Source organism: Sphaeramia orbicularis, chromosome 10, assembly GCF_902148855.1.
Source record: "Sphaeramia orbicularis chromosome 10, fSphaOr1.1, whole genome shotgun sequence".
Lineage (NCBI taxonomy): Eukaryota > Metazoa > Chordata > Actinopteri > Kurtiformes > Apogonidae > Sphaeramia > Sphaeramia orbicularis.
Window position 1 is genome coordinate 33,402,659 of NC_043966.1, and position 144,179 is coordinate 33,546,837.

Sequence of the window (144,179 nt, forward strand, 5' to 3'; positions counted from 1 at the left end):
CTTCACTGAAATGCGACAAACGTTACAATTCTGCATCCCAGGAGTGTTACTTCTGTAAACACAGCACATGCGTGCTTGGTCACGTATTACATCAGGACCTCTTGCGCATGCAGGTCACTTCAGCATTGCATTCAGTTCAAACTCAAAACTGATAGAAGTCACATTTAAAGGTAGGGTAGGAGATCCTGAAAAAATGGTTTGAGCAAGCTACATTTTGAACATAAACAATTCAAAAGTCCAAACCCCTTTCTTCAGACTTCCCCCCAAAGCCACACCTCCAGAGTACCGGAATGCAAAATGCTTGTTCCCAAAGGTTCATGAGTACAGCACAGCATCAGTTTGCTAACCTTCGCTAACTTTTTCTCATGGCTCATTCACAGGTAAGGAAATACCTGACACCATAATGAACCTAAACAACAAATATGATTATAGTTTCAAGTTATATTTATCAGTATATTAGATTAGAAGTTGGACTTTTCACTTATTTTGATACGTATTCTAAGTAATCTCAGGCTAGTAAGAACAGCTGATTGCAGTAAGACTGATGTCAGGCTAGCAGCCCACTAAAGATTTCTGGTTTGTTTACATAGCTACCACAATTCTTTGTGCTCAGGCAGGCAGCTTTTCCTATCCAATCTTTTTCTTTGTCATTTTCAAAAAAAAAAGTGCTCTGTAAACATGTAGTTGTTTCAGGAAATATCCACATCCCCACGAAATGCAGCATTAGCCCGGAAAAAAAAATAGCTACAGCATCGCTAGCATAGCAGCCTCTTTCTTGGCAGTAGCCCTCTCAAATACAGTTTTTCGTTTTTGACCCATTGTCGGCACTTTTTCTGCCATAATGTTCCTAAGGTAGAAGTGTCTACCATATTTTAATTTAGTATGATAGCTAATATAGCAAGCCAAGCTCTGGATCTGCCTTCATTTCCTGTACGAGTGCTCCAAGCCTCTGAGAATGCACAATTTGTGCACGAAGAGGGGTATGCGCAGAGGGGGGAAGACAAATGGCAGATGAGTTTGATGGACATATCACCATTCAATCATTTCAATGGATGGTTGGATGGTGTTTTTTCAGTCCTATTTGTTCCACAAGTGACTAAAAAATGTTATTTTTGTGTTAGAGTATTTAATTAATTGGTTGCAATCAGGGTGTGAAGGGGATTTTAAGCAATACAGTAAAAAAAAATGTTCCAGGAAAACATCTCCTACCCTACCTTTAATGTTTAATATGAACGAACACACAAAAAATCAGATTTCACCAAAAAAATCTGAACTGTCCATCAAGACCTGCTGTCCAAACATAGTCTTATTCACTCTGTGGTAAAGCTAAAGGATACAGGAATGTTTTCTATTAAAGCTCACCATGAAAAAGCAGATCATTTAAAGAGGTTGTAGGCGTAAAGACAGTGAATGGTAAGATGACGCAAGACGATATTATTATCAATGGTTTCACAAAGAGGTGGAAAAAGAAGATATAGAAAAGAGGTTTCAGAGGTACCGAGGCTTGTTGTGAGGTCCTAGCGCTCAGCAAACACTGTGCTTTCATCCAGAGGAGAGACACAGCGCTATTTATGTTATATAAAAGCTACATAGTATTAGTTATCAGCCTAATAGTATTAGTAGTCAGTTTGGAATTAATCTATGGATTGCATCTGAATAAATTCTCTCCACTTCACCCTCTAAAGATGTAAATGGAGCTCATTCAAGTATTCAGATTGTTTGTCTCTTCAGTTAAAGCTTCAAGAGTCATAAAATGGGGAAAAGGCCAAAGTTATAGGCAAGGCAGATTTATTTATATAGCACATTTCATGTACAAGACAATTCATCGTGCTTTACATAAAACATTAAAAGCATTACAGCATGGAAGAAATAAAAAGTATAGGCATGAGAAAAACAAACAAACAAAAATCAGATAAATAGATACAACATCTGCAGCTCTCTCTATTCTGTACAAATCAAAAGACTAAATATAAAGGTGCCATTTGATGCCATTGTGAAAAAGTGAAGCCAAAATATCACAGTTATCAGAGGTGCCCCAGAGTAGATTCGAGTCACATGTGATGAAATCCTAACAGAGTTAATCACATATTTACTTACTTATGCTTCCTATGTGAAAATATTCATGGTTTGCCAAAATCTAGTGGTAGATTTTCAACAGCCTGCAAAAAGAAGCAAGAAGAGATGCAGATGTGATGTTTCCTGTCACACAACTTGAATCATAATATGCTGAAAGGTAACGGGAAGTTTTGCCAAAACAAAAAAAAAAAAAGAAGCCAAAGAATTTATGCCAAAAAACTGCCTACAGAAGCACTAAAGAGATATTAACTCCGCACTCTATATTGGTAACGAAAACACATCTTAACACTGGATCTAATTCAGTATAAAGCAGACAGTGGATGAAGAACCCCATTCTTAACGGCTGTAGATACAAATGAGTGCAAAGTAGTGAATAAAGTAGATATTATTACCACTTAAACCAGGGGTGTCAAAATCAGATCCTTGAGGGCCAGTATCCTGCATGTTTTAGATGTTTCCCTCTTCCAGCACACCTGACAGTCATTATCAAGCTTTTGCAGAGCTTGATGATAGGCTTATCATTTGAAATCAGGTGTGTTGGAAGAGGGATACATCTAAAACATGCAGGATACCAGCCCTCGAGGATCTGATTTTGACACCCCTGGCTTAAACAATGCAAAAAACAATACATTTGTCATTAGTTAGCTCTAATTTCCACACCTTACAAGACTATTTATTTATTTATTTATTTATTTACTTTAGGGCTGGGCAAGTTAATACGTTCGCTGCCCAGCACTAATTTATTTATTTATTTATTTAATAGGATCCCCATTAGCTGATCATCAGCTACTCTTCCAGGGGTCCTCCCATAACAAACAAGCATAACAGTTTACATTTACAAGCATAGAAACAATGTAATCCTTACTGATATTACCTGCTTAAATAAACTTAACAGTCAAATAAAATAACATTACCAACAATAATAATAATAATGCAAGATTAAAAAAAAAAATAGTAATAATAATATAAAATAAACAAATAATGACAGTCACAGTTCCATTGAGGACAGTGAGTCAACAATCTCAGGTCCAATGTGGTCTACAGGGTCTGTAAGGTCCACCTCTGCATGAACAGTGAGTGTACCTGCTTTGTTAGGTACCATGAAGTAATGGTACTAATGTAAGGAATGATGTTCAAAGGGATAATGTGGATGTGGGCAGGGGTCTGGATCAGCACTTATGCCAGTCTAATGTTCTAAATACACGTTCTTTTCACATTACATGAGTTTTTCTTGTATTTTTATATATACTTGGATTTTTTTTTCTTTCCTTTTTTTTCTACTTATGTGCAAGGAACCAAATATGGTAACTTCATTGACCTTGATTTTCTACATGACAAATATTGTAACATTTTTTACAAAAGTAATAAAGTCTTCTTATGTCCTGCAATAACACACTGAGGTTGGAAATTTGAATTTCAGAGTATGTCTATGAGTGCTCTATAAAGGGTACTCATGAAAACAGAAATACCAGTGTTTTATTCCAACTCTGCAGTAAGAGTCCCCTAAATCTTACACACCGAACTCAAACATTGTACACAGCCTTGTGAATAAAAGTTGACTTTCACTTTGAGTCAGCCTCCACTTGTCTCTGTGAAAAGGATAAAACTGACACCAAAAACACAACTTTCTGGAACATGTCCAAAGTTTTATGTTACTTTTTAAAGTTTAGACAGTGAAGAAGGACAAAAATGCTGAAATAATTAAAAAATGTTGCGATCTGTCAAGCGTATTAGCTGTCCCTCTACTTTTTTTCATTAAGAGATTAGAATGTAGCTCATCTTTCTGTACAGAGTGGCATGTGCTGACAAGTGAAGGGCATTGATGAAAAATGCATTGACGCAATCTACATGCACACGCACACACACATTGGGTGTGTAGTTACTGATCTAACTGTTAAAAATGCATTTTTCTTGTGCACACATGTACACATACAGCAGCCCATTATGGATGATTATTGATGATTCTTGAAGAACAAGGAGAAACCAATGTATGTAATGACAAACATGAGGAGTTTTACACCATGCTGGTACTGTAGAAAGATCTGAAAGCCTCAACTATCATGTGGGAATAAGAATAAAAGTTATCTGGGTTGTTTGGCTTGTCCTTGAGCATTACTGAGACTGTGACAGTGCATTTGCAAAATACTGTCAAAAAATCAGTTGTTTTGGTGGAATATGTGCACATGATGGAGCATTTTGTGGTATGAAGAGGAAAAAAAACATATAAAAAGATGTTTGTTGTCGTCAAAACTTGTCATCTTTGTGTATAGATGCTGCTCAGAAGTCCTTTCACATATTGAGGGGGATTTTCAAAGAAAGGGAATGACAATCCTTCCACTGTAGGATGGAAATATTCACCCTTATTCCATCAAACCAGACCAGCATGAGCACACTATCACCTACTGTACAGTCCATTCCTGATTATTTTAGAGTTTATCATCCAAGTTCAATATTCTGCAGTTCCTCCTATACATTACATACATTTTTCAAATTAAGGACTCATTCATTTTAATTTTAATTACATATATAATGCAATGCTTCTTTTGAAGTACTGCCTTCACAGTCAGTATAGATAGGTTTCTAATCAATTCTCTACTGGCTAAGATGAGAGTTACGTGGCAGGAGAGGCAGACCTAGACATCTGTTGGGATAAATATTTCATTAAGAACCTCTCCTTGTGGGCATACCCCCCCCCCCTCCCCCAATACTGTATGAAACATTCACCACAATCAGTGAAATGAAGCTTAGCGAGAAATGAGTCGAAGGTGGAGAGTGCGATGCGAGAAAAGGGCCGACCAAAGCTCTTTGACATACATGCAACAGAGGCCTGATGCTGCAACGCCCAGGCTGACTGCACATTTCTTGCATATTCCTACGCTTTGATCACTGCCTCGTCTTAACTAGGTCCATTTCTCACTTTGTATCTTTTCCTTTTTTTTTCTGCCTCTCCAAACCCATTTCTCCGCTCGGATTTTGCAAAAGCACAGCTGGGTCATTCTTCTCTTTCCACTTGTTATTCTCAACTTTTCATGCTTCATGCTTAATGGTTTCATTATACTTAAGAGAAGACACATTTTTGGATAAGCTGCATTATATTAGTCAGACGTTTGCCTCCTGTCATTAGATAACCTTGGTATGTTAAATGGAGCAACAATAGCGCTTTCCCAGATGAAATTGCAATGTGTCAGTGTCTTTTATTATCACTTTGCCTTGCCTTTGTCTGTCCTCAAAGACATGTCAGCGTTACAATCAACTGTAGTTGACCTGGGATTAGCTCTCGCTCCTGTGTACTTTGTCCTACTGTGGGTGTGCAGTAACAGAGGAGGTGTCATCTATGTCATGTTAAATGTAAACTGACAAGGTGCAATCAGTTTTCTACGATATAAATCCTTGTCTTTCAGCATAGGTCACTTAGACACATTCAAGTGTAAATAGAGGACTCTTCAACCAAAAAAAAAAAAAGAAAAAGCTCACTAAATGTTATTTTGCAGCATTCCTATTTATTAGACGAATTACGATGCAGTTCATCAGTGTTAGGACCTTGGTAATGCAATTATGGTATGCTTCAGCACCACAGATGGGGCACAAGTTTACCCTTTCAATTCCTCTGTTTTATTTATGTTCTTACGGATGATAAAATAAATTTATTTTTGCTATTGCACACTATCAAAATAATATTGAGGCAATCATATTAAAGCTTAAAGAGGCTCATGTTAGTACCACTGTTTGGTTTGTTTCTTTACAACCCCACTAAAATAAAATAAAATGAAGTAAAATAAAATATGCATTCATTCCTTCATCTTCTGAACTGCTTTGTCCTTGAGAGGGTGATGGGGGGGTGCTGGAGCTTATCCTAGCTACCTATGGGTGAAGGCGGGGTTCATCCTGGATGTGTCACCAGTTCGTCACAGGGCTGACATATAAAGACGAACAACCAGTCACTCTCACATTTACACCTAAGGGCAATTTAGATTAACCAATTAACCTATTAGTGCATGTCTTTGGATGGTGGGAGGAAGATGGAGTACCCAGAGAGAACCACTGTGTTGGTGCAGTGGTAAAATAAAATAAAACAAAATAAAATAAATTACAGATGATTTACAGATTCCCTTAACCCATGTTTTCTGCACAATCTAAGACAACCTATAAAATATTAATTCTGCAAAAATGTACCATTTTAAGAAAATAGGACATTTTTAACACAGTGTGATCTCAGCAGCATACAGTATTACCTAAAAGTTGGGACGGGGCCATGTTTATCCATCTCATCTTTTAACAGCAGTCCATAAACATCTGTGAACATAAGAGACCAGCTGGAGTTTTAGGAGAGGAATGTTGTCCTTTCCTTATCAGATATAAAGCTGTATCTGCTCAACAGTCCTGGGTCTTCTCTGTCATACTTCTGTTTCATTATGAACCAAATGTTTTCAGTTGGTGAATGGTCTGCACTGCAGGACGACCGGTTCAGGACCCGGAATCTTCTATTATGAAGCTATGCTGATGTAACAGGTGCAATACGTGGCTTAACATTGTGTTGCTAAAGCAGTGATTTTTCACCCTTGGGGTCTGGACGTCACGTGGGGTCGCCTGGAATTCAAATGGAGTCGCCTGAAGTTTCTAGTACTTGATAAAGATAGAAATAGAAATAAAAATTTACTAATAAAAAATATATGGTGAGTTGAGAGAGACAATCACATAAAATACATGACAAACTGTGATGTTGAAACTGAAGCACTGTGGTACTGTTTATCTTTCAAATGTTCATTGTGGTCAGTTTCAGATGCTGCAGCTCTTTCATAATTCATAGTTTGAGTTATTGTTTGTTCAGTGTTAATTGTCAACCTTGTAAATAGCAGCTGGACTGACTGTATATATCCTGACCAAGGAAAATGAAATTCTCACTTTGTGCAGTAATCTACAGGGTGGGGAAGCAAAATTTACAATATTTTGAGGCAGGGATTGAAAGACAGTGTATGACCAATTAGTTTATTGAAAGTCATGAGAATTTATTTGCCACAAGAAAACTGACATAATAGAAAATGTTTTTATTCTATGTGTCCTCCTTCTTTCTCAATAACTGCCTTCACACGCTTCCTGAAACTTGCGTAAGTGTTCCTCAAATATTCGGGTGACAACTTCTCCCATTCTTCTTTAATAGTATCTTCCAGACTTTCTCGTAATAGTTTTGCTCATAGTCATTCTCTTCTTTACATTAGAAACAGTCTTTATGGACACTCCAACTATTTTTGAAATCTCCTTTGGTGTGACGAGTGCATTCAGCAAATCACACACTCTTTGACGTTTGCTTTCCTGATTACTCATATGGGCAAAAGTTTCTGAAAAGGTATGGATAATAGTGTTAGGTATGATTATGACATCAATATATGTTTGGTTTCAAAACAATTGATGTAGTGCCTGCTGAGGAAAAACAACTAAATGTTCATTGTAAATTTTGCTTCCCCACCCTGTACACCTGACTTTTCTGCATCCGTTCGTAATAATATGCATTATATAGCCTAAATGTCCACCAAAATTAACTTTTATTTGCAACATAGTATAGCAAACTATTACATGATCAAAAATAAACTAATTTTAGCAACAACAAAAAAAGGTATCTGTTTTGAATGTCTGGGGTCACCAGAAATTTGTGATGTTAAAATGGGGTCACAAGCCAAAAAAGGTTGTAACCATTGGTCTAAAGTATGCAAAGCCTTCCTGAAAAACATCTGGTCTGGAAGTTGCTCTACTCTATGTTAACCTGTACATGCCTTTCAGTATTGATGGAGCCTTTCCAGATGTGCAAGCTGCCTGCTCTATAAGCACTAATGCATCCCCATACCATCACAGATGTAACATTTTGATCTGAGTTCTCATGGTCCATTGCCTTTTTGGTCTGTAGGATGTGGTGTCCTTAATTTTAAAAAGGTTTGTGTTTGTCTGACCTTGTACTATGAGATTTAATCTAAAGACTGCTTTGATTAAATGATTATACAATGTATAGTAAATTATGACACACACGCACACACATATATATATTTATACACAAAGTTGAGGAACAGTATTCTGACATTGTTCCGCAACTTGTAGAAGCTGTTTTTCACAGATTGGTGAGCATCTGTCCATTTCTACTTCAGAGAGACTCTGCTCTGTTAATCTCTAAGATGCTCTTTTTATATCATGTCACTGTCCGTTTGCCAGTTAACCCAATTAACTGCAAAATGTTCGTCCATCTGTTTTTTAGTACTACTTACTTTTCCAGCCTCTTGTTGCCCCAATCTCAACTTTGAAAAGAGTTGCTGCCATCAAATTCATAATGACCTTATTTTTTGTTCTTTTTTCTTAAAATGGTATATTTCTATGATATATTTTGTATTTTCTATTGTGAATAAAATATGGGTTTATGAGATTTACAAATCATTGCATTGCAGTTTTATTTACATTTTACACAATGCCTCATATCTTTTGTAGGGAAGAGGATATTAACTCTGGTTCACAGTTAAACACTGTAGGTGACATAATGTACCGTGACGCCTCCCAAAGAAAGAAGAAGACGCTCTGTCTGAGGTATTGTAGAAACATGGCAAACACCTTTTAAGAGTATCTGCTCCAACCATAGCTATGAATGGTTTATTCTTACAAAAGGTATTGTCAGGTGATTATAAACTCATGAAAGTGTAAATATAAATGGTATTTTAGCAGCTTTATGTGCTGAGCCTTCCATTAAACTCTGTCTGTGTTTGAAATAGGTTATGAAGCAGCTATACTTTCTATGACTTCGACTTTTAAATTACTGAAAATGTCTTGGCTCCATTATCTGAGTCTTCTGGCTATTTACTTGTGACAGCAGTATGCAGCAGATAAAGGATGTGTAAATGCGTATTGAAGTCTGGTCCTCAAAATCAGTTAATAAAAACATCCACAGTCTGAGGAACCTTTTCCTTGATTTTATGCTCCGACAGAATTTATATCTCCGACTGAAATGTCATGGAATTTTGATAATAGACGCATGGGATTCCCTGTTATTGGCAGCATTGACATGTCAAAATAGAAATCCATAAAACTCACTTGACAGCGCATTAAAGTGGACACATCCCCATGATTGATTAGACATCGAGCTGACAGATACCCAACGATTGTTTACTGTGGTGGACCCTGGCAACGACTGGGCGTTTATTGCTCTCTGGTTCAGCAGTATTTCAGCATTGTGTCTCATTCCTCAGAGGCATCAGAATGCAGGTTCAGAGCATCCAACGCCAGCTTCCAGACTAGCGTTACATCTTTTCTTTCTACTGAACAGCCACGCAGACGCTGCACAGTCTGCGCTGTCACCTCTTCATGCTGATGTTTTTACTTCCAGGTATATTAGATTCACAGAGAGAGAGAGTAAAGACATGTCACTCTAGATAATTTATGGGTAATTATACGTCTCACTTTGACGATCGACATTTTTGCAGAATTCCCTTAAGGTTTGTAAGTATGCTTTTAGAGGAATGGAAATTGCTGTTTACCGTGTTAGTATTGGCAAATGGTAGACGCGTAAAACATTCAATGCATAATCACTTCAGTCGCGTTTGTAGTTTGTGTATTTTTTATTTCGTACAAGATTTTTGCATATCAGTGGATCAGCTTTTCTTCAGTCTTGTATTCATTATTCAAAACATAGCTATTTTAACAAGAAACGCTCTTGAATTTTGAAGTCCCTGAAGGAGGAAGATGCCTTTGCTGTTATCGGGCGCTGTTAAAAAATATCTTTTTTTTTTAATGCTCAATTCTACACCTCAGCCTTCGTTGAGATCAATCAGGTGAATGTGAGTGACAACAGCTCAAAATAGAAAGTACAAAATAAATGGTGATACTGGTGACATCCACCCCACCATGGGCTCCTACATCGGAAGGAATCAATGTCAGACTGATGGCGCATCACTTTCTCTTGCCCCATTTTCTGTGATGTGTGAGAATTTTATGCTTTCAATGACCCATGCTTTGCACTGTATCAAAACCAAGCACGGCTGACTACACAGTAAGATCAACATTACTTTCCCCCCTTTTTTTTTTTTGCGTTGTTTCTTTGCCTCGAGAAGACGTATCTGCTTCTGCAAAGATCCCTTGTTTGTTTGGTGAAAATCTTTATTATGTGATATATTGTGCAGTATTTTTAACCAGCAAATGTTCCGGTGGGGGTGGCGGATGGGTTCGGTTCTTCTGCAGAAGCTGGAGACAAAGGCAAGGGCAATAAAAGTGCACTTTCCCAAGACATGATGTGACTTATCGTCAGCTGTGTTGAGAGTGGGAGGATGTGCTCATTGAATTGTGCTGCTGCATTCAATAAAGTCTGACTCAAGCCTACAGAGTGGTAGTTTGATATATTTTTATTAAAGTAAATATGGTGTAAATGGTGCTGTGGGTGAGCTAGCGCAGTCGCATCTATTCATTTCCTTCTGATAACATGGATCCAATCAGACCCTGATGATGTCATGGCTCCCTGAATCATTAATATTGAAAGGTCATTTCCTCTACTTGAACGTCGTGTCTATCACATGCTGGGTTCAATTTCCAATTTGCCACAAGACTGCTTGGGTCATTCTTACTATTTATCTAGTAAAAGACTACCTAACACTGTTATATAGTTCCTCAGATAATTAGCTGACTGTTTCTTTTAGTGCTTCCTTTGGTGCATTTGAGTCCAAGGGGTGGCATAACGTACTGTCGACCACCTGCAAACTCAAGTTTCTCAATATAAGTTTTCACTCCATAGAATGTATATCAATAACTGGCCAAAAAATGGTAATTGTTAACCCATAAAGACCCAAACATCCACTGGCAACCAAAATTATTCACTGAAATGAAATATTAAATACCTGTTAATAGATTAATCCTATGAATACCTGTAAATAATTGGTGTAAAATACAGTTTGTCATCTTTTCATTTTCATCAGATATGACCCATTTGGACATTCAGAGGCTCTGTAGTGAACGTGGAAACACCGTCATCTTCTACAACATTGATTCACCAGTAAAACCCATGGAGTTGGATCAATGACAGTGGATGGAAACATTTTTATGTCCAGTTAACAATATATTTTGGAGAAAAGCAATCTTTTTCTTCAATTTTCTCTGTTTTGGATATATTAACTCTCAACTTTAATTTCAGGTTTAATGAACATCTATATAATCAGTGAATTAATAATAATAAATGTCTGAAAATATTTGATTTTCACTTAAAAATGCTAAATACAGAGTAAAATATTAACAGCTTAAGAAAGGTTAAAAATTCAGAAAAATCCATTTGGGAACCACCATAAAAATAGCACTGGGTCTTTATGGGTGAAGTCATGTAATAGATTAACAGTTCCAACAATCAATATCATTATCAGCATAAAATATTTAGACTTTATTAATAGATAAGTGTGTAAGGAAAAAAATGTTTAACCTGTATTTAAGCAGGAAAAGTTTCACTGAGATTGTAAACGTCTTTTGCAAGAATGTTCTGGACAAAACATGAACATACAACCAAGCATACACTCAAATAATACAGATAAAATCAGAAATGTACAAAATATACAATCAACACCCAATGTACAAATAACCATGAGTCAGATTGAAGAAAATATATTTTTAATCAGTCAGGCAGAGCAGCTACATCCAGATGTTTCAGCCTCCCTGTCACTTAAAATCCTCTTAAAAGAGTCCACAGAGACCAGCTCAGTATGAGATCATTTTACAGAAGGTTCCATGCCGAGGGAGCAGCAAACTAAAAAAAAAAAAAAAAAAGTCTTCCTGAGCTTGACCAAACTTTTGGAATTGACAGTGAAAACAAGTCCAGAGAATGAAGACTGTAGGTACCGACACCTGCATGGATATTTGGATGTAGACTGAACTCAAACCCACACCTGGTATCTGCCTGGAACAGCTCAGTTTCCCTTTACATCAGACATTTTATTAAATCCAACTCGATTTTATGACGCAGATTGCAGAGAAATGCAATGAAAACTAAATAAGCATGGAAATACGAATTACTGTTACTATTATTAGGGACATGCCATGCTTGCTTAGTAGACGGAATACACATTTTTTAATCTTCTGACCTTGAAGTTTGACCTTTTTGACCCTAAATTTTTGGTTGGCCAGTGTCATGGTCAACTTTCTTAAAATATCATCTCAGCTCTATTTGTTATCCAGCTGTGGTGTGAACATGATCACAATTAAACAAATACATACATGTCATACCCATGGTCCAGCTGCAATGGCTCAAGTAAATAATGGTCAAAACTTCCTTAACATCACCTGTTGGTCTGTGGACTTCTGTTCAAGTTTGTCATTTTGGTCATCACTGCTTTTCAGAAATAGAAGAGTGTGGAGCGGATGAAGGAGTGAGGTGTGACACTCACCAACTGAAAACACAAGCCATAGTTTAACACCAGCAGTTCTAGCTATCCATCCATTAGTCATCCATCCATTCGTTAGTCATCCATCCACTCATCCATCCATCCACCTGTCCATATGTCCATCCATCCATTTGTGAGTCATCCATTCATCCATCTGTCTGTCCATCCATCCATTAGTCATTTGTCCATCCATCTGTTCATCCATCCATTAGTCATCCATCTGTCCATCCATCCACCAATCCATCCATTCATTAGTCATCCATCCACTCATCCATCCATCTGTCCATTTGTCCATCCATCCATCTGTTTGTCATCCATCCGCCCATCCATTCATGAGTCGTCCATCCATCCATCCATCCATCCGTTAGTCATCCGTCCATCCATCCATCTGTCCATCTGTCCATCCATCCATCCATCCATCCATTCGTTAGTCATCCATCCACTCATCCATCCACTTGTCCATTTGTCCATCCATCCATCTGTTAGTCATCTGTCCATCCATCAATCCATCCATTCATTAGTCAACCATCCACTCATCCATCCATCTGTCCATTTGTCCGTCCATCCATCTGTTTGTCATCCATCCGCCCATCCATTCATGAGTCGTCCATTCGTCCGTCTGTCCATCCATCCATCCATCCATCCATCCATTAGTCATCCGTTCGTCCATCCATTTGTTAGTCATCCATTCGTCTGTCCGTCTATCCATCCATCCATTAGTCATCCATCCGTCCATCCATCCATTCCTTAATCATACATCCACTCATCCATCCATCCATTTGTCCATCCATCCATCTGTTAGTCATCTGTCCGTCCATCCATTCAAGAATCATCCATTCGTCCGTCTGTCTGTCTATCCATCCATCCATTAGTCATCCGTCCATCCATCTGTTCATCCATCCATTAGTCATCCATCCATCCATCCGTCCATCCATCCATCCATCCATCCATCCATCCATCCATCCATCCATCCATTCTCTAAACCATTTAATCCTACTTTATATTAATACATAGATCTGTCAATTAGTGCCAGCAGACAGACCATAATAAATATGGTTATAAAGAAGACGGTCCACTTTCTTCATTCTCCGTCTTTACAGGAGACTCACTGTGGATCCTGATCCGGTTCTCTCTAATGGGTGTGAAAGTGACCAACACACCTTTTACCACTGATTCTTTCATCCCAGCGTCACCCAAGTAATCATTTTCTGAAGCCAATTTCTAAACACTCTGATATTAAAATGACATTTTTCAGATCAAAATTAATGTTTTCAACCTGACTCTGCCTCCGACACACACTCCTGGAGATCTGACACAAAGAAGTTAAAAGGAAAGTGGCAAAATAGAGTGAATGAAAATTATGATGCATGATGAAAATAATGCTACCTGTATAAAGCCCGCCCTCAGTGTATTATTATTATTATTATTATTATTATTATTAAGTTAAGTAGTCCTTATTAATCTTTTCACACAACATTCGCAACCGTCGTGACTGCACCTTCTTTGGAAACAGAAACAGCTCTTTCATTCCACTACCATAGAGTGAATTATTTTCCTGTATCTTTTACCATAATTATTACCAATTAATGCTATAATTTTGCTAATGTAGCTCCAGTAACAGGTATTACACTTAACTGTAATAATGACATGACACTACATCCATGACAGGCTCCTGTCTTGTGGTGGTGTCATGTAAAGTTACACCATTTTATTCTATAAACAGAGACACCAAATGTTCGACTCAGCACCAGAGTGAGCTGTCAATCAAAGCCCACATGGCAGGAACGGACAGCGCTCACCTGTCAATCACACAACCATGCTCTTATTTATATAGAGCTTCATACGGAACCTAAATATAACTCTAACGGGTGAATTATGTAATGATTCACACCCGTACACAGTCACAAAAAGCTAAAATTAGCCAAAGAGACCAAAACTGTTTTGTCTAAGGCAATAAATATGTTTATTTTCTGATATGAAGGGGGACATTTTAACAAGGCTATTCCATCATCTGCAATTTTTGACACTTCTGCATTGAATACAGTTTTTGGCTGCAGAGTTTCCCTCATGGTTTTGTGTTTAAAGCCAGTCATTTGTTCATGTTCTGTTTATATCTCAGCTTACAGTAGTGTGTGCTGCTGCTGTCATAGAAGAATAGAAACGAGTCACTTAAAACAATATAGAGAGCAGTACATAGGCAGCAGAGAACCAAAGCAGTCCTTAAAGCTGACCAATTTTTCATCAGTTCTGTAAAACCCAAGTCATCTCACAAATCTGTAAGTCCTTTTGTGAGTATGCACCTGAATCTCTTCCCTCACAGTGAATAATTTCGAAGTGTATTCCACCATAAACAGTTCATTTGTTTACAAACAGAGCCGGTAGGTCACTTGGGCATTTTCGGAAATTTGTGGTGACGCGCATTGTGGGAAAGTGGAGCTCCATGCAGCAAACAGTTGTGTGGTGGAGTACGCTTAGAAATTGTTCTCTGTGAGGGAAGAGATTCAGGTGCGTACTCACGAAAAGATTTATGAATTCGTGATACTTAGGCCATGACTCAGGTTTCACAGATTTGATGAAAAATTGGTCTCGAAAGTTTTATGCAGTTTTAACTATAGAGTACAGGGTGGGGAAGCAAAATTTACAATGAACATTTAGTTGTTTTTCCTCAGCAGGCACTACGTCAATTGTTTTGAAACCAAACATATATTGATGTCATAATCATACCTAACACTATTATCCATACCTTTTCAGAAACTTTTGCCCATATGAGTAATCAGGAAAGCAAACATCAAAGAGTGTGTGATTTGCTGAATGCACTCGTCACACCAAAGGAGATTTAAAAAATAGTTGGAGTGTCCATAAAGACTGTTTATAATGTAAGGAAGAGAATGACTATGAGCAAAACTATTACGAGAGAGTCTGGAAAATACTGTTAAAGAAGAATGGGAGAAGTTGTCACCCCAATATTTGAGGAACACTTGCGCAAGTTTCAGGAAGCGTGTGAAGGCAGTTATTGAGAAAGAAGGAGGACACATAGAATAAAAACATTTTCTATTATGTCAATTTTCTTGTGGCAAATAAATTCTCATGACTTTCAATAAACTAATTGGTCATACACTGTCTTTCAATCCCTTTCAATCAAAATATTGTAAATTTTGCTTCCCCACCCTGTATATAATCACATTTATACTATATGGGGTTTTTTTTGCTTTTTTTTTTTTTTTTTTTTTTACGTAAGTAAGAATAATTACTCTTAAAAGCTCCTTTTCTATGTTTTTCTGATCATACATCAAAGCCCTCAAAAATATTACTGATGACTGAATGAACAGAATGTACACGTACATATTAACTCCTCAGATCTTCTTCAAACCATCAGGCCTTTTCACCTCTGGCTGATTAAAAGTAAAAGAAAGAAAATAGAAGACCAACTCATATTCAACTTGTTTCATTTAGATTAAGTTTTGTGAAAGTTAGCGTATACTTTCACAGCTAAAAAGATCTGAGATTTACTGAGGGGTCAAACCATTAAGTGCTTTATACTAAGTAATTAAAATAACCTTAAAATTCACACTAAAATGTTCTGAAAGTTGAAGAGGCTAAAAATGGAGGTATGTATTTAAACTTGTTTACTCTGATTAAAAACCTGGCACTGGCACTATAGTCTGTGGTTATTCTGTAGAATTTCTATGTAAAAAGGCTGTTAAAAGAAGGTGTTCAGCTAGAAAAGAGGGATGAAAGTTATACAATTGTCTAAAGAGAATAACTTCGGCTCCAGTGAATGTTTTCAATAAAATTATACAAGAGAAGCTTTAAATTCAACTTTCTAGTCCTCAGAACTGGTTCTTACTTTGTTTTTTGATCCTTGCCTCCTGCTAAGCAAAAGTAATTTAGACAAGTCAAGATAAATACTGAGGAGACAAAAGGAAAAGAAAAGAAATTATGCAAAAACACAATGAATGTACAAACCCAAGAACACAAGCCTGATTACTTTCTTTAGTGAGTGCAAAAGCAGGCGCTGTTACCTTGGACCATATCCGTGCAAGAAAGGATGTTTTCACCTGAAAACACCAGCTCTAAGCCATGACAACTGACAACTGAGCTGTATGAACTATCCCCACATCATAATTTATTCATGTAGTTCTCTTAATGATAGCAATTAGGGGGCGAAAATTAAAGCAACCTTAACCTTTGGCCACCTTAATCTAATCAGTCCATGCTCGAGTCCCAGAGACTGATTGTGCCACATTTTAAGCTTTTAAAATTAACTCCTTAGATGTTTAGCCTTAACCCTTGAAAGCCTGAACCATTAAATTATTGACAGAAAAATCCAGTTCTTTGAAACTGGAGCCTTTATTGGTTCTTCTGAACAAACAGAAAGACACGTTTTCAAATATCAGTTTCAATGTATGAGTTTCAATTTTGTATCATATTTGATACATCGGGTCTCAGTGCTCAAATATTATTACTTTTGAACAAGCAAAAACATAATATAACCCAAACATGTCTAACAAATTGGTAATTCCTTTTCAAAATTGGCAAAGTTCTTCCTCCTTCCTCATTAATGACAGTCTTGTAGTGTCACTGGAAAGGCCTCTGGTGAATGAATTCCTCCCCCCTGGTGGATTATCTGTGTATTACATGTATCTAATTGTATACATCAGGTTTTTCAAGAAAAAAAAATCACACTGATCAAATAGAGGGCTTCAAAACTCATGTATCAAATAAGATATGTTTGGCGTTATAGGGTTAAGGTTAGGTTTATTATGTTAAGAGGTGAAGAGATTCAGTTAAGCTGTTGTTGAAGAAACTAGTTGAAATTATAAACTGTCTTTTAAAGATGCATAGATCCAGAAAAATCCAAATCCGAGGAACCCAATACATACTGCATGAGTCATGATAGACCCTGGGGTTGTTGTTATCATTGCTGTTTTCTACACCGCAGATTAATACAAGCATTGGGGTGGCTTCACATACAAAGCACATTCAAATAAAGGCAGCAAATTAACATGCAAAGAATCAGCAGTGTGAGGTTTGAGTTTTAATCCACTGAAATCTGAAACTAGCTGCAAAAACTGAGTTGATAAAATAATATTAAAAATTTCCTCTCTTACTATAGTGTTTTGATTGGGAGGCTTTGATCACAGTTAATTTATTGTATTAGCATTATTATTTTCTAAAAGTTAAACTTTAAAAAAGCACTTAATCTATTCTGTGTATGCATTCAGTTTTATATTACATTTACATTTTCAGATACAGGTATATTCTGACTATAAAACTTTTGAAAACATGAGCACTGCAGGCATTATGTTTGTGAATGGTGAGACAATTTTCTTAGACAAAACTGAACAAGTGTATTGAAATAACCAGATGTGTTAAAAGTATCCACATTCATTCCTCAGGTGGAAGAACAGATACTAGGGTTAAAAAAGACTTATGTAGAAGTTTAAGTATCAAGTCAAGCTTTTTACTCAAGTAAAAGTGTACAAGTACTGGTTTCAAAGCTATTTAAAGTATAAAAGTAAATGTAAGGGGGAAAAAATGCCATTAGGACAAAAGCTTAGGTGGTGCCACAGGAGCCTGTAGTGCACTACCCCACCTCCCCAAAAAAGATGTTACTAAAAGCCGTAATGACTGTAATGTTATATTAACCCTTTCATGCATGAATTTTGAGAACCTTACTCAAGATTTTTTTCCTGAGTGTTTTTATTCCTCTTTAGGCATGAAAAAAAGAGTGCAATTTAATATCTTTTATATGGACCAATTTTTTGTGGAGTTACAAAAAGAGTCCACTCATTTGGACACCATGTGTTTAATTTTTGAAGCAAAGAAACATATTTAAATTGTAATATCAGAAAGTGATATACTGTGTGAAAACTATGGAATAAAAACATTTTTAATGCAGCAGATCTGATGTTTTCTCACCTTTTATCATTCTCTAATACTAGTTATCACTCAGTTCATGGAGATTATATGCAAAAAAAAAAACCTTTTTGTTTAAGAAAACTGTTAATTACAGTGTAAAAACAATAAGCAATTGATTTACACTCAAACATGTTAGTGCAGATCAGGTTTACCAAGAACAGGAAAGTTACAGTAATGGTATGAATTGCAGTGTATGGGATGGTGCTGTGTTGGCTGATATGGAACTAAAACAACAAAACCCAGGAATGTACAAGAGAACAGCTGGAGAATAGCTGTCCACTGTAGTGACCAGTATGCATGAAAGGGTTAAAATGTTAATGTTGAAAATTTTGGGATGCACTAGGCTAGCTGTTTCATATATGCCCATTGAAAATGGTCTTCCTGGCTATTACCAATCTCCTCGCTGGTGCTTGGTTGGGAGATTTTGCTCGAATTCTCTTGAGTCTCTGCCACAGACATCTTCATACTAGGCTTCATACCTCTGCTATGTCCTTGCTGGAGTGTGACGTGATTTGTGTCATGTGCAGGTGCAATGGATTGCACACAAACCGATAGGGTGTCAGAATGGTATATGTTTATACTTCTCATCCAACCACAATCAAATGCACTCTATCCAGATGGCACAATTTATCTGGATAGTTTTTTTTTTTTTTGAACAATAACAAGCTAACATGAAAACAAGCCGAAATGAAAAAGGAGTAACGAGGCTATTTTTAAAATGTAAGTAATAGAATGTGCAGATAATTGCGTGAAAATGTATGGAGTAGAAGTAAAAAGTTGGCTGAAATTAGAATTATTCCAGTAAAGTATAGATAACCAAAATTTCTACTTAAGGAAGGTAACAAAGTATTTGTACTTCGTAACTTGACACCTCTGATATATACATTTAGTATAAAGAATAGTAGATAATACAGTATGTATATAATAATAATATAACAAAGAGTAGTTTCAATTATAGGAAAAAATGAAATGTTTACTTAAGGTCACATGAATACAGAAGTAGAAAAAACACACAAAATAAATCCAGTCTTACAGTTCTAAATCTTCATCTCAGTGCTGTTAATATTGTGACCTTGTTCGATTCAACAAAGTGTATAATTTATACTGTATTTTTGCAGAATACTTTCATCTGTATATCATGGTTCAAAAGCTTTAGAGGGTGTCTGAACCTGTGACTCATTGCAGCTTTGAAAAGCATTATATTTCATCTTGTGGCTTCTCCACATTTTTCACCTTCCTTTTAGCCCAGAGTCCCACTTGGAAAGCGAGAAATTAGGGCAGTAGCTCTCAGGGGAATTATGGAATAAAACAAGGTTTCTGGAGTAACGTGTGTAATGTGAATGACAAGAGTATTTGCAGTAAAGGCAGTGCTGGTAATTGCATTTCAGTCAGTAATCAGTGATTGTGTAAAAAATGATAATGAACATCTATGAAATACATCTGACAATAGAGGTAATGGGAACACAAAAATATCTGCTGGGAGAGCAGAAAGGCAAACCGTACCCGCTTGTTCCAATATTGTCAACAACACCATTCGCCTGAATTATCAACATCACCTGCTCAAGCAGAATGCATGCGCTGCAGCAAATGCTTGTTTGACTTTGATGGTTCTCCTCAGACTAAATGCACTGCTCCAGACAGCCACTTTATAAGCTTCAGTTGTTAAAAACAGACCCTCTGACACAAATGATAGACTATCAAAGGTTACTCAGTGGAGCACAGGAGCATATCAGTCACTTCTACACAATCATGAGGCCAAGGAAAAGAGCTGCACATGCTAATAATACCAGAACAGCAGGGATACGCTATTGTGTAAAGCAGCAGGTGGAGCTGGGCAGATTTCCAACCAATCAGCAGCAGGTGATTCATAAGAACTACAGCCTTTTCATAATTATGTGACATCACTGCTGCATACGAGTACAAACATGTCTTATGCGTCCTCCCAAGTGACTTTGAGCTTATTTCCTGCAATAATGTTTTTTTTTTTTTTTTCACCTTTGCAAGAAAGTCACGGTGAATGACTGCTGTCAAGGGTAATCATTACAGTTGCTACACTGTTGACTTCCTCTTCTATCCTCGAGGATTGCTCGTGGATGTCTTGAGTGATGCCTACATATTGCAAATCACAGAGGTACAAAGTCTTTCTCAGAGAAGGAGAGTCTGCAGATGACATCATGCAGCTCCATGGAAAGCTGTCAGGGTGAGTCAGGTGAATGTGGGCAGATCGAAAGTCACTGTGTTCCTCATGTCAGGGAACAAAATCCTCCTGAAGTGAGGGACCTTCCAGTTCAGTCATCGTCACAATATGAATAACCGCTGTGACAGGAAGCTACAGTCACTTCCATGTCTGTGTATATACTGTATAAATAATAGGTGATCCTACAGTTCAATGGTAAACTGGACAAGAAGCTCATCTGTGGGTGCACTTAGTAGTATCTATCTATCTATCTATCTATCTATCTATCTATCTATCTATCTATCTATCTATCTATCTATCTATCTATCTATCTATCTATCTATCTATCTATCTATCTATCTATACTAAAAATCTCTGTCCTTGGACCCTGTGAAGAAAAACCTCCCACGTAAAATCTTTTATAGGGAAACTATCCAATCAGAGTTGGTAGAACCGGACCCATGTGGATCACATCTACGGCATCTGTTGCTTCGACATGTCCTTGTTGAGTCTAATGCCATGGTGCCGTCAAACTTACTTCCAGGTCCAAGCACAGTTACTAAGTTTTTTTGTAACTGATGCACCAGTTAAGGTTCAGATGGTGAAGAAACTCATGTATTTAACTCACATTCATCAATTGGGGATTTGACAGTTTGTTAATATTTTAACTGCAATAGGTCACAATTTGAAGTGTAGTAAATGCTGTTTAAGAACCTCATCTGGTTACAACAGTGTATAGATTGACTTATATTGACTAAAAATCATTACTTTATTTACTTTCCTCTGAACTGGACTGCACAGATAAATGGTTAAAAACATAAATATAAAGATGTGAAACACCTGATAACAGTTTTCAAGGGGAATCCGTAGAGCTCTAGTTTGGCAGATTTTATTGGGAGCTAACATTAGTTAGCTTTTCATTCATTTAAGAACTGTGAAATCACTTATTATCTTCATTCACTTCTCTTTATCGTCACATGTGAAGTAGTAGAATGACAACTGAATATGTTTCATGGACACACTACTACAGACTGAATACCAAGAAATAAACAGAAGTGGATCTGAAAATAGGAAATGATAACATGGCTTAACAAATGGATAACTGTTGTAAAAATGCAACTTAACCCATAAAGACCCAAACAGCCACCGACGACCAAAACCATCTACTGATCTAAAATGTTTAATAACTTCTGATCCACTAATCCTATCAATACATGCAAATAATTGGTGTAAAATACAGTTTGTCACCTTTTCATGGTCATCAGATATGACCCCTTTGGACGTTCAGAGGCTCCTTAGTGAACGTGGAAACACCGTCATCTTCTACAACGTTGACTTACCAGTAAAACCCATGGAGTTGGATCAACGTCAGTGGATGGGCACACTTGGTTTATGTTCAGTTAATGGTATATTTTGCTGAAAAAAATCACTTTCTGTTTTTTGTATAATAACCCTCAACTTAATTTGAGTTTTTATGGACACCTTCATGATTAGTAAATTAGATATAGGAAAATAACTGATGTTCACTGAAAAAAAGCAAAATACAGAGGATAATGTCATAATACATGGAAAAAAATATTTTTGAATTGCCACCAAAGTAGCACTGAGTCTTTATGGGTTAAGTGAGCCATCAGATGATTAAATCTAAACGTGGTAAGTGTTAGTAATGTTGGCAACAATTTGTTTTTGTTTTTTTTCCCCATTGACGGGAAGGAGTCGCTATTAGGTCCTTTACAAGTAATTTATCAGAAAAATACGAAATAGTTTTGCATTTCTTCACCAGAAATAAACAAAATGATGACAAATGGCATGTTGGACAACAGAAGAAAAACACCACTTCAACACGTAACTGACTGATTATTGCAGATTTGTTGAAAAGTGATAAAAATATAGGTTTTCTAGTTCTAAACTCAAAACATGTTGCTGTTTATTCAAGCGCCCCCTTGTGGTTCACAGGTTGCAAAATACTGAAAAGAACCACTCTAACACATATCAACAAATGGTAGATTGGTGCAAAAATATTAAATGGTTTTCCCATTTACGATCAGTAATCATGATGGACAGACAGACATGCTCATCGCTAAAATGAAATGTGCTGTGAGCGTTAATGCCACATCTGAAGTTACTCTGTTGAAAACTGAAGTCAAGGACACCCATCAAACGTGTCGGATTTAGAAATGAGAATAGGGCTCCTATCTGTGGATGGCCTTTCAGGAAATTCAACATGGTCATAGATATTGTCATGCAGCCTGTGTGTGATATGATTCAAAGCTGCCTTCAGTTCTTAGAAAATGTCAAAAATGTCAATAGCGCCCTTTCATTTATAAAAAAAAAAATCTAGAATCCAGATCTGGGTCCCGAGGGTAACCCACTTCAGGAAGAGTCACAGAGGACGAATCCATCTTCCAGGACAGGCATCGTGCAGTAGGTGTTGTGTAAACAGAAATTTGCACATATATTAGGCCTTTTTTCAGAAAAACATACACATATACTGTATATACAGCAATGAATATGCAAAACATAGTCCAAAGGGCAAAAGGGCGCTCAGAGAGAACAGACCTCTGCCAGGGCCTTCTTCTCGTTCCTCCTACTACTAAACCACAAACAAACCACACATTATGACCTGTGTTTGCCTTGCTTTTGTAAGATGGTTAGTTTATTTATTTCCTTTTTAATTTAACTGTCTGTTACCACTCCAGCTCTAGAGGCCTGAAGAGAGTGAAAAACAATTCCAGGCTTTGCTCCTTTTTATGGACCTGCCGCAGACTTTATGAGGGTTGTCCTTAGTCCAGACTCTATTTTTCCGGGAAGTTTTAGGAAAATGAGACAAACGGACAGACAGAGGTAAATAACATAAAATAGATTTAACCCATAAAGACCCAGTGCTACTTTTGTGTCAGCTTCCAAACCAATTTTTCTCTATGTTTACCTTTCTTAACCCATAAAGACCCAAACAGCCACTGGTGACACAAACCATCTACAGATATAAACTGTTTAATACCTGTTGATCCATTAATCCTATCATCACATGTAAATAATTAGTGTAAAATACAGTTATTCATCTTTTCATGGTCATCAGATATGACCCATTTGGACTTTCAGAGGTTCCATAGTTACCATGGAAACACTGTCATCTTGCACAGCACCGACTCACTAGTAAAACCCATGGAGATGGATCAATGACAGTGGATGGAAACACTTGTTTTTACATTAAGTTAGTAATATCTTTGCTGAAAAATGTACTTTTTTTTCTTATTTTTCTCTGTTTTGATATAATTAGCTCTGAATTTACTCTGAGTTCTCATGAGCATCTTCATGATCTGCTGATTAAATATAGAAAAATACAGGATTTACACCAAAAAATGCAAAATACAGAGGACAATATTATCGAAAAAACTGGTGATAAATTAGTTAAGAAATGTAGAAAAAGAGAAAAATTAATTTGGGAACTGCCGCAAAAGTAAGTGATTTATCACCATTTATCGCAATATTATCCTCTGTGTTTTGTGTTTTTCAGTGTAAATCATGAATTTTCCAATAATTAATTCACTGATCATGTAGATGTTCATAAAATCTCAGATTAAAGTTGAGGGTTATTATATTAGAATCAGTGAAAACTGAAGCAAAAGTGACTTGTTCAGCAAAGATATCAATAACTGAACATAAATCAAGTGTCGTTGTCCACTGTCATTGATCCAACTACATGGATTTTACTGGCGAATCAATGTTGTAGAAGATGACAATGTTTCCATGGTAACTACGGAGCATCTGAACGTCCAAATGGGTCGTATCTGATGAGCATGAAAAGATGACAAACTCAGATGACTCAGGCTTTTTGATGTCTGTAGAGAAATCATGTTGATTTTTTTTACTGTGCAACCATTGAGTCCATACTTAGGTACGGGATCACCTGCTGGTTTGGGGCTCTGATGGTCAAATCAGAAACTCAGATTCATAGCCTGGTGAAGATGGCGAGTAAGATCATGGGCACCCTGCTCCACTCATGCCGCAAGAAGTGTTTATACAGGCCACCATCAGGCAGGCAAACAGTATTCTTTCAGACTCATCACATGCCCTGTTTCCACAGTATGTTCAGAAGGTATAGAGTCCAACTGTGGAGGCTCAAACCGTTTTAAATATTCTTTTATCCCACTCTCAATCAAGCTCATTAATGAGCAGTTAGGTGCAGCTACCAAAAGGAGGGAGCCAAATGTTGTGTACAAAGGGATGTATGTGTGTGTGTGTGTGTGTGTGTGTGTGTGTGTGTGTGTGTGTGTATGTGTGTGTGTGTGTATGTGTGTGGGTGTGTGTTTAAGTTTTTTTTTCTCTACAATTTTTTTTTTTTTTAACTTATTTCAACTTATTTCTTATAATTCACATATTTGATGTATATTTAGTAGCATGTGTTCTGTTTTATGTTTTGCAGTGCAGCTTGTTTTTGCCTTTGTCTAAGCCAGATTTCTCCTACGGGAGACACTAAAGTGAACCTTGAACCTTGAACCTTGAAACTGCATTTTACATCAATTATTTACATGTATTGATAGGATTAGTGCATCAATAGGTGCTAAACATTATAGATGAGTAGATGCTTTTAGTTGCCAGTGGCTGTTTGGGTCTTTATGGGTTAATGTTGCCTCATAAACAGCTAACATTAATGAGTGCAAATATACAAATATAGATGTGATCATGCAAAAGCCACCTTTTTGTATATATATATATTTTTTTGTTCCACCACTGCAGATTTGCATGTACTCAATTATACATTCATCGTGTGACAAACATGTGCACTCCCCCGTAATGAGAAGGAATTATTTATGGCATGCTGTGCTCTTATCATTTGTCGAGCCCAACAGGTACAAAAAGATGAAGTTCAAGGACACCCAAACTTGTCTTCCCAGCAAGCTGTTACTTGGACAAACATTCATCACTCAAGCACACGAACGCACCACATGCACCCCCTCTTCGCTGCAGTATTAATTGGATAAACAAACCTCGGTTTCAAGGTAGGTTTCCTTCTCACACACAGCACACTGATGCATCTCCTTTTGCAGCAATTTAATGCTCCTATTTAGTTGTACGACCCTTCAGTTTCAGCATTCTCTGAACTGTATGGAGAAAACAATTACTTTGCAAATTATTATTGCAGAAAAAATATTCAGGAGTGTCTTTCCAAAAGATAATTATATTCCGAGGCCTTCATTAAGAGCCTCATAAGGAAATTTGTAAGCTCATTCTCCTCAGTGCTGTAATCATGCTGCACTGGTAGAGGTTCTTAATTAACACCTACTCCAGCCAACAAATAGAAATGTGTTAGTTGTACTTGCCCGTAGAACAAAATGCCATTGTTATTGTCTTTCTGGCCACCCCCTAGAGTTGCAGATGACTGTCTTTCACTTTTATTTTTAGTGGTTTTCTCTTTATGTACACAGCAGTGGGAATTATGACACAGCGTGCACTGCTTTGTCATATTTAATTTGAGGTTTCTTTTACGGGGGGACAAAATAAGGTTTACCGAGCACACAAAACACGAATGGTGTGAGAAAAAAAAAGGATGCATGCTATAAAAACAAATGACCAGATCTCGGTCAGACAGCGCATCCATCGTGTGTTTGCATATCTGTGCGCGGTGGAAAAAGTGAGACGGGGTGGCACCTGGCCTCTTCAGATAATCTATTTATGGCTTTCACACTTCATTAGGCCCAAACCAAAATACTTGGCTCTTGAATATGTTTATCAAATGTCTCAGAGTTATCAGTCACAGCTGCAACAAACCATAAAAGTGCTTCAACAGCATACTGATCACTGTTAACGCTGTTTGACCTTGAAATTGTACATTGGTGACATCTGCAAACCCCGTCTGGCTATCTGGATGAAAGCGTTATATGAAATGTCAGACCTGCTATGAATTATTATGTACTGTATAAATAATATATTAAAAAGTGGAGATAGAGCCTGCTCATTGTGCACCTGATGCTACATCGGCTCACTTTCTTTGTTCTCTTTTTTTCTTTGAATTAAAAGCTTGTATTTTTGGGGTGTGGGACAGGCGTGTTTCATGAATACAGAAGTAGGGTTTTCACACAGCTGACTAAAAAAAGAAGTGGCAAAGGCACAAAGAAATTGTCCTACAATAAAAATCAAATAGATCCACTGGTTATTTTTAACAGATTGTTATTAAGCTGGAAAAGATCTTAGTTATAATTTATCAGTTAAAGCTAGAAAATGCTAGATTTTTTTTTAATGCCTATACTCTTTATTGCTTCCCCTGGACCCTCCTGTAAATGCTTTTATGTTTTATGTAAAGCACTTACATGAAATGTGCTATATAAATAAACCTGCCTTGCCTTGCCTTGCCTAGATAGGGGTTGTTTTATTGTATTCTTTTAATCTAATTATTGGTATTGTTCTATGTCTTTATTTTATCCTGTGAATCTCCAGTGTGAAAGACAGAAATGTCAACAGTTGAACCTGCTTTATCAGATCCTTGGTAGATGTCATGTCCTGTCACCAAATTTCAACAAAAACTGTGCTTTTGTGGCAGAATTATTGAATCCTTATCCATATTCCTAGTTTTCTTCCTATGCTGTTTTGTGTTTTTTTTCCCCCCAAACATCTGAATTTAACCCCAAATTATTCAGTTTTCTTTGCAGAAACTCCACTAAACTTACAAAATTACCATTATTGCTACTGTCAACATTAAATGTGCTTCTTCACAAAGTCTACAGAATTAAGCTGTTTTGGAATACTTTTTAGAATTTCACTTTTCCATTTTCAGTTCATTATATTCGACTAATAATCATTCATCTTGCTACTGATTTAAATGACTTTTTTTTTTTTTATTATTGGTTTTCACTGTTTTATTGTATCATTGTTTTGCTCTTATTGCCACTGATTACTCATGTTCTGGGTGTAAGAACATTCTGATTTAATGTTAGGTTTGAGTTGTTTTTATCATCACTATTTTGCATGATCTCTTAGTTATAATGCAAATGAAGCCCTCACCTCAATATATTCTAAAATTAACCCCCTGTAGGCTATTGTCATGAAGTTGCCTCAGTATTTCACTGTTTTTGTAATGAGGTGCTGCTCAACACTATTTTCTGAATGAATGTACCTAGTTACCCATGATCTCTATGATCTACTATTGCTGCTACTTTGGGCTGCTCCCTTTAACGGTTTTTATAGGAGATCACGTATGTGTTTCTAGCCCTCCAGCCTTGTCACACATACTGTATAATTTCTACGATGCTGTTATTAATTTCATGACATCTAATTTTTGGTTCATTTTTGCTTTGTTTGGATTATTGACCGGAGGAACTGATCAACAGCAGCATAAATAAAATTATCTATATACCTGAGATGGAAAAATTAGTTTAACTACTATTATGCCAATTATCCCTTATGTCACTAATTTGCATCATAGCTAAATCTATATCTATAAATGATTTTTTTTCAGCAAAGTCAAGGCCACCATGTTGGGAATGACAAATTTTATTTTAGCAAATTATCTGACTAAGTTACTTTTAAAATGCTGGTACAATGAAGCACAATTAGAAGTATTATATAAGTTTCAAAGAGCTTTATTGACAAATAAATCTGTCTGACTGTGCAGGTTTCTGTTTTACACATTTTTATTTTATTATTTTTTTTAAATAAAACTCTTGTCCATTAACAGGACAAAAACTCATAAACTAGGTCTCACACATGGACACAGGATATCTCCATATATAATCATTGTAAATAAATTTTGGCAGTAAGGGTACGGAATAAATACTACCCTGCTGCCTTGATTGGAACTGTTTTGTTTTTTGTTTTTTTTAGATACATTAAAAAAATATACAGTCGTGAAAAAAATTATTAGACCACCCTATTTTCTTCAGTTTCTTGTTCATTTTAATGCCTGGTACAACTAAAGGTACATTTTTTTGGAAAAAATATAATGGTAACAACAAAAATAGCTCATAAGAGTTTAATTTCAGAGATGGTATCTATCCATTTTCCATGTTTTCTTGGTAATAAACAAAATCACTTGAGCTCTCACACCAATAGCTGTGGCATTGTACTGCCAAAAACAGTGCTTTTAGGCATTCCATGTTTTCTTTTCTGCCTGTTTTAGTCACATGATACACACAGGTGTTAGTACTTGATTGCATAACCATTGTTTTTGAGGACTTGTGATGGTCTAATAATTTTTTCCACGACTGCATATGGAAAGGACAGGTCTTTTTTTTCTCTTTTTTTTTTTTTAAACCCAAAAATTTATTCTTTTGTGTCAGTTCCCAAATTAGTTTTTCTCAATATATAACCTTTCTTAAGTGATTTATCACTATTTATTATAACAATATAATAATATTATTCTCTTTACTTGAAGTTTTTCAGTGTAAATCATGTATTTTCCATATATTTAATTCACTGATCTTGCATATGTTCATTAAAGCTCAGAGTAAATTCAAAGGTTATTATTTCAAATCTGAAAAAAATTGGGGAAAAGTTACATTTTCATTAAAAATATTATTTACGAAACATAAAACCAAGTGTGCCCATCCACTGTCATTTATTGAACTCCATGGGTTTTACTGCTGAATCAATATTGTACAAGATGATGGTATTTCCATGGTAACTACAGAGCCTCTGAACATCCAAATGTGTCATATCTGATGACCATGAAAAGATGACAAACTGCATTTTACACAAATTATTTACATGTATAGATAGGATGAGTGGATCAATAGGGATTTAACATTTTAAATCAGTAGATGATTTTGGTCGATGATGTGTGTTTGGGTTTTTATGGGTTAAGGCACAGGTGTCAAACATGCGGCCCGGGGGCCAAATCCGGCCCGCCAAAGGGTCCAGTCCGGCCCTTTGGATGAATGTGTGAAATGTAAAAATTACACTAAGATAATAACAATCCTTTTAGTTCACGTTCCACATTCAGACCAATATGATCTAAAGTGGGTCGGATCACTAAAATACTACGGTAATAACCTATAAATACTCATAACTCCAATTTTTTCTCTATGTAAATGTAAATATTTTCATGTATTTACACTAAAACACAGTATAATTTTGCAAAAACTGTGAATAACCTGAACAAATATGAACAACCTGAAATGTCTTAGGAGAAGTAAGTACAATTTTGATAATATTATGTCTGTAAATAATAAACTGAAGCATAATATTGTTAAAATTGCACATATTTATTCAGTTTGTTCAGGTTATTCACATGGTTTTGAAGGATAGTTTGTAGATGTAAACATTTTCATAATGTAATCTTACTTTTTTCACACTAACACATTGAGGAAAGTTTGGAGTTGACATTATTAATATATTATTATGTTATTATTTTACTGGTCCGGCCCACTTCAGATCAAATTTAGCTGAATGTGGCCCCTGAACTAAAATGAGTTTGACACCCCTGGGTTAAGTAAAGCTGTGAAACTCTTATCCACTACAGATGACAAAAATGCAGTGCTATGTCTCAATAGGAGTATATTAACCCTTTCATGCATGAATTATGAGAACCTTAATCAAGACTTTTTTTTCCTGAGTGTTTTTTTCCCTCTTTAGGCATTAAAAAAAAAAACAAAAAAAACAATGTGATTGAATTTTTTTTTTTTTTTTTTTTTTTTTTAAATCAACCTGTTTTTCATGGAGTTACAAAAATGTCCACTCAGCTACACCGTGAATTTTATTCTTGAAGCAAAGAAACATGTATTTAAAACCCAATATCATAAAGTGATATGAAAACAGTGAAATGAAACCATGTTTAATGCAGCTAATCTGATGTTTTCTCACATTTTAACATATTGATGTTTAAATTTATGTGTCGCCTGAATCACTCGGAAAATACTGTAATTTTATTGCTGACAAATCTTGCATATAGTGCTGTACGTTACACATCTCTGTTCTGGAAACACTGGTATGACTGCCTCTTGAAAGTATAGAGGTTTTTGTTTTGTTTTTTTTTAAATTGTATCTGTATTTCTCTCTTTCCTTTTTAATGTGGACCATGAGTCTGTAATAAAGCTTATCTAATCTAATCTAATAATATTCTAATTCTACTTATTACTCACTTCGTGGAGATAACATGCAAAAAAATAAATATTAACAACTGATTTCCACTCAAGAACCAATCAAGAACAGCAAAGTTACAATAATGGTATGAATTGCAGTTTATGAGATGAGGCATAAGTGTCCACTGTGTTGGTTGATATGGAACTAAAACAACAAAACCCATGAATATACAAGAGAACAGCTGTAGAATATCTGTCCACTATAGTGACCACTATGCATGAAAGGGTTAATCACCCTCCCTGTGCTGCTCCTTCTCCATACACTGAATTTCGGGGTTAAAGTTGCTCTCTCTCTCTTCGGCCTGGTCCTACGCTCTTTCCATGGAAGCAGTAATTAGTCCATATATGGGCGCAGACAGGGAGCGCCACGCCCAGAACACCTCCCGGCTGTGCGGTCACAGAGCGGCCTGTGGTCGCCCTCCCTCCCTGCCAGGAAGTTCAGGAACTCGGTCACCGCCCCAGCCCCCCCCCCCCCTCCGCCTCATCATCCATTGTTGGGCAATACACTGCGACACCGAAACAGTCTTAACCGAAACTTTATGAGTAACTACCAGTTGAAGTTTAATCCGCTTGTGTTTTGACTGAGTGGATTTCTATATTTTTACTCAGTATTCTATCTTTGGATACATTTCGGAGAACAAGCTGCGGAAACAGCGAAGGAAGGAAAAGGGTGGAAAAGTTTTGAGGCTTGGAATTCCGTACTTCTCATTCCTCCATTTTGAACTTTTAACGCAAGTTTTTTGTGACTCAGTTTCGGTAAGTTAATATTGTTTCGCTCTTTTATATTTAACTGTCGGTTTTAGTTGTTATTGTAGAGGATTCGGTCCGAGTAAAACCTCACTTCGGGATGTTTGAAGGTGTTAACACAGGCTAATGTAGTATTTGTTGTGTCGGCTAGCATTAGCTTTAGCCAGTTTCCCCTTTAGTTTACAGTAGGTTAGCAGGTAACACTGTAAGCTAAGGTGAATATGTCCTAGCTAATTGGCAAGTTACTTAATATTATTTTTTTGTTTTGTTTATTTTGTTGTCCAAACTGCCTTCTTGTTTACATAATTTACACTAAGGATTATAGGTAATTACTTTATTAAACCGTATCAGGTGCACTTTAGCTGCGCAGCCACCGTTAGCTAGCACTGTCTCAGGTGTGGACCCACCCTTCACCACCTCCGGGAGTAGTTACAGGTAGCGCTAGCTGACATGGATGAGTTTGTGCGCTTATTTTGGGGTGTTTCAATGTTGGATACGGCCCTTGAGTCACCACAATTGACTCCATCTGCCTGAATCTGCCCAAATATGTTATCTTTAAAACATGTTTTGTCCATATCCCTTGTAGGGTGTATGCATAGGTTTGTTTTGCCCGTTTTTTGATTCGAGTTTTTAATCTAACACCCACTTTCAGTGTCTGAGTTACTTAGGACAATCCAGAGAGACTACCCCTCTTTTTGTGAAATGTAAAACTGTTTGTAGAAGTAGATTTAAAGCAGAAGGTCCAAACTGGTTGTGTGGATAACCACGAGCAACAGTGACATTGTTTCTGTAATGAGATTCCATGCTGAGTCTTTGAAATGCAGTTTTAATGGTTTGACCACCACAAACAACCACTTCCATTCATTTGTAATCTGTCAGAGTGACTGCAAAAGTTTTAGCAGCTGAGATCTTAAAGCTTAGCTAGTAAAACCAGGCGTATCTGCATGGCTAGACACTGCAGCGGAGAGTAATAAAGAAGTGCTTTAACATTTTGGTCCATGATAAAAAAGAGCAGCTGCGTTTGACAGTCTGCATCCATCCATACCAAGCTGGATTTTTATAAGTTAAAAAGCCCTGTGAAAAGTAAGAAGTTTAGCTATCCCAATGCAATTTACGAAGGTAAACACAAAATCACAACCTCTGAGTGGAGAATAGTTTAGTATAACACTAGATGGATATCATTCAGATGTTTGTTTGTTTTTTTTTTGGGAAGATCCTGCCTTTCTGTTGACAATATCTATCTATCAATCAATCAAATTTTATTTATATAGTGCCAAATCATAACAAAAGTTATCTCATGACACATTACATATAGAGCTGGTCAAAACCAGACTCTCAAGCCAACTTACAGAACCCAGTAGGATCCAGAAACACTTGTGACTGGTGACAGTGGTGAGGATAAACGTCCTTTTAACAGACAGAAACCTCGAGCAGACCCTGACTCCTGGAGGATGGTTGTCTGCTGTGACCAGTTAGGGTTAAAGAGAGAGGGTAAAGGAAGAGAAAGAGAGAGATTGGGGAGAGGGGGAGACACATAGAGGTTAAAAGCCAGCCACTACATTGTTCTGAAAACACAGCTGACCAACTTTCTAGTTGAAGCTGTTCAGCCCTAAGGGCTGGCTGATTATCCCTGCTCCTCCATATTTGATAGTTAATCAATGGAGTAGCAGTCACTGCCTGAAAAGAGAAATCGAAAATAGGTCGATATGTAACTACTCTCTGCCTTTGCTATTCATATTGTAAGTCATGGAACATTTCTGCCACTTACAAAATCCTTTTATGTTCAACTGTTGCACAATGTTTTTGTTAGTACTGTGGTAAACAGCAACTTGGACACATTTGGGATATCATGATTCTTGCTTTACTTTGCATTAAACCTCTGAAACCTCTGAAGGCTGTTCTCTAAACATGTAGGTTTTTGTACGTTTTTGTATGTACATCTCCAGTTGTGCTTTGTGTGTCAGTAAAATGTAGCTGACCCATTTTTAGTTTCCACCTTTCCTCCAATTTATTCTGTTTTTTTAACCTCAGGATTTGTGACACCATGACAAGCATCAACACAGCAAACATCAACTTTAAGTGGGATCCAAAGAGCCTTGAGATCCGCACTCTGGCAGTGGAGAGGTTGCTGGAGCCTCTGGTCACCCAGGTACTGTAAATAAAAGTAAAACATTTTGTTTCACAGCAGTAGAACAGTGCCTGTTAGTTTAGAGAGGTGGGACAAAAAATCTCTGTAAAATAGAAAATTTTATTTTGTTGCTTTGATAAGAATAGATAAGTCTTTAATCTAAGGTAGCAAAATATTGAACTCATACTTACTAACATGACGGTAAATGTAAGGTGAGGTATCATACAATTTAGTAGTGTTGGTTCCTAAACTGAAAGTGGTTACATGAATAAAATGAACTGCCAAGTACATTTAAACCTCAGTTGTAGCTGTTTCTCACAGTCTTGTTAAACTAGTTTGTGTCTCTGCCGTAGGTCACCACTTTGGTAAACTCAAGCAACAAAGGCCCATCTAACAAGAAAAAAGGACGTTCCAAAAAGGCTCATGTCTTAGCTGCTTCAGTGGAGACTGCCACCCAGAACTTCTTGGAGAAGGGAGAAAAGATTGCAAAGGAAAGTCAGTTCCTTAAGGATGAGCTGACTGCTGCTGTGGAAGATGTCCGCAAGCAAGGTATATTGAAAATACATATTGCAACAGTGTGTGGTCTCTAGGTTGTACAGAGTGCTCCTCTTCTTAAGATAGGAGGGATGATAAATAAATCATAAGCTTTATACATATCTAGTCCAGTGGAAGACCTTGAAATAAGAATATGCTTTAAATCTGATAGATTTCCTTTTGCTCTGGGATTTTCAGGCATCCCATTAATAGAGACCTTTCATTAAGCTTGCAGACATTTTACATCCATTTCAAACTCGCCATTGTCCATGTCTTGCTGCTGAGATTCAGTTTAGCCACGTTTCCACCCTGAAGTGCCGGTATTCTTACAGTCCAGTTACACAGTGTACTGATACTTGAACCAACCACTGTTTAAATGGTACTAAATCCTATTTTGCTACTTTTGGTACTTGTATATAACAGTTTTAGCAAGAGCTCCATAGTTTTCTTACGAGATGCAATGAAGTGTGACACTGGGGCAGTGTGTATATGCATTGCCTTGCTTCCACAGACACAGTGGGTGTGACATTTTTAACTCTCATAAGGACCCAATGACACAGACACAGAACCTTTCATGGTGACAGAACACGACACTGCAGGTACATGTTTTGCCCTGGTGACCATCTGTGACAAAAACAAGGTGTATAAACTGAATTGTGGCACATAGACAGACAACATTAAGCTCCTATGTGGAAGATATAGGAACTAGGAGAGTCAAGGAGAATGCAAAGAGCAACAGGTTAGCAACAGTGATGGATAACTTTGGCTAATTACAACATTATGCTTATGCCCTTAAATACCTTACAGAGTCAATGAGTGTGATTTATTTTGGGAAAAGCAAACTTTCTTCAAGAGTTTCTACAGAGGAGGGTGTTTTTACTGTCTTTACAACATTCACTTTTCTAGTTCTGCTGAGAGTATTTGGAGAAAACAGCAGCTATAACACTAAAACTGTAGAGGTTGCAGAGAGAGAAGTAGAAAGTTGATGTTGGTTGTTTTGACACTTTATTTTGTGACCATGATCCTGAGTGGGACTCCTCAGACCCCACAGGAGAGACACAATATGGTGGTTTGAGTTAAAACGGCAGTAAGACCTGAGCAAACATGCTTTGTCTTTGAGGAAATCTATTATCAAAGAATACATAATTGGCATTAATGCGTCAGTAAACTTCTTCGGTGGAGGCCTTCTTCGGTGGAGGCCACGCTACTTGGCGTATTCGCAGGTTTTCTTTCGCAAAAAAATAGATTTTAGAAAAGATGATTATCAAGATCAGTTTCTCCCAAAAGTAGTTGATCCACATAAGTTATCAGCCTGTTCTTTAATTAAAAGAAAGGTTTAAGTTCTGTCATTTATTATTCCATTACTTTTTCTGGTTTTACCCTAGTATTTTGTCAGTCTCTGCGATGGTACTTCAGTTGGTTATTGTATCACATTGAAATGAGAGTTTTAGTGTTGTGATAATCACAAGGTATTCAGACTTAATCATCGCCAGTCTTACCTATTACCTTATCTCTTCAGGAGTTCACGACCTATGTTTGTCTGTGTTTTGTTTGATGTTTCATCCAACATCAAACAGTGGGACATGGTTATTTGAAGATTTATGGTACAGAAGAAAAATTAGACCATCATGGCAAAAATTGATTTACTGTATGTATTTTTTCCCATATGTTAGGGTGAGATGATTCATCGTCTCTGAAATGCACGCCTGATTCACACCCTCTGCAGTCTCATTTTTACATGAGAATGGTTTTGCTGTGTTTGCGTTTGTTAGCAGGGAGATCTGTAGCTTAAATCAAACACTTCCTTTCCCAATTACAGGGTTTTTGAAGGTCAGAGGACAGATGTTTTCACATATTGTGCAGATCAACTAGTAAACCCTTTTGATTCGATATAAGTAAATTGTACTTGATTTAATTCACTTTCTTCTTCAGACTTGGTTTGACTTCAGTAGAACATTCTAGTTGATAGTGAGGTGGAAAAAAGCCACACCATATGGTAAGGATGTGACACAGAGATTAGACAGTAGCTGATGCTATGCCATTGCTCTAGTCACACATGTCACATTTTTGGTGTGCCACCGCAGTGTTTCTGGCTCATGGCACATAAAAGGTCACTCATGTTCTGCTGCCTTCTTGCCACCTTGTACACATCGTTAGTTATTGACATGTTCAAGTAGGTTTATAATATGCCACTGCTGTTTGCAACCTAATAACAGGTTCTCCCATATTTAACAGGCAGGTACCTTTAACAGCATTCCTGTTGCCACCTATTGAGAATGTTATGTTAGATCAGAGGGTTAGATAAAATGTTTTGTTTACATCCTGAGAGGCAGATCGTGCCTTTCTCTTGCTCACACTGATGATTATACAACTGAGAATAAACATGATTTTAAAGGCATTGAAAATGCCAGAAATGTTTACAATTTTCTACAGTTGGGCATATGGATACTCTTTTCTTCTGTGAAGTTAATGTGACTTCCATTTTCGTAATGACTATATTTTTTCTCATTATGATGAGGGTATTCAAAAAAATAAAACAAGAAATGGAGAATATATCCAAGAATTGTGACAAAAATCTTGATCGCAATAGTGAGTGAAAAAATAAAAATGAATTGTTAAATCCAAAGAGGCTCTTGTTTTTAGAGGCAGCATGTTGATGTGAGGTTGATGAGGTATTATGCGATTCACTTAATGTGTTTGGTACTTGATGAATACCAGAAATGTTAATATGCAACAATTTGTGTGTTGTGTTTTAGTTCCAGCTTGATTACCAAATTGCTGACCTCGGTTTGTCACCTCATATAGAGAGACTAGGGCCGTATACTGTGCACATGTCAAATACATTAAAATATCTACCTGCCTGGTGGGAATCAACCCATACATAGTCAATTTCCAATTCAATTTCATGCCTCCCACAAGGCTGAGGGATCCACCATCAAATCACCAGCCAATGGAATTACCATTTGTCTTGCAATAGCAGGTTTCATCATATTACAACTCCACTTACAAGTCTCATTTATTGCTTTCTGCTTCGGATATCTGACTTTCTTTTGACAGACTTGCAGACCATTGAGACCAGGGAGCTATGACTCGAGGGTGGCTGTTATCACCTTGTGAAGCGACATCTGTGTCACTGTGTCTTTTCTCCCCAGATGCTCAGCGAGTTAGATGTCCCCTGCTTGAGCTCTGCTCAGCTCTGAGTAGTTGGGAGGTAGATGACATGTCAGCAGATAGCCTGTGCGGTGCTCAGTGCCCAGGAATGTTACTGTAGTTGTGGTAAGCTGCCACTGGGCTGGAATTCAGTGACTGTTGTTAGCTGGTGCCTGGGTCTGGCTGTCAGCTATGCCAAGCTGCTCAGTGGAGCGTGCCTAGACTGATAATACAGCCATTGAGTAGGCTAACACCCCCACCCCCCCTGGATTCAGAAAGCATTTTCCACCCAGCTGTGACTTATCAGCTGTTTTTAAAAAGGGAGAGAAAAGTCTGCTGTGATCATTAAGAATGACTATATATGAAATGCATTTTGGAGTGGCCTGCCTTTTTATCGTGCATAATTAGTAATTTTACCAGTGTTTTGGCACTGTTGAGCTGTTTTCTGAATATTTTAATCATCTGTCTTTTATCACAAGCATCATTATAGTCAGTATGTTTTTCTTACCACAGACTGTTTCTGCCTGCTCTTGTCCTTGTTGTCTCCATCTTGCCCTTCCCTCCCTGTCTGTGTCTTTGTTGTCCCGCTGCTTGCAAGGCTCATTGTGTGATATACATTTTAATCATTTCATCATGCACTTGGTGGGCCGCAGGTGAGCGTTAGATGGATGAGAGTTTATTAAAGGAGCACTGATCACTATCTGCCCCCTGAAAATGGCCTTATTGATTTTGTTCACAGGGGGGGAATAACAGCCTGAAGGTGCGGACTGTGTTTGATCTCTGTGTTGTCGATCATTTGCACAAACCGCTTCTGCTCACTGTCGGGGTGATATGGTCCGAATCAGTGTTAGATCTCTGTTTCACAAATTCACCAGTGCAATGTGTGTCACTTGTGTTGTTTTGTAACCAGGCATCGTTCCACTAAAATGGTCAAATGCACATTTGAAAATACAAATTTTTCCCTCTGAAACACATTGCTTATACACCCACAAAAAGTGTTTGAATACACAAGACTACATAAATCATTAGTGCCATAGCAATTAAACAATTTAGCAGGCTTAAAACCACAGCATCTTTTCTTTTCACTGTAATAATGTTGCCTTTATATCATCAAATTGCTATATTTAAAACTAAATTCTGATTAACATTTAAATATTTTTATAAAGCGCTTGAAAGACTAACTGCTAAATCAGTTAGTAATGAAAAACTAATAGTTGCAGCCCTACCAAAGGAGGTCTTGCAGAAGCTGTGTATTTCATTACATATAATATTTTACAATGACAGTTGCTGCTGATGCGGCACCACAAAAAGCCACAGGCACCTCTGCCTCACACCCGGTTGTTGCAGTAGTCTTTTACTCATCTGTCTGACAGACCAGATGCTCAACAATTTAACAGAATGAAGTCACGAATGAATCACTGGCCTCATAACAGTGTTTTTTTAACAACATGTCTTGTTTTCTTTGATTGCATTAGACTGGACTTTTACAGTCTACTGGTATTGCAAACAGTGTAAGGGAACTGCTTGTGATGTTACATGTTTACCCTAAGTAAACCACTTCCACCCTCCATTAGCACCAGTCAATTCATAAAACGAAGCATTTTTTAAATTTATTTATTTTTAACATGATTCAGGGCTCTAGAAAACCTTCAAATGTGCATGAGAGCTGCATTATAATAAAACCCTCACATTTGAATCATAAGTCCAGGCCTTTCACTGTTGTTACATAATTAACTTACCATAAGTATTTAAGCAAACTGCAATTGTGCATATTTGCACAATTGTAATAACTGTCTTTAATTCACCTGCATAAAAACAGAAATGTCAAATGTCCATCACTCCTCTGACACCATTTTCCACTGTTTGATTGAGGACCAGGCCAAAAAATTTCAATATCAGTAATAATCATGATAAATCTCATAATAAAATGTTCAAACCATTCTTTACGGTCACAACATAGCAAAAACTTGCAAAACAGCAGAACCTTGTAGAAATGTAGAGATGGAACATTCAAAGTAGTGTACGCATGTCTAAAATTAACTGTCATAGCTGACATTAATAAACTAAAGACAAAAAATGGAATAATAATAAATTGTTTATTATTCTTGGCATAGCAGGTAATATTCACAGCCCTACTTGTAATGTATTGCAGAGGGACGCATGTTTTGTTTTTCCACTGTTTAAGTACCGAGGTGGGCTACAGAGATATAGGATTGGATGCAGCTGGTAATGTTACAGACTTTTGTAGTCTTTTGAAATCATTTTCTAAAGGAGGGAGTTCAGATATACCTCACTGCTCGTGTTAAATGATGAAAAAGTAACCATGTGCAATAATGTAGAAAATTGAGGACACATTGAAAGTCATTGATAGGTAAACTTTAATGGAACGGTTACGCTAGTGAAGATTCATATATATATATATATATATATATATATATATATATATATATATATAATCAGAAACATTTCAAAACTCATATAAGTCATAAGCCCCTTTTACACAGCACTTCTGTTGTGGGAATATTTTGCCTTTATTCCAGAATGACGTCTGTGTAAATGAAATGGTGGTATTATTTGGTCCCACCTTTATTGCAGCTCTGTAACACCTCTGGAGGTAGTAACAGAGCCATTATAAAGGTTGAATCATGATTCCGGAATGCTATGTAAAAGGAACACCTCTCATTCCGCAACCAAGGTGTCGTTTTGATGATGATGTGGATTTTGCATGTGCAACCCCTGCACTGGGGGGATTTAAAAATGAGCGCGGGCCATGTACAGTAAGCAAACAAATCAGTGCGACCAGAAAGCTGTTGAACTGGGGAGACGCTGAGATCCATGAGCTGTTGTTACTTTGGGTGGAGGACTCTGTCCATGCTAACATTTGTGGAACGGTATAAGAGTTTAGCAACACCACTATGCTTGGGGTATTTCTGACGTGCACGTTATACGTCACACTATATCACTGGCCCTTTGATTGTGAAACGCAGGTCTGCTGTGTAAAAGTCAAGCCTGTCTCACCTCTGTTACTCCTTTGGTTTGGCTGTGGAAATTGGTCATTGGTGGAAAAAGGGGGGAACACCATCTCACCTTTTTTCCAGGATCTCTGAGTAAAAGTGGCTATTGACATGAACAAAAACAGTGTAAAACAAGAAAAGCACTTGGAGAGCGCAGACCTCTGCCAAGACAAATCTGTCATGCCCCCCCCCCCCAACCCCCGATCACCACCAAAATTTAATCAATACTTCTTTGTGCCAGTATCAACATTTCCTGAAAATTTCATGAAAATCCATCCATAACTTTTTGAGTTACTTTGCTAACAAACAAACAAACACTCAAACACACAAAGCAAAGTGATCACAATACCTCCTGGCAGAGGTAATGAGTCCAAGTCCTTGAGGAACCTATGGGTAACCTGCTTGTTGTTTGTCATTGTACATCTCATAGTTAACTGCTGAAGTGCTCACATATTGGCCTGTAATTGCAAGGGGGCATGCATGATGCTGGAATTGGCAAAGATTGGGAAGTGGTGTATGTTAGCACAGCAGGCAACATTTATCTGAATTTCTCACAGGTTGTCAGTTTACCTCTATTGATGGCTCCTTATTGATGGTTTAATTTACAAATCCCAATTGCCTCTATTTCTTTCCAGTTCAGTCAATCCTGCAGCGGTGCAACATGAGCTTGTTTTAGACTTATTAGTGACACTGCATGTTAAAATGGATGTGTCAAAAATGTTTCCTACATTATGTTTGTACGGTGTAAACGGCTTCTTTGTGTGTTGCGGTGCTGGTCATTAATAACCTTATCAGACACTCTTAGTTCATTGAAGTACTACTTGTGGCAGGATGATAAATGTGTCCTGGGGTTTTTGTCAAGGAAAAAATTGTGTCTTTACAATAAACACTAGCCTAGAAGTTGTTTAACTAGACAATGTATTGACTTCTTATATTGATGTTTAGCTGCTCTTAAAATAAATCATCTCTTAAGGGTGTTGTCATTCAGCTTAAGAACAAATGTATTAACTGGAATGGTTTCTTTCTTAATGGTTCTTTTTTGTCCACATACCTTGGATGAGCTTCGCTGTGCACATTGAAGTTTGTGGACACTTCAACACTAGAAGTTAGGCTGGAAGTTTAAGAAAGTTTCTTCTCTCAAATTTATATGTAAGAGTTGATGTCTATGTACAAGAGTGAAGGTGAGATTTAATATTCAGTATTTTCGATGAGGTCAGCGCACCTTTATGAGAGAAAAAAACAAATGAGACACATTGTTATTGAAAGTGGGATATTTGTGTGTCTCAGGATGTGTCTAAAGGAGATTTGAAAGTAATTGTGACAATTCTTAGCTGCATAATTCAAGAGTAATAAGAATTAAGTGATGGCATGACGTAAGTTAGGGAAAAAAAACTGCAAGTAGATTTAAATAGAATCAGTGAAGGGGACGCAGTGTTATCACCGCAAATGATGTCTGGTTGCATTTAAATATGTGAAGTAGAAATACTGCAGAACAAGTGACAATATGCTCAGTGGATTAAATGGCTTGAAAAATATTCAAGGATGAGAACAAAATGAGTGGTCAAGAGAAAAATGAGCGATGAGCGGTGCCCGGTTGGTTTTAAAATCAGCCCTGTGTGCACTGACTCGCACTCGCACCGCAAACGTCTCATCCGATGACTGCTTGACACAGATTACAAGAATATTCAAGAGGTCAAAGACGGCTAAAAATCGCTGTGCTTTCTGCCTAAAAGCAGACTACTTACCTTGCAGAGAGAGGACACTGACACTGATGCGTTGGCTGTGAATAAAGGCACTCTACTTGACTCTGCACCAGCCACAAAGCTGGTTAATGCAATTTACTTTACACTGTGACCCATTTTTCATTGTTACGCTTTTGTTGCACAAATAATGTGCCGCAATACTTAGTTATGTTCTGTATAATTTAGGCACATCCTGACTTGAAACAAGGGCTGCGCAATTAATTGTTAAAAGATCGCGATCTCGATGCACACATGTATGCGATCTCATTTCTAAACACAGACGAATTTTAATAATTTTACTTCACGGGCTACATTACAAGTAAATGCCCACCAACACAGAACCCCTGCCGCCTCTTCCCTCAAGCAATGGTAAAGTGTCTTTGCAACACATGAGCCTGCTGCTCTTGGCTGCAGTTGACTGAAGAAAGAGTGAATTACAGCGGAGGAACGTCTGCAGTAAAGAGAGTGAAATGGATGAAAACCCTAGAGGTAGTGGTGAGTCACCCACCTGAACTCGTGCCCAATTAAGGTTCACATTTGGTGGTGTTAATCTCATGTCTGTCTTTTCTGTCGTCCAGATCCAAGTGTGTTTTCATTTTCACTTCTCTGACTTCTGCGCTGCTGTTCTTATTCTCCTTGTCGTTTCTTTGCCAGTGAGGATAACTCAGCCTTTAACCAAAAATCAAAAGTCTCACCCTCTCTAAAAATTTTGTATTAAAAGTATTCCATTGTGCCGGCTGGGAAGTTTTTTTGCGTTGCAAACTTTCACAGATCAGCTGACATCGCTTAGCAACCGGGACCATAAGTGCAGCGTTTCCACTGGTAAGGTTTATCCATGCCTCCACACCAAACATTTCATACAAAAAAAAAAATCATCACCGTCGTATATTATACATTTGTATAATATATAATAGGCCAGGACAGGAGGGATGGGAAAAGGTAAATGAACATAAAATTTCACTTTAACTTCTGTGGGGGACATGGACCGTACCGCCATGTACCCCATTGTATAAGTAGGACGGAACCAACATGCGCGTGGGTAATTGGCCAAAACGCACGTGCGTGCAACCCCCCCCCCCCCCCCCCCCCCCCCCACACACACACACACACACACAGACACACACAGCCACACCAACAGAGCAATTCCTCAGGAAACTCTGCATAAGTGACCAGACTGCTTGCAGAGTGATATGAAACATGCGAATCGGAGGTAAAAGAACCTATTTTCCTTGACAGCAGTGCAATAAACAGTTTGTGAAAAAAGTCATGCCAGAGGATCATGATCTCAATTCTAAGCAAAAGAATCGTGATTCACATATTTGCCAGAATCGTGCAGTCCTACTTGAAACGCATCGTATTTGAGAAGATCCAAGCTTTCAAATCACAATCCTGGTGAAGTTTGTTGTGCTTTAGGCGTCTCCAGCTCAATAGTGTAAATGATGCACAGTGCAGCATTTTTATTTGCACATTGCCCTGATATATGAAGAGAGGTTTTCTCTATGTATAGATTTAATATATACTAGGATTTGAACTAATGGTGAGGCCAATCTGATGCTAAGGTATGTTTAGGTAGGTCTTCCAGTGTCTGCCTCATCAGTGAAATATATTTATTCATGTATCAGTTCAGTCTCTGTAAAGCCTTGTAGCCTCTGAAAAGTCAACAAGATGAGCTCATCATTTTGTAGGCTTTCAATCTGCCTTTCCAATATAGACAAAGCTATTTTTTTTTTTTTTTTTTTTATTTTGTTTTTTTTTACATTTTGGTATGCTTCCACTTAAGTCACCTCTTTACAGATTTACTGTCGTGTTCATAATGTGAGCCTACAAACTCTATTTGCGTGCCCACTCAGCTGTGCAGGCCTGTCCTGTATGGGGCAAAGCATGACGCTGGACAAACCAGACAGTGAATCTTTTGTTGTAGCTTTGACCTCCTTTTTTTAATAGGGGGTCAATGTCTGGGGTTAGAATATCGGCAGAAATCACCGTTGGACATATTAGAGTCCCGTCTCACTATGACAGACACATGCTTACCCTGTCCTGGCAGGAAAAAAGTGTTTCTGTCTTTTGTCCTTCACACTCTGCTCTGTGTCAAATGATGACTTTGGGTACAATTACCTTGGTTAACAGGTTTGTGCTGTACATGAACAGTTTTGGAAAACAACAGCTTGCAACACACTCCTGCTTTTTTTACTTTACTTTCTGAGTTGATAAAATATCTGTCATTTCTTGGAAGTAAATGCTGATGTGTTGTTTCTACTAATTCTCAGGTGAGTCCATGAGGCAGGCTTCAGGAGAATTTGCAGAGGACCCCTGCTCTTCTGTGAAGAGGGGCAATATGGTTCGTGCTGCCAGAGCCCTCCTGTCAGCAGTCACACATCTGCTGGTGCTGGCAGACATGTCTGATGTCTATAAACTTCTACTGCAGCTCAAACTGGTGAGAGAACAGAATTATCCTCTACTTTATACCTCATTAATGGAATTTAAAAGTTATTGCATTAACTTAGAAGCTGTGCCATCCTTGCATATTGCATCAGAAAAAGGGATATTGGGTGGAGAGATAATGTGCATCAGCTTGATTTTACTGAATTTTGCTAAAAGGCAGTTTAATATGTGAATTAAAAGACTAAAATGGTGAATTTCATCTCTGGAAATCATTTAAATGACAAATACCATCCTAATGGTTTATATGGAATGAATTATACTTCAGCATTGTGCTTTTTTTGTTAATGTGCAGTAAAGAACACTACTTTTTATAGTTGTGGTGGTGACATTGTCCATGTACTTGTCTTAGGTGGAGGACAACCTGGTGAAAGTGCGCAATGCAGGAACAGAGCAGGACCTTGGGATCCAATATAAGGCCTTAAAGCCAGAGGTGGACAAACTGAACGTCATGGCTGCTAAGAGACAGCAGGTAATGTACAGTTAGCAAAAATCAAGGTCAGATTATAAGAGCAGAGGGTTGTGGTAGATTTAATCAGGTTGGAAGGTTAGCAGACACCTGGCTGCTTGTAAATGGTCTCTACACTCATACCTAAACATGATTTCCTATGCACATGGCAAATGTAAGTAAAGTAATGGGATTGAGAAAATCACAAGAAGAATCCATCATGCATTTTAGCCAGAGGATTAGATTCAGATGGTAAACAAACCTCTTTTTAACACTTAGAATCAAGTGAGGTGGGGGTGCAAGAAAGTAGCACGAAAACTTTATTGTATATGCGACAGGATCCATTTCACTGGGATGAGAAATGACACACACTTTCATTATGTTACACGTGGTTGTAAATGATAAAGTGCATGAGGGATTTGCCAGATATAGTACTTACAATATCATAAATGCTTTATGTTTATTTGTATAGTTCTAAAGAGATACAGATGAGATGTGTAAACTTGTGTGTAGCCTCAGCTCTATGAAATGACATTTACACAACACATTTATGACTACAGGGACTTTAAATGGCTTCTCATCCACAGCAGTACAAGTTTGACTTACGTTTTACGGCCAGTCCTATTGAAAAAGATTCAGACATGGGTTTAGACTTTGAAAATTCACCTCAAGATCGGAAAACCACTGTTCTCGCTCACCTCCTCCATAAATGCCAAAGTGATCGCTTATGATTTTGTGAGGAAATTACTTGTACTTGTAATTGCACTTATTTTATGAATAACAAATGTGGTTAAACCAGGGTGAATGCTGGAAGTAATGAGGCTGAAACAAGTTGCCTACTTTTTCTTCTCCTCGTGCTTATTTAAGACGGCAGTGGAAAAATCCCTGTGAGCGTTCCATATTGAAGCGAGGCTTTCATTTTGTGTATGCAAGCTGTTTTCTTAATGGTATAAATCTATGCCAGTGATCACTATCTCTTCCTCTCCCTCCTATAAAGATGTAACTGCAATATAATGCTGAGGTCTGAATAGCAATGCATTAAATTGTTAAGGCATATTATAATGGCCTGATTATGACTGTGCTGTGTTACCGCAGGGGACAGAAATAAATCTGGGTCATCCAGAACAAACTCTGTCACACTTAGTGTCTCCATAAAGGCATGACAGGCCCATTTTGAATCTAAAGTACATTACCCTCCCACCCCTTGTAAGTATCCTGTCATTCTCTTAACCCCCTTTTCACCTCTTTCTCCTTTCTTTTTGATTCCCTCCTGCTAGGAGCTAAAAGATGTGCAGCACAAGGACCAAATGGCTGCTGCCCGTGGGGTCCTCCAGAGGAACATCCCTATGCTGTACACAGCATCCCGTGCCTGCCTGCAGCACCCTGACGTGGCAGCCTACAAGGCCAACCGTGACCTGATCTACAAGCAGCTGCAGCATGCAGTGTCTGGCATCTCCAACGCTGCCCAGGCCACTGCCACCGAGGACTCGGCACTGAACCAGCCAGCAGGGGGCGGGGAGCTCGCCTACGCCCTTAACAATTTTGATGTAAGTCAATGGTGGAGCAGTTAATGTAATGGATCAGGTGACCTTCCAAACATCCAGGTGGCTGCCACATCAATAAACATCATGCGTTAATTAAAAATATATTTACTTTTCCCATAACAGTGAGGTTTAAAGTTCCAAAGGTGTGATTATAAATGTTTAAGTTCTAAGCAGTGCAGTGTTAAGGCTGTTCAAAGATTAGGTGAGTTTTAAGAATTAATCCAACTGAATCATAAAATGACCACAATGCTTGAAGGACTTGGGGTTAAATTTGGGATGAGCTATGTGGACAAATTGGGGGCATTGCTTTAGGATACCTCGAATATGTTTTTGAGTCACCACTTTTTCATTTCTAGCTTTGCTTCTCTCATTATGTCAAATGAAGGAGATTTGGACAGCTATAGCTTTAAGAAAAATGTAATTAAAAATGTCTTCGACTCCTTTGGGACGTATGATTGACTTGCTCTCTGCTGGAATTGTCTTTCTGACCTTTTACTTTACTAACCTTTTCAGTTAGTTGGACAGATAAACTAGCATTTTTTTGGTAGATGTAACAAGACTCAGGCATCAGAATAACTAATTGACAGAAAAGACATTATATATTGTTGTCAAGTGTATAATATTATGATGCTTAACATCCTATATTCTAATACTTGATCTAGTTTTTTTAGTCTACGTGGTTTAAATCTCTGATACATCCAGCTTCAAGTAACACCTTAGTTAATAAAATAGTATTTAATTTAAATTTTTTTTAGCCAAAAAGTATGTGGAATATTGCCTAGTAGTCATAATATTGACGTGAAAACAACATCAAGATAACAGCTGGATAAAACATTCAGCTAATCAGCTTAATGCTACCTGGTGCGGTAAATGCAAAGATGATTAGACTTTTTCCCCCCACTGCTATTTTCTTTCAAGCATGCAAAACACTTATTTAGAGGAGATTTGTTCATATTCAGACAACCACGGAAAAAGCAGATGCACAGTATTTGCGCTGTGATTTTCTTTTAGCAGTAACTTCATATGCTCCAATGGTGTTTTTAATTATGCGACTGGTAGCTTTTATAGTTTATGTGATCATGACCTTATGATGCACTTTGGAGACACTTGGTATGTATTCGTGTTAAAGGTTTCTGTATTTTAAAGCAAAAAAAACACAGGAGACTGTCTTTTTCAAACATTTAATAGATGCTCATAATTATTTCTAATGAAGTAGCTTACCAGATCCTCAGGTCCCCCTTATAATTGACACTAACCCTCCCTGGACATTGACAGGCAGGCTTTTTACGACGAAGCCATCCCTATTATTATCCCTATTATTTAGTATGTGCTGCATTGTTCATAAAACCACGGCACCTGTTTTCACACAGATTTCCATTTGGAGTGAAATAATAGCCTGGTAGAGTAGAAAGCCTTTGTCTACCTGATAGCGCAGTAAGCTTGACACCCTCACTAGATTTTTCTAATTCTGGAGTTAAAAGGGACTTTTGTAGTCAGAAATAGACTAATGACCATATGCTTACACCCACAGAACAATAGTTTTTTGCTCAGTTGTTTTAAGCATCTCTCCCTGCCATGTGAGATGATTGATATGTACGAGTAGAACCGTGTTGAGCCGAGGATTCTCTGAGCTGATGTGTTACCGATCGTTTTACCTTTGGCTGTATACAAAGTCCCTCCCCCAGCTTTCGTAGGCTTTCCGGAGTAACACCATTCTCATGCGTAGTTTCAAGTGCAAAGCAAAATTAGCAAATGAGTCAACCCCCCCAAATCTCTATTTCTCTCTCCATTTCCTCCTCCGTGTGTCTATCGTGTGCCTGTTGCCATGGCAATATGACACGCAAGCAGAGGAGGTCAGAAGAGACAGAATGGAGGGTGGTGGAGGTGGCTGTGATAGACGGTATGGATGCCTAATAAACCGCAGTTCTAACTGTTGAATTGTTGAATATTTTGTGTCTGAAAGGCATCTGCGAAAGCACACAGTTGGACTGTCATAGGGGGAAGTTGGATTTCTTTTACTGCCATGAGCGTCATGGTGATACCTTAACCCTCTGCATTGCCTCTCCAGCATGCCAACGAGTTGCCTCTCACAGCAGGCTTGCCCCTGTGAAATCAGACATTTAAGTGGCCTCTCTCATCCTGCAGATATAAAAGAAAGCTGCATGAGCTACTGTAGCACTACTTCACTCCAGTGAAAGGTAGCAAAGGCTATAAAATCAGATCCTTTCACATAAGGTATTATATATTTGTATTCATAATTATATATTCATAGGTTCATCTGTTGTCTGTAATAGATCTTGTGGTCCATATTGCGGGCATCGTGCCACTGTTTTCTTTGATTTCTGAATATCATCAAGGCCAGAAGAGGTTTTTGTGGCACCTTTTCTGATCAAATATTTGGTAACACTTTGTTATTTCTGGGCCATGAAAAAGAACTTGAAGTACTGAAGACATTTTTAAGGATCAGTGTAGGGTGTGGCAGTGCAGTAACAGAAGGATGCAGAACACTCTTTCTTATGTCAGTTCTTTAACCCATAAAGACCCAAACCACCATTGGGGACCAAAACCATCTACTGATGTAAAATGTTTAATGCCTGTTGAGCCACTAATTTTATCAATACATGTAAATAATTGGTGTTAAATGCAGTTCGTCATCTTTTCATGGTCATCAGATATGACCCGTTTGGACGTTCAGAGGCTCCCTAGTGAATGTGGAAACACGGTCATCTTCTACAACTTTGATTCACCAGTAAAACCCATGGAGTTTCATCAATGACAGTGGATGGAGACACTTGGTTTATGTTCAATTAATGATATATTTGCTGAAAAACTCACTTTTTCTTCAGTTTTCTCTGTTTTGATATAATAACCTTTGAATTGACTTTTGAGTTTTCATGAATATATAAAATTAAAGATAGGAAATTAAATATAGAAAAATACATGATTTACAGTGAAAAATGCTAAATATAGAAGATAATATAATAAATGGTGATAAATTGCTTAAGAAAGGTTAAATAGAGAGAAAATTCATTTAGGAACTGACACAAAAGTAGAACTGGGCCTTTATGGGTTAAAGTTAAGAGTCAGTTTTCTTTTATTCTTAACCCAATCAAATTGTGGTTAATTTTGCTAAGTACACTGAAACTAAATTAAGTAATGCCAGGGACAAGTATCTCTCAAAACTGTATTCACCCTTTTCCAACCACTAGATTTTCACTCAGAAATATAATTCAGATGAAGAAATATCTACAGTTCCTCTTTTCATGCTTTTGTTCATCTGGATAAAAGCTTTTGGTTAGAAAATGACATGTTGCATTCCTTATGAATTGTTTAAAATGGTACGGTTCTCTTCAACTGTTGTCAACATTGTGCAGCATAGTTGTATTCTTTTTAATATATTATTCCTTCTCTTCCTTGTTTAGAACAACTGTATGAGGACAGGCATTTTACTTATCCCTTTAAAATTTTAAAATGGACATTACACACAAACTTGGGGCATCCCTTTTTCTGTGATTGTAAACCCATTTCTTTGAGCTTAAACAGAATCTGCCCTTACAGTCCCTTGAAAGCTGTCTTTTTCAGAAACACTGCAGTATTTCACAGTCGCCGAGATTAAACCCCTCTTTTACAGATGTGTCTACCGTGAAACTATGGACAGTTTTTAAAGAGACAAAGAGGTGGCTTGACACATTCTTCACCTAAAGTTTCTTTTGTTTTAGTCAGTCAGATCAGCCCTCTCCTTACCTGCCACATTAGTCTTTTCATACAAGAAGAGTAAGAAATCTGTGTCCAATATTGACATTCACATTTTTTCTCCGTGTGTAATTTCCTGTCTGACCCGTTCCTCACAGAAACAAATCATTGTGGACCCCCTGGCGTTCAGCGAGGAGCGCTTCCGTCCATCCCTTGAGGAGCGTCTTGAGAGCATTATCAGTGGAGCGGCCCTCATGGCTGACTCCTCTTGCACCCGTGATGACCGCAGGGAGCGCATTGTGGCTGAATGCAATTCTGTGCGCCAGGCTCTCCAGGACCTTCTGTCAGAGTATATGGGAAATGTAAGTGTCTTATCTGTCTCTACTTCCTTCTGTTACCACTGCATCCTCCTCTGTTTCACCCTCCAATGCACCATTTCTTCCTTTTGGACACAAAGGCAAAAAATAAGTCTTGGTGAATAACAGGTTCTACTTTTACATTTGTTTATGTCTTAACCCGGCTTCATACATGCTGAACCCAGTCTACTGACTATTTAAATATTGTTTAAAGAAGTGATATTTTGTTTTTTTTAAATGGAATTATGCATTTTAAAACATTTCCCTGTGGTTTACATAAACTGTACATGCTATGTTTGGGTCGGAATTCTTCATTAGTTCAACTCCACAGGTCTTCAACCCTATTTCTGACTCACACCAGAAAGGTCGTTTTGAGCGCTTGCCCGTTAAATGGAAATGAACCACTTCACGTCCTGCCCCCTCCAGGTTGTTGACCAAGCTGCTCTGTCCCGTTCAGCCACTTGCGTTCAATAATACAACAAATTACTGAACATTTTAGGTAATCTGCTCGAAGTTTGGACATATTTCCAGTATGGACTACAACCACTGCTGCTGACAAACAATTATGGCGTACTCTGAGAAATGTTCATCAGAAGTCTTGACCTTATATGTGCAAATGTCGTGACATAGTTAGTCATAGACGTAACAAATTAAGCAGGAATTAAAACAGGTTGTAGAAATCCACTCGATTTTTGCCAAACTAAAGATAGCTTTGCAGCACCTGGAGGGTTCAAATTCAAAGTTTTTGAACTATTAGGGTCCAAATACACAAATAAATGTACCAAAGGCTAATAAAAGTGGGTTTAGCAAAATATGACCCCGTTAATCCCTGTCACTCATATACAGACTTCATCCATAAGAAAGTGACCCGGACTTAACCTGTTCAAAGCCTTGTGAGGGAGAATATGAAAAATGTTATGTCGAGTTTTGCTAAAGTAAACCTCACGAAAAACTGTCACTGGTTTAATACCTGCATACTACTTACTTACATACAGTATTTAGACTGGTATTGTCAGTTTCACAGGTGGTTAGCACTGTGCTAGTGCTGTAGATAAGTTGGTCACCATCAGCTGTTATTCTCGAATAGAGGTATCTGGGATGTTTAGCTAGTTTTTGAGTAGTGCTGTGTGTAGGGGTGTTAGAAAATATCGGTTCTGCAATGTATCACGATATTTCATTTCACAATACTGTATCGATATTAAAAAGTACTGTATCGATATCTTTAGGTATTTATTCAACAAATGCAGATATGGCGGAGGTTCTTCTTTTTTTGGTTTTCTGTATTATTTATATCTAATTTATTATTATTTAACACTGTTTTATTAAATAATGGTTATTTGAAGAATCCTAAAAGAACTTTTTACTGTCTGAGAGGCAGATGTTAGTTCCTTTGTTGGGACTGTACACAAAATAATGTTGTGATGTTAGTTATGAACTAATAAAATATGAACATCTGAGCAGGATCTTAATCTATAATGTCTGTAAAACATAATTTAAGTTTAACACAGGAAAATGTTGGGATATAGCATTAGATCCTGTTGTGATCAAATAAAAATGTGTTTAGTATTTGTGCATATTTCTGGTGTAATTCAATTCTTCCAAGAAATAAACATTTAAAAAAAAAGAAACAAACAAAAAATTCCCTTTTTAACAGTATCATGATATATCGTATTGTGATCCTAGTATTGTGATTTGTACCGTATCGCCAGATTCTTGCCAATACACACCCCTAGCTATGTGCAGAGTGCTGCCACTGCGCATTTGCAAAATAATGTTGATGTAGAAGTTGCTTAGTGGAACATGTCTACATATCGTAGCATGTCATGGTGTTAAAATGACTAACTCTGTATGTAAAGACAAAATAGATGCCATATTCAGGGTGTTTTTGCAGTTTGGAGGTTGTTAGTGTTTCCAGTAGTGGAGAAGGAGACTGTCTACCCTGCCACTGTGTGATGGAAATATTCACCATTATTCCAGTGGAGTACTTCAGTGGAGCCGAACAGTACAACCAATAGCATTGTGAGATAAAATGATATATGTTTTAATCAGTTTGTGTCGGTATCAGTTCCTCTAAGAGACAGAAATAGCTTTGTTGTAAAATCACACAGACCTTTTTGCGGGGTGTGTGCTTTCTCTATCGAGCTCTAATCATCAAATGCTGTAGGTCACAGATTGTTAGGTTAGAGTCATAGCCGGGGTTAGGCTCAGCAAATTCTAGAAATTGAGACAGGGGTTTGCACAGAGAAGAAAGCTGGAGGTCTGTGTAACCTACGGCCAAACATACCCCTGAGGCCCCACTAAGGGAAACTGAGGACCTAGGCATACTTTTTAATTGCCCATGTGACTGATAACCTATATGTGGCAGTTTGTGTGTGTGTGTGTGTGTGTGTGTGTGTGTGTTTTTTTTTTTTTTTTTTTACAGGGGCAGGGATATGGTGGTTTTGTGGCAAGTGGGGAGATTGTTTGATCCGGTATCATAGACATCCATTATCCTGTGGGACTCTTTAAATTGGCTGGCAGTGCTGTTGAATGTCTTCTCAAATGACATGGCTATAGCTAGTAAAAAATGGGTCTGGGAAGCAAGGATGATTAAGACTTTTTATTTGTCAAATAATCAGCAATTGGATACTGGTAAAATCAATCTCAATGTGAAAATGGGAGTAAAACTAGTCTCAGAAGTCAAAAAGTGTAGCTTCATTTACGAACGATGCATCAAATCTGTTACTAGTGAAGCCAAATGCTCTTAGCATTAACTTTTCATGATAGATACACTTTACTGTCCTTTTACTGCTTTAATTTTTTTCTCCTCATTTTCTGCCACCACTCACATTCCTTTTTTGTGTTTTGAAACATCTCCAAATAGCAGTTCCATCAGAACACAAATGTCTTGATGTGCAAATGCCATAAACTGATGACCCAAATAAATGGGAGGGTGTTCTTTTTCTCTTTCGGTGGGCTTAGGTCTAGTCGAAGTTTTTCGTAAGTTTGGGGAAGAATAAGCTGCATGGATAGGGCACTAAAATATGACCTATGGAAGTAATAACAGAACAAAATTATGTGAATTCATATTTTTCATTGCAAAATGTGTGTACACAAATTGGAAAAGCAAGAGCAAACATAGAACAGGCGTCGTCTAAAACAGGTCACATTAGAAATGAACACATCTGCTGCACGGATGCCAGGCGAGGATATTTACTAAAGTAGAGGCCATGGCAGTGACTTAGAGATAATATGTAACCTCTACTCATCGACAGAGATAACCGAACGTCTGTTTGACTTATTTATAAATGTTGGCCATAATCTTTGCATTTGACCATGTAAAAAAAACACTGTGCATCAATCCGCTTGTGTTCATAAGTGACTGAGTGACAACAGCAGAGTTTACTAGACAGTATTATAAGGGGTGTGGGAGACTCGGTACGTTAACCAGGGTTTTCCTTGCTATTTGAAAATCAACTTTTGGATGCTCTTTTTTGATGTCTGCTTCAGCTTTTCCACATTGTAAGACATTAAGTGAAAGATGGTACAAACATGTACAAACAGTCGGCTACATGTGCCTAAATATTCCTCAAATTGGACAGAACCTAAACTGTCTAAAACCCCACACACAGACTTGTTCAAAAATGTAGCCTTTGACAATTTAGAAGCTTTTAGGTATCAGTATCCAGTTAAGTATTTCCAACATAGTGACTTTTTAGAACTACATTTAATAGTGATTGGCTGAGTTTTTTTTCCCAGAGATATTTTTACTGGGAAGTGACTGACAAAATCATAAGTCATATGTCAGCTACTTTTACATGTTGTTCTGTTCCTGCTCAGGCATTGCAGGCATTGCATTGGCTTGCTCTCATTGCTCATCCAGAGCACTGCCAGTTTATTTTAAGGTTTAGGCCAATCATACAGCATCACTGCTTTGCTTCAAAACAGGTTTTCTACTTCACTGGTCTTCTCCTTGCCACTCATGATGTATCCCAGTACGATCTGCAAACTTGGATTTAAAGAGGAACATATTTCATCACCACATTGATGAGAAGTGAATGTGACAGGGATTTGGCTACTCATTTGGTCAGATGTAGAAAACGGATGCGAAGCATGATGTGTCATTGTCTACCTTGTGCATGACCTCATGTTGCTCCTGAGAACTCAAATGTACTTGGCATAGTGTGATGGTTGACGTCTCGACCTAGTGTCTTAAACCAGTGGTACATGTCATATGACTCTCATTGCTTAAAAACACATTTTACCTGTCTGTGTCAGTGGTTAAACTTGACAGACAAAACGGCCAGAGATTAACACACCAAGCTTCAAATCAGGGTAAATTTTTCATTGGACAAGTAAAATCTTGGAAGGCTGACAGGTAAATGTTTGCACCAAAATAGTCATATAATAAAAACTCATGTTCTACTGTGTTCTTTGTCAGTCAGAGGCAGAATAGAGGCAGGTCTTCCTAGGATACAGGGGGAAAAAAAATCACTTGCTAACTACCCTAAATAAAATGTTTATTTATGCGGTAATATTTGTAAATATTCATGGAATAAAAAGGCATTTAATTATCTTAAACATGATTAAACTGTCCCCACAGCCTGTGAGTCATAAAGTTAATTTCAGGACGCTCTTGGGCTTCACAATATGTACTGTCATTTTGAGGCAGAGCTACAGACGTACAATGAAGGATGTATGTTGAAACAGGACAGTGAATATGCTGCATAATCCTTTATGTGGGCATGGGCCTCCATAATCACTGCAGACAGCTGCTGGAAAATAAAATGATACTGAAATTAAAATGATGATTTAAATTTTAGAATTTCTTAGCTTTTTTGTAACTGGCATCTTTGAGCTGGTGCTTGCAGTTTGTCCATACAAATTTGTCTTAGTAATGTGGGAAGCAGTTGAATTATGCTACATTATACTGTAATTTAATGCAAACAGCAAGTGAGATGTCGGAAACAAATGTACTAAATGTTGAACTATGTAGAAACTGTTACGCTGTGGAGATGTAGGATAAGGCATCTCAGCCATAGATGGGGGAGTACGGCACCGTCACTGCCACATGCTGTGACCTCAATTACTCCATATTGTCACGACCATTTTACATTGCACGTGTTAAGCGTAACTGTTTCTGCCACCTTTTATTAATAATGCATCTGTAGTCGCAGCATCACTCAGGGTTTTGTTTCACAGTAGGGAGTGATGCTAGGCCGCTGTGACGTATTACGCCACTGACATTTAAGTTTCTTCAACTTGAAGTGATACATTATCATTCAGACCTGGATGTAAAGGCCATGCCTGGTCGCAGAGGTGGGACCCATGCCTTTTCCCTTTTGCATGCTTTATTTTTATGCATTACACAAGAGTTTTTCCACTTCGTGCTCTTTAGCATAACTCTGAGACTTTGCTTTAGTCTTGTTCTATCTGTCCCAATTTCTACATCTGTGCAGCCTTTTCAAGTTTCTTGTCCCGGACTCTCTTCACAGATCAGTCGCTTCCTGCCTCTTGCTGTCTTTTTGCTTTGGGCATCTATAGAGAGGCTTTTTGTGCCTTACATTTAAATATGGGAAGATGGGGTAGAATTTGGAGTGTTTTGTGCCCTACAAAATGTACCTGCAGCTATTATAAGATATGTCAAACCAACCAGAAAAGAATGGTAATTTATTTGCCTTGACACTTTATAAAAATATGGATTTATAATAAGACCAGATATAACAGGTGTTGTTCCAGATGTTTGGAACTCTCATATGATGAAGTGGAATGTCCCAAAGTATTTTTGTTTGCCCATCCTTTTGATAAACTTGGAAGAAAAGTGGAAGGTTCACAGGGGTTAGACCTAATTTGAGACCAGCATGAAAGTAGTTCAATTTATCTAGTTGTAATCTCATCTAAATGCATAATTAAAACAAATTACACCCCACACAATGTAACAGGGAAAGATTTAATGTCCCCAAGGCTTTTCCTGTATTTACAGCCACCATAAAACACTGGTCTGTCAGTAACAGCCTGTCAGGCAACGTTTTCCAGACATGGCCCTTGATCTTTTGCGGTCAAATTCTAGGCTTTTTGATCGTCCTCACCGGCAGGTAAATGAGATGAACCCATTTCTGTAATATTTTAATGGAATAAGCAATGTCACAGCTGTACAAATGTCATGTTTTTTGATATTATGACAGGATTCTAACCTGACCCTTTTATCAAATGCATGTGTGAATAAACCTGTTTTTATAAGCTTTTTTCTGGTTTGGTATTGAAATAGAACTCCCCATGTATTGACAGGTTAATACATGTTTATCTCCTCAAATTGATGCTTGTCTGCAGGATTTTCATCCTTGCTGTTGTGTCATCTTACAAAACTGTCATACTATTTAATTTTCTAATATAATTACACTAACATGTCTCTATCCAATAAATGAAATTAAATATACCAGTGAAGCCTTTTCATCACCTGTGAGACCAGAAAATTTAATATAGCTGTGTCTGGAGTTTCACATGTTTGCTTAAACCTGGCAACACTTTAGATTAAAACTTGTGTTGCCAGTCTGATCAAGACCGATTTTAATGATATTGTAAGCCATTTCCTACACAACTGAGGCCTGAACTGAATGGTGTCAGTGCATAACAGCTGCAGAACGCTCATGGTTGAACATATATCTAATGTGTTTTACTGGCTCACCGGCTGCTCTGTCATACATGTATTTGATCAGTTTATCTAATGCATAAATAAAGTATAAAGCGTAAGTGGTATACCTTTTAAGGAAATGTTGTTGCTGCCAATGGCATTAAACATTGTTATCATTAGGAAACCAAGATTAAAATTGCTCATTTTCATCTCTGTGCATCCTGAGAATTACATAAGAGTGAAGGTGAGATGGACTAAATTGAAGTGAACTGCACTGTGATGAATGTGCCTCACTGGGAGGAAACCACCCACTTCTATGAATGTTTCAACAATATACAGCACACACATGCACACACATTACACATTGACTCAGCAGTCACAGGAGCCTTTATTTTCATCAGACATGCCTCTGACCTTGGGAACAGTAAATTACTGTTTGCTGCTCTCATATTAAATGGCAGGAGAGAAAATGAATGATTTTACTTTATAATATTATAATAAGACCATATAAATTCACATACATTTGTCGTCGGGATAACTTACTCTAGTTTTCTGTCCAAATTGTGCTTTATATATTTGCACTAATATTTGTAATAGACTTCAAGTAATATCCATCTTTAAATCGTAATGTATAGCTACCTGACCTGCAAATTTTCACTGTAAATAAAGTCAGGGCATGTATAACCTTCCACCCTTAGAAAATATCATGGTCTAAGTTTTTGGCTATCTTCGAAATGGTGTTTTACCATTACTTTTTATTTAAACACAATTCAGACAATTTGCCGATTTTATTTAAGAATATTTCTTTCTGTATTGGAAGCACTAATGGTGAACTGACCATCTGGAGTGCTGGGATTGTTCCCAGTTGGCAGTTTTACAACTGGGCCAATGTGTCCAGAAAAAAGGAAACAAAACTTAAATAATGCTGAATAGCAGGCGTGTGACTGTCAACGGCTCGGGGTGTTAGGGCCCCTGACAGAAGACGATAAAAACAATGATATAGGTCAGTCTGTCAGGTGGAAGCAGTATTTAGCCGATTCACGAATTAACAAGCATATACATAAAAGTATATGTTATTGTATGGATAACATTATTCAAAGATTGTTTTGAGTGCTTCAGACTTTGCTAATGCCCTTTAAAAATAAATGAATTTATTATTCATCATAGAATCGAATATATCCCACAAGGACCTAGAGTCAGATCTCAACTATAAGGATTTCCCACTTGCCTGGAGCAAATAAAATGCCATGTCAGACTAAGGAATATAGAAAGTCACTTGCCCTAGAAAAGAATTAAACTCATAGTTTTTTTAGCTGTTCTGATAGAAGTGGCCAAGACCTGACCCCTCTCACTTCAGTTGAGAGTTGCGCATGCACAGTATCAATGTAGAGCCTCCGCTAAGAAGCCTGCTGAGAACCGCCCCTGAACATGACAATTAACTAATCTCACTTGGTAACTGCTGGTAAATAAAACAATTTGTTTAGGGGTGAGTGTATGTCTGACCCAGCTGCTTGACTGAGCAAGTGGGAAAAAACCCATTAAAGTTAAACCTTGAATGTTTTCAAATGTGTTAAGCAATAAATACATTAAGGGATGTTTTTGCTGCTTAGACTCCAGATCAATATGTCCTTCCTAGTAAGCATTTTCAAGATTTATAGGAGGCCACATAATGAGTACCTAAAGCATACATGCACTGAGTCCTTGAACCCTGCAGACAGCTGAAACCAGAGTCAGATTCATTTCTCTCCCACCTGGGTACACTCTGCAGGTTAATTACTAAAGCTTTCTTTCTGTTGGCCTCATCAAAAAAAAAAAAGAGCTGCTAAAAACCGAAGTGGTTCTCACAGTTGGGTAGCCACGTTGGTCTGTATTTTGCTCCTCGGTCTGTGTTTGCATATTTCTAAACTTCGTTTTTTTTTTTTTTTTTATCATAATATGACCTCACTTAAAGGATGAAGTGCAGTAAATCTCTCTACTTTAAGCCTTTAATGGAAAAAAGTTTTCTCTTTTCAGGCACTTAAGAGTTGTGGAAAAAAGAAACTAGCTTGAGTTTCGAGATGTTCTGACTAATTTCTCTAATCCTTTTAGATGTTTGTTCTTCTTTATCGTACTAGAGATGATAGGAGGATCTTTGCACAGTGTGAGTGTTTATGTTCAAGTCATCACAATAGATGAATAATATGCTGTAATGTGCTGTGAGTGTAAATTCTAAGTTGTTTTTACACTTTTCTGGAACCTAAGCTTCTAGTCTTCAGTGGAATTCTGTCTTGCTGAGTTTCTTTGACTTACCAGATAAAGTGTTTGTGTTGTCCCTCCTCCAGTTTGATTTACCTTTTAAATGACAATCTTTTTCCCCTATACTGCATCAGGCTCCGGCCCCTGTGACGTCTTTGTTGCATACCACTTAGGTTCAGGTTGTAAAAAGAAAAAAGAAAACCTTGCATGTTAGAATTCCGTCTTGCTGCCATTTACTCTTTTCAGCAAAGCATGTCTCATGGGTTGCTCTGGGAAGCTATTGATCATAGCGCATTCATTTACTTATTTTCTAATTTGCTGTTTGTTAGTGTGCCAACACTTATCTCAGAACACTTAAATCTAGTAGATATATAGTTTAATTTGTTTTATTCCTGGAAGTTCTCATTCACTTGTGCCAAAGTTACAGAGGCATTTATCTCACGGTAGAACTTCAAATGGATGATTTTGTTTCTAACTGGATTCCAACTCTAAAACAAAGGAGTCTTTAAAACCTTTTCTATTAATTGAAATTCTGTAATTAACACATACTTTGAGGGTATTTGCATGTCATCTGTTGCATATCACCTCCTAGTTTCATTGAGTTTACTTTCTAAGTGACATTTACCATACAAAGTGAAGTGAAATATGAAGAGATCAACCAAGCTGTGTGCATCCATCAGTTAGCAAACACGCCGTAAATTATAAGCATTTTATTTAAAAAATATATGTTTTTAGGGGAAAATGTTTTTTTTCAGTTTGGCACATCTTATCCACTATACATATATGAAATTGTACATATTACAATACAAAAGGAAAATGGGAAGAGAAAAGCATTCATTTTGCACAAAGAGGTTGGGTAAGAGAGAGGGGATTGGTTCACTTGTTTTTTCTTTTTTTTTTTTTTTTTTTTTTTTTTTGGCAGGATGGGGACCAGGGCTAGAGGATGACAAGAGGAAACAAAAACAGTTTACAAAGAGCCAAAGTGCAAAGGGATGCATATTTCTACAAATTCTGTGAATTTCAGTCATTTAGTACAACCTTAATCTCAGACAGTGAACTGTCAAATGCTTGACAGAACTGTATAGAAATTTCACATACATCCCCATTCTTGCCGGTGTCAAAAATTAGGTCTCGAGAACGTTTGTTGAATGACATTAAGAAATATGTAACTCAATTTGACTTCTGAACATGCAAGACATATTAGAAGGGCGATAGTAAAAGCAGTGCGAAGCAGGAGAAAAACAAATTTTGTAACAAAGTGGAGGTGCTCGGCTTTGGATATCCATATGATCAGAGTGTGTCATGTTTTATCATTAAATTCAGATGTGGAGTGTAAAGATTTTTGGTTTACACAAACACTTTCTCAGAGGTTGTAAGTATCCTATGAGCATGTGCTGAGACACACAGACACAAGCATTCAGTTAGAAGTTTTAGACCAAATTTTGACAGTGTCATTAGAGAAAAACGGCCACAAATAATTCCACCTGGCTACATGTTGGGGGCACTGATCAGCGAACAGCACACTAATTGCCCATAACCAGGTGCACTCTGGTGGATACATCTTGCCATTTTAATTGCAGACTACAGACAACGGTAAAGGTTGAACCTTTGGGAAAAACCATATGCCTATTTCCAGTCGTTTTCTCTTTAACTTGAGTAGAACTGGAGTTGTCACCATTTAAAGGTTGAATAGCTCATCTGTTGACTAGTTGATGCAGTTGGTCAGTGTTCTTCATTTCATTCTGTACACCATTACTTGGTCAAAAAGACGTTCGTAGGTCTTGATAGATAAAGACATTACCCCATAGTCGCAACTCTCCATCGTCCCATCAATTCTCCTCAATCGCTCTCTCTTTCACCCTGCCCCCACCACCAAACTGAACACAAAGAAGTGCGGAGCTGCGGCAGCAGCTTTAGTCTGATGCTAATGCACATCCTCTCCGTGCTGCATACAAATGTGTCCTGACCCAGGCTTGCTGTTCTCTTATCACTGGATCTCCATTTGCTTTCAGGGTATTGACCGCAGTTTAACTTGACGCATGTGACTATCAAATGGGGAATTCTTATGTTTATTACTTACTGTAACCCCATTTTTAAGAGTGTGAATGAGAAACTTATTCTGTCTCTAAGACTGATGTCTGAAAATAAAAGGATCCATGTTATTTTGTGCCGTTTAGAAGATAACCACCACTAGAACTATTTTTGAGTGGCCGAACAAGCTAAACATTGCTGGATCACTGGTGTGGGTGACAGAATATTAGATTCTTTTTGCCTTGCCTTAATTGGTTCAATCTTGAGCCTGTCAGTCCTGATTAGTGTGTGAGCAGTAAAGAGCCTGGGCAACGGGGAAAGGTTTTATTTTCAGAGTGAAATTGTATTCTATCTGGCGTGTGCACTGTTCATTACTTGCAACCATCACACTGCACAACAGCTTGTCTGTTTATTGAATGTGGTATATAATAGCAAATCAGTAAACTGTACTTCCATTCTAAAGCTGCTGGAAATATTGTTGTCACAGTGTGTATGGCCTTTTAGGAGCTGAAAAAACATGAACAGCTCATTGAACATTAAAGATCTAATACATTTGTAGTTGATGTCCAGTATAAGGAAGACACCTATGTGTTTTCACTCACCAGTGGAGTGTACTGGAGAGTAATGATGCTTAGTGTTTCCCACAGGTTGAGAATTTATTTGTGGCAGTTGGCCTTTCTCGGCAGGAGCCTCGACATCCAACAAGATAAGAGTCTGCTCCAAAACGGCTTTTGCATTTTCCAGCTAACATCTGAATGAGGACTTTTTTCTTATTGATATAATTGAACATAAATTCATCATTGTGTCAGCCAGCTGCTGTCTCACACATTATGGAGGAATTTTTTGGACCAAACCCAGAATTCCCAAACCAAAAACACTCCTTTTGGCTAAACACAACTGTTTTTTAGGTTGGCCAGCCATATAAATTCTGTTGGCAGGAAACACTTTACGGAAGGTTTTGGTCTAGTTTACACTTGCCTGATCTGATAAGAGAAAAAAAAAAATCAAAATATGTTGAATAGAATATCAGGGTTATTCTCTTGGCAAGAGATTATAATATTTATTTGTAACATGACGACAAAGACATTAACTTTCCAGTTATAATTCAGAATTTGAGTTTTGTATTAATGCTCTTTAATGTATCATAGTATCCCCAAAACAGTGAAACTACAAAGCAAAAACATTCGATAAATTTATCCAATTCATTTGCCCCAGTGATTGAGTGATTGGCTTACAGTGCCTGTGGTGCAGTTAAAAAACATGATTTCAAATATTCACTTCTTAAAGAAAAAAGACGTATATCACATTTCTCCACTGAACGTATTCTGTTAGCAGTGGGCCATTTGGCCCAAGTATTTTCTCTGTGCTGCAGAATATAGAGACAATGTGGAGACAAATCTCACAGTTTACAATTTTCTTGTTTAAAATGATTGCCCCTGCCTGATATGAACAACCTTGCATTCATAGAAAAATAAATTTGTGACTATCTCTACATCATCCCTAAACTGTCATGTCCACCCTCTGTCATTGTAGCATTTAAATTTTCTCACATATTCTCAAATCTCACTTGTAGAAATTATGCTTTTTACATAAATTGGAGAAAAAAATCAAAAAGCAAACCCTGTATCATCTGAAATGGTCGAATGGCAAACCATATGCTCTAGGAATAAATAAGAGTTCATACTTCACACTCTTTGTAAGGCAGTTGCTGACACTTGCACTGCCCATAGCCGTTGATGATCACAAGTGCCCCCTCCTCATGGCTAGGCTCATACTCATTATAGGGTACCTGCGTAGCTAGATCTGCCATAGGCTGCCGTTGCTGGGTCCTCATCTGTCTGCGGTTTTGGATAGCCGAACAGTGGCGTATCCGGCGCAGGGTGGGAGGGCAGCACTTCCGTGAGATATACACAACGAAAATGATGAAAAAGAATGAAAATAGCAGGGCCATAGTTCCAATGATAACCCTATGAGTCATAACTGTGTTGTCCATTGCCGAGTAGTCATCCGTTACAGCTGGCTCTTCCAATATAGTGGTAGTTGCTTGAGCAGTGCGTGGTGTTTGTGTTGTGGTTTTTGTTGTAGTGACTGTGGTAAAGCTCCCAAAATCCTCTGCATAGTCCTGTGTGGGGGTCGGCTGCATAATTCCAAACAAAGAGCTTGTGATCTCTGCAGCTGTAGTAACGTCTGTGGTTGTACTAATGGTCTGAACAACCGGCGCTGAAAAATTCTGACAAAGCTGGAATCCATAAACGGCATCAAGTATCTCCTCTCCTTGGGCGTATTCAGGACTATGGCAGAGAATGGAATGCTCCCACCTTCCCTTAAAGGCGCTCAGCCAAGTGGCCAGAGAGCAAATCCTTTTGGTACATTCCCAAAGGTTGCTAGACAGCCCAACGGTGCCTAGAGACTGCCACATATCCATGACTTGGGGATCCAGACTGGTTAGTTTGTTGTTATCCAGCAGTAAAATCTTTAAATTTGGCAGCGTTTGAAACACATCAGGTGTTAGGACACGAATCTCATTTCCTGTGAGGTCCAGCTTCTCTAAAGTGGTCCAGGTCCACTCCATGCCACATGTTAGGTTGCTGATCTTATTCCACTGCAGATATAGAAACTGGAGGGCAACAAGGCGAGGGAAATGGGCCAAGTTGATCTTGGTCAGTTGATTGTGCTCCAAGTGGAGCTCTTTAAGTTTAATGAGCCCAGCAAATCCATTCCGGGCCAAGCTCCTTAGACGGTTGCTGCTTAGACCCAGATATTCCAGGCTGCGGCAGTCCCAAAATGCCCGAACAGGTGTGGTACGAAGAAGATTGGAGCGGAGGTGGAGTATCTGTAGCTTCCTCAGTCCATGAAACAGTTCTGGTTCCAATGATGTCATCTGATTGAAAGACAGGTCCAGTATCTGGAGATTGATGAGGTGGATGAAGGTTGTGTTGGGCAACTTGGTGATACGATTGGAGCTCAGATTGAGGTCCTTCAGCTTGTAAAGCCCTTGAAAGGCATCCTCTTGTACTGTGGTGATCTGGTTGTGGTCTAGATGTAGCCACGTGAGCTGGCTGAAACCATAGAACTGATCAGGGCTTAGCTCAGTGATGCTGTTGTGGCGTAGTGACAGCCCCAGGGCCCCCTTGTCCACGCCATCTGGGGGTGCCTGAAGCCCCTGGGTGTCGCAGTAGAACTGCAGGTCCTCACAGCGGCATTTTTGAGGGCAGGTTGTGCATGATGCAGGAGGCAGCAGGCACACTAGGAGCATGCTGATCACACACAGACACAGAGCCGCTGGTGCAGGTCCCACCAATGGCCACCTTGAATGGAAACCTGGGTGGGTTCAAAGATAAGAAAATGAACTGAGGGGCGGGAAAGCTAATCTCTGCAGAGTACTTATTACTTATTCATGGTGGCGATCAGGCTTTTCTGTGTGCTTTAATTTTTTTTCCCTCCCTCCATATACTGGGTTTGGTATACTGCATGAACAACTTTGATATATGAGACTGTGAGTTCTCTGATCGTAGGTTTTTATTTGTCATACATGCAACTAATGATGCATAAGCTGGACTTTGTTTTCACTCTGCTGTCATTTATATTAAGCCTGTTTGGTTCACATTTTTGGCTCTGTTGTTTGACTCAAGTAGCAATTTTCCACAGATTACTGCCACATTTGTTTGGTTTTTCATTTAGAGCTGCTCAAATATGCTGTTTAAACATGCTGTTAAATGCTATTTAATTGAATGATAATTAATTGCTTAGTTTCTATCTTAAGTCTTAGTAATTAGTGAATATGTCTGTTAATGAATTCAGATGGTACTAAACATTTTCTTAATTCCCAACTCATTTGCCAGTGACGAAGGAAAAATGAAGGACAGTTGCAGTAAATAGACGAGGCTGAAGAGCTTTTAGTCTTCAGCCTCCCTCGCTCTTACTTGCATATCCTATTCATGTCCAGACCTACCATATAAAGGGGCTAACTTACCCATTCTTTTGTGCACATCGGAGGCTGCATTCAACTGTCCTTTTCCGCAGACTCTTGGAGCAACCAGATGGAAGAAAAATCCAAAGGGAAAAAACCCTTTTGAGTAAGCACAAAAGGAATCAGCCTCTTTGGAAATAAAGCAATTCTGAGCCCACACAACTGAAACAAAATATGAAATTCCATGTCCCAAGATGTTTATTCCTCCTTATATGTTTTGAGTCCTTTAAAATCCAAGCTCAAAGAAAGGGTGGAAGCTTTTCCTTCATCGCACGAATCCTTGAAATTATATATTTATATATTTTTTCAAGTTGATCAGTTGCATCCAAAACGACTCCTGTGAGCTGAACCCCCCTCCTTCTCCTCTTTTTTTTCTTCTTTTTCTTTCTCCCCCCTTTTGTTTCCCTCTCCACAACGTTGTCAGCTCAAACAGTTAATTGGCGATCAAGTGTTCCTCTTTTCATAGCTGTGGTCTTCCAACCCTAACTTGTTGATGGCAGCCAGAGATCCTGCTTCCGACGCCGGTTCAGTCTCAGCATAGCCTCTGCAGAGCAGTGAGCGGAGCCCTTGTCTGCTAGCTGAGACGCAGGGAGAGAGAAAAAAGCAGAGCAGGGAGTCAGGGATGTTATTCTGTGCTTTTTGTTGCAGCCACTCAGTGCTACAGAGTGGTGGCAGCCTGGCGTCGATCATCAGTACTGTTTCTCTCTCTCTTTTTCTCTCCCACACACACAAACACCCTCTCACTCTCTTGCTCAGTCACTTGCTTTTTGTCTCATACGCACTGCTTGTGCACCTCAGTCTTCCTCCACCTCCCTCCTGCACCCCTCCAGCCCCACCAACCCCCACCGGCTCGTCACCATCAGAATATTGATAACTCGAATGTGTTGCAGCAGCTTGCCGTTGAAATTAACCACAGCTGTAAATCTCAGCCTTGCCTCCTTGTTTTGCGTGCACTATATATGAATGTATACCAGGGACATAAATAAAATAGCATAACAAAGCAAAATATAGTTCATAACATGCAGCTTGAGACAACATCAACAGGGATATGGGTGAGGAAAGGTGTGCAGCACTGCTTTATCTCTCTTCAGGAGGGAACATGCCACAGCAGAGTCAGCATAGGGTGTCTGGCTTTTATTCATAATTTACATAACCTGAGTGCCGTGCTTTAATTTTTGAGCACTAGCATGTGATGGTGATATGTGACCAGCTGTTCTGAAGTAAAATTGGACAGACTTGAAGCATGTTAAAAAGTCCAATCACTGCCCTGTCAATCAAAAAGAATCTAAAATGTTGCTTAGTTGGAACAAATTAATTAGAATTGTGGTTTTGTTTTAGTAGTTGACATGCTAAACAGCTAATCGGAGTATGATGTCAAAATTTCAGGGCATAGAAATGCAGCCCATGGGAGATGAGGGGTATAACTGTTGTTTGTCACTAAAACATTATCTCATAGTCCTTGAGCATACCTGTCTTTCCACTGTATAAATATGCATTGTATTTGCTGTGTTGTTTTTTGATGGATTTTAACTTTTTTTGGCATCCTATTACAGACAAAACCTGCACTTCCCAAGCCAAGAATTAAACTCCACTGTGTTGTTTGGCAGTAGGTGACAGCAAAAAAAAAAAAAAAAGCTTACTCAAGCAAATCTGCATGTGCCACATATTCATTGAGCTAAAAAGAAAGTTTTAGAAGATTACCAAATATGTACTACCTAATTATTGTTATTACATAATTATTTTGGTTTTAAGACAAAACATGCATCTGGCGGTAACTTTCTAGGTCATTTGACCAGCATGCTGCTGTCATTCGCTACATTTATTGTGGTAGACTACACCCCCCCGGGATGCCTTTGCAGAATGTGTGAGAGAAAAACAAGGGAAAATGCTTAAGTCTCTGGGGTATGATGAATATTCCCTGCATTTGATTGTGTTTTATTTAGAATTACAGCTGTTGGAAAGCACATTTAAAGCTATAACTTGTAAAATTGTAGCTGTGAAGACATATTAATTGCACTAGTAGAAATATTATAAAGGAATTTCATAGATTCCATGGTCTTTTGACTCAGAGCATATTTTATTTTTGCAAATTTTTTCCTATAATCCAGTGGACCAGGGGGCTTGTGGAAAAGGGATGTTCCTAAATCTATCCTGAAGGAGATAGATAGAGACTCACTTTGAGTATCATAAAAGATGCCGCAGAGAAACTGCCTCCATAATAAGCACCTGAAGAAGTGCTTTGGAAGCCTCTGGCGTGGAAATGAAATATTGGCCAGGCATGAATGAAATAGGATTGAGAGAGTAGAGGCAGAGCAGACTAAAGCCCTACCACAGCATCGCCTTGAACCGGCGCAAAATCACAGGGGATTAGTGCTGTTGGATCTCTGTGGCCCCTAACTATGCACACACCCCCCAGTGAGCAAAGGGCAGTGGGGGAAGGGGCAGGTCAATGCCACCACCATCCATGGTGTTGAGCTGCAGTTGATGTGCACATTATAAGGTTGATGTACAGCCTCTGGTCCAAATGTGTCTTTGCCTTTTCTCCGTTGCCCTTTTGTGTTTGTATAATTTCCCCCTGATTTTCAATGCTCCCCTGTATCAGTCCCCCTCTGTCTCCATCTCTTTACATCTCCTTATCCCTCCTGAAAGTTTTAGATGCTCAACGCACGCTTGAACAGCTTGTAGAAAGTGACTGAATATCCCTCTGCTCTCTGTGGGGAACTATGGTTAGGGCTGTGTGACTGCTGCCAGTGATGTTTCACTATTACTCTACATAATTTACATTGTTAACCATGCATAAATTGTAACCTTTTAATTAACAAGCATTACTTATGAAAGATATTTAAAAAAAAAAAAAACCTGACCTGCTGGGAGGAGACTTTTAGTGCTACATGTGAGTGCTTAGTTAAGTGCTCCATTTTGTCAAAATTAACTTTAATAGCTGCTTTTTTATTATGAATGAGCTGTTGACTGGGTGTACACTTGTAGAGCATGTAAAACAAACCCATGTATTAAGAAAATAGACCTGGTATCCTTGGTTTGGGGAATTCAGTGAAGGGAGAAGTGAGTGTGGTGAGACTGAGACTGATCCGGACCCCTGTCTAGACCAGTCTCTGGATCAATAAAATCCTAATTAAATCACTTATGAGGGAATGTTGTCTGTAAAACGTTACATGGATTTGGAAACAAATCAGATGTTTGGCAACAAAAGAACCTACAACCGTTGCTGATTGATGTTCTCGGTTTGCATAGATTGTTTTCTGCACCCCACGGTTCGACATAAGGGTTCACATGCAGCGGTGTGCGTTTGGAAGAGATTCCAGTGGTTTAACATAGAGCTTTTGACCGGTCTTTTCACAGCACAACAGTTTATAATGAATAAAATCAGACTTACACTTACAAATGGAACTTTTTAAAAGAAACAAACACTAAACTTTCTGTTTTTAGACAAAAACATTGAGATGTGATTGACAATTTGGTAAATTAAATGTTAAATCGTTCCAATTTGGACACAAAACAACTTAATTCAGATGTTTGGACTCAAAATATGTTATTTTAGCCTCCACAACAAATCTGCCAGAATAATTGTCACTGTACCAAAATGCTCACAAATTTTTTCTTCATCTTCATATTTTAGGCAGGAAGGAAGGACAAGAGCGATGCTTTGAACACTGCCATCGACAGGATGACGAAGAAGACCAGAGATCTGCGCAGACAGGTTTGTTTGTTTTTTCTTTCTTTCTGGAATATATTGTCTCTAGTATAGCTAATAGATAATATTGTTTTCTGTCATCTTATGTCTTCTTAGTGGTGCTTCTGGGTTATATGTAAATACATGTAGTCTGGTGAACAGGCTTTACTGTAGCTGTCACTGCATATACACAAGGGGGCTTCACTTGTGTCTTTTAATAATTCTTACTTCACAGTTGCGTAAAGCTGTAATGGACCATGTCTCTGACTCCTTCCTGGAGACCAATGTTCCCCTCCTGGTCCTGATCGAAGCTGCCAAAAATGGGAATGAGAAAGAAGTCAAGGAATATGCACACGTGTTCCGCGAGCATGCCAACAAGTTGATCGAGGTAATGTAGGATTGTGAATCGTTTTAAAACTAAACTCTGACGTCACCCCAGTACTTTGCTTCCCATTGGTTGTGGTCGTTTTAGCATAACTCACAATAAACATCAGTTTTCATTATTTTTTTTCTCTTTATCATTTTACTCTATCCAAAGATTCCCTCGTGATTGCACTGTCTCCAAAACAAATGTAATCAGGAATCTATTTTCCCTAATGAAAAGACTGAAATTACTTTCTGTGGTCACTGTCTTCATCTTTCAGTCTTTTTTTTACCTACCCCCAAGCTGATTTTAATCGGCTGCCGCTCTGCTATAGTGAGCAGACAAACAGAACACTGCTATGTGTGGTCAAAGCAACAAATCAAAATTTTAAGCGTAACCAAAGGAGTGAAACAAGCACAACTCAAGGATTAGTGCTTCCTCTGGGAAAATACTGTCCTTGCCAGAACAGATGGATACACTGCCTCTCACTCACCAACTTCACGTGTGTTCTCTGGTGCTGCTTTTAAAAAAAATGAACATCTTCAAAAAAGCCCCAGTGCATCCTCCACCTTGCCCATCTCTGGGGCTGCTCCTGTGTTTTAGAGTAAAGCTTAATCTTACCAAATACATTACTGAATACACAGATACAGAAATACCAATGTAAAAGACAGGATTCCCCCCCCCTCATATTCTTGTCAGTGTCCAATGGAGTTGTCCCCCAAAGCAGAGGACCATGAGCATAACACGACTGGTTGGCCCAGTGGAGGCAGAGCATTTACTGGAGAAAATACTGGAGCGGTGGAGGAAAGATGCTGCCACACTAGGGAGTAGACCCTTAAGCAGTTCCTTGAGGCCTGTGTGTTAAAAGTAGCATTAGAGCATGACATGGGTGGACTGAACCACTGCTCCAGTATCACCACCACTTCCAGTACTACATAGATAGAATACAGAGAAGAAATGGTATGAACCTTGGGTTATTCATACCACAGATGAATCCCAACAAGAGATATAATGATAATAATGTATTCTTATACAGTTATATCTGTTGAGTTGGATAGCTTATTACTCTGGTTGCATTTTAACTAAAAATACTCATCAGAAAGAATGTCTCTGTCTTGGAGGAATTAGGGACGATTGCTACATATCCATAGAGCTCTCATGAATAACATATGAGTGCTGCAATGTGTAATTAGAATTTGCCTTGAATTCAAAATCTGACATTTCTGCAAGCTCACTGGAATCGTAAATAATAAATAAGACAGCAAAACTGTATGTCACACACTAAGGAAAAAAAAAAATACTGTATTGCCAGTATTGGTGGAGTAAGCATCTGTCAAATGAAAAGGGTTTATGTAGTGGCAAACTTAGTTAAAATCTCGTGTAGTTTTAGGTAGTGTGTGCTGAGTAGCTACACATTTTTGTACAATTACACAAAAAAATGCATAAGCACATATTTTATTGCTCCTAAGAGAAATATTATGTACATGCATATTAGGCTACATATTTCTGGGGTATGTAGAGTTCTGCAGTGTTATATTGTGTAGTATTGCAACTCCACATGTGCAGTTGATATACCCAGTAGGACTTTTACATTTTCAGCTAAGTTCAGAGTGAATGAGAACTGCACACAGCTGTTGCAGAAATGAGAACATGCCCTGCTAAAATGAGTTAAAGATGCATCCTCATCAGTTGAGTGTTGTAGGGAGCTTAATAATTTTTGTTCTCTGTTAGTGGAGCCCAACAAATTTAATTTATGCTCATTGGATCCTTTTTTTGTTGCATGTTACAAATGTGTTTCTCTTTTAGTAGTGGGTGTATTATATTAATATTTACTTGTTTTAATCTAATTAATAGATTTGTAATGAAATAAACAGACCTTATTCGTTAAACCGTTTTCAGTGCGGCCAAAATTTGCTCTCTAACAGCATCATTTGAGCTAAACATGTTTTTTAAAGCATCACCACTTGAGGCTAGTTGAGATAAAAACGAAATCTCCTTTTCACTTCAGAAACAACAATAGAGAGTTGGCTGGACACTGGAAGTCACAGTAGGACACTTGTATTTCACCTATGAATCAAAATGCTTGACATTTGCCTCCCAAATGCATTGCTCATTGGAAGTATTGAGCAGTACCACAAGTTGGTCTTAGAAAAATAAAAGCTTTTATTGAGTGTCTGCCTAAAAAAGCCCAGACTTAAATGAATAAAGATGTGATGTACAAAGTTAGAAGCATAAAATGTTTAGTTTTCTCTCATGTGGGGTGGTGAATAGGTCATAAAACACTGTGTTCCCTGTTCAGAGGTAGGAACAGCTAAGTGCCATCGCTGAATATCAGGTCTGTTTGTATGACATCATGAGTCGTGCAAGTGTAGGCTGCCCCGAGGCGTATCAGCCATTAGTTCACACACTTGTTTTGAAAGCAGCATAATGACTGACCCACATTCATTTTGAGCCTCCTTTAAGAAGTTGCTCTAATCTTGTTTGTCAGACCGTCATTCTTTCACATAGCATTCAGATGCTCGAATAAAGCTAAATTAGAGATTTTATGGGTCTCACTTGCATGGAGTCACAAATCTTGCTGATGCATGCACTGTGTACTCTTCCAGTTACAGTGTATTTATATAGTATTTACATTATTATAATATAAATATAATCAATATTATTTGGACTAATATTGCCATTAATTCTGTTCCCTTTTGAGCAAAACCAAGACATTGTCTGTTGACAAATCCACACACTCAGCCTTTTCCATGTTGGTTGGGTTTTAATGTTGAAATTCATTCATCATTTTAAGGAGCTGTGCAGAAAAATACACTGAGGTTGGTGATATTGCCTTAAGGCCATGTCCTTAAAGGATCTAGGGTTCTCAGGATAGTATGGAGACTTAATCACTGAGAAAAACACATTGTAGATCATTAGAAAGCACCCACAGTGTCCTCAACTCCCCCTCTAGCCTAGACCCACTGTAATTCTGCTTTTAGGATATAAACATAAGTAAATTAGAGCTTATAAATGTGAAACTAAATGTAAAACTTGACTCATTTGCCAAATGCAGTGTGTCAACTAGACCCTGAAATAGGTTGTGACTTTATGCTAGAGTTCGTATTATGGTAATAAGCTGTTAATAATTAAACATTTCTGGACTTATTTTTTAAATATAAAAAATAATAATTAAGACAAGCTGACTGCCCATTAGTTTCTTTGACTTGGCTTGTGGTTTTATCAACAGACCTATAGAAGACATATTGCTACAGAATTTAATCTTTGATCTGATTTCACGTCACAATGATACATATTTACTTGGTAAAATACATCCAACTACTCCTGCCTTTACTTCCTTTCCCTGCTCCCCTCCTGTCGACCTTTGGCAGCCAATGGGACTTATTTACAGCCTGGTATCCTCCCCTTTTTGGCTATAGTCTGTGAAGTTTTCTTTGTGCCTGATCAAACCAAGCTCTAATTGCCGTCTAATCTCTTTCCATCTTTACAGCAAACTACATTAAAATATGTATAGACTAAGTAGAATGTCTTATCCACAGCATGTAAGATAAAAATGAGACTGTTAAAAATCAATAGGTTCACCAAGGTTAGAGGGATTAAGGTAAAGGATTTCTTTTCTTGGTAGATGGTAAACAAGCCTTTTCTTATGCGTTTTGGCCCGAATACAACACACTTTTTGGATCATTTTGATCACAAATGCATCTTTTTATCTTTTCATACCTTTTTGTCCTGATTAAAGATGTTATTGTGTCCTTTTGTGAAAAGAACCAGTTAAAAAAAAAATGCATTTTCGGTTAACTGTGACCTCCATGATACTCGGATCACCATGGTCCAACATGGCAGGTGGAACAGAACACTTAGATGACATGAGGAGACAGTGTCCTTTATTGTCTTCCCCACAGTCCCATTATGCTGGAGTAGCTGCTTTCCCACTGGTGCCAGTGTGAGAATAAAGCAAGCTTATATGAAACATCATGAAAGTGGAAACACAGGTCTCTCAACTGAGCGCCAGTTTATCTTTATGTAACCACTCTCACCCCTCCTCTTCCTCCTCCTCTTCCTCCTCCTCCTCCTCCTCCTGGTTACTGAACGTTTCCCTGTAGTCCCTGCATGTTTTCATACTGATGTTGTATGTGTTCTTAGCAGTGTTACCAACATATGAGTGTCTTTCATCAACAAAACCACTCATGAGATTTTCTAGTCGGATTTCTGAGGAAAGGACAAACTCATTCACTGTTACTCCTTCAGTCCATGACACGTCTTAGTGCTTTAATGTCTTTTTTTTTTTTTAAACAGCCTTCGTCCTCTAGTCTTTCACATGTTTGTCTTTCATTTTTATGTTTATATATCCTTAACCTTGGGGACAGTGACATTAATAAAACCCAGAAGAGTCCAGAAGGGCAAACATGAGCAAGAGGAAATGTTCTCATTCCTATCTGGATGACAGTATTACTAGCCAAGCTGCTAGTGTCAAAACACTTATTTGACCTTAACATTCTACTTTTTAACCAACCAGAATAGTGGTCAAGTTTTTTTTTTTTTTTTTTTTTTTTTTAATATTTCAGTCATAGATAGTGTAGATGAGCACAGCTGACAGTTCTGTTTTACAACCTTTTAGATATTATGGTTGAACTGGGATTTGTTTACAGCGTATGTGATCATCTCAGTGCTTATGTTGCTGTGTGACCCAGATCTCAGCAATGAAATTGGCAACTGAAACATGACGGATAGGAATTATGCCTGAAACTACTAAAATAAGACCTGTCACTGTGTTCATGGTTGAGTGCAGTAAAGAGATAGTTTTGCCTTTTTGTAATTGATTACATTTAGCACGTTTTCTGTCCATTGGATAATCCCACTCTGGCACAATTGCTCATATCCCAGGCTTGCTGTTTCAGCATTGTTGCCAATGTTTCCTATGCAACAAATGGGAATTTTTAAAGTCTCTGACCTAAATATCATCGGTGCACTCGTAATGCCACTGTGGATGATGCAAACATTAAAAAAAAATTGTGGGGGAGTTTGATTTGTTGGTCAGTACAAGAAAATGTTTTCCGAAACCATAAATGTTGGCAGCAGCAGCACGAGTTGCTTAGCTCAGCACTCCAGTTCTGCCTTGGCTGCTTGGTTTGTGAAAGTGTCAGGAATATTTGCTTCTCTGATTTCAAGAGTGTGATGGTAATCTGGAGGCCTTGTTATTTAGTCGCTCAGAAAACCCACAACCTGGAGCCACAGCTATTGCTTAGATATACTTTTTAAGATTTTTTTTTCCCTCTGAAACAAGTATAAACTTTTATTTTATCTATACATTCAGCAGCTTATATTTGTTTGCCTCCTGCTTCTCCCTTTTCCCCTTTCTGTGCCATCATATTGTATCATTTTAGCAGCTTTATAAATTAATCCTCAGCAGTGGGTTTGTATTCCACAGGGATTAGTAGTACTGCAAAGCTGCTCCATTTCTGATAGAGAAGAATCCCTAAACCAGGCTACCATAATGAACTTATCTAAGTTAATTATGCAGTGTATTGCGCTTTTTTCTCTCTCAAAATAAATCAAGGAAGTGTAAGTGTCTCCGTCTGTGGGTGGAAAAAATAAAATTGTGTGTGTTTCCTGCTTCCCATTGTTAGGTGGCCAACCTGGCATGCTCCATTTCCAATAACGAGGAGGGAGTGAAGCTGGTCCGCATGGCAGCATCTCAACTGGAAACTCTTTGCCCCCAGGTACCAGGCTGATTTGGCCGTAACTTCGTTCAGCTCACTGATTTTTACACCTCTTTTAGAGTCTGCTACGTGTTAAGTAACATCAATTGTCGGCTATTAGACAATTTTATTTTATTAGTGAATCCCATACATATATATCTTTCTTTTAATAATTTCTGACCAGGTTTTTCAGATTTTAAAAGAACAGAATACGTCCCCATTTGGATGTAAAAAAAAATACCCATATGAAATGTGTATATATATTTATAGTTTTTTTGCATGTGGTTTAGCTAATCCTCAACCCTTAAAGACCTAAACAGCCATCGGCAACCAAAAGCATCTGCTGATCTAAAATATTTAATAAGTATTGTACCATTAATTCTATCAGTACATTTAAATAATTCAGGTAAATATTCATTTCTCAGCTTTTCTTTGTCATCAGATATGACCCATTTGGATGTTCAGAGACTCTGCAATGAACACCATCTTCTAGCACTGATTCACCAATAAATGTAGTTTGACAAATGACAGTACTTGTAGATAGTTTTATATTCAGTCAGTGATAAATTTAATGGAAAAAGTCACTTTTTCTTTAGTTTTAACTGATCTGATATAATAACCTTTGAATTTACTCTGAGCTTCTATGAACATCTGCATGATCAGTAAATTAGATGTAGAGAAATACCTGATTTTCACTAAAAAATGCAAAATGCAGAGGATAATATTGTAGTAAATGGGGACAAATCATTTAGGAATGGATAATTGGAGAAAAAGTCATTTGAAGGGTTCCACAAAAATAGTTCCAGGTTTTTAAGGATGAAACAAAACTTACTAAAATCTAATCATTTATACATATTCACTGAGTCAATATACCTACCAAGTTACATAAAGATTGGTGCATCTGTTTTTGCATACTCTGGTCAGAGTATGCAGAGTAATGATGTACTGTTATGTAACGTGAACATTAAATGACAAATTTTGGTTTTTAGATTAGCAAACAAAATATACAAATTAGTGTTGTCAAACGATTAACATTTTTAATCATATTAATCACAGGGTTGCTGTGGATTAATTTCGATTAATCATGATTACATATCATTCATTTTCAATCTATATTAATCACATTTCATTTTGCATGAACAGACTCAAGAAAGAAGGGACTATATATGCACTTAATGTGTTTGTCTGAAGTGCTAGTAGAATCCTAGACTAACGTATGCTTTGCGTTAATGTGGTATTTGAAGCTGGAAGTGCTTCGGTGAAAAGAAAATACCTTCCTGCAGAGTGTGCATCATACTTTTATGTCGGTCGACTGTTGCATCTTGGGGGTTTTTTGTCCTCATATTTCCATCCAGAGGGCCAACTTGCAGTTTAGCGTCTTCCATCTTTATGGTTTGGTTCTGATGCCTGTCACTACCGGATCAACTGCCCATTTGTTCATGCGTAACGCTGACTCTACTTGGACAAACTGATCTAAATGTGTTGCCAGAGATGTGCAGAGTCATTCTGCGCTGTAGATGGATTAAATGTGATAAAATTTTTCATCAGATTAATCATGATGATGGATTAATCCACGTTAATGCTTTAATTTTGACAGCCCTAGTACTAATATAAAGCATTAAAATCATTACCCAGAGAAATAATATGCTTTGTGAAAGTTTGAGCTCTGTTCACCCAGAAGCCACCTGAGTAGACTGTATAATTGAAAAGATGACCAATGTCTAGATTCTTGCTGTCGTTCCACGCCTCGGTCCATGTTTGCATAGGCTCTGTAAAGCTAACTACCAGTCTCTTATATTTCCCTCTGAGCCTTGCCAGCTCTCTCTGTGCTGCCACTGCCTTTCTTAATCGCATCTAATGACTTCATTCATCCTGAGCTTTGAAGCCCACAGATGTTTCTTCCCCAAAAACAAGTAGCTATTAGTTTTATTTTATTCATTCCTCCAAACACTGGGTGTCTATAATCACTCCCCAGGAATGAATTGGCGTCATGCTTCAGTCCCAGTGTGGGGGTGGGAGAGTAAGGGGTGGGTGGGTGGGTGGGTTCATGCAATCAACCTATGCTAATGTTGTGGCTGAGGGCTATGCTGTAATGGAGCTTTAATGGCTGTAATTGGGTGATTACAGGTGATTAATGCAGCGTTAGCCCTTGCTGCCAAGCCCAACAGTAAGGTGGCCCAGGACAATATGGATCTGTTCAAGGAGCAGTGGGAGAAGCAGGTCCGCGTCCTCACTGATGCTGTTGATGACATAACTTCCATTGATGACTTCCTTTGTGTCTCCGGTGAGTGGTACTCCATTCTGAGTCAGACTCAGTCTAAAGAGCCTCATACTGTTTCAATGGTCTTGTGATTGCTTTATAAGGTTAGTCTGTAATTCCCGAATTAAACTTTGACATCTGACTGTGGTATATTGTTTTTTGTTGTGTTGGGATGTTTTATTAGGTTTAAAACAGACTGTTATGGGTGCACCTGCTCACTTCTAAGACAGATTTGCATAAAGGCAGTTAAGTTCCTGCTTTAGATCACATACAACAGTGCTTTGACAGAGCGCTGGTTTAAGTCCTTTCTGATGAGACCTATACATTTCAAAGGCTGTGCAAAGGAAAACGGCGAGGCATCAGCAGAACTACATCTGAAATTGACATTCTGTCACGTGTGTTAAAGTACACAAATGGTTTGTCAGCCATCCCCTTAAAGAGTTCTCATTAAGCATTAAGCAGAGTGACTTCTCTCACCTCCAGCCAAGGACAGACTGTAATTTACACAGTGGACATTAGCATTTTACAGGCTCTCCATTAATAAGCAGTCGGAGAATTTGTCTTCAGCCCAGCCCATCCTGCTCTTCCCTCCCTTGTACTCACCAGTTGCCTCTTAATTTCATAACTATGTAAATAGAAAGTGAAGGCTGAGAGTTTTCCTCTAGTAGTTTATGTCATTATTATCAAAACAAACATATTTCATCTTCAATTAAGGCATGAAATAGGGTCAAAAAATAAAAACACTGCTGTCTTCATTCAGGCTCATAGTGTTTATACAAGAGAGTGTGTGTGTGTGTTTGACTATAAAAAAGTATAATACTTACCGCATCATTGTTTTATGTCCTCAGAGAACCACATCTTGGAGGATGTGAATAAGTGTGTCATCGCTCTTCAGGAGAAGGATGTTGATGGTTTGGATCGCACCGCTGGGGCTATTCGAGGCCGTGCCGCTCGAGTTGTCCACGTTGTCACTTCTGAAATGGACAACTATGAACCGGGCGTGTACACAGAGAAGGTCTTGGAGGCCACCAAGCTGCTCACTAACACAGGTGCAGCAGAAGCAGAATAAAATAAGCCACAACACAGTGAAGAACTTGCATTTCCATATTTTTCTGACATCTCAAAAATGAGAACAGTAACAGAACAAAAGATCTTAACTCAAGCATCAATTTGTTAAATGTTGTCTGGTTTTGTTCTTTTTACATTATGATGCTGAATGGTGGGCATTCAGATTGTTGTAATTAAAAGAAAGGCCAACACTTTATGTTGTTAGTTCACCGGCTGCAAGGCCACGAGTTATTGTAAAGGTGCTGTGTGCGGTTTCGTCATAAGCAATTTCTTTAAACATCGGCTCTGACAAAACTACTGGTTGGATTAATTTCGTATTTTATATGTATCTTCCTTGGGACAATGTCAACAATATTTGTTCAGTTTTGAGATATTTTGATTTTTGATGAATTTCTGAAATATTTAAAATTTGCCTTTATTCATAATGGTCCATATTTTGATGGCTTATAACATGGAAATGGTTACAGATATCAGTGCAGTTGCTGTTGAGCACTGCTAGGAAGTCATATATGGACTTTAATTAGTTGCTTTATCTTCCCATGAAAGTTCCACCCACCTTTATTGGGAAACAGAACACCACAACCTCCCAAATTCAAATTGTTATTGATGCTTGATAGAACATGCCAGTGAGTTACAGGGCCATTGGTCCTGTTTTTAAATACTTGTGTTCAGTTATGAACTTATCCTTATGTTATGAGCTGAGGAAAAACTCTGACACATTCATAATTTCATCCAGTTTCCACTTTTCAAACATGAATTTTAATGAGGAGCCTTTACTGTAAGCAAAAAAACTAAACATTTTCTTTCTTTTTTTGCTACTGCTACTCTCTGCCTTCACACTTGGATCCTGACACCTTTGCCTTTCCCACAATGGCTTATCTGAATAGTAAATACTGAATTTGAAAATCCATTAATACAGATGTGCTGGAGAACCACTTACGGAGCTGTTGTCAGTGGGGCAAAATACATGCCTCCTGGCACAGCTTTATTAAATCTTCTGTTGGAGGACTCTGTTATGCCAAATCTCAAATCTATTCCTTTCAGCATTTCTTTCCATATTTATCATTTGGAAGGGAGTGAAGCCCAAAGTTTATTTTAATCACTGCACTTTTAAATTAATTATTCAGCGGTGACTTTTCATTGGCACAGAAAGGTCGGTTAAGCATCAAAGCAGGAATAGTGTGTGTGGAAATCATTGATAATTTAGACAAATATCCCCCCTGAGACTGACTGTTGATGGTTTATGTCAAGTAGTCTTTAATAACCTACAATCCCAGGAGGACAATGTTCTAAACAAAAGGTAGACTGAGGCAATGGGGTCAGCACATTTACGCCTCATGTTCATGATTTTTTAACGTGTTTATGTTTATGTACACGTATCACGAGACACGCACAGCACCACATGTTGTTTTATGCTTTACTTCCTTCATGTATCTGCCTTCAATCTGTGCTTTGGTTTTCGGATATTATTTTCACTGATGTTGTTTTTGCTATTTCCTTCTCCCCTCTCATCCCATCCTTCATCTCATCCTTCCATCAGTCATGCCACAGTTCACAGAACAGGTTGAGGCTGCAGTGGTGGCCCTGAGTGTAAACCCCACACTACCCGTGGATGAGAACGAATTTATCGACGCATCCCGGCTGGTATACGATGGCATCCGAGACATCCGCAAGGCTGTCCTCATGATCAGAGTAAGTCGCACAGTTTTGTTTTTTTTTTTTTTTTTATATTTCCTCAACACAGGGCCTGATTTTTCACCCTCCTGTCATATATTTTTTTCTGTCTTGTGTATGGCACATTCTCTAACTTGTTTTCATTTAAATCTTGACAGTTTGGAGTTCTTCTAACTACTTACACGCACTCTAAATCTTTAGCAAAGAATAATGCGTCTTCAGTCCAGAAAATGCCTTACTTGTATACAAAGCTGCACCTTAAGCCCACATTAAAACGCTGTAACCCCTTGACAGGCTCATCAGCCCTATATAAAGGTTAAAATTCATTATGCGGGATCTGCAGAAATCTGTCTGTGGCTGCCGTAGTGTAACGTAATTAAGCATGTACTGTATACGGCCAGTGGTCGTTGCACCAGATGCTATTTTTAATGGTATGTGAGAAACTGTATGCGTGCGGTCCTAGAAGCCAGTGATTAGCTTGTCTCAGGCAAGAGCCGACCTAATTGACCAGACTTGCAATCTAGTGTAACAACAGCCTTAGTTGTCTGTGGGTTAATGGCCTTTGCTTGAGTCGAAGTATAACTGAGACAGATGGTAGTTGAGTACCATTGAAGCGTTACCAAATTGACTGACAATGAACTGACAACAAAACCCACTCCAGCTGTAAGGAGAAATGAATAGTACTTAAGGCATTATGGTAGGACTCCTTTTAATGCTTAAAAGTGCCAAACCTCTACTTCTTATACAGTGAATGAGGCAGGAAGTTGATTAGTGTTAACGCCTTCTCATGTGTAACAATAGCTAATGATGTGTTTACCATGGTGAGTTATAATGTGCTGGTTGGTTGTACTATGCCGTCTTCCATTATTTTACGGACTTTAATTTGTTGAATTGGAATCATTAGTCTTGACAGCACATTTTGTGTTGACAGTGGTGCTCTAAAGCAGCACTCGGGCTCACATTAATATTGCTGCTCAGGCACAGACAAAAACCAGATGAGAGGAGCACCATTATGCAGTATTTGCATTATAATAAGCAATTGATTTAAGATGGAGGTTTTAATTAGCATGTTTTAGTTGGACTGCGGGCCATAGCTACCTTCAGTTTCCATGTGCCCCTGCTTCACTCTTGTTATCCAGATTGATTAAGCTGTTAACACCAGGCCCGTGGGGCAGGCTGAGCGCGAGCTGGTAGGTGTACATTTATGTTAAAAATAACAGGATTTATGCTTCGTTATAATTAACCCGTCAGAGCCATCCTGCCATTTTTTGAGAACGGGAGGTGGTGATGAAACTCTGCTCAAACTTCATTCATTATCAGAAAACAAATTCTGCACTTCCCCAAGGTTTGCCAGGATTTCTTGATCAGGCGTGGGAGGTAATCGCCACAAGTTCGATAGAGATTTTGTGGTGATTACACAGCGGGATTGCTCAGCTGCTAGCCAGGTAGTTATGGAGTCTCCAACAGCATTTAACAGCAGTTTGGAGTAAAAAATAATAATCCTTGGCCTTTATAGCATGTTCTCCGTGGCCAGATAACAAGATATCACTGAAAACTATGAATATTGTAACATTATAATAGTATTTTTTAATGACATGGACCCCTGGCACATGTTTCACCCTACTGCACTGTTAATTTTACATGATAAAAAGTTGATAACCTCATTCAGGAGAGAAATGATCATAAATTAGTTCACATTTCACTATTTCTATCCACCAAAACTCTTTAAAAGGCTGAAATATCTTTTGTTGAGACACTTTTTAGTTAACTGGTTGCATTTAGCTTTTACTGAAGAGAAATGTGAAACTTTGCAAATCCATGTCACTCTGAGCAGAAACATGGTTAATGCAAGTGTTTTCTCATGTGAGGGAGTTGATTTTACTTTGTGTTCCAGATAAACTAAAAATAATGTGTTGTTATTAAGTACAGTATGGTTATTTTAAACAATTGTAGAACAGGTACTGTACTGAGTAATATACCATTATTGTGATACAGTTGTGGTTTTGTCTATATTGCCCATCATTAGTCACGTACTTGTATGCAGTTTTTCTCTACTTAAATGTGCTGTGCAGTCTGTTTTTCCATTCAACAAGACGCATGTAGTTTTAAAGCTGCTAGAGAAGGACCGCTCTTTAACCTCTATAAGTGGTGTAGAGGCAACCCATGTTGGATGACTCTTGGATATTCGACAAGCGGACAGAACCCATTCCCACCTACAGTGACATCAGAGAAAATGCCTGCAGACATTAGACTGTCTCAAAGTCAGGCAGCTGCTGACAGCGAGATACAGGGGGCAGCTGCTGGTACCTTACGATTTGTGCAGTGCATCACGGCCCAAGGTGATTTACCTGCTGTGTCCTTAAAAAAATCCTTCTCTGCTCACTTTGGCTACAAGCAGTATGTCACAAAAAGAGTAACGATGGAGGATTTCACTGTCACAACCGCCCTGCCGACAGCAGCAGGCAAAAAATACCAGATACAATAAGACCTTTCAGGCATAGTCAGTGCTACTGTAATTGCTGCTCTCTTCCCTGCCCTTAACGATGGCTTTTCAAGTACCATCTGGTTTCTAAAGTATATGCCTCGTGGATGTAATAAAGGTGAAATCTTTGACCTTCAGTCATACAGTGGAGATGTCGCACATTACAGAATAAAATAGTGATTACTGTACTTTGGTCTAGCAAGAAACACAGCATTACAGTTTCATTTATGACAACACTACTACCTCTGCCTTTTTTCTTATTAAACTACAGGCTATTGTTGTCACTCCTCTACAGTACATTCCCATTGGGTACCCTTCCATGAGCTATCATTTCTGAGCCTCCCACGTTCACAGGTTATCTGTTGCACAGGCCACAGCAGGTGATATCTCTGCCCCACTGAACAGCATTGTCTGGGTTGAAAGAGATGCCTATGAGTCACTACAGCTTTGTATCTAAAACCATACCCCTATTCCCCTGAGAACAAGAGCATCTCTACATTCCATAAAGCAGCATAAGGTTGTTCAGAGACCTTCAGCTATTTTTAGATTCGAGGGCTCCAAATCCATTATAGGAGGAAGGTATTGAGACAGCTGGATGAGCACAAGTAGCAGCACAGGCGTGATAATGCACCTTTATCTGTCCACATCATCTTCCCTGCACCCATATCGCCACCAAATACATTTTCCTGTCAGTCACTATTGTATTTTGCTTTAAGCATGACCTGTTGAGACAGAGATTCTTTTGAATATTAATATTCATGGAAAACACACTTTCTTGTTGCCTGTTTTGCATTCAATGCTTGGTAGGGAGTAAGGATCAGAGATGAAGTAGCAACACTCTAGAAGAGCATAACTCATGCCTCACCCTCTTCTCTACAGATAGCAGCGACAGATGGGAATCTGAGGCGTTTTGCTCCCAATATGTTTCATACCAGCTCTTCCCTTCATTTTCCCTCTCAAATTGCGCAGGCAGCACATTACCTTGATTACAAATTCATTTAGAGTTTACAATTTCTTGTACTAGAATATGAGGGAAGAAGACATTTATCTGATGCTACCCTGGCAGACAGCACCAAAGCATTTCTCATAGAGTGTAAGCAAGTTGGTTATTTAATGATGCTCAGAAGGTTGTAGTATTCCAGTATTATTTCTCTACATACAACTTTTTTCATTTTTGTCCTTATTCCATCTTCTCCTTCTTATTGTTGCCCTTTATCTTTGACTTGTCTCACAAATGTTGTCCCATGCACAGACTCCAGAAGAGCTGGACGACTCTGACTTTGAGACTGAGGACTTGATGCTCGCAGCAGGACCAGTGTGCAGACAGAGGACGACCAGCTAATTGCAGGCCAGAGTGCCCGGGTAAGTTGTTCACACACTTTCCTCATTATGTCCTCCCACCAAGCATGATCTGACCTTAATATTCTTGTTCACTTCAATTGTTACATGTTAACAAAATAAATGGTGAAGAACGGCAAAACAAGTGTACAGGACACATATCTTTATGTTGTCGTATAGGATATTTGCTTCACTTGTACACCACATAACAGACGCATACAGTGATGATTAAATATTGACTTGCAGTCATGCATTATGTGCAGTTGCTGAAATGAATGTTGTTATCAGACTTCATTAAACTTATGTGGCTTGTTTGACAATGCATTAAGGGAGAATGTAATTACTTGCCTGCTGCAGCACATCTATAATTCTACATCATCTGAAGCGCAGTTTGATATCTCTTTCATTAAGGGTTTTAGATGCTGCTATCCAGTAACACATTTATATTGTTACAAATGCAAATTTATTGTTTTTGTTACAATATTCTGAAGTTAATGTAATATGAGCTACTGTTGTCTTATATATACCAATCCCGTACTTAATGTTTATTTGGGTTAAAAAGCTGACAGGACTGAAATATTTACAACATTTGCTCAAATCCTGGTTTTGAGGGGTTCCCAAGACAGTTGATTATGATTCTGAAAGAGTAAATGTGGAAGTATCCTTAATATATTCATTGTTATACTCTCTAATTCATACTGCAATAAGCCTCAACCCCCATGGCTTTCATTAGGATAAGAGGGTAAACTCATAACCTAAATCTATTTTGGTAAGACATCCTCCTCTTTAAACATTTCAGTCACCCACTCCTCATCCACTATTTCTGAATGTTGGGGATAGGCATTTCAAGCACTATGTAAGCTATGTGAAAAGACTCTGAGCAGACAATAAGTCTGCTGTTGTTTGCACTTTTCATAAAAATGAAAGAAATGGATTACAGTTCTTCGACTCCTGTTGTCAAGTAGTTCTACGATTTAGCTGTCCACTTGATATGCCAGTGTTGTCATTAGGCCCATGGCAATGTCTGCATTTTTACAAACAAGCCTTCACCTGTTAAAATTTATTTTGTGGATAATAACAAGACAACAATAATTCAGACTAGAACTTTCCTGTCAAAAACAAGATACATAACATTCACTTCCATACTTTCTGTCTGATTCACAGTCGATCATCCGAGTGTTATGCCTTATTGGCCTGAACACTTGTACTTATGCTTAGTGGACTCCAGAGACAGAGTCCTATTTAGCAATAATGGAATGAATGCTCTTGTGATGATATTCGATTTCCTGTTCTTAAATGTCTTTCCACTGTGGCCTCACAAGCTCATTCACTGAATATCTGATAGCCTGTTTTGAGGCTGCCCTTAAACGATGTAACCCACGAGGATGGATAGAAATGGCGTTAATCACAATTGCACATGATATGAAGTGAAGTTAAACCAATGCATTTGTTGATGCTAAAATGTTTTCCTCTACATGTCATACACCTCATCTGTTTAACTTCACTGTTTGCCCCTTTATTGTCTATTTATTGTCTCCTCAACCCCCTGCTGTTTATTGTTATAGTCTATGTCTATAGCGATATTCTTATAGGTTATAGCCTATATAGGTTATAGTTATATTTTATTCAAATTTTTTTTTTTTATACTTCTTGATATTTTTTTTCTACTATGTTCACTTTGCGCCATGGGGCCTTAGAGGCTTGTTATTTCAGTTTTCTGTATGCGACGCACATATGGCAAAAACTGACAATAAAGCTGACTTTAACTTTTTAACTTGACTTTGATATATGATCACTTAGTGGCTCCAAACCTAGCTCTGTTCTGTCTTTTTATTTTTAATTTGACTATTTGGACAAAGTCTATGTGATGATGGCTTCCCTCTTAATTCCAACCCACCACTGTATATTGGTAACAAAAACTTAACAGGAATATCAAGTTACTGCCCTTGTAAACATAGCCTGTTATTTAAGCAGATGTAAGAACTGGAGTTGAGTAAACAGGTTTATCACCACTGTGGTTCTCTGCTGTGATCTTAGACAAAGCTATGCTCATACCCAGTGAGAAACGTCATCTCCATCTGTACAAACCATAGGGCATGATGTAAAACAAAATGCCCTGGAGACAAAAATGGACTCTGCAACAATATGCCGAGGTCTTGTGAGAGTGCTAGCCCTTAACGCATTCCATAAATCCTCCTTTAGGCTATCATGGCCCAGTTGCCCCAGGAGCAGAAGGCGAAGATTGCTGAACAGGTGGCTAGCTTCCAGGAAGAAAAGAGCAAGCTGGATGCTGAGGTATCCAAGTGGGATGACAGCGGCAACGACATCATTGTGTTGGCTAAGCAGATGTGCATGATCATGATGGAGATGACGGACTTCACCAGGTGAGACTGGACTAACACACAACCTTTTCTCTCCTTTAACAAATCATGGCCTGTTTATGCATCATGTTCCAGCTTCTACTCTTTGAGGGGTTTGTAAGCTGCACATCCTTGTCACTACATTTAAGTCCTTGTAAAGCTTTCTTCATTTACAGTATCCGTGAATCATTTTACCATCCTCTCACATTAAGATCCACATAGTTGTGCAATGCAAGGGAAATGCCTCCAAGACAAAATGCATATTTAAATTAAGTCTTTGTCAAACGTAATCACACATAAGCTTACATTTGTTTCATAACATAGGCCCATATCGGCAAAATATTACTCAACCTGTTTAACACCACTGTTAATGGCGTTCACATTCCTAAAGCAGCAGTGTAGGTAGGATTTTGTTTTTGATATATTTTTTTTCATCCTTCCCTAATCTTAATATGCACAACCATAAGCAGTACATCAATCCCCCTCGCTTTACTACACGAATGCAGCCTGGTTTCTTTGTAAATATTAAATTGGCTCTTAGTAGAGCTGTATATTCAGCTGTATTCACCCTTGTCGGTGGCTTGTTGAGGAAATACAGCTGCAGGGAAAAGGTTAAAATAAACAAACAAATACAACATCTTGCAAGAATATCTTTTGTCAGATAGTGTATTGCAATTCAATCAACACCACATATGTTCTGCTGCATCCAAATGAAATAGAAGCAAAATCTTTGCCATGTTTGTTGTGTACATGTTAGCATTATGATCTTTTAGCTGTGAATGTTGGCCTTGACTCTTGCTTGTGGCAGTACATTGTCCTAGACTGTAAGGGCCATACAGCGGCTGGAATGATGCACAGACAGTACACAAATGTCCACTGGGCAGTACATGTCTAGGTTAGTGCCCCTTGAAGCCATCATACTGTCATTCTGACAACAAGCTAAGCTAACCTGCTATAAAGTCTGAGAAGTTTTAATCAACTGGATGGATAAATATCCTGTTCAGTGAAGAAATAATGACCCTTCACTGTTTAGTGTTAACAAAATGTTCATTTCTATCTAATCATCTAGCTGTGCATACTTGTGTGCAGTGCACGTGAGGGGACATTTTAACTAACTGCTTGTATTTGCACCTTCATCTTCATATGACTGCTCTTTTTTCTCAAGTGACTTACTCATAGGACATCTTGTGCCTAACTCTGAGTCACATCCGTAGTGACGATGAGACGTCGCCTCCCTGTCTATATCTTCTGAATGGGTCAAAGATCCTGTCTCCTTGGCCAAAGGAAGTCTAAGACTGAGCAGCTGTAGCAGAGTTCAAAACCCGAGCACAGCCATTAATGTGACTGAGGCAGCACAAACCTCCGGCATTTTTTAGATGTATTTTTACTCAAACAATGAAGAAAAAGATTGCTGCCGTGTACATCACATTCACTGTAGGCAAACATGTAAATGGAATGCAAATGATGCCACTTCCATCTCCGAGTGCCATCCATGTTTTATTATGGCGTCAGCTGTGTATATATATTTTAAGAGGTTATTGATTGCAGTGACGTCTTTATATCAACATAAAGGCTGCTCCTCGCGGTTTTACAATGTAAAGCAGATGAAAAGGCTTCAAATAAAAAGAAATCTGTCCAAGTAGGAGAAGGACTTTGTAATGTTTATTTTCTTTTCATCTACTGGAAAACAAAACATTTTCTGCCTTAACACCCTGACACACCTACCATTACTGCCTGTTAGTCTTATCAAGAATGAATGTATTATTTTTGTGCAGCTCTACATTGGCCTGTGTTTCACTCAAGCCTTTCTGCAACTCAAGCCTATTTTTCATGTTTCAGGACTGGTTTTTCTTACTTCAATCATTATGTTTTGCACAGTGCACCAAGTGTAGAATCAGACAGAGAGCTGCTGCTGTTTATGTGCCACTTTCACATGGCAGCCAGTGTACATTGTTTTACAGCTGTAGCATGGACAGACTACTAATGCTGTACAGGTTATTGAAACGCTTCCCTCTTCTAGAATACTTGATCCATGAATCAATGCCTAGATTATGTTATGGACTTTATTAGGCTTATTAGGTCATTTTTAATCAGTGAAGAAAAAGCTGCTGTTCATATCTAATCTGCATGCATGCAACACAACCAAACCCACACGTCATTAAAACTAATTATTCTTCTCTTACTTGTTGAGTTGAATATTTTCTGAAACTGTTCATGTGTGAAGTTGCTTTTGCTCAGATATAATGTTTGGCCATGAGATTCCCCTTTAACCCACCTGACGCTGCTGTCACCTAGCAACTGCAGCCATGTGACATCTTGAGCTTGCATATATTATTTACGTGGCTGCTTTGATTAGATTTGCGCATAAAAGAGGTGCTCATGCCAGTGTAACATCTGGGCTTGCATTAGTGAAACCATACTGAAAGTTGGTTGTAGTCAAGAGTTTTTTAACCTAAACTCCATGTGAAAAGATATTCTTATGCAATATAGCCATTAATTTTAGGTCATTCTTTATTGGCTGTGGTGATATTGATGCTCTGAATTAATTTTTTACATGGAATTGCATATTATTCACTTTGCTCAGCTTCTGCCTTGAAGTCGAGTTTGTTTAAGAACTCTGATGGGATGGCTGTGGCTGTGCATTTACTTATAGAGTTTTGTTAATTTAAGGGCTGCCACTGCACTTTAGTATTGTCACTTCTCTCATGTGGCTCACTCTGGTGCTACACTGCTCCTTGCGTCTGTCACTGTGTGTATCTGAGGGAGCACATGTGGATGTTTGTCTGGTTGAATATATATCTCCACATTATGCCCTCGCTCTTGCATGCAGCCTGTAGCACCCAGAAGGTCAGTAGCCAGCTAATTCAGGCTGCTCCCAAATTATTGCCCCCTCAACCTTGAGCTGGCACAGAGCCTTACCAAGGTTAATGCTCTATGAGGTAATTGATCCGGACCTCTATCCTGGCAAATCTGCAGAGAGTGAGAAGGATTCTTGTTGACTCCTGCTTCGCCTATGGCTATATGGCAGCTCTCATGAATAAGGCATGTATGGCTGGGAAACATGCAACATATTTGGGGGCCACCTGTCTTGAAGTATTCTGTGTGGTGGACTGCTTGGTCCGATGTGGCTTACTCCCATCTGGAGGCCTACAGCTGTCACCAGACCCGGTCCTCAGTCTGTCATTTGTGAATTTTAAAGCAGTCACCTGGACAGACCTGAAAATACTCAGGAAATTTAGCAACTACCTCTAATGTCTTGGGGCTGGAGTGTGGAGTATTTTAGGAATCGAGCCACTGGTATGGCTTGTTGCAATGCTTGTGTATTATGATTGGATCTTATTTATGGAGACAAACTGAGCTAGTAACACTCTATTAAAAAAAAAAAAAAGAATTAAAAGGCTGTTCATGCATACATTTTTTCACAATGCCTCCAGCGCCATCTCCAGGGGTCGTCTTGTCCCCAGAGTACTTCCACTCTGTGCTGTGATGCGTGGCCTCTCCCACTAAGACCCTGACTTGCTCTACAGCAGAGCAGCAGAGGGAGGAAAGGGTTGGAGTTGGGAGGGGAGGGAAGAGGAAGCGAGAGAACAGAACACAAAATTCCATCTGTTCGGGCTTGGATGGCTCATTTTTTAGCCTGGAGAGAGCAGCTTTGAATCCAATTTGTGCCTCTTGCCAACTGTGTCCCCAAGTCCCTTGTGGGGGCAGGAAAAAAAAAAAAAAAACGGCAAATGGTTGACAAGCTTTACAGTGGGTCAGGTCAGAGATGGACTTGACCTGTGTTGGTCCGGCTTTGTTTGGCTCAGTAACAGTTCAAGGATGTTCATATTACATTAAGGCAATGGCCAAAGCCTAGGAATCAAATAGCCGTCTTATCTCTCAACATTTTTAATAAATGTCTTTTGTCCCATGTCGTTCATCTCCTCCTGGGTGAAAACAATCAAAAAATGAAGAATCGGTGGTGTGTGTCATGTTTTTAACGCAGTCCAGTCTTCCTCAGCCATGAAACCAGTCTGATTTGCTTCTGAGACTTCCAATAAACCATAAAAATCTAGTTGGAAAAAAGAAGCCAGTCATGTAGCATAGCAAGATTCTTTTTTTTTTTTTTTTTTTTTTAATAGACAGTGCAGTATGAGCCACTGTCTAATATGATGGCATTAAGATTCAAAGGTTTCTGACTGAAACCAAAGGTTCATAAATATCCTGTGTAAGCGGGTGGTTTAAACACCTGTAATAAAATCATAATAGACCCTAACATCATCTGATTTGATTTAGAAGCACTGCCTTCAATCACCTGAAGCTGTTATAGGCTCAAACCTCCAACAAGTGGAATTAGAAAAACCTGTACATAAATATTTAAGCCGTTTGCTATCATATACTTTTTCTTGTTGATCTGTGTTTCATCTCTGTTTATTCACAGAAAGCTGGATAAAAGGAACAGAAACTTATTTCCATCACTGTTTTCACATCACTCACTTTTTGTATACTTCAGAAATAGGCAATGTGTGTTTAAGCTACTTAATATCAAATGTGTCTTGTGCATTATTGATACAGATAAACTTAATCCCCAGGGGAAAATCCAACATCTATCAGCTCAAGAAAAGACTGCAGAATAGAAATTCAGAAACAATCAGTGAATTCAACTCTGGTGTTCAGTATCAATAAATTACTCTTTTGCAAGTGAAGTAATAAGTTTATACTGTAATACTGGTATAAAGTGAGCTGACACGTATCATGTTGAATATAGCTGTTTCTGTGGTATAAATGGGAGGCTTTAGCTTCAACACCATAATAGCCCTGAATGTATGCTGATTGCTGCAAAAGTAAATTGTATTGTCAAATGTCTCCATGAATTTTTATTTTATGAAATGCAACCAACTGCAGCTCAATGTCAAAGACTATTTTCCTCTTGGGAACAATAAAGTTTACTTATTCTCTAAAAATAATGACATACTACTTTTGGAAGTAGCATGAATGTGTGACGTGAAGTACAGTGTCCCATTCTTTAAGGACAGCTCTGAGCCTGAAGGCTGTGCCCCTGCATTCTGATATGCTATAAAACTGTCACAAGAAAGTGTGTTTGTGTCTTGTGTGGAGTCATACGTGCACCAGCATACACCTATTTTTGTGGCATATCCCTGAGCTGCTCCTCGTAATCATGCTTCTTTTTCCACGCCTGCCTGTGACCGAAAAACAACCTTCCAAAACAAACATGGCTGAGTTGTTGGTCTTGCATATTGGATGAGGCTGCAGTAGATCAGAAACAGTGACTGATCTTTCCACTTTCTGTCCCCAGGGGGAAAGGGCCACTGAAGAATACGTCTGATGTCATCAGCGCTGCCAAGAAAATTGCCGAGGCAGGATCAAGAATGGACAAGCTGGGTCGCACCATCGCTGATAACGTAAGTCATTAATGAACCTCCGTCCCAAGGGGTCTAATGTAGACTACACCTTTGTGTTAGTGGCCGCAGTATTTAATGAGAGTTGTAGAGATGTGCCACATTTTCTGCATCAGTGCCCATAAATTATCGTCAAGCACAGTGACACATAGGGCCAATGAAGGAATTCCACCTCTTGTGTGGAAAAATTGGCTTGTGAGATAACATCAAACGACCAAATACAAACAAACAGGTCCATGCTTGGCTCCCGCAACTTGACCAAACAAACAGGAAAGAAAAGTTGACATAAATTTTTGAAATCTCCTGAAGTAAGTTGACTTCTGCATGATTATCCTTCCACTGATGTTATTTCTGCCAAACAATTTTAGTAATGGCCGCATTCCGTCACTGCCCAGTTCACTTCTCCACACACTCAACATGCTTGCCAGTCAAACCTTTTGTTTCTAAATATCCTCAGTACTCCAAGCAAACCAGTTTAACCGAAAGAACTCCTCTTTTCTTGGTATTTGTCTGTGCTCTTTTACTCTGGAAATGTAAATGTAAGAAATAAATCCTCCTTTAGTGCATGCAGTGTTGTTTGTAGCAAGAAAAACTAGGCTTGATTTCTCTTTTTCTCTCTCCTTTGTAACTTTGCAGCAAATCTGTGTGGAAGGCTCGCGCTGTAGAGCTGTTGATATGTCAACGCCTGCCGCGATATGATTTGTGTTATTCATGAAATACCCCTTACCCGTCTTTACCGATTTCTTCCAGGATCAAACCTTCCTCGCTCTCACCCTTTCATCTCCCACTCCCCAATTCCCAATTCCATCTTCTTTCCACGTCAATCCTTTCCACCAGAGAATGTAGTCCTTGACATAAGGAAACATATATTCAATTATCCATGGCCTCATATTTCACTTAACTACTAACACTGTACCACTCCACAGGGAGACACTGTACATGATTTATCCTCCAACTTATTCATGTGCCACCTCTTAAGCTCAGAATTATTGTCTCTGTGTCTGTACTATGTATATATTTTGTTTTTAAATCATGAAAGAGTGGTGTGTGATGCTTGTTACAAGACATGCTTGTCAGATTGAGGTCTTCTCTTGTACTGATGCTGATTGTCGCTCCGGTTGATGCGCCAGCTGCAGCATCCCACAGTCACTCAGGGACCGACACACTCTCTTTAGATTTCAGTTTTGATAACACTGCTGCTGTTATTCACTTACTTTTTTTGTTTTGTTGGCATTTATACTGAGATAATTTTGGCAAAAAATGTAACAAAACAAAGCTTCAGTACAAAATACTAACTTGTTTCAGGGCTGATCACATGGCCACATAGATCTTAACGCCATCTGTTTGACTCTTGTAGTTATTAAAAGTTTTGGCCCTAAACAGTCCATGGTTAAGGTTTTTTTTTTCTGCCATTAAAGCTTTTTTTGTCCACTATTTATTTGTATAATGTGAGGATAATTGTTTGGGCTGTCTAAAGTATATTCTGCATTTACTGCTGCATCCGCATATTGAAATACTGTTAAAAAAAGCAAAACTGCCGAACATTCTAATGCATCCTAAACACAGGCCACATGACAGCAGTAGTTGATAACACTGGACAGATAAGATAAATGAACAGCGTAGGCCTCGCCAACGATACCAAACTATAAACTGTCTCATAAGTAAGCATGGTCAGAAGGATTGACGTCACGTAGATGCTTGAAAGCAGGTTAATAAATACATGAACATAAGTATTAGACACATCTATCACTCATTCGTTTTATCTCTAGACAAAATTTGTGTTGCCAGATCTCACAAGTGGCGGTTGCTAAGACAGAGATTGGCTTCAGTGTCAGTTTCATCCGGTTTGTGTTTCTCAAAAGTGTCATTTTATCGTCTTAATGTTCAGAAGACATGTGACTAGTGAACAATGAGTCTAAGCTTTACTTAGGACACTGTGATGAAGAAACAGGAAATAATTTCTAGTGAACTGTAACTGTAATATTGTTGAAATAGTGTTGGATTGATTCAACGGTCAGTTTATGGGTATTTCAGCAAAGATTGATAGTTGGTTATTCTGAAGGCCATTGTGTTGGGTCTAAATATTGGTTATTGTTATAATGATCATAATAATAATAATAATAATAATAATAATAATAATAATAATGACAGTGATGATGATAATAGTCAGAATAGTAATGATTTTGATAATTACGATATTGACGATAATGATGATAATAAGGATGATACTGACAGTCTGAAAAAAAAACATCTGTCAGTTCCTGTTAAGAAATACACCCTTCTCTGATTTGTTGCATCATCAGTAGTTTCCATTTGCTAACATATGCTCCAAACCTCTCCATTTAGCTTTGAGCAAAGGTCTTTCATAGTCTGACATAATGAGCTGCTGGCCGCCGGAGCCCTGCACTTCTGATATTTTATTTAAGGTGCCCTCAGATCCTTAATATTACAGGCCCACGTCTATCACACAGTAAAAGTCTTACCTGTGCTGACCTAATTGCATCGGAATCATCTGAATAGGGAATAAGCCGTTCTGGAAAGTGGCTTTTCTATGCCTCACTGCCGCTTTTGAAGATGCTTATTCACTTTAATGAAAACAGTGTTATCCCCCAAAGAAAACAGATGGGCAACTGTGCAGGTGTGTTAGCGTGTGTATGTGGGACCGTGTATGCCTCCGTAAAAAACACGTTTGACTGGCCTGCCTCTCAGCGAGCACATGTGTATGGATGTGTTAGGTTTGTTTGACTGTTTTATTCACCCGTCCTCAACTATTTGTAGGTACTCGTTTGTGAGTGTGTGCACTATTTGGGGAATTTGGGGTTTGAAGCACTCAAAGTATGAATAAATGAAGAGGTTTGGCTGTTGGAACAGAAGTCTTTGCCCAGAGTGAGGACCCCTCCAGCCTCTGAACCCATCCAGCTGTCCCTCTTAGCCTTCCTCTCTCAGCAGAGACCAAAACACGAGCAGACCAGGCGACACTCACCCGTAACACAGCAGCCGGGGGGCACCGGGGATGGGCGTTGGGTAGAGGGTGGAGAGAAAGATGGAGAGATGAGAGGGAGGCTGCATGAGAGAGGAACATCCCTCCTGAGAGTTGAATCCATTAAGAGTGCTTCGCCTTTTAATTAGCAGTATAATTGCCAGGTGGCAGTTTTAAAATTTATTTATTTATGTAGGCGGTTTATTTTTAGGGCCGTATCTGTAACAAAGCAGGAGATGCCACAGGCCCACTTGCAGCAAAGGCATGGCATTCCAGCACATTCCAGCAGCAGCATTTAAGTGAATCACCATCAAGATGCTCACATACTGACAGTCATAGGAGCAAAGGCAATGCTGGGACTGCTCATTAACCTAAGCATATTAATCACTTGCTCTCTGTGCCTCTGGCCTGAAGGACCTAAGAGGGTTTATTCCTCATATAAAACACATTGGCAGATGGTCCCAGACTGATAGTACAGCAACTCAGTCCACATTCCCCCTTTGCCAGACTGTGTCATGGCATGGATTTTGCAAGTGCATATTGTATTCAGCAGAAATACGCAGGTGGACGTGGTCTAGATTGGGGTTTCTGAAAAACAGTTAAATATGTGTAATGGAGCCTTATTAAAGTTTAAAGAAATGAGTGTAGTGCAGAGATGAGCTGCAGGATTTAGGTCAGTGCTGTACAAAGGTCTGCACTGCAGTTTATTAAGAATTTATGACCTCCTCTGCAGGGCACCCTATGAGAATTCCATCGGAGCACACTGGTAAACAAATAATGCTATGTAATTGAGATTTATAATGCAAATGTGTTAGCCACTGTGTAGCCCATAAATTCCCACTGCTCCGCTACTCGCCATATAAACACTTGAATGTACACATACAAACACATGCACATAAACTAAGCCTTGCATATTTAGAGAATAGGCATGTGCTCGCTGTGTGTGTGTGTGTGTGTGTGTGTGTGTGTGTGTGTGTGTGTGTGTGTGTGTGTGTGTGTGTGTGGTTGTGTGAGCTTTATTCTCATGATGTATACTGACATACATAGTGTACTTTTCCAATTTGCATTCAATCAGTGGAGATTTATGGTGATCCATGGGCTCTGTTGCTGGTCAGTCTAATCCCAGCTCCGGCCCTAGACGCTTTACAGCAGACAGGGCTGTAAATTACCTACTGCAGTGGAGACGCAAAATCACCCAGAGAGCCCACAAATTCTCAGCTCAGCAGTTCAAGGGTCAGCCCTCAGTCCACTACAGCCCAGCCTGACCAGGAGCAGTTCCAGAACATTTATCGACTCACACTGTTTTGTGATTCCACATTTGAATGTCTTGACAAAATGTGTTTGTTAGTCTGATTGTTCATTCTTCACCTGTGGACTGAACTTAAGTTAGAAAGTCTCAGAAGAAAAGTGGAAGACGAGCTCTGAATCAGGGGCTAAAAATACATCTTTTGTGCTGTATACTGTTTGCAGATTTCTCAAAGATGGGAGAGATGAAGGTTTAAGCCTCTGTTTTCACACAACTGTTACTTCTGCAATGAACTAGAACACCATGAATGCCTTCCAGGCCAAATATTCCAAAAGTCTGTGATGTTTTACCCATTTGGACTATTGCGTCAGAGCCACAACAAGCCAAAGATTTCTTGGTGACAGATCATAGAGGCAGTGCGACTCAGCTAACGGTGGCCGGGCTTCGATGCTCCTGCTTCAAACTAGACGTAAGCATAAACACTCCAACTTTACATAAGAGTCAGATGAAGAAGATACCCGCCAAGCATGGTCTGTGTGTCTGAGGCTGTGGAGCAGTCACACGGTTCAACAGATCGGTAACTGTTTAGGTCAAATGAAAGTCAAAGAGGCAGCAGAGCAAAACATTTAAGCACTGCTCTTTGAACTGTTCTGGAGCAGCCATGTTATCAGTTTTGCTTACCAGAACTAAAATGAAGCACCTGACTGACAGGTGCAACGTCAACATTAAAAATTGAAGAGAGCCATTTAATTGGTCCCTGCGGTCAGCTCTAAAGCGAGCCACTTTGGCTTGCCCCCAGCTTGATTTTTCTCCTGTCATACCCAGTCTTTCTGTCTGCTTCAATGTCACATTAACATTCCCAGGTGAACACAAACATAGAGCATCTTTTCGGGAGATGCTGAGAAGAGGCTAGATCTGGCTATCATTATTCTGTTTGAAACGGATGGTGATGGATAAAGGTAGACTGCACTTTTATATTTAGCCATCAACAGTAAAAGGATCTGCCCCGCCGAGATGAAACCTAATGAACAGCATGGCAGCTATAAAGCATTAACAACCAGACCTGTCACAATAGTCAATTTTTGGTTGATGATTTAATGAGATTTACTGTTCATTTAAAACCAATTTAGGGTAAGCTTAATTTCTTAGTTTTTGTGTTTGTTTTTTGTTTTTTTTTACATACATTGCAAATAATGAAGAAAAGGACCTTTTTATTTATGACATTCTATTCTTAACTATGATTATATTTATAAAATTAATACGTGTGTCATCTTTTCATCCTCATACATCATTGCACACATGGCAGACTTGACACAAATAACATGAATATACAATCCTGTTAGTAAAATGTGCAAATAAATTACAGATAATGGTAGAAATGGAAGTTGTGTAGACTTGAGGTGAAATTTGTGGATGCAGAATGAAGTTGAAATGGACATTTCTGGGGGCTTAGAATGGAAACAATCATGATTATAAGAAAAATAAAGGTATTAATGTGTTGCGACAGGCCACATAACGTGGATGTGCACTGAAAGCATCAGTATACTCTGCTTATTCAGAGAAGAAAACCTCCTTTCAGACTCTTACCCAGCACTAAATTTTAACAATTCATGCCACACAGTTTAGGATTTCTTCTCTTTAGAGCTTTTAAGGCTGTCTTTCCTTTTTGTATAGTTACATGTTAACTTTGAGATTGAATGAGATTTTTTTTTGCCTTTTGTGTGAAGAAAATTTAATTATAAAACCTACCATAGTTAAGAAAACAATGCCTTCAGGGGACAAAGAAGTGTGTGGAGTTGTGATGTGACGTAGTCAGTGCTCAAATCTCAGCTGAGACGATGCAGTGGCTAAGAATATCAGTTCACAGCTGCATAACTGTCAGTGTGGCCGCTGGAAATTAAGTGGTATGATTTGTGTATCCACCCACACAGATGCAGCACCAATCAAAAACCCAACAATAAATGAAATTCTATACGTGTGTGTATATGTTCCTGTTGGTATGTAGCTCCATCTCCTACTTAAGTTTAAGCCCGAAGCGACAGTGTAATGTTTCCTCCACCTCTTTATACTGAGTTGCACTGGATGCTGTAACCTGTATGTCGATTCTGCAGGTAAGGCCACATATTCAGGTGCTGGTGGGTCTAGAGGCTTCAGATTTATTTTCTTCCCAGCTGGTCTATAAAAATATAACCCTAACACAGCACAGTCATAGTTGCCTGAATGAAGGTTTGTGTTTTGCTATTGCTGTCTGTGCTTGTCTTTCAGCAGTGACAGGAAAACAAATGAGCTTGTCACGACGTGGTGATATGGGAGGATTTGTAGGTTTGAGGCGCAGTTATGAATATAATCTGAAGATTAAGCTTTTGCTGTTGTCTTTCCTCATTCTCTACCTTTAATTTAAATGTTTTTTGCTAATTATTTTGCTACATTCTCCATAGTCTAGGTGATAAAGCACAAATCAAAGACATTCAACATGACTTCACTGTGATTAGCAAATGGTTAACTGCTTACACCTGGGGCAGCTGCAGTTCTGTCTTCTGTTGCCATGGTAATGCTGCGCGACACTTGTAGCAATGTACACATGCAATATGTCCACATTTTCAGAAGAACATCAGCTAAAACCTCAATAAAACCAATTTTCAGTAAATGGAACACAACTCAAACAACAACCACTTAAATGAGCAAGTATTTAAACCAAGCCAACAGTCCAAGACCAACATATGTCATTAATAATTTAATGAACAGACCAATTTCAAAAACTTTGCACATTAAGCAAATCCAAAGTATTATTTCTGTACCGCTGAAACTCATTGAATGAGCCAAGAAGGGCATAAATAAAGGTCGTATTATAAAGCGGTGTTTCTGAATTTATTTTCTGATCGTAATTTGGTTCTATATGAATGAGACTTCTGCTATCAGCTGGAAACAAATGGTCCAGAGTTTAACAGAGTAACATTCATTGTGTTTTGATAGTAAGATTTAAAACCCAAACCACAATACTCGTCCAGCCTGTGGAGCTCCCCTACAGGTTCCCGGACGCAGCACATCTGAATGCTGCCGTGTCAGTAAATATTGGAAATTGGCATTTCCTCAGGGTGATACGTCCTGAAAGGTCAGTCCTAGGCGGCAGCAGCACAGAGACTCAGCCTCTGTGTCTGCTCTGTATTAATGGAATTCAGTGGAACTGCATGGCATTTGTTCTGCAATGATGGGACCTGACCTTCCCGATCATCATTATATCATGGACATTACCCAACGCGTAGCTCGGTGAAATCCTTTTGTGCAACATCCTGCTCTGTCATTCTTATTGTTTCATTTAGGACCTTTCTTTTCTCATTTTGTGGGTGGTTGTTGATGGGAAAACTGTGCCTTTGCATTGTGCCTCTGAACTTTCTCTGAAGGAAAACCATTACTGCTATGAAATGCAAAAAAGTTGCCCCCTTATGAATATGGAAATATGATTCTAAAAGTCATGTAAGACATTGTTATTTAAGAGTTTCATTTAGCACATTAAAATAAAGATCCACTAGCCTTTGACCCAATACTAATGTTTCACCTTTATTTTTCTGAAAAAGCATTTAAGCACCGTGGAGCTAACAACAATTCAACAAGAGTCATTGACTTTTCTACCTCTACATCTGGCCTCTTTCTAAACACGGTGACTCACCTCTTCTAGTGTTTGTTCTGTAAAGATGTCCCGCTTGTGCAAGGAAACCTCTGGTGCCTCTTGCTTTGCCACCTCTCTCAAGTAGCTGACCAAGCAAGGTTAACTGTCCCAGCATATAAGGGGCGGTGCAGTGAAACAAGAGCAATGAGGCTATATCATCAGGCTCAAGGGCCATTTTATAGCAGCACAAGACGGAGAGAAATTATAGCGACTTGTAACAGTCCAAGTCACTCGTGCAGGAGAACCTCACGTCTGAGGTCGGCTCTTGGCATCTAGAAGAGGTACCATTTCACAAGCAAAAACAGTCATAGAATAAGCAGCACTGGAGCTGTCTATAAATATTGAAACTGCCAAACAGTATCGCCAAAGTTCTACTAGTTTTTGTTCCATTGTATTCTCCAGGTTAATGCAGTCTGTTTGGTCTGTGCACTGTTTAAACACAGGTATATTAACAGTAAGAGTCGGTAAAGTACTTCTATCTGTCTTGAGCCACCACCTGGGGTAATCCCACATAACGGGTCTATTTCAATCACCAGCACAGTCCAAGGTGTTTTTGTCCCTTCTCTGTGCAACTTATGTATTCACATGTCACATCCAGAGCAGCCCTGCAGAGTTTCCTGAGTGCTGAGTGAAGCCAGCAGCTGAGCGGAGTATGAACACAAGTGATGCTTTCACAGTGCCCTGCTCTCAGCCGTCTGAATACTTCCCCAAGCCCTCATTAGCATGGCTGCTGCATTTAGCCTCATCCCAGGTCTTTGCTATTGTATATGTAACACACACACACACACACTCACTCTCTTGGCCTCACTGTGTATTACTGATCCCACCCCCACACATACATACACACTGAGGTTGAATCCTCCTGTCTGTGCTTCTTTTACCCAGTTGGATTTCTCCCCCTTATTTACTCCTCCATACTGTTCCCCCTCTGGCTCACTGTTCATCCTCATCACTTCTCCCACTACTTATTTTTCTCTGGTTCCAGCTTTTTTCCCCCTGTTCTATTCCCATTTCTTTCCCCCCAGTCTCTCAGCCATGTATTAGTCCTTCCCTGTATGATGATCACCCCCTCCAGCTTTCTTTCCCCTCATCTCCTCTTGCAGAACTTTCTTTTAATAGAATGTCAACTCTCACATCTCCCTCCTCTCTACTTAGCTCATTCTTGTTTTAATCAGGAGCCAACGATGGCAGTAGTGAACGTCTCATTCATTTTATTAATATTGTCATAGGATGGCTATAGAGATCTATAAAGAAGACCTTATCATGACGTCTTGGTTTTGCCCTTGCCTGTGTGACCTTTTGTGTTTGTTTACATGTGCACATGCTGGGTTTCTTTGTTTTTTCACTGAAAGATGTGTTACAGTATATTGCTCTGGCCTTATTTCAGCCTAAGTGCCTTGTATAGCACTGATGTGTGCTGTGGGTGAATGAGCACAGTTGGACCTGGCCGGGGTGTTGTGTTATTGCATGCATGCATGGCTGTATGTCTGGGAGTGAAAGCACTCGATCTGCTCTCTGCGCTCCCAACAGGGATACTGATGCACACAGCAGGATTAGATGAATAACAAGCCGTTAGTCTGTTTGAAGAGTGCAAAAAACTACAGTGACATACACTATCCTCCTTCCCATATTTTCACAGATAGAGTACAAACAGAGGTTTTCCACATTTCCTGAATGAATCCATGGGCCATTGTTGGCTATAGAGCGTCTGTACAGGACAAGTCGCTGCCATTACATCCACTGAGTAGCACAAAGAGAACTTACTCAGTGTCAGCATTTAGCTCAAATGCAACACAAAGGGAAAAAAACACAATGGAAAGGGTGTGATTTTTTGGTCTCTTATGTACTATACAGGGTTCCCGCTGGGTCTTAAAAAGTCTTAAGTCTTGAATTGAAAAAGTCTTTAAAAGGTATTCAATTTGATATGGTAGGACTTTAAGTTATGTTGCCATATACTGCCTTAAATGTGTCAAGGAAATGCTTAATCTGCAATGAAATGTTAGTTTACTCAGCTCCACCCATTCCAACCTGACAATTTATATTGAAATTAGGAACTGATTATTGCTAACTTGGCCACCCCCAGTAAGAAATGACTTGGAGCGGAGCAAATCAAGGCGTTAATTTCTTAGTCACATATTTTAGCCAGTATGGCTATGAAATTGGCATTAAATTATATTCTAGTTTTAAAAATGTCCTAAAAAGTCTTGGATTTAGCTTGTAGAAACCTGTAGGAACCCTGACTATAGCTCAAGTTACATTCAGGTATTCTTCCATACTGTACCTGGCTTATAGTCAGCTAACTGTAGCTAAACAGGCCAATACCTACACAGTTGGTGACTATTGTTACTCTACCCACATTCATTCTACGAAATGTTGTACTCAACTGCTCTATTAAAACGGTTATGTGATGTTTTCAGTTAAATGGCAAGCAAACAGACTACCTGTTCTGGTATTGTCATAGCTTAATTACTTGATAATGTGTGCACAGAGTTATGTATCTGTTTCTCCGTCTGTGCATATGATCTATAAATGTATACATGGATATTGTTATGTTGAAGTTTTCATTTCAGGTATGCCTCTCAGCTGTCTGTCTTTACATGATTTTTACTTCTGTGTCTTGTGACTTGTTAATGTGAGTGGGAGATTATATTTAAAAATCTCAATGCAGATGAAAACAGATCTGTGATTCAGATACACAACACTCAAAATGCATGTGCAAATAATTATGCTTTAATAATACCTCCATAATTCCATATTTCTTAATCATTTGCGTTGTCAACTGTTAGCGGCGACACTACACTGTTGGCTATTTGTTCAAATAAACACAAAGTAGTAGAGTAGATTTTTGAGATTATTCTATCATATCCAGCCTCCTGAATTTCAATCTTTTTCCCCAATTGGAAGGCAGTGGTATTGCCGGTCCAAGGGTGGATGTTCCAGTGGGAAGGGGATGTCAGTGCTCACCCTTTATTGGCATAAAACCTGTGTGTGTACTTTATATTTCTGATCCTTTATAGTAAAACCATGTAACTCTGTTTTTTTCATGTGGTTTCACAGACACTTTGATACACCCAAATCCTATAGCACTGCATTTGCCAACCTCTTCCTACGAATGGTCTATCAATTAAAAGATTGGCTGCTATTACCTCTGTTTCACCTTTCTCTGCACTCAGAATTAACAGCTGCCAAAGGACTCTTCCTCCAGTCTGCCAAGCACCTGCAAACGCTGCTGTTTCAGCCAGCCCTTTCTTTTGGCTTGATCACTCACATGGCTACTCTGGTGCATTACGCAAGAATAGTTTGTTTAGCGAGTGGATACTGCCGATGTCGAGCACCGACGCCTCATCAGGGTGTTTATACATCGAACTTGATGAGCTTCAAAGAAGAGTACTGTGGCCCAATTACTATGCTGGCAGGGGGCTCGTTTCACAAACTAGAAAAGCAATCGGAAATGGTGTTCGTAGGTAGAGCCCAAGTTTAATTATGATGAGATGAAATCATTCAAGAGGTGGCCGATACTAAATTAGATGCATTTGTCGAGCTCTTCACATACTGACACTTTCAAGTGCTTTTTATGGTAATTCATCATCTGTCTTCAAGTTGACACATTTCTTTATTGTCCCTCTGTAGTTTTTTGCACTCTTACTGACACATCTGTCTGCCAATGCATTCCATGTTTTCTCCAAACTCTAATTATATGTATGTGTATATTATTATTATTAGTATTATTAGTATTATTAGTAATATTACGTGCATTGTGTTTTGAGTTGCTAGTCAGTGTGAATTAATCTTTCACTTTCAATGCTGGGAAGTTTCTGTGCACGTGTCCAGTCTAAACGGTTAAGTTGTAGTTGATTGTTATCCGTCATTTTCCCATGATGACATTACACACAGGGTTCTTATTCCAAATTTTGTGTATGTATATACAGCTACACTTCAGAGGATCATTACCACTGCGCATAATTGATTGACAGTAGCGTTCGGCTCCTAATAGAATTTGCATCCTGTGTGACTTGATTGTGCTTAACCCTGTGAAGATGAGTTATCAATCCACCAGGTTGTGGGCGTGCGTTTGTCATTTTGGCTGCGAGCACATCCCTAATGTGGGTGTCTACCTTACCTGTCACACTGCTACTAACTCATCTTGATAAAGTGCGCGATCATTGCGTCTGTTGAATCACATAAATATTCAGATTGAGTAGTGCCAGCAAATGACTAATGTGACAAAACTTGATTCATTGTACCACCTGCAAGCAGGTACTGTTACAAACACTATCCCGTTGCGCTCCTGCACTAATTGATGTTGCGTATTTGTTCACGTATGTCGTCTGTTTTCTCCTGCAGTGCCCTGACTCAGCGTGTAAGCAGGACCTGCTGGCCTACCTGCAGCGTATCGCCCTGTACTGCCACCAGCTCAACATCTGCAGCAAAGTCAAGGCCGAGGTGCAGAACCTGGGAGGAGAGCTGGTCGTCTCAGGAGTAAGTTCAACTTCATTTCAACCCATTGTCTGTGATTTACAACCCCCGTACGCCGTGCTCCCTCAGGATGTGGCATTAAAGTTTTATCATTACAAAACTGAATTCTTTAGCAGCCCATTTCTGCTTAACACGTCGCAAGCAATAAAGCACTTTCAAAGGTAACAACATGCCAATAAAACGGGAACATTAGAGGCTGATGTAAACACTGAAGGATTCACAAAGCTGCTTTGTAAATAGGTGAAGAATGGAACAGTCTATTCCTTCAGCCTTAAGGATACACCTAATTTATTGTGAGGAACAAATGTAAACAGAACAGCATTTGTTTGCAGTGAAATCTCCACAGGATTCCTTTAATCTCCAACTGGAAAGATGATTAAGTTGATAGAATGCATGGGCTAGTTTTATTATAGTTTTATTATCTGGCTTTTTCCAGATAAATTAAAAATACCGAGTCCTAATGGCAGAGGCCGTTAGTGGTGATTAGGCAGTGATTCATACCCGGCGCCGTAATTTGCAGCTTATGTTTTGTATCATATGAACAGATAAGAGAAATACTGTTCTGTTTTTTTTTTGTTTGTTTTTTTCTATATTAAGAAAAAAAAAACTATCGTTACCCAAATGTTTACTTTAGATAAAACTGTTGGAGGCCAGTGTTTATAGACTCTTAAGCATTAATTAACCACTGACTTGCAAGTGGAATTAATTAACTAGGTTGTAGGTTCTGTTCATGGAGGAGATAATGATTTCCTCCCTCTTGAAATGAGACCACTCCTCCAGGTCTCCTGCAGTTGAGTGTCACCAGTGTCTCTGAGCCTGTTTAGTTGCAGAGATGAAATTAGTGTGACCTTTTTCCATATTCCTCACATTTCTCCCCTCTGTTTATTTGACGCACAGAAAGGTCATTAATTCAGAGGTATAAACACTTGAGAAAAAAAAAAAGGCTCTTCTCTTAGTCCACAAAGTTTTCTTTCACTAGGATTGAAAGTAAATATCACTATAAGAGGCCTTTCAGACTTCAAAATGTCCAAAAAAAACCTTGAGATGTTCCACTTACATTGGTGTTCAATGGATTAAGTGGACTGTGTGGGATGTTGGTCAAGCTCCCACACTTTTAATAAATGTTTTGCAAGCAGACAAGCTATAAGCCTACCACAAAATATGAAAGAAATATGTCCACCCTGTCACTGACAAATACATGTAAACCTAAGTGACAGGGTGGACAGTTGTGGCTAAAGTTAGCATTTAATGACCACATATTGGACCTGGTGTTGGTGAAGTAGGTCATCTTTGAAGAGGACTGTGTAATGTTTAACAAATTTATGTAGAATTTTTGAAAAAATTTATATTAAATGATTTTTTGAGGTGACAGGGTGGATGTGTTCATCTTGAACACATCTAAGTACAAACAGAAAATGTTGAAATGCAACTACTAAATGCTTTTGGGGACTATGTTTCCACCTCCAATGAACACGCTCAAAATGACGATGATGTCATCAACCAGCTTGTTAAAGAGGCGGTTCCCCCAAAGTGACAGGGTGGACAGCAATTTAAAGGATGTGTAGAATGTTAAATATTGTTATGAAAATAAAATATAAATTATCAAAATGACAACATCTAGAAAGTTTGTTTTTTTTTTTTGTTTTTTTTTTTTCATTTAAACACTTATCAGTCTCACTAAATTTAGATGGGACGTGAACAAATCATCAGGGTTCCCACATGTCCTGGAAAACCTGGAAAATGATTGACCAATTTTCCAGTCATGGAAAACATGGAAAATGAGAGAAAAGGTCAAATGTCCTGGAAACGGTTAAGTTATCCTGGAAAATTACTTTTCCTCCCCCTGCTGTGTGACCCTGTGTGCTTAAACTGAGATGAAACAAAGGAAATAGTTTTTCAGTGATTTGTTGAAAATATACAAATACTGCTCGAGGAAGTGCAAAGGAGAATGTAAGAGTTGAGTTGGGAATTGTCCAGTTGAACATTGTAACTCCAGTTTGTCATGCTAATGAGGTGCTACACTGTAATCTGTGGGTGTGTTTGCATTTTTCTATGATGCATGTGTCATTATTATTTTCCGTAGATAAATTGTAGCCATAGACTGCACATAAAAGTCTGAGTAATAAACATAGAACCAATCTGTGCGTTTACATGATAACTTTTATTCCTGGTTTAATCTGATTAAAGGTTAGATCCTATTTAAGATGCCCATGTAAACACCTTATTCCAGTTGAAAAAGAAAAGTTCGGTTTAAATTTAAACCTGATTAAAGCCACTGGTTTAATCCCCTTTTAATTCCGATCTACATTATTCCTCAGACATGTAAACCCTTTATTCCGTTTGGACTTTATACCTGCCATTCTGCGCATGCTCGTTGTCTTGTCCTGTCGCAATGACGCACACATTCTGCGCTGGCGGAAGAATATGCAATGCAGTATAGTCTTACCAAACTGTTCCAGTGGACTATTCTGATGGGATCTACCAGCCTCTAAAACCCTGAAGGAAGAGTTCACCACTTGTTTTTTTATTAGTTCATTTGTCATGCTCTAATGAGTTCGATAAGTGGGCAAATCAGTTTGCACTGCAGTGCACCGATTGCCTTGTTCTCGCAGCCCTTCCTTTAGCTTAGCTTAGCCTAGTTTAGCATAATCGCTTCATTCCTTTGGTCAGACGTAGCCAGGCTTTTATAGGTGATTTTGAGTATTTTATGAGTGATTTTGTGAAATTCAGTTCTCCCTAATCATTACTTTAGTCCGCTGGGGTCAATATGATCACAAATTGAGGCTCAAATCATGGCGATGTGACTTACTGCAGTAATAAAATCTTGGGAAATAAAAACTAATGCAAAGCTAAAACGGTAAAGCAAAGCTAATTTAGCGCATGCATCCCTTCCAACAAAAAGATTTTCCAACTTCCGTCAACACAACAGTAACAAGATTGTATGAGTGCAGTAATTAAGGAGAATCGGATTTCAGAAAATCACTTACAAAAGACAACAAATCACCTTCAAAAACTGGCTACGTGTGACCATGGAAATGCAGTGACTATGCTAAGCTAAGCTAATAGAAGGGCTGTGAGAACAAGGTAATGTGAGCACTGCAGCACAAACCCTTTTGCTCACTTATCTACCTCATTAATACCTCATGTAAACCTTTATTCGGGTTTAATATTTCCATGTAAACAGAAGAGAAAATACTTTAGTTCTGAATTAATTTCTTCTGGAAAAATAAACCGGATTTTAAAAAACATCATGTAACTGTACCCAATCTGGTTAAATGCAAGTTACAACTGTAGAGAAGAACACTTCCAAAGAATGAGGGGGACAGGAGAATGGATTAGTATATGACTTGATAACTTGTCTGTGTAGCAGCTGAAAATGTCCTGGAAAATAATTTCAGGAAAAGAGTGGGAACCCTAATCAGGTACATTCCCTCAAAGAAAATAGTATAAAAAATAGAATCACATTTCAAGGGGTTTAAAATTGTACTGATATATGTGAAAGTGTTCCCCATTCATAATAAAACCCCAGAATTTTATTATTTTAATGTTTCCATGGTGACAGATTTTTCTGGGTGACTCCAAAGACACCTTATAGTGATTCTGGCCCATATACTAAGACCGTCCAGACTAACCGTTGCCCTTACGCTTTTTTTTTTCCTGTCTCTACTCAGTTGGACAGCGCCATGTCACTCATTCAGGCTGCGAAGAACCTGATGAACACGGTGGTCTCCACAGTGAAGGCCTCGTACGTTGCATCTACTAAGTACCAGAAGAACAAAGGTATGGAAGCCCTCAATATGCCGGCCATTTCCTGGAGGATGAAGGCGCCTGAGAAGAAGCCTCTGGTGAAGAGGGAGAAGCAGGACGACGGGCAGACCAACAGAGTGAAGAGAGCCTCTCACAAGAAGCACATCAACCCCGTACAGGCCCTGAGCGAGTTTAAAGCCATGGATAGTATCTAAAGCACCCGTTTATTCCCCTTAAGAAAAGACCAATGATTCTATATAGAGAATGAGCTTCTATTCAAAACAAAGGGTATTGGAATATTGTAAAATGTTATTCCATCTTAGAATAGACGACTTGTCTGTTTGACCAATTCTACTCATACTCTGCCTCATTTCCTCTGCTCCACAAGTGAATTGCTGTAGCCATTTTTTTGTTTTGTTTTGTTTTTTTGGGTTTTTTTCTCCTTAGAAAGGACAGTTTGAGGGAAGTCAACTGGACAAAGACTGTTTTCTAAATGCATCACCCATTTTCATGTCTATTCATAGGAGATAGGCAGTGGATTTCATAGATACTTTAAGAACTAATTCCTATTCTTGTATCTTTAACATATTTTATAGAAATACTGCTGATGTTTTCCACTGTTTGATTACGGCAAACTTGTGTACCACAAATATCAACTATGCAAAATCTTGACTGACTTTTTTTTTTTTTTTTAATTCAAGCAATAATTGTAGTTTATATGGATGTGAGAGTACAGTATAAACACGTTCTGGTTCAGCTTTTAAGGAGACAAAGTCGATATATTTCCATGTGTGCCTGCATTTTTTTAGAACCGTGTACAATGATATGCCACTATGTGAGTTTAACACTATTTTCAGTGCTGTTTAACTAATGATTCGCGTCCCGTTTTATAAATTGAATCGATACATGTGGTTTCTTTATTAATGTGCATCTCAAATTGTATTTTATTTTTTTTACGTCGACATGATGCAACAAACCAAACCAGCCTTTTTTTTTTTTTTCTTTTTCGGTTAAAACGAGGCTCAGCTCCTCCGAGCAACCACGTGTCGGTGCTTTCCAAAGCCGACAAGCTTCATTGAACTGTCGATGAGACCAAAACACCTCCACAATCTTATGAATGCGTCCAAATTGAGGGATCAATATGTTTTGTCTCCACAGCTTAGAGGTAGGCGAGGAAAGGGGAGGATTTCACAGACTTCAACCTCAGCTTACTGTTTGCATTTCTTGTCCTAAAGCTCCAACACTAATCAAGACTTTAGGTCGGGCACAATCATTACAAAAAACCCACCGGCTTGTCAGGGCGTCGGAGCTTTAAAGGAGAAAGTTCTTTTCTTTTAAGTCGAGGTAACAGCTGTATGACGGAGTGGCTCTTTGCAGCTTGTTTTTCCGCCGTATCGAGCTGCTGCCGCTGCTGCGTCTGTATACGCCGAGGCTTTGGTCGGGGCTCAATCTATGTCATGCTTTTGTTTGGTGTCGGTGGACAAAAGCAGGACGGGCATCTGTGGTATGTGACAGGTGGATATTTGTTTTTATTTTTACTTTAGAATCAAGCGTTTGGTGGTTATTGAGAGCATTTTTTCTTTTGCATTTGAGTTTGGATTTATATCTGGAGTTAAGTTTAACTACTTTGCCGTGGAACTTTTGTTATTGAGAGCTAATTAGTGCACATGGTTCTTATATTCTTGTGCCTGCTTAATATCTTAATAAAGAGTTGGAATTAATGGACTATTTCTCTTATTTTCTGATGTTTTGCTGTGTTTCACCATCCTACCACACCTATGTTTTGTACAGGATTCCCGCGGGGTCTTAAAGTCTTGAATTTACAGATCTGCATTTAATACCTTACAAAAGTCTTTAAAGCTGCATGTGACGTTTTTTCATCAAATCTGTAAAGCCTGAGTGATAGCTTAAGTATGACGCATCTGTTAGTCTTTCTGTGATTACACACCTGAATCACTGTTCTCATGGTGAACAACTTCAAAGTTGACTCCATCACAACCAGTCGGTTTACATACTAACCTGTCACTCGGGCCTTTTCGGAATTCCACACAGCAGCAAGAAGCAATGAAGCCATTTTCATGTTTGTTGCTGCTGCGGCCATACTGCAGCTGCATGGAATTCCAAAAGGCCCGAGTGACAGTTTGGTTTCAGTTTGGTTCGTAAACAAACAGACTGCTTGTGATGGAGTCAACTTCAAAGTTGTTCACCATGAGGGGAGTGATTCAGGTGTGTGCTCACAGAAAGACTAACAGATTCGTCATACTTCGACTATCACTCAGATTTTACAGATTTGATGAAAAATTGGTGACGAACGTCATTTGCTGCTTTGAAATGTATTAAATTTAATGATAGGTCTCAAGTTCTGTTGCCATAAACTTGTTTACTGAATTGTGTTTAAATGTCCAAGCTTCAAGAAAGTAACATTAGTCAACTTAGTTCCACCTGTCCAAACCTGACAATTTTAATGAAATTAGGAACCAGTTATCACTAACTTTGCAGCCCTGTGAGAAATGACTCGAACAGTGGGAATCAAGGTGTTGGGACAAATACATTTTCCTAAATTGTAGGAGTCATGAATTTTTACCAGTGTGGTTGTGAAATGGGCATTAAATTCCGTTGTAAGTAGTTTTAAAAAGTCTTAAATTTCACTTGTAGGAACCCTGTTTGTAGTCTGGGTTAACAGTCAGCTGAGAATCTAAATCCTTAATACATCATGTCTGACTGTTAACACTGTAAACTTTTAACTAATGTAACCGGCTTCCTCTACTGGCTTTTATTCCTAAGTGCTGTTTTTGTCATCAGACACATTGCTGAGTTGTCTGGTTGCTGCGTCTGAAACAATAGCCTGTGAGGAGGATGCAGTGGGAGACTAAACAAAGACCAATAAACTATTCAGCCTGAATCGTCTTGTTTTCCCTGAAGTGTCGGCGCCGCCGTAATCACATGTCAATCTGTCTGAGTTGTCGCTCAACGTCGTCTTCAGGCTGTTTAACTATGGGATGGCTGACGGGCTGGTCAGACCGGGGTGTTTCACTTATAAATCTACTGTGTGTTTATTCTTAACCCATAAAGACCCAAACATCCACCACCGATCAAAACCATCTACTGATCTAAAATATTTAATACCTGTTGATCCACTAATCCTATCAATACATGTAAATAATTGGTGTAAAATACAGGTTTTTGTCTTTTCATGGTCATCAGATATGACCCATTTGGACGTTCAGAGGCTTCGTAGTTGCCATGGAAACACCGTCATCTTCTACAACATTGATTCATCAGTAAAACCCATGGAGTTGGATCTGTGACAGTGGATGGACACACTGGGTTATGTTCAGTTAATGACAGATTTGACTGGAAAAGTCACTTTTTCTGCAGTTTTCTCAGCTTTTGATATAATATCCTTCAACTTTAATCAGATTTTTTATGAACATCTACATGATCAATGAAATATAGGAAAATGCCAGATTTATACTAATAAACGGCAAAATACAGAAGCTAATATTATAATAAATAGTGAAAAATCACTTGAGAAATGTTAGATATGAAGAACATTTCATTTGGGAACTGACACAAAAGTAGCACTGGGTCTTTATGGGTTAAACCTCAAATCAACTGAAAACAGGTGTGAACTCATGGGGAATGAAGGCAGACGATGGAAGTCTGCTCTACAGCTCTGCTTTACATTGAGCCTGTTCACATGCACACTAATACTCTAATCATTATACGATTCCTGGAGTCATCAGATTATTTAAGTGACCATGTAATCAGGATAATCTGATGTGCTTTACCAGATAACAGCAGTAATCTGATTACGAGAAATCAGATTAACACACCTGGATCCTCCCCAATACTCCGATGTTCTCCTGCATGTGTACAGGTTAATCGGATTTATTTGGTTTATTTACGTCTGAGCACGTGTAAAGACAAAAGCGTAGAGAACTGAAGTTATGTAGTCCAACATGAGTGGGGGACAATAACAGGATGTGGAAGTCAACCATCACGTTTTATTACGTATGTACTCCAAAAGAAATCCGATAATGGACTGGAGTGTGTAAACCAGGATTTTTTGATTATCGTATTTCATAAGTGCATGTAAATGCATCAGATCTGATTATTAGAATTATCTGATTACTCCCACTTATCAGACTTTTATAGTGTGTATAATGTAAACAGGCTGAGGGATGAGTTTCAGACCAGACCGTACGCTCTAGTTCAGAATGTTTGTTCATGTTAATGTGCAAATTTGGATAAGTGGAAAATATTTGCCCACTGAAATAAGGAGAACTTGAACAGACCTTTCAGGTCATTTCTAATGATCACCAGAAGAACCACAGTGTTGAAATGAAAACTTGGATTTCTGCATGGTTTGGGATTACACAATAAATAAAGCTCCCCTGGGAAAACGCTGTAAAATCCCAGATGAGATTATGGTACATGTCGTCCCTTTGTGAGTTGACATTGTTAAAAAATGACATTTTATTTGTCCAGGAAGGTCCCACTGGGATATGAGAGCTCATTTTACAACAAGTCATGGTCATAGCGGCAGCAAACAGTTTCTCATGGGAAATGAACAAATTCATGAAAAAGGGAAGTGCTTACCTAAAAAAAAAAAAAAAAAAAAAAAAATATATATATATATATATATATATATGTATATATATATATATATATATATATATATATATATATATATATATATATATATATATATATATATATAAACCATTGGCCCTGTATCTCACAGCATGATCTATCAAGAACAAGTTGACTGTGAGTTTGTTAGAGTCCTGTGGTGTTGATGTAGGAGATCCATGTTCCTATAGAAGTGGGTGGTACTTTCACTGGAGGAAAACTCAACTAAAGAAATGAAAGTCCTTATACGACTTCCAGTCAGTAATCAGTAGTAACTATACTGATATCTGTAACCATGCACATGTTATAAACCATCAAAATATGGACCATTATAAGGAAAGGCACATTTTTAATAATGCAAAAATTCCTAAAACCTTCACAATTTGCAAGATATAAAATCTGAAATGAATCTGAGCAGTAGTTTTGTCGAAGAAGAAAAGGATGAAGTAAATATAAGAGGCAACTCTACTGGTAATTAAAAGAATAGAGGTGCAGGGCAGGTGGTTTAGGTGACAATATTACTGTATTCTGACATGTGTTCATGGTCAGGTAAAGTCAAATATGAATAAATATCATGAATGACACTTAAACACTATTCAAATAAAGAGCCTTAACTTACTTAATAAAGATTAGATGAGGAGAAAAAAAAGTCATCTGGAAGCTAAAAACAGTGACGTTCTTCAGTTTTCACAGTAAAAGCATAATTTTTAGTTATAATTTCAGTAGAATGATCCATTCTCAGATAAAGACTTAGTCTCTTTCTTTTAAGTTGTTTCTTCATGGTTCTCATCCCATTTGTAGCTTTCTGACACTTTGACCGAAGACCCCGTGGTGTTACTTTTCCGGGGTGACTCACTTCTCCCTCTAGTGGCCACATAAATCTGACAGACCAGTGACATGAACATATTCAGTGCATATCTCTCCAGTGTGGCATGAATTCTGGACTTTTTATTCCAAACATTGTAATTATAATGTTAGGTCAGGTGTGAATATTATGATGTAGAAATATTAAATTCTGTATCTCTGCTTTCAAGTGAAGTGTTTTGCAATTTAGTCCCTGCCTGTGATGCATTCAATGTACTCTTTAAAAATAACAAAATACAGCTGTGTTTACAAGTTTGAAGAAAAATTATGTTTAGTTATGAATTAAAAATGTGATTCAGCCCACCCATGGATGGACAAGAACTGTGTGAGTCAGAATTGGGGTGAGACAAGGCTAATGGATGCTAACAAGGCTACAAACAGCTAGTTCTACTTCCTGCCAGGCAGCACTCGGACATAAAAAGACCTTCAAGTGCTCGGTTTCTGGTCTAAACTGTACAACATAGAGCTGGCCAGATGCCTCAACATCTGAGGATACAGCGGGTGTGGAGGTTCGGCTGAGTTCAGAGGAACATCAGTTCAGCTTTGGTGGAAGTAAACACTCAGGCATGGAGCTTCACCCCTTTTTAAGGCGTGCTCACCCTCCAAACACATTCACAAACAAGTAAAAAGCACTTCCTTTTAAGGTTATTTGGTTGAGTTAACCCTGGCAACACCAAACAGCCTTTACTCCACCTGTGTGAGGTACTTCTCAACACCAGAAGGGCTGTTTTTACCACAGACAGAGGACGCTCAGGACAGGATGGATGGAATAATGAAAACCTCTACTTTTCCATCTGACTCCTCCAGCTGCTGTTTTCTCACTACATCTGCTTTTGTTGGGCTTTTTCCTGTGCCCGCTTTTGTGTCGTGTTATGTCGACCTTCCTGATGTATGTAGGTACTAATTGCGTTTGTACCAAAGCACTTCTTGTGAGATGCTCGTGTTGTCTGTTGCATGTATCATATGCAGTTGTTTTCACCATTACTGGGGTTTTCCGACCATTAGAAGACTCTGACTGAGTTAAATTAATGGAAAATCAATGTGGAGAGCATCAAAAACAAATAAATGACTTTTCTCTGCTCTGGTACATGGTCCCTAGTGGATGTCTTTACCAAGGTGTGAGTTTTTTTGCAGATGATTTGCTCTAGAATTCCCACAGTTTTGTCTAAATTGGGGCGGCTGTGGCTCAGGTGGTACAGTGAGTTGTCCAATAACCGAAGGGTTGGCGGTTCAAATCCCGCTCTGTCCTAGTCAGTCCGTTGTATCCTTGGGCAAGACACTTCACCCTCCTTGCCTCCAGTGCCACCCATGCTGGTGTATGAATGTTTGGTAGTGGTCAGAGGCGCAAAATGGCAGCAACGCTTCTGTCAGTCTGTCCTAGGACAGCTGTGGCTACAGATGTAGTTTAACACCACCAGAGGGAGAATGTGAGAGCGAATGAATAATGGGTCAATAATGTAGAGCGCTTTGGGTGTCTAGAAAGGCGCTATATAAATCCAATCTATTATTATTATTAAATATTTGTACCCTTTAACCCTTTAACTCCTGATGTGTCTGTGGCGAGCGTGCTGAATGTATGATTTATTTTAAATATTCCTAAAAATGTAACCATTTGCTCAATAAGAAAAAAATAACAATGTGCTGATAGAATAGACCTTGTTGTTTCCACAGATATCTGAGCATGCTCAGTTCATCCCCCACTGTCTGTGTAATGGGGGATAAAACACAGAGCAGTGAGGGAGACCAACTTGCTATAAAAATAGACGGTTTGGGCTTTTTATTTATTTTTTTTATTTTTTTACACTGTTTTCCTTGTCGTTTCTTGCTTTTACTGATTTTCCATTTTTTTTTTTTTTTTTTTTTTTTTTTTTTTTATTGTGTTTTTACCGAATTTTGACCATATAACTGCTTTTTGGAGTTCAACCAGGTGTCAAAACGCAGATGGACTGATTTAGAAAAAAAAGAGCCCTAAATCAAAAGCAACTGGGCCAAAATTCAAATACTTGTTGTTCAGTGTGTTCCAGTTCACAGTTCATGTTCACCATCCTAGAAGTCTTACTGATGTACATTCTGTGTGCCTTACACTGGAAAAAATCATAATCTTACCAAGTGTTTTTTTCTCATTTCTAGTCGAAGTATCTCATCACACTTAAAATAAGACATAACCACCTAAAGAGTAACTTTTCAGTGAGATATAAGAATTTATTTTTGCGACAGCGTATTAGGGCCACATTAGAAAAAAAAAAATGCTTGTCACTACGAGAATAAAGTCATTATTTAACAAGAATAAAGTCATAGTTTTAAAAAACTCATTATTTAACAAGAATAAAGTCGTTAATTAATGAGAATAAAGTCGTAGTTTTAAAAAAGTCATTAATTAACGAGAATAAAGTAATTGATTAACGAGAATAAATTCATTATCTAACGAGAATAAAGTCGTACTTTTATGAGATTAAACTCGTAAAATTTTGAAAATTTGACAGTTTTTGGTTTTACAAAGAAGGCAACAAGCGAAGCAGCTACTTTCCCTTCTGTTGGACTCCAAAACTCGGAGCAGAATCCCCACAGTTTGTTCAGAAACACCAAACCCTCTGTGTTTAGTTCTCTGGTGTTTCCACTGATAGCCCTGCAGATGACCACTTCATCAGTTTCTCCTCCACAAAAGAGGCAATTTGCTCCAAATCAGTTTGGTTCTTACAACAAACCCAAATGTGTGCAAACTCTCTTCAAAGTCCTTAGAGCCTACTAATGTGTTGATGGGGGGGGGGGGGGGGGGGGGGGGGGGATGCTGAACCCCCAAATGAAAGGAGAACTGCACTAAACGTTCACAGTTCTACATCGATGAGTAGGTACAACTTCTCATTATATTATGACTTTATTTGCGAAATATAACGACTTTATTCTCATTAAATAATGAGTTTATTCTCATTAAATAACGACTTTATTCTTGCTAAATAATGACTTTATTCTCGTAGTGACAAGCAGGTTTTTTTCTTATGAGGCCCTAATACGCCGTCGTATATTTTAGCTTAATTCAAGCTAAAAAAAAAAAAAAAATCTGCCAATGGAAGAAGTGAAAATTATCTTGCAAAGATTTCTTCAAATAAGATTTTCAAGATCTATTGTCTAAAAATAAGTTCTAATATCTCACTTACAAGTTACTCTTTAGGTGATTATGTCTTATTTTAAGTGTGATGAGATATTTTGATTAGAAATGAGAAAAATACACTTGGTAAGATTATGATTTTTCCACTGTATTAAGTAGAAATCTGTCAAACTTCAATTCCTCTCTGTCTTTTTCTGTTATCCCACCCTGTTTTGACCGTAAAACAGACAATAAAACAAAACCACTGAAGAAAAGGAACACAAACACATACTCACAGCAGCTTTTATGACACTGAAACACACGCAGATTCACAGCAGAAATAATGTCTCAGGGGTTAAAGGGTTAACTCTTCTTCCAGTTTATTTAATCCAGACATCACCTTAAACCTCAGATAAACTGTGGAATATCCTGATTACTATAATGTCACTTGCTGTTTGAATACACAAGGTCAACCAATTTGATGCTAACTGCATTCACAGCAAATAATCTGCACTGTCATCCTATTCTGCTATATAATGACTAATACATTTGGATTTGTAAACAGCAGGGAATTCTGTTATTTTTCATGTAACATACACAAAATGTCTCTTTTCACAGATGAATGATTTGCTTTCAGTATCCGTCCACATTATCTATTGTAATACCAGCCATGTTTTCACACTTTTGTGAAATACAGGAAGTTTTATGTAATATTTCCATTAATATTTTCCAATGCAAAATCTTGGAATGGGTATTAAATGTACGTTTACGGAAACTCATCTACTGCAACTCGTCCCTGACATCTTAGAAAGACTTGTGCGTCATTATGTGATTCAATAACCATAACCCTGAGAAGAAATAATTATACAGTGGATGGACAAAAAAGAAAACTGGTTACTCAATGAATATCTAAGTTACATAAAATTATACTCATATTCATTGAAATAAGTCATAAGAGTGTGTGCACAGCCTCTGAAAGCTTCATTATACACCTTTTTCACCACAGACATTTTGACTTATTGTGGCTGAAAATGCTCATGGCTTCATTCCACGTAGGTGCATCAGTTCCAGGTTTTGGTTTGTGCGTGCTGGCTCACTGGCACGGCCTAATGAGGCACTTAAATGGAACAGATCCATCATCAATGTTACGAGGATCTTTTGACGCTCCACCTTGGCACCATCACATTTTTTTTCACTTACTGCTCAAAAAGCTGGTATCCACCCATTATATCGCACCAGAGCGCCCACTGTTCACCCACTAAAAGGAATAAAATGGGTCACCTGATTCTGGAACTGGAGTTACAGCCAGAAAACTGTGTGTATTTTCTAGTAAACAGGCTTTAGTACTGGTTATAAGCAAGACATCATTAATAAGTACTTGGTTTTACTACATTCATTCATTTATTGGTGTCTTGATTACAACAATATTATAATATTGTATGTGTTACACTTACAGGAAGGAAACAGCGGAACAAAGATATGCTAGATAATATATGACTGTGGAATGGGGGTGGGTGTAAATAATTTGTATTTCTTCCCACTACTTGTCAGGCTAATAGATGTACAGTATATATTTATGTACACATATGAATGTATATGTGTAGATGTACTTGATTTTTGCTTGAAATGAATGAACAATTATCTGATCTCTATTTATGTTAAAATCTATTCTCTCATATGTCAGATCAGGTGAGTTTCTATATTTAATTAAAGAACATGACATTTTACGATAAGACAAGATAAGATAAGATAAGATAAGATAAGATAAGACTTTATTGATCCCATTGCAGGGAAATGTTACAGTTGACAGTAGCAACATACAACAAGCAAGTGCAAAGAAAAAAAACACAAACCAGTGAAAAATGAAATATATATAGAAAAAAAAATTAAAAAAAAAATAATATATATATATATATATATATATATACATATATATATATATATATATAAATATATATATATATATATATATATATATATATATATATATATATATATATATATATATATGTATACACATATAAATTTAAATAAAAATGAAATTATTATATTATATTTATTATATTATATTATATTATATTTACATTGTGGTTGCACATAGTGCACAACGAACCCTGCCCCTCATGTGTATTGTAGCTTATTTTGGCATCAATCAATTGCCTCAATATATGTTGCAAGTTTGAAATAAATTGAAACAAAACTGATGTTTTTATAGACATGTAAAATTTCTCCCATTGTAAGTAAATGGGGGGAAAAGAGTTTTAAAAAAATTCATTAAAAAAAAATAAATAAATAAAAAATTGAACATTGACTTATTTTTCCCCAAAATGTAATGACATCTATTCTGGGTCACTGGCAATCTATAAACCCAATTTAGTATGAATTCAACCAATAGTTTTACTGCTAGAGTGTCAACAACCAAAGTAACAAACCAAACCAAGGACAATATTTCGTGTCTCCCCTTCAAGGGGCGGGGTAATAATAATAATAATAATAATAATAATAATAATAATAATAATAATAATAATAATAATAATAATAATAATTATTATTATTATTATTATTATTATTATGGAGTCCTGCAAATGAAAACACAGTATTTTTTACTCTCTAACCCAGTATTTTTAAATATACACTAATATTCCACTGTGATATGTAACAATATTCATAGATTGACTGGTGTCATGTGAACAGCTGGTCCATGTGGATATTCTGAGCATTTTCCAGCTACGACAGGTGGGATATGCTGATATGATGAAGATTCTGTACACCAGTATGTAGAACATTCAGAATATATGGCTGTGTTGTGGGTTTTCCAGCAGGTTGTGACACATTTGGCCCTGTTTACAGTCAGAGACAAAGATCCTCTGTGGTAGAGATGAATGAATCCAAAGGAAAAGTCCATTTTTTCCTGGTTGTAAGGAGATGCAGACCTGCTCTGAAACATTATGACAGATGATGTCAACAGGATTTTGGATATGAGCAAATATCAAAACGCTGACCTCTGCAAGAAGGTGTTTGAAGGAATGAAATAGAGACGCTGTGTTTACACAGTGGGACCGTCGCCACCAGGGAAAAAAGGCTCTTTTTTTTTATTGTGATAGTTTCTCTTGTTCAGTGACGTCTCACCAGGCCACCAGCAGGACTTTATAAAGTAGTCTTGCATTTTCTAGTTTTTTCATTCCTTGGCAGTGCAGAATCTCTGGTGGTTAATTTACACTTTGCAGTTTTAGTAGGGTTATATATTATCATACTGATGTACGACACTGTTATTTATACCAGTGTTTAATTATTGTTTAATGGCTGAACCTGATGCAGAGCTGTCCAACTCATTACTCTGTTGTTTTCTCTCCTTAATGTCACTGTAAGTCAAAATGAAATGCACAAATGCAACCTTCATGCTATGTTTTATTTTTGTTGCATATTTTGATGTATTAATGCCAGTATCACTCACAGTCCTGCTTTCATGTCATTTGGATTGCTAATTACACCAAAGTATTATTGTACATGTCTGATACAGGGTTTGTCAAAGCATGTAAATGCACAGCTTTGTGAGACTGTTAAATATATGTAGTTCACGTGGTTTTCACTGTGACTAAATACTGACATGACATTTTGAGCAGTAATGTGCTGGGTTTAGACCGTCATGAGACAGGTTAGTTTTACCCTACTGGTGATGTGGTGTTGCAATAGTTATCCATATCAATGAAAAGGAGAACGGACGATGGAAACAACATAAAGACATGAATCACTGCACTGCGTGTTGTTTTAGCTGAGATTTCTTTTATTACATTATCACAGTGGTTTCACACAAAGTAAAGCATAGATAAATATTTATATAGTGTGTGACAAAGAACTGTCTTTGCTGTGCCTGATCTGTACTAGTTTATTTAGTATGTCTATAGCATATATGTCAAACATGGACAGGACGTAGACATAGATGGCTTTTATTAGCTCACCGCTGTGTCCGGCTTTGTCTTCATCAGCATCGTCTTCGTTGTTGTCTTGGCTAGCAATTTCTTCAACAATCTTCTCCAACGAAACAACTGGCCAACTTCACTTCAAATTTTATATGTAGCTTTGAGAAATTAAGATTATTGCATTTTTTTTTTCAACAAATTCTTCTGTCTTTACTTATAATGGTCCATATTTTGATGGTTTTTAACATGTAAATGGTTACAGATATCAATGTAGTTACTACTGAACACTGATAAGAAGTCATATATGGACTTTCATTGCATTATTTGACTTATCCTCCAGTGCAAATACCACCCACTTCTATTGGGACATTGATCTCCTGCATCAACACCACAGGACTCTGATATAGAGACAGAACCTGACAACCTCACAACTTCAACTTGTTATTGATTCTTGATAGAACATGCTCTGAGATACAGGGACATTGTTCCTATTTTTTGCAACGACGCCTGTTTTTACCATCTCTTCCAGCACCGTACATGCACCAAAACCTGATGACGATATCACCGTGAGTTTTTATTGTGTATGACCAGTCTGGTTCAACACAACTGACTTCACAGTTTTACTTTGACATGTGCACTTTCCACACATGCGGAGGCTCCGTCTTGCTGCGACATCATCTCAAATCAGTTTGCGATTTGGAGGCGAGGGTGGCGTCCAGGGACTCCTGAGGGTTAAGCCACAGATGATGGTGTGTGTCATTACAGAGTTAAACTCACCTGATGTTTAAGCCACGGCGGTCCTCTGTGCAAACACGTCTGCATAAATACGGTCGAGCCCCATGAGGCCGCTTGAGCCTTGACAGTTAATAAGAGGGAGGTGGCTCCTGTGATGTGAAACAGGAGACCTAAATCCACCAGGCCTTTGAATAAAACAGCACGGCGTTTCCGCACCAGGCTTTTCAATGCAGATATCTTACAAAGGTGACAGCACGGAACAGGCCCTCGTGTGAAATCAGCCGCCACTTGTTTCTTCTCATTTGTGTTTTGCTGTGTCACTCAAAACATCGTTCTCACATGACATGTTTGACTGAAGTTTTATCAATCACAGCGGTCGAGTATGACACTTTAATCAATAGGACAGTGTTCCTCGGAGATTACTATTATTTTAGAATTAGAGGATCTGGTGGGCGGGAGGGTGGGAGTGGGGGGACAGCAGGTGTTTGGTGAAGTGCAGGTGGGCTAATAGCTGTCAGGCCATACATAAACACAGGGATAGAGCACTGTCTGTACCATGTGGGTGCGAAGTGGCAATAAACGCAGGCAGCTGGACTGACAATCTGTCAGCGCCGAGGTGGATGTCTCTGATAGACAGACTAGCGTTGAAGTAGAAATGAATGTTAAATACGACCGGCTGAACAAGAATACACAAATGCCAGGGTCCAATCGCAACAAATACGGTAGTCTCAACTAAAATGTCAGTAGCTTTACATGGGATTGGAGAGGCCAGTGAGTCCAGCAGGAAACCCAGGAGACTGACATTTATTTTAGCGCTCTCCGGAGTCTACGGAGACTGTTGTGCTCAGCTGCTTTGTAGTGAAATCAATGGAGGTGAGGGTTTCTAGATGGACCAAATGAGGTCCTGGATAGTCTGTTTATTCAGATGAGTAGCTTCGCAGTCAGAGCACAGACCATGTCCCTCCTCTATTAGAGTTAATAGAAGAAAACACCACAGATAATTGGGCAAAGTGGAAACTTAGAAGCAAAGGGGAGTTTGAAGGTTTTCCAACAGTTCCTGTGACCTTATAGGTTTAACCTTTCCATGGCGTCATTAATAATGACATCTTCACATTAATAACAATTCTTTGCCGGGAGCTGTCTTGGGGAGAAAGGTTCCACATGTCCCCTAAAGCCACAGCTACAGGCTGAGAGCTGGGAATTTGGGAGGACATTAATTACTTGTGGCCGGCAGCAGAAATGGAGACGGCTGTAATGTAGTGGATTGTATAAGGCTTGTCAGCATTGGGTTTATGGAAGCACAGTAACCCACTTATCATGTTTAATGGATGTATCGTCCATTGGGGACTCCATTTTGATTTTTTTTTTTTTTTTTTTTTTTCATAGAAGTGTAATTAGTGATGAGGTGTGGGTCTTTCCAGCCTCCCCTGCATTTCCGGATCTAAGAATTTTATTGTGACTGCTGAGTCTTACGGCCAGTCTTTTTATAGGCCTGCGTCTGCCAATGGTTAGCCGTGTTAGCCAAGACGGGAAGGAGGTCAGCACTACATACAGCAGAGCTACTCAGCTCCTAATGGTGGAAAACCTGTCACCACACTCTTTTTGCAGATTTGATATAATAATGAAACATTGACACAAGGTTAAAAATGTAAGTTATGAAGTAATTTAAAGGTTTTCAGCGCTGATAGAAATGCCTCCTGTAGCTGTAAAAACCCTCTCCCTTTTAACAGACCTCTGCACACACATATACCGCCGTCGCACTGATAACAATTTAATATGTTCACCTTCTCATGCGATGGCTTCTGAGACCAGTTACATAAAATCTATACCCGAAAATCACCTCCTTCTAATGTGAGTGCATGCCCAGGGCTCTTCTCCCTGGGGCTTCGAGACTGAAAACATTTTAGAGTTGGATGCTATGTAATCCAGTGAAATGGTGCCAGCATTAAAAAGAGCACTATCTTTTCATTTAAAGTCACTTTTATAATCAGCTCCTAAGGAATCACAAAAAAGGCAGTAAAAAGTAATAGAATCAGCAGTGGCACAGACATAGGTAATTATGTTAAAATCTCCTTTCACTACTGAAGCTCCGAGGAGGGGGGGGCGGCTTAATACTGTATGCCGAGCACTGAAGGCCGCTGTCATTGTATTGCAAATAAATGGCGCTGGTGAACATGTGTGTGCTGTCCTGGACGATTTGTGTGATGTAATTAGATGTAAAATGCTTTTTAGCTGGCTCTTTAATTGACTTTTGGCTTGAGTGATTTGCGGCTATCAGGTTTTCCCTCGTGGCGCTGTGTTGTCTTCAGTCAAGGCCAGTGGATTATTTGCAAACACCTAAATCCCGTTTCTTGAGCCAGACTTGTTCGATCAGCTGCTCAGCTTTTTCTTGTGCAAAGTCCTCTAAATATATCCTTTACTCGAGGTGTTAAGATTCTTCTAATGATACTTCTTTAGGTGCTTTATTTGAAATACACCCTGACAGCTCCTTAAACAGACCCAGATATTAAACATTCAGTCGAACACCTTTGCATAAGATAATCCAAAGGTGTCATATAGCGTGGCGGACTACCAATCATCTCATATGTATTCCGGGTACCCACTTTAGCCGGCACTGTATTTTAATGGCTGACATCTCAGGGCTGCAATTCAAGTGTGATTTATATCTTCTCAAGTCATCAGTTACAATCAGATCCAAGGATCTGACTTTGTGCTCGCCGGACAAGCATAGCTAATACAGACAGGAGGGAGAAGCTGTGTCATATACCCATTTTTTTTTTTTTTTTTTTTACTAAAATGTGGATCAAAGGTGCAGCATCAGGGTGGAGGAGGTTAAACACAGAGGGGTGACAGGGCCCTGCATTGGTACGCAAGTCTGTGTCTCATCCTTAAACCAATTTCCTTCTTCAATACTCTGGGGAGTGGTCTGATTTGCACCGTTTCCTTTCTCTGAGTGAGTGTTTATCCTGCTTTTACAATTAGATCTCGCTCCCAGCTGCAGCATTAATCAAATAGCCAGACATATTCTCTGCGTTTGGAGATTGAGGAAATGTGTCCTATGTCTTTCTCTGTGGCATAGGTCTGTGCAGCAGCAGCAGCAGCACTCATATTTCTGTTTAGAAAGCGGTTCATACACCTTACAAAAGACAGATATGACAGGTCAAGAGGATTTTTAGAAAGAAAACTTAGGAAGATCTACTTTGAGTCATTTTACTGCTGTTTACCCTTAGTTTGATGTGTTTTTGTGTTTGAGCTGCAGAACATAAATAATGTCCTGACACCTGATTAAACCAAAAAAAAAAAAAAAAAGTTTTTATATCTGCTCTTTAACCCCTAAGGACTCAGTGTGACTTTTTCGCTATTTAACCTTTACTAAGTGATTTATCACCTGAATTCTTCTGAATCTTCTGAATTGTGTATTTTTTTCCAGTGGAAATCATTTATTTTACTACGTGTAATTGAGTGATCATGTTGATGTTCATAAAAGCTCAAAGTAAAGTAAGAGTATTATATCAAAACAGAAAGAAACTGAAAAAAAAAAAAAAATGAGGTTTTTAATATAATCTCTCATTAACTGAACATAAACCCAGTGTGTCCATCCACTGTCATTGATCCAACTCCATGGGTTTAGTGGTGAATCAATAGTCGCTTTTCCATTGACCCTCAAATTGAGTGAATGTAACTTGCACATAAATATTTACCTACTGGAAAAATGACAATTTTGCAGAAACTCTCTTTTTTTTTTTTAAGTTTTTGTGCTGGCAAAAGGTGTTTTTTCAGGCATAGCACAATTGGCATGTCACACAAAAGTGCAATGGAATGACCTTTTTCGCAACTGGAGTTACATGAATAAAAAAAAAAAAAAAAAACGGATGTTGATGGATGTTACAAGAAAAGAAGAGTTTTAAAAAAACATGGCGCAGTATGTGTGGACACACCAGGAAACTGAATCATTTTTTAATTTAGGATTGGACAGAGGGGTAATATATAATAATAATGAATATATCTGTAAATCAACACGATATTTACGTTTGTCGCCATGTTTATGGAATGACTTCTCATATCGTCTCTCAGTAATAAATAAACAAATCATTGCAATTGTGATTTAATGAAAAAAACACATTACACAGTTCTGTTTTTTCGAAATTTAGTAAATATCGGTAAAGTTTTGCGCAGATGTCCAATGGAAAAGCGACTAGTGTTATAGAAGATGATGGTGTTTCCACGGTAACTACGGAGCCTCTGAACATTCAAATGGGTCATATCTGATGACCATGAAAAGATGAATAACTGCATTTCACACCAATAATTTACATGTATTGATAGAATTAGTGGATGAATAGATGCTTTTGGTCGACAGTGGAGGTGTGGGTCTTCATGGGTTAAAGTAAAATGTATTTCTGACGAAGGTTAAAGAATACTCTGATCGAGAGCTGTTTTTGAGAGGTACAGATCCTCACACTACATAATAGAGTAATTTAGCAGTGAAACCTCATAGTTCATGGTTGCAGCATTGCGTGTTTGTGTGTGTGTGCACGCATTCGTCTCTTCATAGCACAATGTCAATAGAAATCCACTACAATCACTTAATGTACTCGACTGCCCCACTTTACATATGGGCTTTAAATGCTTTAATCGAAGACCTGCTCATTTTTATTGGTGTTCTTTATAGGTAAGGTTAGTGATGATTTTCAAATGCACTCAGTGATTTGTGGCTAATTAGCGCGAGAGTTAGTTAGACCACAAAAAAATGTTTGTTTGCTTGGGGGGTGGCGAGTTGGCCAGTGGTCAAACAAAAGCCACAATGCACCGTGGGACCAAACGAGTGAACGCTGTCTCCCACAGCACATACAGAGGGCAGATGAAAAGACCAGCATGTCGTGTAGTTATTACCCTATGAGAGGAGAGAGAAGCACGCTGTGGCATCGCTCAGACGGGGATGATATACCAATCGACCAGTCGCCTCTGTCACCATGGTTACCTGTGAAAGTTGTGACATTCAGCCAGGAACATGCATGACAACTCATTTATTAGTCTGAAATTATTTGATAGAAGCGACATTCAAAGTGATAGAGTGGGATAGAGAAGATGTAAATCAGTAATTGGTCTGTTTCTTATCCTGTGATACTCCGCATTCCGGTGTCACATGTTAATTATCATAAAAGCGACGGGTAACGGCAAAGCTCACAGCTTATTATTCACTTATTAATCCTTCCTCACTTCGCAACCTTATCTGTTGTGAAACCTGTCCCTCTGCTCTACTGGTGCCATTGTTTATTCTGTATTTTCCCGACTAACGACGCGTCCTTCGCCAACTATATATGCATCTATTTTGCTGCGTTGGCTCTAAATAATTTGTATCTAAATGCGAGTGGCTAACGCAGCCCTCAGGTGGAGATACCATGTTATGTGTGTTTCAGTCTCTAATGAACGAAATGTCAAATGCTTCAAAATGAGATTCATAAAACTGTGGGAAATCAGCACAAACTCTATGATGCAAATCATTTGTTACAGACAGGAATTATGTGGAGATAATGTTCTTTCACCACAAATTGGATTGTGGCACCACCACAAATTGGATAAGCTACCTCCATCTGTGCGTCATGTGAAAGCGTGAGCTAATGGTCAAGTGCAGAAAATCACAATAACTGTGGTTGGAACTTGTGGCTTTTTTTTTTTTTTAGACCCATTAACCTATAAAGACCCAGCACGACTTTTATGTCACTTCCCAAATTAATTTTTCTCTCTATTTAACCTTTCTTAAGTGATTTATCACCATTTATTATAATATTATCCTCTGTATTTTGCATTTTTTTTCCATGAAAATCAGATATTTTCCTGTATTTAATTTGTTGATTATGTAGATGTTCATTAAAGCTCCGATTAAAATTGAGGGTTTTTATATCAGAAACAGAGAAAACTGAATAAAAAGTGACTTTTTCAGCAAAGATATCAACAACTGAATGTAAAACCCAGTGTCTCCATCCACTGTCATTGAGCCAACTCCATGGGTTTTACGGGTGAATCAATGTTGTAGAAGATGACGGCGTTTCCACGGTAACTACAGAGCCTCTGAACGTCCAAATGGGTCATATCTGATGACCATGAAAAGATGACAAACTGTGTTTTCCCTGAATCATTTAAATGTATTGATATGATTAGTGCGTCAGTTATTAGTTATTAGACATTAAAGATCAGTAGACGCTTTTGGTCACTGGTGAGTGTTGAGGTTTTTGAAGGTTAAACTTCAATTCCAGTTTTCATCATATAATGCCAAACATACTACATATTACCTCAATACACTTCACAAATTCAGAAGATGAAAAACTGCATTTTACACCATTTATTTACATGCATACAAGGTGCTTGCTCTTTATCGAAATAAAAATTCAGGACTTTTTTCAGAACTGCTATTTTTTTCCCCTAGACCTTTACTTTTATACTTGTGTGTCTTCTTTTTTGGTTGAGATTGTACCTGCTGTGTGTATTAGAAAAGTTCATTTTAATAAATATATGTATGAATGGATGCATAATTCACAGTAAATTATTTTTTACTGACAGAAACCTTTTCAAAACATATGAAAGTGCAAGGATATCACATAAACAAGTTTCACTAGAATCATTGCAGTACCGACTGGTTAGTGAAATCATATCAGGTTTTTTATCTGCTTTCCTCATGTATTTCTTATCTTACAAGGTCATGTGCCTTTGAGCATACTCTAAAATTTGACTATGAGAGAGAGTTTTTTTCCATTCTTTATCCCATAAAGACCCAAACATCCAAAACTATCTACTGATCTAAACTGTTTAATACCTGTTGAGCCATTAATCCTATCAATACATGTAAATAATTGGTGCAAAATGCAGAGTCTCCGTAGTTACCGTGGAAACACCGTCATCTTCTACAACATTGATTCACCAGTAAAACCCATGGAGTTGGATCAATGACAGTGGATGGAGACACTGGGTTTATATTCAGTTCTTTACGTCTTTGCTGAAAAGTCACTTTTTCTTCAGTTTTCTGTTTTGGTATAATAACCTTTGACTGTACTCTGAGCTTTAATGAACATCTACATGTTCAGTGGATTAAATATAGGAAAATACAGGATTTACACTGAAAAAACTCCAAGTAAAGAGGATAATTTTACATTAAATGATGATAAATCACTGCAGTTTGTCATCTTTTCATGGTCATCAGATAGGACCCATTTGGACAATCAGAGGCTCTGTAGTTACCGTGGAAACACCATCATCTTCTACAGCATTTATTCATCAGTGAAACCCACGAAGTTGGATGAGTGACAGTGGATGGACATTTGTTTTTATGTTCAATTAATGATATTTTTGCTGGAAAAGTCAGTTTTTCTTCATTTTTATCTGTTTCTGATATAATAACCCTTAACTTTAATCTGAGCTTTTTATGAACATCTACATAATCAGTGAATTAAATATAGGAAAATAAATGATTTTCACTGATAAAATGCAAACTACAGAGGATAATATTACAATTTATGGTAATAATCACCTAAGAAAGGTTCAATATAGAGAAAAACTCATTTGGGAACTGACATAAAAGTCATACTTGGTCTTTATGGGTTATGCAGACTTTCACACAAAATTCAAGATTTTTCACAGTTTGGAAAACAGCATTTCAGAATTCCACACTTTTTAAGACTTTCACGACCTGCTCAAACACCCTGTGATAGGTTTAGTGGTTCAGAAGTTATTAAACATTTTACATCAGTTGATGGTTTTGGTTGCTAGTGGCTGTTTGGGTCTTCATGGATTAAAAATAATCAAACCAAGAATATACTTTATTTCATTAAAGCCAAGTAAGAAAATAATCCGCAACATTCAGTTTATGCTTTTTAGTAGTGTGGGTAAAGGCAAAGTCGGGATTCTGTCATTGTTGAATAAGTAAATAAAAATTCAACCTCAAGCATAAAAAAATGTGGATGTGAAGCTGAAGATAAAGGTGTACAGTGATTTATATTCCTGACCATCCTCATTTCGCTCTCCTCTTCCACTGTCAAACCACAGTACTAATCCTTTCATGCTTGGAAAAGTTTCATACTTGTTGTGCACGGGATGTCCATCATCCTTATTTGACAATATTTTGGAGGAGCAGACTTAAGCATTAAGAATGAATTAATTCCATGAAGGACAGGTTTAACCTTCAGAAAAACAATGCATCCTAAAAGACGCCTCTGCTGCGTTTATGCTCCGTATCTTTTCCGGGAGTCGCTTAAGACTGAAGACCAGTGCTATTCTTACTCTGCTGTCACTTCCCATATTACCGCTGTCATGTATGGCATGCTGTAGCGTTCGAAGGCCTGCCATGACACCATTGGTGGCGGGGTGAGCCTGAACGGACGCAGACAGAGGCATAAACGCCGCTGAACTGAACTGGGCTTGCAGTACACTGAGTAAATCAACCTCCCATTGTAATGAGCTGCTGTGTAGGCTGACTTAATTAAAAGTGATGTTAAATAATTTCTCTGTGGTGATGGTGCCGTGAACTCGGCTCTGCCTCACAGCGCGACCTAGTACTCTTCTCCACGCCTGATTTCAGCCATCATGCACACTTGAGAAGTCATATTTATCAAATGGGAATATTTATTTTGCCTATGAAAATCACCCCTGCCATTAAATTTAGATATGTAAATTAACTGCCTCCCTTTCCATGGAGTCTCCTTCTGCAGGGGAGGGGAGGGTGGGGTGGGGGGGATAAATCAGCCTGATTGTCCATCTGTATATGAGATGAAGCACAGCTCAGAGCAACGTAAAAACGAGCCTCTTCTTTGGAACAGTGCCTCAGGAGTGTCTGCTTTCTTGCCTTGATTGCTCCGTGTTCCTCGAAGGCTGCGTAATATGGACGACAGTTCAATAGAAAAGTAGAGGGAGGGAGTACTATTAAATTTGTCTGAGGGTTGAGTGAACTTGTCATTGCATCCCACGCAGACACACACACACATAAACACACGCAAACACACAGGCGACGCTATCCTGTTTTTCCTGGAGATTGATTCTGTCGCCCCGAAATAGGCTTAGGATGAAGTCATATATTACAACATGATTCAGCCTCATTAGAAGTACTTCACACTGGTTTGAGGGCGACGCCGCAGACACATCCTCGATTTAACGGCAGCCAATGGAATCTTTTCAGGAAGAAGATGACACGTTGATGTTTTATTGCGCTCGTCTGTCTGAAAAGGATCAGCGAATACACAAAGGGCTTTACCAAAACACAGCGTTGTTATCTTTATATGTTGCTTATATGGATCGATTTACGACATAGCTCAGCGGATAGTCTTTATATGTAGAAATATAATCATCAAGTCAAAAAATAAATAAGAAAAAGATGAAAAATTTAGTCTCGAGAGGATCATTAAAAATGAACCAATATCCCTTAACACATAGATGCTCGATTGAAAATGTAATTATTGTTGCCAGTGAGTAATTTAATTTCTTTATCTTGTCATATCCTCAGTCAGCCGGTTCTCCAACAGCCCCCAGCCCCCGTCAGCCGGCAGAACAGCAGAGTGCTGACAATGCAGCCGCCGTCACACTGCTTTTATAATAGCATACATCAAGCCTTAAACGCTTCGGAGAAACACTCAAACATCTGCGTGCGGGTAATTTTTGTTGCCCTATAGATTCTGCCCAGACAGACAGAGTGCAAAGTAATAGGTGTGCAACAAAATGAAGAGCACACACTGTTTCTAGCGGCTGCAGTGATTTTTTGGACTTAAGTAATCAGTGAGTCAGTGGCATCTGCAGAGGCCTCCTGCTTCTGCTCTTGCCCCAGGCAGTGCAACCAACTTAAAGTGCTCCTGTATGTACAATACTTCACCAAAGGTCTTAATGTAAATACTTCATGGCGCACTGAGTGGCCTATGAATATGTGATAAGGATACGGGCAGCAGTCTGAATTAAACGCTGCACAAAGTAACCATTTGCATAAATATGTACTTTATTTTAGACGCCGAGTCACGCCCTCACGTAGAGGCGGGAGGTCTGGCCAACGCAAGATGAATCCATGACCTTCCTTATCGAGTTGGAAATGTAATTTAGAGTCAAAGCCAACTACAGAAAGCTGATGGATTTATCTATTTGTCCAATTAAAAGATAGTGTCACATTAGAGGACATTAGTTTTTGCATTAAAATAATGATCAGTACCAAAGTTTAGTAGATAATTCAATAAACAGTAATTTAATAATACAATAAATATCCAAAGGTTGTATTTTACTATGACTACTGCTTTTGGTTGCTCCTTTTAGAAGTTGCCACACCAAAGTCTGGCTGTAATACTTGAGAGAATCCATGTGGACAATGCGGAGAACATGCAAACTCTACTTCATTTACATGAACTCTGCTCATCTTTTCCAACAAACACCTTAGAAATCAGATTATTTGTGACTTTACTGCTACTTTACTTCTACTTTCAGCTGCTCCCTTCAGGGGTCTCCACAACAAATCATCTGTTTCCATCTGACCCTGTCTCCTGCATCTTCTACCTGCGTGTCCTCCATCACCACGTCCATAAACCTCCTCTTTGGTAGCTCCATCATCTTCATCCCTCCACCAGTATATTCACTACATTCACCCTCCTCTGCGTGTCTGAACCATCTGTCAGGCCTCTTTCACTTTGTCCCCAAACCGTCCAACCTGAGGTGTCGTCTCTTCACCCTGTCCATCCTTGTCACTCCCAAAGAAGATCTCAACATCTTCAGCTCGGCCTCCTGTCTTTTTGTCACTGCAGCCGATTTGGTCCAGGTAGTTGGTGTGTACTCTGGCCTCCAACGACCATCCAAACACACGCACCTTAATAGAGGATATGCAGTGTTTTTCAACCTTGGGGTCGCAATCCCACATGGGGTCGCCTGAGATTTCTAGTAATTGATAATAATAATAATAATAATAATAATAATAATAATAATAATAATATTCATTTATTCATTTATTTATTTATTTATTTTCAAAATATATAAATATAGTTCATTATAATTAAATCACACACTTTTCCTAAGAAAAATCAAGTTCAAATTCAGGATATAATATCTGACAATATCTTGATTGACCCAATCATGCGATGTTACTACGCTTCAACCTGCCCAGACACAATCGCAGTCAGAAAATTAGACCAAACAGAGAATGGAAAGATTTCTTCGCCTGCCTGGCCCCACTAAGACATCTCCAAGAGAAACTGAGAAGCAAACACCAAAAAGGTGCATCATATACATTATATAGCCGAAATGTCATCTAAAATTAACATTTATTTGCAACATTGTACAGCAACCTATTACATGCTAAAAAACAAATAAATTTTTGCAAAAAAATGTCTCAGTTTTAAATATCTTGGGTCACCAGAAATTTGTAATGTTAAAATGGGGTCATGAGCTAAAAAAGGTTGGGAACCACTGGATTAATGGATCAATCTAAGGCTACGTTCAGACAGCAGGTCAGATTTTTTGGAAAAACACGATTTTTTTGTGTGCTCGTTCATATTACACTTTTAAATGTGACTTCTATCAATTTTAAGTATGGACTGAATGCGACCCTGAAGTGACCTGCATGCACAAAAGAGGTCCTGACGTAATATGTGACCACGCAGATATGCAGTGTGTTTACAGAAGTAACACTGCTAGGACGCAGAATTGTGACGTTTGTCACATTTCAGTGACGTAAAGGTTGGATAAATGTGACCTGGCCATTCATACTGAAGTCATATTGCAAAATATCAGATACGTAGGACCACATGTGAAAGCGGCCTGGGGCAGATTTGAAAGAATCTGATTTGTGCTGTTCGAACTGTCTTTAACAGATTGGATACAGGTCACATATGGATTTGGGCCACATTCACCTGTAGTCTGAACGTAGCCTAAATCACCCATAGGTGTGAATGTGACAGTCAGTGGTTGTTTGTCTGTTTATGTCAGTCATGTGATGAACTGGTGATATGTCTAGAAACCTTCCAGAAAATGAGTAAATGAATCACTGGCAACAATTTTTAGTCTTGTGTATCCTTTACAGTGTGCAGATTGCTAGTCACTGTCTCGTGTTTGAGTCTGTTGAACCTCTGTTTAGTCCAGTCCTACAGTGCCATAAAGTACACACTTACTCTGTTTTCAGACAAATGAACGAAGATCAGACAGTGATTTACTGTTACCTGCTATAACTGGGATGCGAGTTGGTAAAATAGCAGAGGGTACTTCCTCACCCAGTATCTCAATAGCCATAACTAGTTACCAATAATTTTCCAGTATTTGTGCTTGAAATGCCAATCCATAGTTAAAACACTACCTTCTTCTGTCTTGACATGTCATATAGTGGATCTACATTCTGCTGTAGTAACTGAAAACCCATGATCTCTGCTTCTTTAAAACTGTGTGGAACTTTCAAACATCCCACTCTGACATATGCAGGTCATCTCCTACCACACGGCTGACAGCTAAGTTGCTAATCAAGCTGTATATTAGACCACACATCTCAGTTTGTTGATGTAGCAGAGATCTGTGTTATTAAAGGCTCTTTGAAATGATCTTGTGAAGTTCGGACGCCGGACTAAGACGAGATAAAATGACACAATTTCTCTGATTTGCTGAAATGAGAGTTTATGGACATGTGTAAGATCAATGACAGCGTAAGGGAGTCGACTTTATGACAGTGTTTGATATTGCAGTGAACGGCTGGCCTCCCTGTTGAATCTATTCACTTTTATGCCATCTGGTTTCTTAAAGTGCCTCCATGTGATGTTCTAGTGCTGTTTGTAAAATGTAGACGGCCTGATCACAATCAAGGTGTACAAGTATATTCACATCAGTTATTAATCAGCATTGCTAAAAGATACCCCCAAAACCATTCCCAAAATGGTTCTTTGGCCATCTTATTACTAGATCTTGCAATCCTCCAAATTTGAAGAAAATCGGATAAAAACTGATAAAATTGCGACCCAATGAGCGTGAAAACATGTGCACAATTTTACTGTTATAAGAGGGCAAAATTATTGTACATAATGTTTTGTAATGCAATAAATAATTACTTCTCAACTCCTGTGTCTTTTTTATTACAAAATACACACATCACATTGCTTTTCATTTATTGATGATTTTTGTTGAACAGCTGTTTGATTATCAATTCTTATTTTCAGTATTAAGACAATCAACCATTTTGTTCTGAAAACCCTTCTTTTACAGCCCTTTAATTGTAATAATAGAATGGGAACCTGTTATTTCAGTATTATTATGACTAAATATGCACAACTAGACAGATTTTGCTCTGCTCCCTGGCTGCAGAAAATTTGGGAACAATGTGGCAAATGGATGTTTACGTCGAACTGCATGTTTTCAATGGTGCGTTGTTCACCAAAATTCATGTAGTGTCTGTACACCAATATACTTCCATCAATAATATTGCGTATATGCCTTATAGATATATTGTTATAACTTGTTCACAAATGTTTATTTCCTCCTGTACCAGGAAGACTTAGTTAAAGATCTAACAGAGGTGCGACCATGTGGTAAGCCAGATTTCCATTCCAATCTTGTAGAGTCCGTACACCAAGTAGTGTCTGTACACCATATTCAAAATATGTGGGTCTAATTTTATTGTTTCTGTCAATATTTGGAATTTTTCAGCACGCATGCTTTGGACACGACATCTATGCAATAAACAATGCGTGATTATCCTGAGTGCTGAAACATTTGTATATCTTTGTAGGCATTAAATATGGAGGCTATTAGGCTGGAGTGTCCGTACACCGAATAATTTCTGATTTGACAGGGGTACAAGCCTGCGAAATTTTTAGTAGACACCATAATACAAAAATATTTTGGACTTTTAAAGAGAAATATCAGACAAATAAAATGGCCTGTCTGATTTTTTGATAGAGCATTATTATTTTTTATCTATACGTGCACCCTTTCTGGTACCCTTGATTGTGATCAGGCTGAATGTTTGGTGGTAGTGGCCACCTGAAGTGCACTGGTACTGAGTGTGACAGCTCCACTGGTCTTCAGCGCTCATCAAAACTGATGCTGTGCTCCACAACTGCAAAAATCACTGGTTAATTGACCTGCAGTAACTTCAGCCAGTGACCCATCTTTCCCCTTCTGCACGGTCGAACACAGGTCAGTGTCTTCTGAAATGTTGCTTTTGCTTCTATGTTTAGTCACACAAGGAGAGTCGTGGAGCTGCTGTTCTGTTTGTCACTTTCCTTCTGCAAAAGACCTTGAAAATAGGCCAGTACCACTAAACAGTAATACACTATGTCCTTAAATCTTATTAGTTTGTACCTCAGTAGGTGTCAGCTGGAGAAGTGAAATGGATGGATTCTGTTGAGTTCTACTAGTTGACATGACAACGATACCCTGAAATAAGAACACAACATCTGTTCAGTCAATAATTGGAACAGAGCTTGTTAAAATGTCTCACTGTACTGAAGGATGGTTGCTCTGTCTCCTCAACCAAGCCTGTACGTTTAAAGAATCAGCTAATTCCAATTTCCCACAACACCAGTCACTCACAGTTGGAGCTGTGTTTTCATGGCTTTAAATAAAATATTCTGTTTGAGGATGGAAGTTGACCATGAGTCCAGCTGGAGCACACACTCCCTTTATAAACAGAGGGTTTAATAAATGAGGTCCGTTGTGGCTAAGTACATAATTGTAGTTTCTTACAGCAGCGGAGGATAAACATAAGCAAACCACCAATTAATGAAAGAGTTAAATCATGAGCGGTCTAGACTTAAAACACACCACCGGCCAATTAGCCTCTCCAGCAGGCTGCTTCACACCACACCACCTCTGGCGCTCCTCTATCGTCCCAGTTCAGTTTTGTGAAGTCCAGAACATCACCCCATATGACCTGGAGCTGGATGAGTCTGACGCTTTTATTGCATTCCACTCACAGATTGACAACCGTGCTCTGGTTGAACCACGATATGAATAAATCTGTAACACATTCAACCCAGAATCTGTGTTTGGTGTATTGATCTGGTCAAGCACCAGTACACGTCCATTTGCTTTTACTAAGCTCTGTGAGGTTCTCTTAAGGATGGCCCTCAGGGCTTGGATCATACATAATACAAGGAGATCTGTTACAAACCGTAGCACAGGTTATTACCAGAGTTGTTTTCCCTGCTAGGAGGCGTGCATTTCCATAAACATATTGTGCATTTTGGAATGTTTCGCTTGAAAATTATGGGAACCGCAAATCTGGAAAAACTAAACAGATTTTTTGCTTGTTTTAGGTGGTTATTGCCAAGAATAAATGCACATAGAGGAAATGGAAACATGTTTAGCATATAAATTCTGTTGTAGTGAACATTTACCTCATGTGATTGATCAGGTGTTTGCTGCTTTTTCCTTGATTTTCCAATAAAGTGTGGAAACTACAGTAGGTCATGAGGACTGATAAGGAAACCAAATGATTCAGATTTTCTCCTGTCTCATTCATGAATAAAGATCTATTTTAGAAGGAAACCAACAACTAGAATGCACTTCTTTTTCATTATAATGTTGCTTCTACTGTGTTTATTAGAGCCATGTGTAACAACCAGTGCCACCAACTGGTGACACAGTGTAGTGTAGTGTTACCAGTTTATGGAAAAGCACATATTTTATGTTTGTGTTTTCTGACTTTTCCAATGTTTGCTTCTCATATGTTTGACATTTAATGGAGACAAAGCTCAGAGTTCTATATCTGAGTGATTTTCTGTCAGATTCTACAGTTAGAGGATTGTATTTTGACATATGTACAGATACAGACATTTAACTCAACATAACATTCACCGTAAATTGTAAAATGAGTCGTAAAATTGTTTCATTTGACAATTTATTTGCAAAAATTATTATACAAATCTCAAAACCTGCTACTTTAAATTCCTGTGTTTGTTTAGCTGGTATACGTAGTTCATAGCCTGGTCAGTCATTCAGTTTTCCCAGTGTTTTCAATACTGAGATAACAGTCTGGAACTGGACCATTCACTGTGAAATATGCCCCATCTATTTCATACTGGACCAATCACAAACCTTGGAGGAGAGTGTTTTACAATGTGTCATACTTCTTTTTGTCACGAGTCAAAGTCAGTTCCAAGTCCGCAAATGTCTTTACAACTGTTGTCCGACTCAAAAATAAGGACTGAATTACAGATTACACCTTGCATTCTTAAATTTCTCTGACAAAAACATCACGTTCATCTTATCTGTGATTGGTTTACTCGGCGCCTCTTAGTCCCGCCTTCACCTTTTTTCCGGGATCTCTGTGTTAAAGTGGCTAATGGAATCCAGGGCTTTGTGGATCCACCCCCAGTGGCCGTCAGCAGTATTACAACTTCATGATATTTCTACATTAGCTTCGTTGTAGAGTCGAGGTCTTCACCCCTGGATTTGGATCCTCTTCTCAGAGCTGATGTCGTTTACACAGAGGAACAGATTAACATTTTGTCTGCAACTTGTTTTCACTAAATGTTTATTTTTACTGTTTTTATTTTAATGCATCCTGTTGTGCACAGGCCTTCTGGGGACACTCTTGTAGGCGGAGAATCCGGTGACAGTGTACAATGTCAGGTTGCTTTTATTGCAGCTTTGCCCCCAAAGCCCAGTAGTGTTTAAGCTGGATCATAACGGTACAGGGAGTGATGGATGTTTGGAGCCGCATTTTCACTTTGCGGTTATTACAAAGCCCGAGCATGAAAAATCCTTGAGGACATAAATTCTCACATACCATTAAGTAAAATGTAATGTTGGAGAGGATATTCATCCTAAAATGAAAAGGGGGAAATTACACTGCATGTAGCTTAAGAAATTAAGGTCCTCCTTCGTATCCATGACATGTGAGACTTTAATTTACTGCTGGTTCTGAAGTGACACACAGGAAAAGGTAGGAAAGAAGAGGAAGAAAGTGCTGAATGAGTCATCTTTTAATGGTACCTGCTGCCGTGTAGGATTGACTTGTCCTCTTTTTCAATAAATTACCAAGTGAACCTTCAAAAAAATCACAAAACAGAAAATGCGTCTTTCAGCCATTTGTGTTACTGTTGCATCACATGGTTCTTTTAATCTCTGCTAAATATACCGGCGCTGTGAACAGATCGCTGCATTCTCACAGCTCAGAGCACAAACCCCTGCATCTTATCTGGAGGGTGTACTCACTTTTTTCTTTTTTTTTCTTTTTTTTTTTTTTTTCACAGATTTGAGGACTCAGGACTCCTCGTCTACATTTACTATTTAGCGCTCATAAAAACTGTTTTTTCTCGTCTTTTTTCGCCTCTCTCTTCCTTGGACAGTCTTGAAGAACAGGAATAGAATTGAGATGCTGGCATGGGCTACTTACTCGATGGAGGCAGCAGCTGCATAAACAATGCTTTATTTCACATCCTCTTAATGTTTATTCACTGGCTCCCATTCGTACACTGATAGTGCTGAGTCACACCCTCATGTGCACACTCTCTAATTATTCTGTACCATAGCAACCGTAACTTAGCAATTGCTAGACCTCTTCCATTTGAGAGGTTTAGAAAAATGTCATTATTTTTCAGTATTTATCCTTTCATGCTCAGGAAAGTATGAAGTGAGACCAGCGGTGGGCACATTGTTATGAATTAGACTTCAGTAATTTCTCCACGAGTCCTCAATCCTCAAAGTGTGCAATGCTGATTCAAGGTGTTTAAAGATAAAGTTAAGCCATTAAAAATGGACTTGACAGACTTGTAAATGACTTGTAACTTTATGTGAAATTTAGAAGGGACATTGTTTCATTAAGGTGCTGGCTATTAAAACGTAGTAAGCGCCTTATATCTGATGTCCCACATGCACAGCCCTGCAGGAGTGTCTGGAGGAGAGCCACTGTGAAATCTGGGCTCCCTGACAACTTCACCGACAACTCCCCGCATTGTGTTGTACCGCTTTGATACACACAACTGTGAATCACCCAAAATATTAATCATGCATTTACTGAAGCCATGCACACTAGAATTATGATCACAGGAAGACACCTTTCATACGACCTCAATTCAATTCCCGACCACTTTTATTGTTAACAAACGTACACATGTTGCCAAAGCACTGCCATAAAAAATATGCATATAAAAATACATTATCAAGGATTAGAGCACATGCATATAAAGGATCCTGGGATGTTGTGAATAATACAATGATACATTTTGCTGAAGAATTCAAATTTTTTTCTAGAACTTTTACAAATATCTACATGATCAGTAAATTAAATATAAAAAAACACCAAATTTTGACTGAAAAATACAAAATACAGAGACTGATCACACATAAATGCACCACTGAATGGCACAGGAAATCGTTCAGACTGTTTAACTCCACCTTATAACCACATAATTATAATGACACATGACAATGTTTTTTCACACGTATGTATATTTCTTGAATTATCATATATATTGATAATATATTGGTAATATATTGTCCACTACATGTTATACAAATTACTGTTTATGTATATATATATATATATATATATATATATATATATATATATATATATATATATATATATATATATATATATACATATATGTAACACTTTATAATAAGGGTCCCTTAACCCTTTAAAGCCTGAACCATTAAATCATTAACAGAAAAATCCAGTTGTTTGAAACTGGAGCCTTTATTGGTCCTTCTGAACAACCAAAAATTTTTTTTTTTTCAAATATGAATTTCCATGTATGAGTGTCAGTTTTGTATCATATTTGATACATCGGGTCTTAATGCTCAAATATTATTATTTTTGAACAAACAAAAACATAATATAACAAAAACATGTCGAACAAATTGGTAATTCCTTTTCAAAATTTGCGAAGTTCTGCCTCCTTCATTAATTACAGTCATGATGTGTCTCTGGAAAGGTCTCTGGTGAATGAATTCCTCCCCCCTGGTGGGTTTTGTGTGTATTGCGTGTATCTGATTGTATACATCAGGTTTTTCAAGAAAAAAAAAATCACACTGATCATGTAGAGGGCTTCAAAATTCATGTATCAAATATGATATGTTTGGTGTTATAGGGTTAATCAACATTAGTTAGTAACATAGGGGGGTAGTAGCAGTAGTAGGGGATAGCGGTCTATGACTGTCGGAGCGGGGCGTGGGGTGAGGGGTGTTGTGGTCTGTGATTGTCCAAGCAGGGGAGGATCATGGTCTGTGAAAGTAAAACTGAAGACGCTTTACTATTTCTGTAACTCTCTGTTTGTCATGTGTACCCTCCCCCCTCCCCCCTTAATGGCGGTCTAGGCTGCAGGTGCCAATGTTAATACTGATATGTTGGGACTGTGGGACATGCAGGGTTCCTGTTTTTAACTTCATTTCCCATCATGCAGCTTGGTACTGGGCTTCTGTGATTTTAAGGCGATTGTATTCCAAAATGACTATCTCCGAAAACACTGGTCCTATCAAATCGCTGAAATATTTAACGTGGAGATGGGAGTATTCCTAAACTGTTGGTACCAAATTGGCCAGTTAGAAACGTTTACATTTGTCAGAATCGTGCGCAATTTTTAAAAAGTTTTTAACTTCATTTCCCATCATGCAGCGTGGTACTGCGCTTCCAGTCAACTGAGTTATGTGACTGGAAGACAATTGAATTCCAAAATGACTAATATCTCTATATATTCAGAACTACTTGGAGCTTTATATATGTATATTGATTTATATATTTTCCTGTTGTATTGATAATTTCTTTCCTACTACGTTTATTAGACTTGAATGGAGTGACAGTAACACCCAATAATTTCCCCCTGGGATTAATAAAATATTCTGATTCCGATTAATGTATACGATCAATGGTGATAAATTGCTTATAAAGTATAAAATGTAGAGAAAAATGATTTGAAAGTCACCACAAAAAGTAATTTTCAGTTTTTAGGGATTATCCAGATATTTTGGTTTTAAAGGTAAAATTGAGTCCTTTTTTTGTATGTTTTACAGTATAAATATTTAATCTGTAGTTTAAGTTTTTTTGTATTTTTGTTGAAACTACGTTGACATTTTTTTGCAGTTATTCTTAACTTAGTGAATACAAGTCTTCCAGTGCCCCTCACGCTTGACATGAGGACTTACTAAAGTTATGTTTTCATAGGAAATACAAGGTAAATATTTGTGAACAACATGTGCGTCTATCAGTGTGTGTCAACAAACATTGCTACTTGGAGCACCATTTGCCACATTAAAATTGCAAAATGCTGAAGTGGAGAAACGCTCAGTCCAGGTTTAGTGTTTGGGTTAAGATGTTTTTTTTCCCATGTAAATAGAAATAAAATATATATATATATATATATATATATTAAAAAAAAAAAAAAAAAAAAGCTGAAAAGCTGTAACTGTTGCAGGCTAACTCTCTATTATGAAAATATTTTTCCTCTTCTTGTTTTGTTGTGTGAGAATTATTTACCTCATGCTACCTCTCATTATCCACTGCATTCCTTTAAAAAAGAATAAGAAATGCAGTTGTTGCATGCTCTTTTCACCTAAAGCATTTATTTAATGCAAACACTGCACCACTTTTACTTTTGTGGGTCTCAGGAGGTTAACCCTGCCCAGTATTTTTTCTGTACCATGTGTCTCTATGGTTTGTTGCTGTTCTTTTCACTCTTTTCTGTCCAATCACCACATCTGGTTGAGGCCAATGTACGGCCACTCGAATCCCGGTTCTGTTGGAGGTTTGTGAAGGTTTTCCTCCACACTGGTCCTGGAGGATTTGTTGGATTTCCTAATCGTGACCTGTGACCTCAAAAACAAATAAAGATACTATTTTGCTCTTGTAGTCCCCAGACAGGTTGATGTTACAATACATTTTTAAAGAGCCCAATGGAAAAAAGAATATTATGTCTACTTATATTCTTTCTAACACCTGTGGTGGAAAAATTTACTTTTTATATTTTATACTCTTTATATTTTATACTTTTAATATTTTATACTGTTAGTACATCTTCTTTTAATGCTGAGTCATTCTTCATGCATATGCTTATGTGTGATGGTTACCACTCTGTAACACCCCCGACTCGGGAACGGAGTTCTTACCTTGAGTTAAAACCCAAACACCTAAATGTTTGGATATGTGATGGCGCCTGCATGCTAGATATTTAAACAAGGTAAGCGGAACCAGAAGGACTGGTATGGAGTGGTATGATTTACATATGGGGTTGTCATTTGGGTGTCACCATTGGGGGGTTGGATTTTTGGTCTATATAATCTTTAATATTTTCATGGTTAATCAGACTTCACTTACAGAGTTTCTCTGTGATTGACTTCTCAATAAATGCATTTATTTATTTTAACTCTAACTTTCTCTCCTCCTCTTTGTGTGTGGGTTATCAGTTGAACATTTCCACAACACACCACAATGAAAATTTGTGAAATATCTTGAGATAATATATAATATGTTTGGTGTTATCTAAAGAAAAATAACTGGAATTGAAGTTTAACCTTCAAAAGCCTCAACACCTACCAGTGACCAAAAGCATCCACTGATCTAAAATGTCTTATAACTTTTAACTGAAGCACTAATCATATCAATACATTTAAATGACTCAGGGAAAATGCAGTTTATTGGCTTTTCATGGTCATCAGATATGTGACCCATTTGGATGTTCAGAGGCTCCATAGTTACCGGGGAAACACTGTCATCTTCTGCAACATTGATTCACCAATAAAACCCATGGAGTTGGATCAATGACAGCGGATGGAGATGCTTGTTTTTGTGTTTGGTTAATGATATATTTTGCTGAAAAACTCACTTTTTTTTTCAGTTTTCTCTGTTTTGATATAATAACCATTGAATTTACTGTGAACCTTTATGAATTTTATCTACACGATCAGTAAATTAAATACAGGAAAATACCTGATTCACACTTATAAAATACTGAACAGTAATAAATCACATAAATGACATGTGGAGGGGAAAAAAAATTTTGGAAATCCCCACAAAAATTTTTCTGCATTTAACCCATAATGACCCAGTGCTACTTTTGTGTCAGTTCCCAAATGAATTTTTCTCTCTATTCACCATTTCTTAAGTGATTTATCACTATTTATGATAATAATATGCTCTGTATTTAGTGTTTTTCAGTGTAAATTAGGTATTTTCCTATATTTAATCCACTGATCCATCTAAAGCTCTGAGTAAATTCAAAGGTTATTATATCAGAAACAGAGAATAAGTGACATTTTCAACAAATATATCAATAACTGAGCATAAAACAAGTGTCTCCATCCACTGTCATTGATCCAACTCCATGGGTTTTACTGGTGAATTAATGTTGTAGAAGATGACAGTGTTCCTACATTCACTACGGAGCCTCTGAACGTCCAAATGGGTCATATCTGATGACCATGAAAAGATGACAAACTGGATTTTACACCAATTATTGACATGTATTGGTAGAAATAGTGGATCAATAGGTATTAAACATTTTAGATCAGTAGATGGTTTTGGTTAGTGGCTGTTTGGGTCTTTATGGATTAAGAGTCAACATCTTTCAGAAGGAGAGTTGAAGAAACCAGATTATAATTTGTGGTTTAGAATAATTACACTGGTCAACAACAAATCTATTGTTTAAGTTTTTTGAGCTGATTTAGGATAATTTTGGTGTGCTGAATCCAAAAATCACATTAATTTTGCTCAATCAGGTCAACTTTCTGAACTATGCTACATATTGGCTTTTTAACATTTTTGCTTACATTTATGGGCATTTTTACATCATATGATACAAAATTCTTTCATATTTCTTGCAATAAATAAGTTCTGAAGATTTTACTTTTGCCAATTTATGATTAATGTTTTTTTTAATCTTACAGGTGAATGAAATAGTTTCGACTAGAAGATCTTGCAAAAATAAGCCTGACGTATTCTGCTACATCTGCGGTGAATACACCATTGTACCTAACAGGAATCCTGTTAGAAAATGATTTTTTTTCTCTTAAAACCTATTCTGGGTGAGAACTACAGGGTGGGGAAGCAAAATTTACAATATTTTGAGGCAGGGATTGAAAGACAGTGTATGACCAATTAGTTTATTGAAAGTCATGAGAATTTATTTGCCACAAGAAAACTGACATAATAGAAAATGTTTTTATTCTATGTGTCCTCCTTCTTTCTCAATAACTGCCTTCACACGCTTCCTGAAACTTGCGCAAGTGTTCCTCAAATATTCGGGTGACAACTTCTCCCATTCTTCTTTAATAGTATC

General features: G+C 38.3%; 2 protein-coding genes across 2 annotated transcripts; one reads left to right on the forward strand and one right to left on the reverse strand.

The window, feature by feature from the left end:
* The first annotated feature begins 31,112 nt into the window (after positions 1-31,112).
* ctnna1 (catenin (cadherin-associated protein), alpha 1) lies at positions 31,113-109,453 on the forward strand. The gene is given in 19 exon segments (XM_030145000.1): positions 31,113-31,391; positions 33,414-33,531; positions 33,864-34,059; positions 44,218-44,384; positions 44,742-44,861; positions 46,115-46,384; positions 50,233-50,436; positions 68,914-68,994; positions 69,203-69,355; positions 74,959-75,051; positions 77,158-77,314; positions 78,139-78,339; positions 79,899-80,050; positions 83,767-83,808; positions 83,811-83,876; positions 86,055-86,236; positions 91,509-91,614; positions 103,849-103,983; positions 107,652-109,453. Coding segments are annotated over 18 exon segments (2,721 nt in total). The 5' UTR covers positions 31,113-31,391; positions 33,414-33,426; the 3' UTR covers positions 107,943-109,453.
* On the reverse strand, positions 59,971-65,940 carry lrrtm2 (leucine rich repeat transmembrane neuronal 2). Its single transcript, XM_030145001.1, has 2 exons — positions 65,280-65,940; positions 59,971-64,627 (listed from the first exon to the last, which is right to left on the reverse strand). The coding sequence occupies exons 1-2, from the start codon at positions 65,281-65,283 to the stop codon at positions 62,985-62,987; spliced, it is 1,647 nt and encodes a 548-aa protein (XP_030000861.1). The 5' UTR covers positions 65,284-65,940; the 3' UTR covers positions 59,971-62,984.
* Positions 109,454-144,179: the final 34,726 nt, after the last annotated feature.